Source organism: Neofelis nebulosa, chromosome 13, assembly GCF_028018385.1.
Source record: "Neofelis nebulosa isolate mNeoNeb1 chromosome 13, mNeoNeb1.pri, whole genome shotgun sequence".
Taxonomy (NCBI): domain Eukaryota; kingdom Metazoa; phylum Chordata; class Mammalia; order Carnivora; family Felidae; genus Neofelis; species Neofelis nebulosa.
The window spans coordinates 7,194,094-7,330,479 of NC_080794.1; the positions used below are offsets into that span (position 1 = coordinate 7,194,094).

Sequence of the window (136,386 nt, forward strand, 5' to 3'; positions counted from 1 at the left end):
TCAACTCTGAATAGAGCAAGGACAAGTGGAGATTTATAGCCAAAGAGCATGGTGAGAGTCATTGGATGGAAAGTTAAGAGGGAACATCAGGAGTAAGAGTCAGGGGATTCTGGCTCAACCAATGGGACAGGATTATTGCTGAAGGCAGGCCATGGTCATAAAATATTGAAGGTGGGGGATAAGGAATTTGATCAGATATCAAGGGCAGAGTAGGAGATTTCTGATAAATTGACTCGGCAGGATTCTTGTTAAAACTGGACTAAACAGGCAGAGTCCAAGGTCAGGGTCTGGGCAGAAAGTGGACTCAGAGGAACCTGACTCAAGTTTGGTCAAGGAGAAAGTCTTTGTCATGCACGCCTCATCATATTTTCTATAGTCGCACATTTCACTAATTCTTTTATCAAACATTCAGTGAACAAGAAACATTAAAAAAATGACTATAATAGTAACAACAACGGATGTAAGCACTGTAGCAGAGACAAGGGCAATGTGGGAATCCGCCTCATCAGGTGCATGATGCATGATGCCATGACTGAGTTACTGCCACCACTTGACTGAATTGTTGAAATTAAGATGTAGCATAACTCACAACATGCTCTGAGTGGAAGAACATGTGGACTTGCTAGCAAGTCCAAATACTTGCACTGTCCAAATACTGTGGCCAGCAGCCACGTGTGGCTATTGACCGCTTGAAAGGTGGCCAGTTCAAACTGAGAAATGCTGTAAATGTAAAATACACACTGGCTTTCAAAGACGTGTTATGACCAAACGTCAGATAGTATCGCAACCCTGAGATTGCAGACATTGCAAGTAATCTACAACCAAGAGGACCCGAGATGGGAGAGATCAACCTGAAAGTCCACGGTGTCAGAACACGGGGGAAGAAATACGTATAATTCTGGAGTGAGTACTGAGGCCAGTCAGGACGACTCTTTTTGTGGTTCTGGTCACGGACAAAGAGAATTCACTGGGGATGACATCTGTGTGCCTCACATTTTCAAAGGAAAATTATCAAAATGCATACAGACCACAGCCATAGGTTAATTATGAGTGAAATGTATTCAGACCTACCCCAGTCCAGTAAAATGTGTCCTGTCATGGCTTAGCCTCTCAATTTTGCTCTTTGGCTTCTCTTGTTCTTGAAATCCCAACACAAATCCCAGCCCTTGCCTGACGACCATGAACTACCTCACTATCAAAGGCCATGCTGATTCACTGAAAACAACTTAATCTTGACTGATGTTTCAGGTGCTGTTCTAGGGGCAGGTGACACAGCAGTGAACAAACAGGTAACAATCTCGCTCTCATGGAGCCTCCGTTGTATTCAGGGGAAAATCCTTTCTTTATCAACATGAATAAGACTTCCGATGGGTGTTACTTAGAATTTCAGCTTTTCTTCTTGGAGATATCTCAGGTGATCATCTTGGAGGTGGTTCTTCTGAAAATTCCCTTGGAGGACTGATTTGACCTTCTGAGTCGAAAACAGGAGTAACAGGTTAAGGTGACACTGTCACTCTTGCATTAAGAAAAAGGATCACGGGGCGCCTGGGTGGTGCAGTCGGTTAAGCGTCCGACTTCAGCCAGGTCACGATCTCGCGGTCCGTGAGTTCGAGCCCCGCGTCAGGCTCTGGGCTGATGGCTCAGAGCCTGGAGCCTGTTTCCGATTCTGTGTCTCCCTCTCTCTCTGCCCCTCCCCCGTTCATGCTCTGTCTCTCTCTGTCCAAAAATAAATAAAAAACGTTTAAAAAAAAATGGTTAAAAAAAAATAAAAATAAAAAAATAAAAAAAAAGAAAAAGGATCACAATGCTTGAAACACAGATATGCTGTTCAGCTGTCAAAAAGTCCACAAGGCTGCCAAATGCGTGTGGCCAACTAATGGAACCTGTCTTTTGAGGGGTTATCATCCTGAAGAGCAATCCCTCTAGTTAATGATTCTCCTTGAATCATTAACAATTAATGATTAATAACTGTTAATCATTAACAATTAATTAACAAGGCTTGACAATGGCCTTGATTCATGATGTCTAAGTAATTGCACAAATTCAGAAAAATGCACTGGTCTCTTACATTTCCATGATACAATCAAGGATATTGTTGTTCTATTAAAATTTTGTGTATAGAGAGGTAATGTATAGAATTGTTAACTCGTGATGTGGTACAGGTGAGACTAAACTAACGTTGTGCGTCAGCTATACTTCCATAAAAAAAGCAATTTTTTTTGTGTGTGTGGAGTCACCTGGTTAACAATTCTATATCAGTGTCCAGGTAACAAGGTAAACATGTAACAATTTATTTATGCTTCTGGGAGTAAGCTGAATTGTGATCAATGAGTCAGCTGGGTTCTGGTAACTACCTATTTATATGGAATAATAGAGATATTAGAGGGTAAAAGCCTTCTGAGGAGGTTGATGATTTATATATTGAATAACATCTTGACAGGTATAAATTGCAATTTGTGAAAACAAATAATAAATTGCAATTTGTGCTTGGTGATAAGATTTTCTCTTTCCCTTGGCAAGTCAACGGGATTAAAAAGTAACTAGAGTGAGCCCATTGTTTTTCTTAAATGTTTACAGAGCTATGAAACTCTCAAGCTTTCTTTACTAGACAGAATAAGATATATTTGGGATAACGTGTAGAATGATTTATATTGCTAAAAGAGGTTACAAAATGAGAAATGTCAGTTTGAAGAAAGCACGTTTTTATAACCAACAGATCAACTAGGCTAGACATTAAGAAGTGCTGTGCTGGGGCGCCTGGGTGGCGCAGTCGGTTGAGCGTCCGACTTCAGCCAGGTCAAGATCTCGCGGTCCGTGAGTTCGAGCCCTGCGTCAGGCTCTGGGCTGATGGCTCGGAGCCTGGAGCCTGTTTCCGATTCTGTGTCTCCCTCTCTCTCTGCCCCTCCCCCATTCATGCTCTGTCTCTCTCTGTCCCAGAAATAAATAAAAAACGTTGAAAAAAAAAATTAAAAAAAAAAAAGAAGTGCTGTGCTTAGGGTAAAAAAAAAAAAGTGATAACTTCATTGACTGGTCAAACTTGATCCACATTTCTCCCCCTTTGTTCCACAGACCATGTTCATTAGCACACGGCACTTCCCATAATTGCATTCAGAAAATCAGTTAACAGAACTGGGCTACTAGGATTGCTTTTAAACCCCAAGCCCATCTGCACACCATGCCTGTCATCTTCTGGTAACTGACCACATTCTTGAATCTGCTTGTCACACAAGAGTGGGAAATATTGCTCAGGACCTGCTCTTCCTCCACGATCTCCGGCTCCCTTTCCCCAGTGTTGTTGTTGTTTTTTTTTTTTCCTGATGTTTATTTATTTATTTTGAAAGAGAGCACATGAGCAGAGGAGAGGGACAGAGAGAGGGGGAGAGAGAATCTCTCTCAACGTGGGGCTCAATCTCACGACTGTGAGATCATGACCTGAGCCGAAATCAAGAGTCAGATGCTCGGGGCACCTGGGTGGGTCAGTCAGTTAAGTGTCCGACTCTTGGGTTTCAGCTCAGGTCATGATCTCATGGTTCATGAGTTCGAGCCCCACATCAGGTTTAGCGCTGACGGTGCAGAGTCTGCTTGGGATTCTCTCTCTCTGCCCCTCCCCCCCCCCTCAAAATAAATAAATTTTAAAAAGGAAAAAGAGTTGGATGCTCAATTGACTGAGCCACCCAGGTGCCCCTCCCTTTCCCCACTCTTATCTCACACTTAACAACTTGGCCACGCCAGATAATTTCACCAATTTTCGGTAACCAGAAACCATCCCCAGATTATAAAATCGCCAGCTAATGGAAAGAAGAAATGTCCTGCCTTTTCTCCCACCATTCAAGGCAGAGCCAACTTGATGAGCTCACTGAGGACACTGACGTCCTTTCACAGGACACTTCCAACCCTGTAGGTGCTTGATGGGGTTGCACAGTGGCTGGAGAAGACACAATGGGAATAGGACAAAGCGAGTGGTGGGTTTCAGCTTCACGGGAACGGATCCCACAGCTATTTGTATTCCTATCTCTCCGCTGTAAACCCAGGTCATAGCACAGTGCCTGGAGCAGAGTAGCGTAAGCTCTCCAACACTGATAACTGTTGCTATTTATACCACTAAAATTCCCTCCACAAAGGGCTAAATGTCACAGCTGCCCCCAGGTCTCCACACTGTGCTGCAGCCAGGCCCACTGGACTTCATGCAATGAAGAATAATACTAGTAGATTAAAGATGGCGAGACCACCATCTTAACAGGACCAAAACCACAGGTGCCATATTGTATTGCCAGACTTGTAATCTTACCAATGACTGGGTGTTCACTTCTCTTATTAAGAGGCTAGCTCCCCAGATCTCCCTCTTCAACTCTTTGAACCTATGTCTGGACTCCGACACTAGCACCCCATTTACAATCACACTGAATCTCTTAACATCACAGAAGAAATCTCATCAGATACAAAAAAAAATGTTACTTATCCTCCTTGTTTAAAATTTAATGCATTCTCTCCCTCCCCCTCTCTCTCTCTGCCCCCACTCTCTCTCTCATACACACACGCTCACAAAGTCAAAAACGATAACAAGGTATTTCCCAATATAACTAAGTCACTGTGAGCTTAAGCGCAACAAAGTCACTATGCCTGTTACTGCTCCATAGCTCACTGCCCCCTACTCTGCCCCCAAGCACGATCTGTGACTGAACAGAAGCTCCGGTGGCAACTTCCACCCTCCCTCTGCAAAGGCTGTCATCAGCACATTCTTGTCCCTGCCTCCACTCCTACTGGCTGGATTTGCCCTAGTGCTCTGCCCTCTCTTAGAGCCTTTCCATTCTCCCCAAGGGGAAGAGGACCATGACATCTCACCAGTGGTTGTGCCTCATATACTGTGGTGGTCAGCCCCAGTAAGAGATTGGGAACCAAAGGACCTGCATCTGGTTACGGAAAAAAAAACGAACTCTGGGGTTTGGGACACATGACACCATCAGGTAGAATTTAGATGGTTAAGGAATTACCTGAGGTTTCACATCTGGGTCGCAGCGACCCAAGAGGACACCAAGAACAGTGCTATCTCCCAGAACAGTGCTCTTTAAGTAACTTACTGCACCATACCTCTCAGGCTTTGGGAGTGGCACTTTTCCCAACCCCAGAGTCCTGATTCAAATGTGGCACTTTAGGCTCTGAGAGATGCTCACTTCCGAATCACCACTGGCTGGAAGTAATGGCTGGCAGAGGATTCCCAAAGACCTTCCCTTCGGGGTTACCCTTGCATCAAACTCCAAAGGGTGGAAGATGTGGGACTTCCCCATTGGCCTCTAGCACCAACACCCAAATGGACTTCAGAAGTGCTTTTTTATACCCGCTTACCTTACAACATCCCACTGTGATTACTCTAGAATTCATTCCATGGGTTGTTGTTGTTTTTTTCCTGCACTGATTATTATAGACTGAATTGTGTCCCCCAGGCCATATGTAGCATTCCTAATCCCCTAGATGTCTGCTTTTGGAGATAGGGCCTATATGGATGTGATAATGGTTAAATGAGGACCTAAGGATCCTGATCTGCTAGCACTGGTGCCCTCACAAGAAGGGGGAGAGACACCGTGGCTCCCTCTGCCCACCTTGCCTGTGAGTGCCCACAGAGAAGAGGCCACCTGAGCACGTGGTGAAAAGATAGCTATCTATCAGCCAAGCAGAGAAGGCTCGCCAGAACCCAGCCTTGCTGGCACGTTGATCTTGGACTTCTAACCTCCAGAACTGAGGGGGGGGGGGGGATCTTAAGCAGGCTCCACACTCTGCGTGGAGCCCCACATGGGGCTCAATCCCACGACCCTGGGATCAGGACCCAAGCCTAAATTGGCTACACCGACTGAGCCACTCATGTCCCTCTTTTTTTTTTTCCGAGAGAATTTGCAAAAGAAAAGTGATCAAGACTTTAACATTGGTACAATTAAAATAATCATAGGGATAAGCAAGAATTTCTCATCATGAAATGAGAGCAAGCGGTTAGGAAAAGAATTAACCGAGATCTCGGGAATCCAAACAGCTACTGAAATAAGAAGAGATGGACTGAACAGCAGAACAGGCACTGCTCAAAACCAAACCAGAGAGATGGGATATCAAGCTAAGGAATTCTTCCAGAAGGCATCACAAAGCATAAAAAGACAAAAGCTATGGTTGGCAGGTAAAGAATTACGAAAATCAGATCTAACAGTTCCAGCAGACGTCCCATTGGTTTGGTTGCCATCTTCCCTTCTTTTCAGCCGAAAGTAAAGGACTTCAGCGGTTGGGCTTTCTCGCAGTTATTTATTGTTAGCTTCGGGCTCCTAGTCTCAAATGCTGGTTTGGGCTCCGATTTCCCCCCGGGATTCCCCTACCAGCACCTGTAACTTCCTCAGGCTCCCCAGGCAGCCCAGGACTAGCAGCAGCTTCAATGCCACCCAGTCGCCAGCACTGTGCCTCCCCAACCAACACTTAGGCACACGCAGCCCATCGAGCGCCGGTTCGAGACGACGCTCCCGGACTTGAGTGACTCCAGGTGTCCCGTGCCAATCGAGCGATGAGAAAGCTCCCGAGCTTCTGGACGCCCGGTGGGGAGGCCGAGATGCTGAGCGCCGTGACTGTACCTGCCCCGCAGCCTCGACCCACCGCGCAGACCCCGCCCCTTCGCCCCGGCCACGCCCCCTCCGAGCGCGGGGCCTTGTGGGAGTTGTGGTCTCGCGCGACCGCGAGGGGGCCTCCCGCCGGAAGGCGGGGCAGGGGGCCGGCAGAACCCGGGAACTACGGCTGCGGAGGCCGCTCCGCCTCCCTGGGACTTCGGGCTCCACGGCGGCAAATGAGGTAGGACCACGAGGGCCTCCAAAACAAGAGGAGGTGCGCGCGGGGAGTCCTTCTCTCGGCCGGCAGCCCTCTCCCCGGGTCCCTCCTTGCGCACTGCCGTCAGCGACCCCACAGGCTCGAAATTGAGCCCCTCTCCTGCCCCGCCCCGGCGCATCCCCCGGGGCCCCAGATTTGGCCCCGACCTTCCAAAGTGGGGCTCTTCTCCTCCCAGTGTTGTTTTGTGGCCTCTTACCTCCAGGCGCTTACCAGCTGCACGCCGACGGGGCTGAGAACTTTCTCCAGGTGGTGCAGTGACAACTAGGGCTCATCATCTTTGTTTTCTCGCTGAGAGATCATTGTTCTTTGCTGGATTAATGGTTAATTGAAACCCATTGTTTCATCCATGTTGTCTGTTTAGGGGCTTGTTTAGGCTGGACAATGAATCAAGTCCATATCACTGTATCCTTCCTAGAAACAGGAACTAAGGGTGTTTTCTTTTCTAACTTTTTTTTTTTTTTTTAAATATATATATATATACTGTCTGAAACATTTTATGAAATCAACAAATCAGGATTCCAGAAAAACAAAGTGCACCAGAATTCATTCCTGCTGACGAAATGATCCATTTAACTCTTCACTATATCCTTGAGATTGAGGCTGATAATATCTAAGTTTGTGCCTGACACGGAAGTCTACACAGACAGGGTGGCAATATTATTCAAAGCCCAAACTAGGACGTTTGGACTGATTTTTCAGCTTACAGTGAATAATTCATAGGAAGAGGCCTGCTCAGACACTACTGTGGATACACATTTAATAAACTGACTCTAGTAGAAAATAGAGAAAACAGGGGCGCCTGGGTGGCTCAGTCGGGTAAGTAAGTGTCCGACTTCGGCTCAGGTCACGACCTCACGGTTAGTGAGTTTGAGTCCCCAGTCAGGTGAGCCCCTCTTCTCTCTCTCCCTCTCTCTCTGCCCCTAGCTCACTTGCCCCCTCTATCTCTTTCAAAATAAGAAAGAAAGAGAGAAAGAAAGAAAGAAAGAGAAAAATAAAATAGAGAAAACAGTTTTGAACGAAAGAAAAAAGAAAGAAAATAGAGAAAACATAAAAATTGACAGTTCACATCACGATGTTATTTTCTTTTTAGAATCCTGTCCTTCGAATCGATAATCTTTCACTACAGATTCAGGTTACTTTTGTATCACTGAAGCACATATTCTACAAAAACAAGAAGAAGAAAAAGTTTATCATGTAAAACCAGATTATATTACAATTAAAGAAATAATGCTGAAGAGTAGATGTGCTCTTCAGAAGGAACAAGATGAAACATACATGTGTCTAGTCCTTAATTTCCAATCCCAATACCTATTGTAAAGCATTCATAATCCAAGTAATATTAATTTCTGTGATTCTAAAATTTCATCCTAAAAAGATGTCATCATGTAACCCATCATACTTAACACTTTCAACGGTACTAACAGGTTGCTGGCTGGCATTTAGGGTCCTCTTCAGTTGGGCCCCTCCTCTTCTTTCTAACCTTTTCTCCCTTAATAATCTTTAAGAAAATGTTCTCTCGTTATTGTTTGCTTTCTCACTGTATGACTCTCTACACCGTCTCCTTGTCTGCTCCCACCTCTGCTCACCCCAACTCCCATCCAGTCATTCAAAGGCCAACGAGAGTTTCGGCTCTTTACAACTCGGAAGGATCTCTTTCTCTCGTATTTCTGTCTCTACTGAACGTGATAGCACTTACTCTCTGTATCAGTCATTTGACGATCTATTATCCAGCTCTAGACACTTCTATCTCACTATATATGTCTTATCAAGAATAAGTAAATTTTTTGAGGTAAGGGATATACCTTTTTAGGGAAGTGATACTTCAATTTTGAAATTATCATTCACATTATAGACAAAAAGATTTGCTAATTAATTAGTTGGGGCATAAAAGGTTCTAATTTAAATTACTGTATTTTTAGAGAAGGCCAGCATTTTCTAACCACTGACCCCATAGTGTATGGCCTTCCATCATTAATGAAGGTTTTGATAACAAGAAACATCACTAGTAACTTTTGATTATGGGAAATAAGCTGAATTACACTTGGGAGACCACAACGAGTGCCCTGGGTAGTCCAAAGGGGCCTGAGGGCTCATGGGGAAAAGCAACACCCCAAAGAGGAGCTGGAAGCTATGGGAACAATGGAGAAGGCCTGGAATGCGTTTTGCAGAAAGCTGTCTCCTGCTGGGTGTGAGCTGATGACTCTTCAAGCTGCTCAAGTGATGCCAAAAATCATTGTCGTGGTCCTCCATCCCTGGGAAGATTCACTGCCTTCGATGGGGAGCAACAAGGTTGTTCTGGAGGTGAAATGCCCAGTGACTGATCCTCAATGCTGTGTCAAGTTTCAAAGAAAGAAGTGGTTACTGTAAGACGCCGGGTTTCACCTCTGTCCCAGCTGCTTTAGTTGTGGTTCCTACCCAAGTTTTGGATCTTCCTCCTTCACCAACTTCTTCCCTCCAACCTAATTCTCGAGAGTTCAAGGTTGTTCAGCTCCCTTGCAACACCCTGGTGCCAGCCTCAGGCAGGGGTCCCTCAGACAAAGGCAGAGCGCCTCTCAGCACCTGCTGCTCTCCTCTCCCAGTGGTTTTTCCACGAGGGGTCTTATCTCTTTTCTAGATCTTCTAGCAGGATGTGCGCACTTCCCATCTGCCCCTGTTGCCAGACCAACCCTTATCTGCAGGGTCAGACCCATCTGGCTTTTTGTCTGTTCTCCTCTCCGTGGATAGTTTGTCATAAACATTGTGGCCTGCTTCTGCCAGGACTTTACCCCTGAGCTATCAAAACCCATTCCTTGTGCCAGGGAAGCCTGTGAAACATTTCTGATGAGTGAACCAGGAACCCAAAATAGATTACATTGACCCTGAATGTTCTGTCCCAAATGAAAAATATTGAATTTTCTGAGGAGCCCAAAGATCTCTGAGAAGTGAAATTTCAGACTCTGCCTCCTAGTGGCATACATGAACATTCACCCTGATTCTGTGTTTGTCAATTTCCCTACTCTTCCGGTTAGTAGTTCTCTACCCCAGAAAGCCCACTCTCCACCCTTTCCTCTCCGAAAGGCTCGCAGAATCTGTACATGGCACATGGCCCCTGATGGCACTGGCTGCCCTCTGCACCTTGCGTGTAACTGCTATGGAATGTCAGGAAGGGAAGGATACCTGGCAGGTCTCTTGTTCTAAGAGTTAAGGTAGTTTGGGGCACATACTAAACAATAATCGGTGTCTTGGTTTTTCCAGATGTTCACCCTTTCTAAATTATTCTATGACTATAATTTGTTGGTTCCAGGATTTGTCTCCCCACCCCCCAATTTTAATACCCCTTAAGGCCACATGCATCTTGTACTTCACAATGTCATAGTTCAACTGACAGTGTTTCCCTTTCCTAGCAGTACGTAAAACATAGTGCATCTTACCATTGATAAGAGCTAAGATTCAATTAAATACTCTATTACGATTATGATTCTGCACTCCCACAGTGTAGTATCTCAATTCGTCAATGTAGCATACAAACCATTTCACCCCTAAGTTCATGCTCTGGGCTTAGCCGCAGTCACCAACCTCCCTCTCCAACCCATCCCCCTCCCACCAGATGCTGTGACCCGTTGTCCAGAACTTGCGGTCGTTTCGCAGATACACTGTGCTGCCTCCTGGCACATTCGTACTCCTTCTTTTGGGTGGCATTCACGCATCACCTCCCCTGAAAATCTGTTGCTAACTTAGTGGCTCCCACCCAGCTCCATCCCTTGGCAGCCTTTTAACTCCCTCTATTAAAGAGCTTGTCACACTGCACTGTGGACATGCCGGTCTTCCCCTGAGAAGCGGAAGGAGCAGTGAGGGCCCTGAGCATTTTCAGCTCCAGTTGGAGCCCCATGCCTGGCTCTCAGGAAATGCTGGGTGCTGGTGACAAATGGTGGTTATGCTCCGGCTTCAGTGGGCCCTTTGCCCACCACGGGTGGTTCATTCAGTTGACTTAGCACAGGGTCTGGGTCAATAAACAGTCGGTGTTATTACTGCTGTTGTTCTAGGGTTTTTTCCCTCAAAATTTCCCAGGTCTTTCCCCAAAATTTCCACACCCAGAGTGGAACCTGATGCAGTGCTCGATCCCACAAACCATGAGATCATGACCTGAGCTGAAATCAAGAGTTGGACACTCAACTGACTGAGCCACCCAGGTGCCCTACATTACTTTATTTCAGGCCTCAACCACTTCTTGATCAGATCAGGTGAAAACATTTTCCTTGCTGCACCCTCTATATATTCTATTCCTAGTAATTTATAATTTACATGATCTTACTGTATCAAATAGTTCCATCTTCTAAAAATCTAATTTTGATCTTGTCATTCGCCCTTCTTAGAACCATGTTATACCTTTAGTAGCAAACTTGAAATCTTGGCCATTGGTTTTTATTTTGATTTAGGTTTGGGGTTTTTTTTTTGGGGGGGGGCAGGGGCATGGTAACTTTAAAAATCCCTCCAGCCCTTGGCTCTGTCTACCTGACTGCTTTCATCTGTTTCTGCAATAAAATTGTTCTGCTAGCAAAAACTATCGTTGTTGTCAGTGGCTCCCCCTACTGAACATTTCATTAGTAGAATTTTGTTTTCTTTTTGCTATGTTAAATTTGTAACAGCAAGGAGACGTTTCAGTAGAGATGTTTCACAGATAACTTTCTCTAACTGTGGGAATTTTACAAGATTTTTTCAAGACACTGATAATTATAACTTTACGTAACTCATTGTTACTGTACTCTTAACTGGCCAAACATTTGTTGGCACACAAGAAAGAGTAACATGGTTCTACAGACATTACAGTACAGGGTCCCTTGGTCTAGAGGCCTAGATTCTAGCTCATCACTGTACAAGGCATGAGGCCTGTTAGTGATTTTATTTCCTCCTCTGCAAAATGGGCCCCCAGGTCCTTTCCACCCAAATAAATAATGTGGTAATTCTCTGAGTGAGTTACACTTTTTGTTTAAATAGTCAACTGTCTTTTAAAAGGATGTCAATCATTTTTTTAAATCCCATATATTAACTCCCATCCTGAAAATTTGTCATTTTGATCCTCTCTGCTGAATAAAATATTCTAAAACTTCAGGGGTGTCTCGGTGGCTCAGTCCATTAAGCATCCGACTTTGGCTCAGGTCATGATCTCATAGTTTGTGAGTTCAAGCCCCGTGTCCATCTCTGTACTGAAAGCTCAGAGCCTGGAATGTGCTTTGGCTTCTGTGTCTCCCTCTGTCTCTCTCCCCTTCCCCCACTTATGCTCACGCTCTCTCTCTCTCAAAAATAAATACACATTAAAAATATATATATTCTAAAACTTCAATTGTTTGCAGGTGTTTGCAGTGTAAACATTCTATATGTATTTAAAAAACAAATCCATTTACCAGCTTCATTTACTCTGGCAATACCAAGAGGCCTTAGTGAAAATCTCGGAAATGTCAAAGAGTACCATTTTCTATTCATCGAATAGTTATTGAGTCTCCACTAAGTGCCAGGGTGTCAGAGAGTGAGAGCTGACAGGGATGTAGCATTTTCCCATCTTCTGCTACCATATTCATTTCTTCATTACTCAGAGGGGTCTTCTTTGTATTATCTGACCTTTTAAAAATCATAAATTTAAATTTAATTTCAGCTTTCATTCCCCTCCATTCCCCACAACGCTTATAAACCTAGAAATATTGGATAGACAGCAATTTTGTTCCATTTCTTAAGAGCTCATAGATGGCAATTTTAAATGTTATATGTTTGAGTTTTCATTACTCTTTGTTTATGTTACTTCTGCTTTGAACAGATAAACAATTGTGAATGACAGCGTGAACTTCTTACAAATGGACAACCAAAAATCCCCAAGTACACATTACTCAAGCTTTTTGTCCTCATTTAAATATTATTTCTCTCTTGATATGCATTCTTGTTTTGTATGGTCTTGCATAATAAAGATCTTTTTTAAAAAATACGGACTTTAATTTTTGGAGTTTGGGGTTCACAGTAATTGAGCAGAAGGTAGGGATTTTCCATTTATTCCCATTCTCCACATTTACACAGCCTTCTCCACTACCAACATCCTGCACCACAGTGATACATCTGTCACATTCACTGACCCTACACTGATACATCATTGTCACCCAAGGTCCACAGCTTACATTAGAGTTCACTCTTGGTATTGTAAATTGTATGTGTTTTGACAAATGTGTAGTGATATGTATCTACTATTACAGTATCATACAGAATAGTGTCGCTGCCCTAAAAATCCTCTGTGCTCTGCCTATCCATCCTTCTCTTCCCTAACCACTACAAACCACTGCTCTTTTTACTGTCTCCACAGTTCTGCCCTTTCCAGAAGGTCATATGGTTGGAGTCATACAGCATCTTCTTCAGATTGACTTCTTTGACTTATTAATCTGAATTTTAAGTTTCTTCCATGTCTCTTCATTGCTTGGTAGCCATTTCTTTTTATTGCTGAATAATATCCCACTGTCTAGATAGACCACGGTTCATTTATCCATTCTCTCACCAAAGGACATCTTGGTTGCTTCCAACTTTCAGCAATTATGCGTAAAGCAGTTATAAACATCTGTGTGCAGATTTTTGCATGCATATAGTTTTCAACTCTTGAATAAGTACCAAGGAACACAATTGCTGGATCATATGGTAAGAGTATGTTCAGTTTTATAAGAAACTGCCTAACTGTCTTCCAAAGTGGCTGTACCATTTTGTGTTCTCGCCAGCAACAAATGGGAGTTTCTCTTGTTCCACATCATCAACAGCATTTTATGTTGTCAGTGTTTTGGATTTTTGTCATTCTAATAGATGTATTATTGTTATGGGTGTAATTGTAATTTACAGTTCCCTCATGACACACAATGTGGAGCATCAGAGCATCTTTTCATATGCTTATTTCCATCTCTATCTTTTTCAGTGAGGTATCTGTTCAAGTCCTTTGCCAGCTTTTAAATCAGGTTGTTCATTTTCTTATGGTTGAGTTTTAATAGCTCTTTGTATATTTTGAATAATAGTCCTCTATAAGATATGTCTTTTGCAATTATTCTTCTCCCAGTAAGTGGCTTGTGTTCTTTCTCTTGACAGTGTCTTTTGCAGAGCAGAAGTTCTTAGTTTTAGTGAAGTTCAGCTTATCAATTATTTCTTTCATGGATCATGCCTTTGGTGTTGTATCTAAAAAGCCATTGCCATACCCCAGGTCCTTTTGGTTTTCTCCAGTGTTGCCACCTGTCTTAGAATTGTGCATTTACATTTAGGTATATAATCCATTTTGAGTTAATTTTGAAGGGTGTAAGATCTCTGTCTAGATTCTTTTTTTTTTTTCTTTTTTTCTATTTTCTCTTTTTCTTTTTTTTTTTTTTTCTTTTCTTTTTGGTATATGCATGTCCAGTTGTTCCAACACCATTTGTTGAAAAGAATATTTTTGCTCCTTTGTCAAAGATCAGTTGACTATATGACTATATTCATGTGGGTCTATTGATGGGCTCTTTATTCTGTTTAATTGATGTGCTTGTCTCTTCTTTTGCCAATCATACTGTCTTGATTACTGTAGTTTTATAGTAAGTCTTGAAGTTGATTTTTGTCAATCTGACTTTGCTGTTCTCCTTCAATATTGTGTTGGCTATACTGAGTCTTTGACCTCTCCATCTAAAATATAGAATCAATATGGTGGTATCCACAAAATAACTTTCTGGAACTTTTATTGGGATTCTGTTGCATCTATAGATCAAATTGAGAATAGCTGACATCTTGACAATATTGAGTCTTCCTATCCATGAACATGGAATATCTCTCCACTTACCTAGTTATTCTCTGATTATTTTCATTTGGGTTTTATAATTTACCTCCCATAGATGTTATACATATTTTGTTACATTTATAACTAAGTATTTCATTTTTGGAGGTGCTAATGCAAAAGGTATTGTGTTTGTAATTTCTAATTCCAATTATTCATTGCTCGTATACAGAAAAGTGATTGACTTTTGTGTTTTAACCTTGTATCCTACAACCTTGCAATGATCGCTTATTGGTTCCAGGAGTTTTTTGACAGTTTTTTTTCCTAAATAAATTATCATGTCATCTGCAAACAGACAGTTTTATTTCTTCCTTCCCAATCAGTATATTTTAATTTCCTTTTCTTGTCTTATTGCATTAGCTAAAACTTCCAATATGATGTTGACAAGGAGTGTTGAGAAGGGACATCCTTATCTTGTGCTGATCTTAGCAGCAAAACTTACAGTTTCTCACCATTAAGTATTGTTTTTTATACGTGTTCTTTATCAAGAATTCTGCTGTACTTGAATAAAATAGTTGATAGATGTAGATTATGTCCACTTGATTAATGGTGCTGTTGAATTCAACTATGTCCTTACTGGTTTTCTACTGGATCTGCCCATCTCTGACAGAGGATGTGGAATTCTCCAACTGTAATAATGAATTCATCTACTTCTCCTTATACTCTAGCTGTTTTTTTGCCTCATGCATTGTTAGACACATACACATTAAGAGTTGTTAAGTCTTGGGGCGCCTGGGTGGCGCAGTCGGTTGAGCGTCCGACTTCAGCCAGGTCACGATCTCGCGGTCCGTGAGTTCGAGCCCCGCGTCAGGCTCTGGGCCGATGGCTCGGAGCCTGGAGCCTGTTTCCAATTCTGTGTCTCCCTCTCTCTCTGCCCCTCCCCCGTTCATGCTCTGTCTCTCTCTCTGTCCCAAAAATAAATAAAAAACGTTGAAAAAAAAAAAAAAACTTTAAAAAAAGAGTTGTTAAGTCTTCCTGGAAAATTGATCCCTTTATTATTATGTAATTCTCTCTGATAAATTTATTTGCTCTGGAGTCTGCTCTGTCAGAAATTAATACAGCTACTTCTGCATTCTTTTTATTAGTGTTAACATGGTATATTATCTCTCCATTCCATTACTTTTAATCTATGTATGTTTCTTTATGTTTAAAATAAGTTTCCGGTTATAAACTTATTTTATATATATTTATATATTTTTATTTATATCTTTATATTTTATTTTATATATGTTTATATATATGTTAGACAACATATAGTTGAATCTTGTTTTTTGATCCACTCTGACAGTCTCTTTTAGTTGGTGTATTTAGACCATTAACCTTTAAAGTGATTATTTGATATCGTTGTACTTTTAAAAAATTTTTTTAAATGTTTATTTTTGAGAGGTGGGGGAGGGGCAGAGAGAGAGGGAGACAAATAATCTGAAGCAGGCTCCAGGTTCTGAGCTATCAGCACAGAGCCCAACACAGGGCTTGAACCCACGAACTGTGAGATCATGACCTGAGCTGAAGTTGGATGTTTAACCCACTGAGCCACCCAGGTGCCCTGATATTTTTGTGCTAATATCTCCTGTATTTGTCACTATTTTCCATTTGTTGCCTTTCTTCTTTGTTCCTGTTTTTATCTTCCTCTGCCTTTTGTAGTTTTCATTGAACATTTTATGTGATTACATTTTCTCTTTCTTCTTAGCATAGCAATTATATTACTTTTTCTGAAAACTTTTTTTAGTGGCTGTCCTAGAGTTTGCAATATTATAACTAATACAAGCCACTTACTTTCAAATAGTGCAGATAAGTATCTTATAATAATAAAGTAATCCTAATTCCTTCCACACATCCTTGTATCATTGCTGTCACTCATTTCACTTATACAACAAGCATACATAAACCTGTATGTGTACATAAGCATATATAATTGAATACATTGTTGCTCTTGTTATTTTGAATAACTTGTTATTAGTTAGATCAATTAAAAATAAGAAAAATAAGTTTTTATTTTACCTTCACATATTGCTTGCCTGATGTTCTTTTTTAATGTGGATCTGAGTTTTTGATCTATATTATTTTTTCTCTAAAGAACTTCTTTTAATATTTCTTGTAAGGCAGGTCTACTGGTAATAAATTTCCTTAATTTTTGTTTACTTGAGAAAATCTTTACTTCTCTTTCAATTTTGAAGAATAAGTGTGCAGGGTGCAGAATTCTAGGTTACATATTGCACTCCACTGTCTTCTTTATTTCGCTGTTTTTTTGTTTTTTTTTAAGTAGTCTCCATGCCCAACATGAGGCTCGAATTCATGACCCTGAGATCAAGAGTCACATGCTCTACTGATTGAGCCAGCCAGGCGCCCTCCACTATCTTCTTGCTTGCATAGTTTCTGAGCAAAAGTTGGATGCAATTCTTAATTTTATTCCTCTACAGATAAGGTATTTTTATTCTCTGACTTATTTTTTCTTTGTCATTGCTTTTCTGAAGTTTGAATATAATATGCTTAGGTATACTTTTTGTTCGTTTTGTTTTGGTATTTGTTTTTGGCATTTATCCTGCTTGGTGTTCTCTGAGATTCCTGGATCTGTGGGGTGGTATCTGACATTAATGTAGGAATTTTCTCAGTTATGATCACTTCATATATTTCTTTTGTTCCTTTTTCTCTTTCTTCTCCTTCTGATATTCCATTACATGTGTGTTAAAACTTTTTCAGCTATTTTTTGGTTCCTGAATATTTTGTTTTAGGGTTTCTTTCTTTCTTTCTTTCTTTCTTTCTTTCTTTCTTTCTTTCTTTTTTTTTCTGTCTTCTTTCCCTTTTCCATTTTGGAATTTTCTACTGACTTATCTTGAAACTCTGAGTTTTTCTCCTCAGCCAAATTCCATCTGCTAATGAACCAATCAAAAGCATTCTTCATTTCTGTTAGTGGTTTGGTGTTTTGTTTTTTTGTTTGTTTGTTTTTAATTTCTAGCATTTAAAAAGTTTTTTTCAGAGAATTTACATCTCCTTGATTAAATTGTCAACGTGTTCTTGCGTGCCGTCTACTTTATCCATTAGAGCCCACAACATATTCATCATAGTTTTCAGTTTTCTGGTTGATCATTCCCAAATCCTTGCCCTATCTGAGGTGAGGCTGGTTCTCCTACTTGTTCTCTTTCTTCAAACTGTGTTGTTTGCCTTGTTAGTATGCTATGTCATTTTTTTCTTGATAGCCAGACATGAAGGACTAGGTAAAAGGGACTGCAGTCCATAGGCCTTCAGTACATGCCCTTCAGTAATGTGGTGGTGAGTGTGGGGGAGAGGAAGCACTCTGCAGTCCTGTTATTTGCTGTCGGTCTTTCAGTAACTCTGTGCCTCTGGACTGCCAACTTCACAAATGCTTCTCAGTCCACTCTCCCCCCTAGAAGAGACAAAATTGCTAGAGAGGGTTGGAGTTGGGTATTTCCTTTCCCCATGTGGAGGGTTAGAGCCAGCTGAAATTGGACATTTCCTTCCTCCGAGTTGGCTAGGCTGTGATAAAACCCCCATAGTTTAGGCTCTGGAGGGCTTGTTCAGAATAGATTTCTATGAGTATTTCAAAATGATTCCTTTTCTCCTCTTGGTGCTGATATTCACGGTGAGAACCTGGTCAGACTCCTGGAGGTAAACTTCGTAAACGTGTGTGGTTGCCCCTGGAGTTTTTATTTCTCAGAAGTCCACACTGAGCCTTCAGTAATTCATCGATTACAGTTCTCGTTTTCCTGTCTTGGTACTATTTCCGCTGAAGGTCTCTGCTGTTGGTTTCTGTTCTGGTGGATTGTAATCCTCTGTACTTGATTCCCCTGGATACGAAAGCAGTGGACACCACTGTGACCCCACTTCTCTGATGGATCCAAGGAGGGCTGTTGACTTTGCAGTTTGTTGAGCTTTTTACTTGTTGTCAGGGAGGAGTGATGACTTTCAGGCTGCATGCTGGCCATTATAAAGTTTTCAGTATTTGAAAGCAAAATAATGATTTTATTATTGTATCAGTATACCTTTGTGATCCATCATTCGTGTATCCTAAATCAACCACTCTACTATCATTGCACATTTAGGTACTACTACTTTTCCTTTATTTCTTAGTTATACTTCAGCTAAAGTGACTATTTTTGTGCACTTAAAATTCTTCTTCTCTAGATTATTTTCTTCTTATACCCAAATTCACATCCATAATTCTCAATCCCATACTCTGTTGAGAACATGACTAGGGCACCTGAGTGGCTCAGTTGGTTAAGCATCCAGTTCTTGGTTTCAGCTTGGCTTATGGTCTCCCAGTTCATGGGTTCAAGCTCCACATCAGGCTCTGTGCTGACAGTGCAGAGCCTGCTGGGGATTCTCTCTCTCCTCTCTTTGCCCCTTCCCCACTCACTCTCTGTCGAAATAAATACATTTTATTAAAAGAAGAAAAAAGCTTTAAAAAAAAACATGACTTTAGTATTCATAATTGATTGGATCGTTTGGCTGGGGGAGGAGGTGGGGGAGGAAAGGGATGAGGATTAGACCTCTTTCCATACCTTCAAGTCTTCACCCTGACTGCAATGGAAAATGTCGGAGTATCATAAGAAGTTGCCCGTCAAAACAGATAAAGTGACAATCCCTCCTCTCAACAAAAGGAATAAGGAGTCCTAAAGCTGAGAGAGCTTTTATCAAAATACTGGTGATGGGCATTTCCAAAATGCAAGTTTTTTTTTTAATGTTTTTATTTTGGGGGGCATGCAGAGGATCTGAAGTGGGCTGTGTACTGAGAGCAGAGAGTCCAACGTGGGGCTTGACCTCACCAACCGTGAGATCACGACCTGAGCCAAAGTTGGACGCTTAACCGACTGAGCCACCCAGGCGCCCCTAAAATGCAAGTGCTTAATGATCACGAAAGAAAGATTGACGGAATTCTGTTAACCTATAAGAAATGATATTCCTCAATGTGCAGCTTAGACCTCCCCTTCTGTCTCAACTGAATTAAACTGACCTCCATGCCAGTTGCACCAACTGTAACTTAACTGATAAGAAAAGTACAAGCGTCTTCCACAGAAACCGCAATGTTCCAGATGTTGGTTTGAGATTGTTCACACACACGTCCTGTGTACTTGTGCTTGCCTTTGGTGCCCTCTGCCTATCTCCTGGTGCACTCCCTTGCTCCTCTTCATTATTTCCTCTCTTCCTAGTGCTCCCATGTTCCCCAGAGAAAACCTGATTGGATAAAAATAATTGTTCATGGCATGAAACTATTTGCACTAAAACTTTTTTTTTTAACATTTATTCATTTTTGAGAGTGAGAAAGACAGAGCGTGAGTGGGGGAGGGGCAGAGAGAGTGGGAGACACACAATCTGAAGCAGGCTCCAGGCTCTGAGCTGTCAGCATGGAGCCTGACAGGATTTGAACCCACGGACCGTGAGATCACGACTTCAGCGGAAGTCGGATGCTTAGCCGACTGAGCCACCCGGCCGTCCCTGCATCTTAAAACAGATCAAAATATTGTGACACAAAGGAATGAAATGCTAATGGTGTAATCTCAGATAGGAAATGTCTCAAATGATTTCAAATATGCTAACCACCACTTAGTCTGTAAAATAGATTTAAAAAATCAATGGTTACTTTCATATTCATTTCACAGTCTGCAATGTCGAACAATTCAAAGTCTGGAAAAGGAGGAGAATGACGGATAGTTTTTCAAGTGACTGAATCTTTGCAAACAGATCAGTCTGGGAGACAATGTTTATGGGGGGGCGAGGCAAGTCAAGACTGATTTTGTTAAGCAGACACCTTTATAAAATTATTTCCAAATTTTCTACATAAAATTTTTTAAATAATATATACATAAATAAATATTTACATATAAAGTTAGAACACTACCAAAAAAGCTGAAGCCTCTGTAAGCATTAATCTCTTCCAGCCCTGGTCCTTTCCCTGTTGCCCAGAGATAGCCCTTATTAGACACTGTTATGAGTTTGGCAAGTATCCATCCTTAAAAAAAAAAAACAAAATGAAACAGCTTTATTGAGGTATAATTATCATACAACCAACTACACATATTTAAACTGTTCAGTTGGATAACTTTTGACATATGTATACATTTATGAAGTCTTTACCCCAAGCTCTATGTGGTGAACCTATCCACCTCTCAAGTTTACTCATTTCTCTTTGTGATCATTATTCCCTCCCCATCCTCAATCACAGGCACCCAAAGATCAGCTTTCTATCACTAGAGATGAGTTTGTGTTTCAATAGGTTTATATACATGGAGTCATACATTAAGTACTCCTCCTTTTTTCTGGCCTCTCTCACTCAGCATAACTATTTTGAGATTCATCCATGTTGTTAGTGATAATAGTTCGTTCCTTTTTTTTTTTTTTAAGTTTATTTATTTTGAAAGAGACAGAAAGAGTGGGGGGGAGGGGCAGAGAGAGAAGGAGAGAGAGAGAATCCCAAGCAGGCTCTGCACTGACCGTGCACAGAGCCCCCACATGGGGCTTGATCTCAACCGGTGAGATCATGACCTGGGCTGAAACCAAGAGCAGGATGCTTAACCAACTGAGCCACCCAGATGCCCCAGTTCATTCCTTTTATTACCGAGTAGGCTTCCATGCTAAAGGTATACCTCAATATTTTTACCCATTCGCCCATTGATGGACATCTGGGCTGTTTCCAATTTGGAGTTATTACAAATAAAATTGCACTGAACCATGCACCAGTCTTTGGACATGAGATTTTAAAAAACGTGGGTAAAGATGTAGAATAGCAAGATCATGTTGTAGGTATACATTTACATTTTTAAGAAACCGCCAAGTGGTTTTCCAAACAGGTTGTACTCCTTAACACTGCAACCACCAGGGCATGGGAATCCCAGCTCCTCCATATCCTTGCCAACATCTGGTATGGTCAGTCTCTTAGTTTAGCCATCCTAACATGTGTCAAGTAGTATCTCATTATGGTTTTAATTAGAATTCCCTAAAGTACTAGTGATGTGAGTATCTATCCTTGTGTTTATTTGCCAACTTCTGTGGTCAAATGATTCTTTGAATGTTTTATACATTTTCCATTGGGTTGTTTGTTTCCTTATGTTGAGGGTTCTTTTCACGTTTTGGCAAAAAGTCCTTCGTCGAACACATGTTTTACAAATATTCTCTCCCAGCAGTGGCTGCCCTTTCCATTATTCTAAGTTTCTTTAGAAAAGGAAAAGTTTTAAAATTTGATGAAGTCCAATATTTACATTTTTTAATAGGTATGTGTTTTTGGTGTTGTACCTAAGAAATCTTTGCTTAGCCCAAAGCCACAAAAATTTCTCCTGTGTTTTCTTCTAGATGTCTTATAGTTTTAGGTTTTATATTCATGCACAAATCTTTTAAATATGTTTTAATTGCTCTGGAGTGAATGAGTAAGGGTGGAATGGCTGGACCATATAGTAGGTATACATTTAATTTGTATTTATTTTGAGAGAGAGAGAAAGAGTACACAGGAGGTCAGAGAAAAAGAGGGAGAGAGAGAGAATCTCAATCAGGCTCTGCATTGTCACAAAGGCAGTGGGGCTTGAACTCATAAACCATAAGATCATGACCTGAGCCGAAATCAAGAGTCGGTCACTTAACCAGCTGAAACACCCAGGTGCCCCCGCCCCGACTTTTTTTTTTTTTTTTTAGAGAGAGAGAGCACATGAGCAGGGAGAGGGGCAGAGGAAGAGAGAGAGAGAAAGAAAATCTTAAGCAGGCTCCACCGTCAGCATGGATTCTGATGCGGGGCTCGATCCCACCACCCTGGGATCGTGAGCTGAACTGAAATCGAAAGAGTCAGACACACAACTGACTGAGCCACCCAGGTGCTCCTACATGTAATTTTTTAAGAAACTGCCATGCTGTATTATTTCTGACTTCATCTTATCTCCTTTATTGGCTTATTAGCTAGCCATAAGTCTCATTCGTGTTATTTCGGTGATTGTATACATCTTTAACATATCACAGTATAGCTTTAAATGATATTTTAATAATTCCTGCATTAGAGCCTTAAAAGTGTGTGCTTCCATTTCTCTCCTTCCTGCTTTTGAGTCAATTTTACCTTCACATAGATTATAAACTCTGCATACATTGTCACTATTTTGCTTTAAATCTATTAGCTTTCAAATACACTGACCCCTTTAGTACAGGTCTGCCAGAGATGAACTCTTTCAACTTCTACATGTCTGAAAAAAAAAAAAAGCTTCACCTTCATTTTTGAAATACATTTCTACTGGGTGTACAGTTCTATGTCCTTTAAACATACTGATCCACTGTCTCCTGGCTTGCATGGTTTCTGATAAGAAATCTGTTGTTATTCTTAGTTTGGTCGCTCTGTCGTGTATCTTTTTTTCCTGTGGCCACTTTAAAACTTAGTCTTTGTCTATGGCTTTGAGCAAATGGGAGTGTGTGGGGCTTGGTGAAGTTGTTTTCATGTTTCTGGTGCTGGGTGTTCACTGAGCATTTTTGGATCTGTGCGTTTAAGGTTTTCATCTAATTTGGAAACCTTTCAGCCATTCTTTCTGCAAACAATTTTTGGTCCCCCACCATCTTTCCATTTCAGGGATTTCATTTACATGTATTTTACATGTATATTAGGTGACTTGAAGTTGTCCCACAGTTATTTTCATTTTTATAAAATTACTTTTTCTCCCCAAGGTTCATTTTTTTTTTTTATGTTTATTTGAGAGAGAGAGAGAGAGAGAGAGAGAGAGAGACCGCGTGAGCAGGGGAGGGGAAGAGAGAGGGAAGCAGAATCCAAAGCAGGCTCTAGGCTCTGAGCTGTTAGCACAGAGCCTGACGCGGGGTTCAAACCCATGGACGGCAAGATCATGACCTGAGCCAAAGTCAGACAGAGCCACCCAGGTGCCCCATCCCTGAGGTTCATTTTCAGTGCTTTCAATTGCGGTGTCTTAAAGCCACTAATCTTTTCTTTTGCAATGTCTTAGCTGCTGCTAATCCCATCTAGTCTTCTTTTTTTTTTTTTTAACCTCAAGTAGTATGGTTTTAATCTCTGAAAGTTTTACTTTGGATTTTTTAATAGTTTCCGTGTCTCTACATAGCTTGTTGAACCTATGGAATACAGGTATAATAAAAGTTTTAATGTTCTCCGTTAATTCTGGGGTTTTTTTGAAAATTCTTTTTTTAATTTTTTAAAAATATGTATTTATTTTTGAGAGACAGAGAGAGAGAGACAGAGTATGAGCAGGAGAGGGGCAGAGAGAGAGGGAGACACAGAATTCAAAGCAGCCTGCAGGCTCCAAGCTGTCAGCACAGAGCCTGATGCCCAAACTCACAAACTGTGAGATCATGACCTGAGCTGAAGTCAGACGCTCAATCGACTGAGCCACCCAGGCACCCCTACTATTCTCCATTAATTCTAACATTTGTGTCAGGTCTGGGTTAGTTTTAATTACCTAATTTTTCTCCTCATTATTAGCCTACATTGTCCTACTTCTTGCAAGCCTAGTGTATCTTTATATCCCAGACACTGTGCATTTACCTTGTTGGGTACTGGATATTTTTGTACTTCTGTATTTTGTATTTGTATTTATTGAGTTTTTCAGGATGCAGCTAAGTTACTTGAAAAGAGTTTGATCCTTTTGGGTCTTTTAAGATTTGTTAGGTGGGACTGGGGCAGTGCCTGATCAGTCCAGGGGTAATTACTTACCGGTACTGAGGCAAGACTCTTCTGTGTAATCTACCAAATTCCCATGAAATGCAAGGTATTTGCAGTCCGGTTGGACTGGTAAGCACTATTCATGGCTCCGAGTGAGCCCCGGGTACTGTTCCCTCTGATCTTCTACTACAGTCCCTCTCATCATCCTCCCCAACTGTGGGTCATTTCCAACATGAACGCATCTATCAGTAAATGGTATGCTGAGTAGCCAAGAGGGACATCCCATGGATCTCTGAGGACCTTTCTGCGAAGTCTCTACAGCTTCCTGTCCTGTGACTTCTAGCCACAGTTCTTCACATCAGGGAGTCCATAAGACTCTGCCTCGATCCCTTTCTCTGCGCCACACCCTGGAAATTCTCTCAAAGCGTTAAGCTGGGGCAAGCACAGGAATCACCTCGCTTATATCCTGGCTCTTAGGGATCACTGGCCTTTTTTGCCTGATGTGTAGTGCCTTAAAAACTGTTGTTTCATATATTTTACTTGGGTTTTTTGCTGTTCTTGTTTCAGGCAAGAGGGTAGATCTAGTTCTGGTTACTCTGCTTTGGTTGCAGGGTAAAGTTGGTATGTATCCATTTTTTAAAAATTAGAATGTAGTTATAGAAAACATATGGATTGGCTTGTGTCTACCCCTGATATCACTTTGCAACTTGTTTTTTCATTTAAAATGTTTCCTAGCTTACTTTTGGTACCTTCTGTAAAATATTGCATTGCATGATTATATTATATATTTATTCATCCCCCTATTGATTGACATTTAGATTGTTTCTAATATTTGCTATGGCAAAAACACTGCATCCAGCATTCTTATGCCTGCCTCCGAGTAGCACATGCAAATATTCCTTTAGAGAAATTTTGGGTCAATGTTAGCGAATTTAGCAATTTTAGGTCAAATTGCTCTCCAATGTGACCATATAAATTAACATTCCTACAGTGTATGAAAACCTGTTTCTTCAGTCTTGCCAGTATTTGATATTGGCAAGATTTCAAGTTTTTGCCCTTCTGCTAGCTTCTCATTGCTTGAGTTTGCATTTCTTTTATTTTTACAAGGTTGAATATCTTATATATATTTTTTTAAACGTTTATTTATTTTTGAGACAGAGAGAGACAGAGCATGAACAGGGGAGGGGCAGAGAGAGAGGGAGACACAGAATCTGAAACAGGCTCCAGGCTCTGAGCTGTCAGCACAGAGCCCAACGCGGGGCTTGAACTCACGGACCGTGAGATCATGACCTGAGCCGAAGTCGGACGCTTAACCGACCAAGCCACCCAGGCGCCCCAGAATATCTTATATTTTTATTGACCATTTTTGTTTCTTCTGGGGATTTTCTACCTAGTGTTTGTCCAACCTTATGCTGAATTATTGTTAACATATTTTAATTTATTTAAATAAATTCTTAAAACTTTGGACTGATTTTTTATATATATAAGTTATATATTATATACTATTCTATTTTATAATTAGAAATACAAATATCTTATTTTATATTTTTACCTAAATTTATATTTTATATTTAATTAATTTTTATATTTTATAATTATAAGTTTTATAAGTTACAAAATAGAATATCATATATGTAATTAATTTCTCTAAGTTTACCCCTGTTTTATAATTTTCTATTGTCTTATGGTGCAGAATTTGAATTTTTATCCAGTTAGGTTTATCAGATTTTTCTTTCATGTCTGTTGATTTTTTTTACCTTAAGAAAGCTTTTCCTGTTACTAAAGTTATTAAAACATTCTCTCTTATAGTTTCTCTTACTAATTTTAATGTTAAATAATTTACAGTTAGATATTTAATCTATTTGAAGCTTACTTTTATGTATAAGGTATGGTAGGGCTATAAATCGCATTGTTCATCTAAATAGCAAAATATCCCCATACTATTTTTGAACTATCTTCTCAACATTTAAATGTTTCAATCATATAGCAAATTCCCCAAAGATACAAGAATCTGTGCTTCATTTTTTTCTGCTCCTGTTAATCCTTTTCTATACCAATACTCACTGTTTTAATTACTGTTACTTTATAATACCTTGCTATCTCATAGGGCAAATACCACCTTTTTGTTATTCTTTTTCAAAATTATCTTGAATTTACCCTTCCATATAAATTTACAACCAGTTTCATGTTCGAAGAAAATCTTATTAGTTTGATTGGGTTTCATTAACTGCATAGATTAATTAGGGAACCATGAGTATCTTTACAATATTGAGGCTTCCTATCAATTAACCTGGTATAGTTCTCTATCTACTCAGATTTATTTTCCACAGCCTTCAGGAAAGCTTTGTAGTTCTTGCGATTTTTAAAGATAGTTTTATTGAATTTATCCCCAGTAACTTTATAGCTTTATTTGCTGTTTTAATGGGATCATTTCCACCATTTCCATATTGCTGATCTATAGGAAAGCTGGTGGTGTTTTGTACATTGAGCTTTTTCTCTCCTCCAAGCTAAATTCACCTATTAGTTCTAATAGTTCCTCATCTGACTCACTTGTATCTAAGTCCACCTTCTTGTCTTAGCTCGGAATACACTCTAGAGGCATCTACATGGCTTGGTTGGTTAAGAGTCTGACTCTCGATTTCAGCTTAGCTCATGATCTCGCCGTTCATGAGATCGAGCCCCGCACTGGGCTCTGTGTGGACAGTGTGGAGTCTGCTTGGGATTCTCTCTCTCCCTCTCTCTCTGCCCCTGTCCCACTGGTGTGCTCTCTCTCTCTCTCTCTCTCAAAATAAATAAACATTTTTTATAAAAAAGAGTACTCTCTAAATGACAAGTTTTAAAATAATTTATTAAATGATGGATGATTTTGTAGATTCCCAAGTCAGCAACTTGAGCCCATGTTCCACATTCTGAGGGTACACAGCACAGGAAACTAAACTCTCAGGTGCCGACTACACAACTTTTAGTTGGTCGCCAATAACACCAGGTTTTCTTCTCATCTGCCCTTTTCTCCTAACAGCAGAAATGGAACAAAATCTCTAGCTGACTTCAGTTAGTTGGGTGTCAGGTTTTGATCCATAAAGTTCATCTCTTTGATCAGATTTTCTCTTAATATCTGGAGCAAGAAATAAATTGCTATTATATATATTCACTAAGAAAGCAGCCGAACATGCTGAGGATGATGGCACCCAAGGTCAAGGTACCAGCACACACTTGTGAGTGGTGAGAGCGCAAGGCTGTAGTCAGGTTCCAGGATAAAGTGCTCATTAGACAGCCATACTTTTTCTCCCATCTCCTTACCTCTCCGTACCTCCTGCTCCCTATCCATGGCACTCAAAGTGTTTTTAGCAAGACCCACACTGAGAATCACCCACTGTTCCATTCTCTTTGTGGAAAACCAAACACAGCACAAAAATGGTGGTTTTCTGACTCATGCGTCGTAATGGGTAAATGATTCAAAGTAAGCTGGTAGAAGTTGGCAAGAGAGATTTACTCTCCTGTGCATAGAACGGCTTTTGTCCAAGTAGGTAGAAGAAACTTTAAGAACTATTCATGCTTAAATATATGCACCAGAGTGCTGTGCCCCTGTCAAATAGGGCTCACATCAACAAAAATGATAATATTTTCCTTACATAAGTTTTCTAGTCCCTCTGTCAACATTTTGGAATACATCATTTGTAAGGAACATCTGCAAACGCATAAAGCAATCACTTCATGGGAGACAACGAATGCTTAAAAAGGCAACAAAAGAACATTTACAATTTTTAGATATGAGTTTCCCTCACTTTTGGACAAGGATGCAAATTCAACTCTGTAATAAATTACAGTGCACTGTGAAGATTAAATGCACTCTTGGATTGAGTTCGCGCCTTCCTCCATCCTATCCTACACACAGCTGCCACACTAATCCTCCAAAAACACCAATTTTCATATGCTGCTTTTCAAAACTAGCTTCCTGGCTTCCTGTTGCATGAAAAATAGTCTCAAATGCTTTCGTCTGGCATTCAAGGCTCTCTGTGATGTGCACCCTGGCAAACATTTCACACACAAGCATGTGGTGTGGTGGAAGAAATGATCTCCGGCTAGTTATTTAGAGACCCCACTGGCCCCACGGCCCCACTGACCCGGCAAAGGTCCCATGCACCTCCTAGACTCATTGGCTTACTCAGTAATGGTCTGAAAGGCTATTACTGGGTCACACGCCCAAACCCTAGAGTCGGGCGTCAGGGTGATGTTGCCACTGCCTAATCACATGGACTGAAAGTGGGAATGGCGGTTTTCCAGAAGAAAACTGGGGCATTATCATGAGCAGTCAGGTGGTAAGACAGCTGAGATCCCCTACAAGTGCCTTAACACACTGGACAAAATTCAAGGAGACAAGCAAACGTATTAACTCTCATTAGGCCTCTTGCAGCACACACAATTCCACAGGGTTTTATCACACAAATGCAGCTGAGGGAGGCACTGTCTCATTCTGGAATGTGAGGAGTCTCCTATTGCCCCAAATCCATGCACTTCCATTATAGCTGCTTGAAAAAAACTTTTTTTCATGTTTATTTATTTTGAGAGAGAGCACAAGCAGGAGAGGCGCGGACAGAGAGGGAGAGATATTTCAAACAGACTCCACACTGTCAGTGTGGAGCCCCACATGGAACTTGAACCCGTGAGCTGTAAGATCATAACCTGAGGTGAAATCCAGAGTCAGACACTTAACCAACTGAGCCACCCAGGCGCCCCCATTACAGCCACTTTTATATAGATGAGACCCTGTCTGGGAGCACAATTTGCTGGGTTCATTGTATACAATGTACATACCCTCAATAATAACTTTTTATCTCAGGTTGCACAAATTTAAGTAACACTTAGCCACAATGGTGTAAAATGAACAAAAACAACATATTCTGTGATGAATCAAATAAAATATATTTTGAGTTAATGCTTTCTCTCTTTAAAGATAACATTTCTGATAACTGTCATCCGTTCATGAAAAGACACAAGACCAACAGTTTGTGTGTGTGTGTGTGTGTGTGTGTGTGTGTGTATGTTTTTCTCTACTTAAGGCCAGATTGTCTTGAATAAAGGTCTCAAAGTTTGCCTGAAAGCTTTCAAGGCAAATTGTCAGGTTGAGGGTGGTCACCACCCAGCCAGATGGCTTGCATACATCTTCAGTGCCTTTTTTCTACACATGCTCTCTTCCTGGTTTAAACCTTCATGATCCCAGTTCTATAGTGAAACAGTATTTGCAAGTCTCTCTTGACCATAAACTCTAAAAGTTGGGGACTTCTCACTTTGGTTTCCCCAGGGCTTGGCATTTTGTTTGGCGTTGGGGCAGGGGGGATGGGCAATTCAAAAAGTATGTTATTTGATGCTATGACTCAATCCATCCATCTATGCTATGCACAAATACTACAACAAATTTCTTATAACAAATAGGAACTTCTTGCAATAAACTAAATTCCAAGGAAAGAATGAAAACAGGAAGGTAGCTGGTTTATTTGTACCTACTATGTGAGAGGCACTGGTTTAGGTTTTTTTTTTTTTGTTTGTTTGTTTTTAATGTTTACTCATTTTTGAGAGAGCATGAGCAGGGGAGGGGCACAGAGAGGGGGACAGAGGATCCGAAGTGGACTCTATGCTGACAGCAACCAGCCCAATGGGGGCTCGAACTCATGAACCATGAGATCATGACCTGAGCTGAAGTTGGATGCTTAACTGACTGAGCCACCCAGGCGCCCCTGGTTTAGGTATCTTTATAGACGCATTATTCCATTGAAGTTTCACAGTCCTATAAATTCTTACACTCAAGAGTTTGCATTGCTTGCCAAAGTAACCCAAACTCCCAGTGACAGGGGCATGAGTCATATCCAGCATGCCTGACTCCTTGATTACCAAGTCCACCATCCCCATTTACCATGATTCTGAGATTCATGAGTATGTAGGGGCTCTCAGAAATGTAAAAAAATGTCCATTTTAAAGAGTGCTTTTTAAAATTTTTTTAATGTTTATTTATTTTTGAGAGAGCAGGGGAGGGGCAGAGAGAGGAGTCACAGAATCTGAAGCAGCTTCCAGGCTCTGTGCTGCCAGCACAGAACCCGACACAGGGCTCAAACTCACGAACCATGAGATCATGGCCTGAGCTGAAGTCAGCTGAAACAAGCTGAGTCATGGCCTGAGCTGAGTGTTTTACACTCTTTAGAAGCAATAGAAGCAAAAGCCGAATGACAAAATGTGAGAGCAAATAGCTTGTATGGGAATCTGTGGGAATGATGGTGGATGAGAATTGTTTTTAAATTAGTTCTTTTGTAAATTGCAAAAAAAAAAAAAAAAAGTTCTCGTTTGTAGTGCACACTTTATAGTTCACAAAGCACATGGAAACAGTGAAGATAATGATGGGTTATGGTTGCAATTCATAGAAAAGGAGGTACAAGGAAATTGAATGAAAGGAGATAATAATTTACGTCCATAATCAATCTTTAAAAAAAAATTTAATCTGAAAGTACATTTCTGCCACCTATCTTCTATTCGGTATAATAAAGAATGAGAGTGATACAGAGATGAATTCTAGTTCAGGGTTTTGAAAGGCCAACCAGCTTTAGGGCAATGCTCGAGCTTACAGTGTTAACAAGATAGCACAATTTGATATGCGGTTCCTGCCAACCAACTTTAGAAATAATTCCATGTTCGTGAGAAGTCTGCAAGAACCACAAACCAAACCTCAAAATAGATTCGAAGAGAAAATACTCCTAGAAAAAATTTCCCTTCCTATCAGAAGCAGACCAGAAGGAAGCTTACGTTCCCACTTACAAGTTCCCCAGAAAGCTTCATCTAGAAGGTTGTTACTTTCTTCAGACACACAGCGGGTCACTCTTTTCTGAGGCTCTTGCCTCTTCCATGGCCTCTTCCAGAGACTAAGACACCAATCTGGAGAGCGCCATGGGCCTCCGGACCACTAAACAGATGAGGAGAAGCACAAAACAAGCCTCTGGTCACCACGAGGGTATGTAGGTATTTGCTGCTTTTCTGCGTTTCTCAAAGCTGAGCTTTGGGCTGGAGGCGGCTCCTTTAATGATCAATTGCTGACACTGCATGCTAACAGCGATTATGCTGTCTCTTACATACGTCTTTCCATCCTCACCTGCCCAGGCCGATGTGGATTCTTTAAAAACCCTTAGGAGAGTCCTGTTACATTTAAATTGCCTATAACGTTTGTGTAATAGACTTATGACTGACGATAGTTTTAATTAAAATACAACTGTCTTTGGGAAGCCTGGGTGGCTCAGTGGGTTAAGCGCCGGACGACTGCAGCTCGGGTGGGTCCTGATCTCGCGGTTCCCGAGTTCCAGCCCCGCGGAACTCAGAGCCTGGAGCCTGCTTCAGAGTCCGTGTCTCCCTCGCTCTCTGCCCCTCCCCCGCACACTGTCTCTAGGAAAGTGAATAAACGTTGGAAAAATTTTTAAAAAATACAACTATCTCTAATGTATTCTTGGTAAACGACGCCAGTCTGTGCTCCCGTAAGTAACTGGCGCATGTTCCCCTTTAAATTAGACCTTAGTGGTTTTCTTGTAAGAACCGATTCCGCATTTCCGAGAGAACCCCGGCTATTTTTCTAGAACGGCTGTACGGGTGTGGATCAGGCGCTCTCTCGTTTCCCTCCCTTTGTGCAGCATCTATCCTGGAGGCCACGTAATAGCTATCGCCCAAAGAAAACTCCGAATCGCGGTTGTCAGCGTGTGCCACCATGCAGCGCCATTCGCTGCCCAAAGACCGGGAGACTTTAGACAGCAGATCGCGGGGCCTGCGGTGGGAGAGCTGCGTGCCGGCCCCGGCGTGATTAGGGGGCCAGCACGGCGACCCGCGACTGCAGCCGGGATTTAAGGCCACTGATTCCTTCGCAGCCAGGCCGGAACGGCGCTCGAGGGGCCGTCAGGGCGGGAGCCTGGGCGCGCGGCAGGAAGGACGCCCGCTGCGGGCGCTGCCCGAACTGGCGACGCTCCGGGCACGCGGGCGCCCCTCCCCGCGCCCCGGCCCCGGCCCGCGCCTGCCGAGGGAGGGAGGCGGCCGCGCCGAGAAGGGGCTTTGCTAATTGCCGAAGCAGGAAGTGAGCACGCGGAGGACGCTGCGGAGAGTCTGGGAGGAGGTGGAGGAGGAGGAGGAGGAGGGGCGCGCAGAGCCGCGGTGGTGAGCTCCGGGAGCGTCGGCACGGCAGGACTTGCCATCCCTGCCCTCCCGCTCTCCAACCCCGTCCCCGAGGCCGCGCAGCCCCCTTGGGCGCTCGTCTGCCCCACCCCGCCCCATGGCTTTCCCGGACGACCCTCTGCGCGCAGGTAAAGTGACACCGCGCCCTCACCTGGAGCGGGAACCGCGACCCGCGAGCTCGCCAGGCTCCCGCAGCTACCGTGGGGCCGAGCCTCCCGCGACCCCCGGGGCTTCCCGGGACGACCTTGGACGGGGCGCCGCACCCCGGTCCGCGCGGGGTCGGGCCGGGGACCGCGGCGGCGCCCGGGGCCCCGAGGGCGCGGTGCAAGGTCCCCCCCGCGAGCGGCTGCCGATCCCCGCGGGTCTCGCCGGCCTCCTGCGCGCCCGCCGCCCCCACCCTTCGGCACCCCCACGCGTGCCTGGGACGCGCCTTCCCTCTCCCCGCGCTGTGGCCCCCGCCGCTTTTGTTCTGGACTCGGGATCCCAGTTGAAACAAGTCTCTCAAGCCTCTCTGGCAGGAAAGAGCGCAAGGAGTGGATTTCATTCTTTCCTCCCCGGCTCTTCCTTTCTCCCCACTCACAGGCCTTCTCATTTCTCCTTTTCTCTCCTGTTTTTCACTTTCATTAAATGCTTTTGTTCTGTATGTACGTTGGCCCTCAGAGCCGTTGCATGAACTGGTATCCAGGAAACCGAGAGGCTGATCCCACCTGTGGGATCCCACCTGTAGAGGCCTTTAATTAGAATGGTCTCTAGTTCTGTCCTTATGTTAAAATACTGTGTGTACCCAGGCCAGAATCTCGATTTTTCTTTCATCTCTTACTTGATTTAAGGGCCTCCTCAGACTTCACCTTCCAGGATTTCTGCCCTTGCTCTCCCATCGTCTTGGGAGGAATGAATGAATGATCGAGCTACTCCCCGGGGCACGCTACGGATTTTTCTCCTTTGCTGAGGTTGGAAAGGCTGCGGAGAAAACCACATATACAGAACTGCCTGTAACTGCGTAGATAAACGTGTTTCCTATTTTCTGGCCTGGGCTTGGGCAGGGACAGAGCAACATTCCATCATTAATCTGTGGTTTGAGCAGTTAGGAGGAGACAAAGTATCTGGAGGTGAGTCAGAAGACAGCTACATTGGCATCATGGTGTGCTAAGTTTGGGAGAGTTTCCTGAAGATTTTGAAGCAAGGTCTAAATTCTTCTTCAAGTGGGGAATGGTAAATATGTTTTCCAGGGAAATGGGAAATAAATCAGTTGTCTGGATCTCCTTTCCTTCCCCCCATACCCACTGTTTGGGAAAAAACAGAAAGGGCAGCCACCCCCACTCACCTCCACATCCACGTCTTCCAAGAACCCGATGGACAGACAAGTGCCAAGAGGTGTGAGGCCCGATTTTACCAACAGTCGTCTCAGATCTCATTACATGATAGTGGCGAAGGGGCTTCAAAAAGATTGGGGGGGAGGGGGTACGGGGATCCATGGAATGGGGACAAGTGTAAAATCTGCTTGGGCCCCCCAAATTAATGGCACCAGAGAAGACAAGGCCCAGGAACTGTCCCTTAATAGTGATACAGTGTATAAAAAGCCTCAGTGAGTCATGGTGTGAAGAGGCCACCAGGGCAGCCAACGTGGTCTTAGCGGACCACACTAGCACTACAGGATCTAGAATTCCTGTCGTGGTGTTCTTGGTCTGCCTGGCCCAGCCAAAATGGAACAAAGGACTTGGAAATCCCAGCACATGAGGCGTGACCAGAGGGGATGATGATAGGAGGGTGTCCTTCAACAGAAACTGGTCTCCTGAACTTTAAGAGGTAGAACCCAAATCTGTACGTGAGATCTTTCTGGCTTCCCACAGAGTGGGGAGAGACCTCCTAAGGTCGAGGTCTCCTTGTCACTCACAAAGATATAGAAGAACCTATTCAGACATTCGAAAGATGTCCCCATGTCCGTTCCCACTCTGGGAGTCTATCAGTAAGAGGAGGGTTCCTCCATCTAAAAAAAGATCGAAAATGACTTTCCCTTTCTCATTTAATGTCTGTAACCTCCAGCGCATACCCGCCCACCCCTTCTATTTCTGCAATGAAGCCACAGATGGTGCCAATGTGTGGAACTCATTAAAGGGAGTCTTCCCTTCTGCATCCCTGACCAAGCTCCCATGCTCTCTCCTGACTTCCTGCACTCAGCGCTCACCTGCCGTGTTCACACCTACGCTTGCCTTTTACCTGCCGCTTCACCAAAAGGTGGCCAGAGACCTAACAGATCCTGCACTTGTCTACTTAAGAAACCTGCATGGACTTTTCTAACAGATTCTCAGTCCTTCAGAGGTTTCATTCTCTCTACGTCCGTCTCTACCTACCCCTGCCGTCCCTGCCCCTTCGCAGACATTGTTTTCATTGTCCGGAAGGCCCTCTTCACCGCCCTTCCACCCCCACTCCTGTCTGTCCCCAACTAGACAGTAAGCTGTTGGACAGAGCTCACACCTGTCACAGTATTCGGTGGTGTGGTTTCCAAGTGGTGGTGGGGATCCGGAACCAAAGGACACGAAGGAATTCTTGAGACATCTTTGATGAAAAAAAAAAAAAAAAAAAAAAAAAAGGTGATCTTATTAAAGCACAGGGACAGGACCCGTGGGGCAGGAATCGATGCCCCGATGGTGAGGAGTGGCTGATTACATACTTGGGAGCTGGGGAGGTAAAGGCAAGAGGAAGTTTCCAACAGCATTTTTATATGCTAAAGAAGACTCACAGATCCTGGAGGCCTGGCTGTCTTCGTGCTAAGGTGGTTTTCCCTTCCAGCAAAGCCTCAACATCAAGACAATAGGGAGGTCCTGGAGAATTGTTACACTCGATAATTGTCAATGGGCTGCAGGTTATAAGGCCATTTAATTTTGTCTACCATTTGTTTCTGCCTCTGTTTCCCACACCGCTCAGTGCTTTGTAAGCCCTGGTTAAATACTTACTGCCTCACTGAATGAATGGAAGAATACAGTTTAATCACATATGCTTCAAACTGTGGGCAGTAAAAGCTTTTCTTGTTTTGACATTTTAGAAACTTCTTCATGCAGTTAGATATGTCAACTGAGTTTACCTTGTAAAGATAAAAAAGATGTTTGTGTCTTCACGTGCAAATAACAAAGGTATATATATACTATCATAGCAGGTTATGAGCTTAGTGTGAGGAAACAACGTTTTGCACTGAGAAAATCTGCAAGACTGTTGGGGCCACACGGAAGAAGAACAGTCATGCAGGTTCTAGTAAGGCTGTCTCACTCTATCTCTGCCACTAATAAAAATCGAACAAGGAATGAGTCAGATCATCTGTGTCGGAGGTGAGTCCAGTCTGGCTCACGTTCATACAGACTTCAAGCCAGAAGCAAAGAAAGAGGCTTTAAAACCTTGGGTTGAGGAGGTGGGGGTGAATCACTGCGATGAGCTAACTGCCCAGGGCCACCAGCTCGTGGGCGCTTGTCCTTCCTTTGTTCTGGGGTCCCCGTTTGCACTGTGCAGTGAGGCTGCTGGTGGGGCAGCAGCTCAGGACAGCCCTGGGTGGCCCCTCATCTCTCACTGCCCCTCCCAGCACCCCCCCACCATGAGTTTAGGTGGGTCCCAGGTAGCAGTGGGAATGGAAACCAGGACAGAAGAGCCAGCCGCTTCAAGGAGCACAGGTGTTTGACCAGCCAGACCGGCTAGCCCTTCTTCAGATGCACCAGAGAGCCGTGGCAAGCTGGAGTTCTCCTTTCTCCTTTTCTTCTTTTTTAAGTTTATTTATTTTGAGAGAAAGAGCATGCTGCAGCAGGAGAGGGGCAGACAGAGAGGGAGAGACAGAATCCCAAGCAGCCTCTGTGCTGTCAGCACAGAGCCTGATGTGGGGCTCAAACCCGTGAACCCTGAGATCGTGACCTGAGCTGAAGAACTCAAGAGTTGGATGCCACCATCTGAGCCACCTAGGCACCCCCTGGGTGTGCACTTTCTGGACCCCTGGTCCTTCTTCCGCTTGTTCAGCACCTGATGTGAGGTCTGCAGACGGCAGGGAAGAAGAGAAAATGAACAGTGTGCCAGCGCCACCAGAGCACTGCCTCCCTGAGACCTTGTGTCCCGAGTATGGTTAGGGCTCTAGGACTTCTTCATAACCAGGAATGAAAACAGCCGTCGGTCAACAGAAAAGCGATCGTACTCACAAAATCCTAATAACAGAGGAAAAATAAGTTCGCTCTGAAACTGCAAGTTCGAAACTTGTCTTGAGTTCTTCACTCGAAAGCACACAAGGCCTCTCATGGCTCCTGGTTCCCTGGGAAAGCCAGGGCGCTCCGGCATGCTTCCCTCTTTGTTCGCTCTGAAAGAACATCCTTAGAGGAGGTCTTTGGATTTCCCTTGAAAGACTGTGTCTAGGAACGGGTGGCGCCCGTGTTCCATGGCTAATGAAGGGAGGTGTTGGAGCGGAACCATACGGCTGTTGGGCTGTTGGGTGGCTCACCAGGGTGTGTGTTGCAAAATAGGGGACGGTTGCTTCTGGAGAGGCCGTGGGCTGCGGTCCACGGTTCTAAGGATGCGATTTGGGTCATTGAGCGGATGAGGAGTCAGGAGGAGATTTGGGACTTAGAGCTGGTGCCGGAATGCATAGTACTTTGGGGGAACGCTCGGTGCCTGTATTTTGCACGTGGGAGGGATGTGAATTGGGGGGCCAGAGAGTAAACTATGATGGGTTGAGCTGCGTTCCTCCAGAAACATTGCTGTCATTCTAATCTCCAGTACCTCAGAATGTGACCTTATTTCGAAATAGAGGCTTTACAGATGTAATCTAGTTAAAATGAGGTCATTAGAGTAGGTCCTAATCTAACATCCTTATTAAAAGGGAAAATCTGGACACTGAGATTCCCCCCAGGGGAGCATGTCAGGTAGTCAGTGCGTGAACTTCTAGAAAGTAGTGGAAATTAGGCAGATTAAAAAAAAATTTTTTTTCAATGTTTGTTTATTTTTGAGAGAGAGACAGAGAGACAGAGCGTTGAGTGGGGGAGGGGCAGAGGGAGAGGGAGACAGAATCCGAAGCAGGCTCCAGGCTCTGAGCTCTCAGCACAGAGCCCGATGCGGGGCTTGAACACATGAACCATGAGATCATGACCTGAGCCGAAGTCAGACACTTAACTGACTGAGCGACCCAGGCGCCCCAAAATAGGCAGATTTTGAAGTCAAAAAGTCCTAGGTCCAGATTCTGGCTCTTGTATTACCCTGTGACTTTAGGCACACAGTTATGTAAAAAGGGAGGCACCAGAACCTTCCTCGGGGTTCCTGCGAGGATACACTGAGCCTGGGGGTAACCCCTGCAGCACGGGCTGGGCACCAGGTAAGCGGGAGCTCTAATGGGAATTTCAGAGGAAGGTGCTGACCGCGGCTTCCTATATCATTCAGTGACTTTAGCCTGAAGATGCTCTTTGGCCGATGGGGCCACTGCTTCTCACCGCTCATGGACCTTTAAAGCTGGAAGGACGCGTGGAGGCTCTGTTCACCCCTGACTATTACAGATTAGGAACCTGAGGCCCAGAGAAAGAAGAAACGATCTAGCAGCCTGCCTAGCTTGCTCTCCCCTGATGTCTCCGAGAGCCGGGCCAGGTATCCTCCAGGGCCACGCTGCGTCAGGTCACCACGGGCTTCTCTCGTGCCTTTTGAGAACTCTCCAGAAGACGCTCATATAAATTAAACATCAGTGCCATCAGCGAGATCCTTTTTGGTCAGTTCCCAGGTAACTTGGGGTGATGTGTATCTTCTTGCCTGGAGACATTGATCCCGGAGTCGAGGTGGCTTTGGGAGGAAAGCACTGCCAGAGAGAGCAGGGCTTCGGCTGGGAGCTAGGGGAAGTCCCAGCCTGAGCTCATGTGGTCCCCCTTTCTGTTTTGGCTCCTCCCGTGCCCCATGTCCCAGCTGCTGTCAGAGCTTTGCCTGCGGGCCCTGCCTGCTGTTCCCTGGAACTTATAAAAAATACACACTGTAATGCTTCTAAATAAGAGATTTGATTTTATATGTAATAATACTGTAAACATGCAGCTCCAAGGGCTCTCAGAAGTCCTTTAGGGCAACTTCCTACTTCCAGACCAGTGTCAGAGAATCAGGATCAGCCCTCCTCCAAATACCCTCCTTGGTACACACCCACCCAGGCCTGGCGGACACAGGTAGTTGAGCGCGAACCACAAGGACGTCCCGGGTGGGAGAAGGCACGATGTCAGGCAGGGCACATTGGGCACCACGCAAGCCTGGGTCTGTGTGCGTGCTTGGCAGTGATGTGCACAGAAGAACTTCCTCCACGGCCTGATCTACGTCAGAGACTCCAATGAAGGTGATAAAAAACCTGGACGTGCCTTTACTACGGGGTCCGAACACATCGCCTTTCCCGATTACCCTTTCGCTTTGCTGCCATACATCAGAAAATGAAAAACCTGAATTCCTTTGTGCCCTTGCCATCATAAATTCTGTTTAGTCTCAGAGATTTCAGACCAAAGCAAGAGACTTTGGGCCTCCAAACACGTGCCATCATCCGCCTGGCTTTTCCTGTTCACCTCATAGCTTTGTGAGGCACGCTCCTCCAGCATGGGGTTCCCAATCCTGGCCTGACCACAATATCCATCACCTGGGGCCCCCCTATCCCCCCTTCCCCCCACCCCGCAGGTTACAGGGGAGGAGCCTGAAGCCATAAGCACTTAGGTGAGTCATCCAAGGTCACAATGGCTCAAGGCCAGACCACTGCTCTCAGGATGTGGCAGGGAGAACCAAAGCCTTCAGCACCCAAGCCCACTGTGCCTTCCTTAACTGTGCTGTTTGAGTCCTCACTGCCACTTTTGGTGTGATTCTGCCTTTCCTGACCATGTCCTCCGTTTTCTTCCTCTTTTTCCTTCCTTTCATGTTAATTTTTCTGTAGGAAACAGAACTAACTTACAGATACAGTGGGTGAGGTCTGCATGAATTCTGTTAGGGTCATTTGGAAACCACCACCTCCCCCCCCACACACACCCCTCCCCAGCTCTCTAGGTCCTGCACAGCCCTTGACCTGAAATGCCATTGTTGATACCTGCTGATACACCACACCCCCGGTGGGGGGCAGGTTTTAAAGTATTACCATCCAGAGACGCCTGCCTGTGTGGCTCAGTCGGTTGAGCATCTGACTGTCGATTTCAGCTCAGGTCATGATCTCACGGTCCTGGCGTTGAGCCCTGAGTTAGGCTGAACATGGAGCCTGCTTGGGATTCTCTTTCTCCTCCCCTCTCTCTGCCCCTCCTCTGCGCTCGCTCCTTCTCTGTCTCTCAAAATAAAAAAAAAAAATAAAGCATTAGCATCTAAGTATGCTTTAGTGAAAATGAAATTGTTGCAACAAGGCCGTGATAGGTGGGGAGGGAGGAAGGAACTTGAGATTACTCAGTGAAGGCTTCCACCACCCTGTCTCCAGCCAGGAACCGGAAGGAGAAGAATGAAAAGGAAAAACTCAGAAACCAAACTCGATGTGTCTGGCCGGACATATCTGAAGTATACTAATGTGCCATGTTCTTTATCCCCTCTCAGCCTTCTCCCATGCTGTTCCTTCTCTCTAGAATGCTTTTCCCTCCCCCAACCCCTTCTCCTGGCTAGCTTCACTTCATCCTTCCAGACCCAGCTGTCCATTCCCCGGCAGGATCTTCTCCCCGCCCCCCCCCACAACCCCACCGTGTACCCCAGGCTGGGCATTTACGCTTCCTCTTGTTTCCGTAGCATTCTGCACTTGTGTTTCTTAACACTGAGGGCTCTGTATTATAATGACTTATCACTTGGGCAGGAGCAGTTGTGAAAACTCTGGGTGAAATCAGCAACACAGGTGGTTCCTGTTTCGTTTACATGGATTTAAATCCATATTTGAGTCCATATTCCCCTGGGCTCCCAGGAAATTCCTTTTCAGTCCGAGTCGGGACCTGGCCCCTTCCTCAGGGTCACACGGGAATCTGAGAGGATGATGTGGTGCTTGGAAAACTAGAGAGGGGCCTTGAATTTTTAGTACATTTTGGTGGGCATTGCTGTCCTCAGGGTCTGGGCCTTGCAGGACCCTTGCGATCCAGCAGCCCTTTGTTTCTGTGCTAGACACAAACCACGGGTCCCTTTGCTGGGGTTGGGAAGTCCCCTTGGTGCATCTCCTGCTGTGGCCTTGCTACCTCTGGGCTCTGCCAGGGACCAGGCCACGGTCCCCACTCATGAGGCTGCAGATGTCTGTCCCCTGCTCTGTGGAATGACACTGGCGAAAGCTCTCCTCGTTTGTCCCCACTCCTCTGGGCCATCTTGTTTAATCTCTCCAATGACTAGGCTGTCATAAAACAAACAAATAGATGTTCCCTTCACACTGCTGCTCCTTTGGGCATTGTCAACACCTGCCAGGCAAAGACATGGGGAAAGTCCAGACACATTCTAGAAGGGAAACATCTAGGGAGAACAAACACAAATTATTATAAATCATCCTGCTATGCTCATTTGGATCCCCAAAGGCATTTCCTGGGTCTAAGTGCCTGGTCCACAGTGTATACTTAATGAAGATCTGGAGGGAAAAAATGAAAGTTGAAAAGTCGGCTGACCCAAGGCTGCCCCTTAGGGGGTTTCGTGGGTGGTGTGCTGCACAAATCTCGAGGACCCCCTCCCCAAACAGATTTGGTTCTTTATTAAGATAGTTTTCTGGCAGATGTCTGATAAAGTGTCTTGGAGAGGGGAACCTTTTTCTACTTTGTGCAAATTCTTAAGATGTAGTTGTGGCTTTGACCGAGGCCTATCCCTTTTTCTGCATTTCCTCATTCAGTTCCTGAAATGCAACAAGTGGTAAATAAGAAGCAAATATATTGGGAAATCAAAGTCACTTTTTGTTTGATAATGATACTGGGAGGTATTTCTGACTTTATTAATTTGCATAAACCACATCCAGATGCTTAGTATTTTAAAGTTATAAAAATGAGGGGCACCAGGGTGGCTCAGTCGGTTAAGCGGCTGACTTCAGCTCAGGTCATGATCTCACGGTTGGCCAGTTCGAGCCCTGTGTCGGGCTCTGTGCCGACAGCTTGGAGCCTGGAGCCTGCTTCAGATTCTGTGTCTCCCTCTCTCTTTCTGCCCCTCCCCTGCACACTCTCTCTCTCTCTGTCTAAAAAATAAAACATTAAAAAAAGTTTTTAATGAGTTACAAAAGAGTAGGAAATGGAGAGAAGCAGAAGACAAAGTTATAATCAAATCCAGTATGCCACATAGTCCTGAGAATGACATCTGCATAGTTCATGACTATTTGGAACTCTGAGTGTTTATAGATATTTACAAGGAAACTGTCCCAAATTATGGTGTTGTTTTTTTTTAAATGAAGTTTATTTGTCTTAATCTCTTTCTTGGTGTGGTCTGACCCCATTCCTCCTGAATTTGTTTTGAGTAATGATTGAAAGTAAGTGTTTCTCAAACCTGATTAGGGTGGTTTGCATCGCTGTGAAGACAGTTCTCAAAGGACACCTTTGTGCTCTTAAATTAAATACTCTCCACTTGTTTGTTTGCTTTTTTCAGATCATATGGCAAAGGAGCCAGTGGAAGACACGGACCCTAGCACTTTATCCTTTAACGTGGTAGGTTACAAACTTTACATGAATGGCGATAATTCTTGTTATTCCTTTTTCCCCTTTGTTGCATTTTTATGGCTCAGTATTAACATGAAGATCAGAAACCCCAAGTTCGGTTTTCCCAAGATAAATGTCTTTATCACAGTGTTCTCTGTGATGTAATAAACTTTGGGTTTCTCTAAGGCTAAAAATGGTATTAGGTTTCTGTTCTTGTTTGGCACGTACCAGAAGTGATCTGCTTAGATTACATCAGGTCTTTGTACGTTTGTCTACTCAATACTTATCTGTCTCCTTTTAACTTCCTCTTCTTCCAAATTCAAGTTATTTAATGTGAGATTGAAGGAAACAACAGGGCTGCCTTCCAGTAACTGGGGGCTGCCCATTCACCAGATGGGCGTCCGCCGTTTGGTTCAGTGTGTTATTGCATTTAATCCCTGCAACCTCCCTCCAGGTAAGCACTGCCCGCTTTACAGATGAAAGACTGAGGCACAGAGGATGAGGTTAAGAGGCCCGACTGGAAGCGGCCCAGCGGCTGGCTTCAGGTCCCTGCCCTGCCTTCCCATAACCACTCTGTAGCATGTCTCCTGCTTAAGGTTTACCGAGGACTTCACATCCATCATTCTTCATCCTCCAAATAAGCGGTGAGGTGGTAGGACAGCTGTTTTTACCCCCATGCTACAGAAGAAGCAAGGAAAGTTAACGGATTTGTATAAAATCACCCAGACTGGAGCCCTGCTCTCCTATGTGGTACTGCCTCTTGTTTTATGACCAAATCAGTGCCTTTGGCAACATTTCATGTGTTATTATGCATATAGTATGTGACACATTTTCTTCTTCTTTCTTTCCTCTCCTTCCTGCCTCATTTCTTCCTTCCTTCTTTCTTTTTTTCCTTCCTTCCCTCTTCCTTCCTTCCTTCCTTCCTTCCTTCCTTCCTTCCTTCCTTCCTTCCTTTCGTCCTTCCTTTCTTTCTTCCTTCTTTCCCTTTCTTCTCTTCTCTTCTCTTCCTTCTCTTTTCTTTTCTGTCAGCATTTGGAGGAGAGGAACTGCCCAGTCATGAACAATTCTGAGGAACTGATCTAGTTAGAATGACATAAATGCACACAACAGTATAATTAAACAATACAATTCAACGAAATGTCTTTAAGTCTTTGGTGATTCATGCGGCACCTGTGTCTCAAAGCCCTGAGATGTTTGTTTTCACATCTTTAGTCAGCACTGCAGTTTCCTAAGTGGGAATGGGACGGAGCTGGACACACAGTGGAAATCAATATGAAAGAATCCCCTGTCCCTGCGTTCTGTAAGGACAGGATGCAGAGCAGCCCTGTGGATCATTCCTGTCATCCCCTGTGCTGTGGTTCCTTACGGGAGCCTTTGGCTCCTATAGGGTGTTACTCAGTCGGTCCTTCCTGTCCCTAGTGCCCGACCTGTGCTCCCCTGGGACTCCCACTCTCTTCCCGACATCAGGTTCTCCTTGGGTCACAGCTACTTCTGATCGCTACTCCACGCTGGGCCAGATTGACTTTTCTAAGCCTTCCCTGGGTCAGTTTGCTGGAGTGGCCACAACAGGGCACCACATAATGGGTGACCTAAATGTCCCACGCTTCTGGAGGTGAGAAGCCAAACCCCAGTGTTGGCAGGGCCATTTCCCCCCGGAATCAGTGGAGGAAGAATCTTTTCTCCTCTCCGCAGGCCTGTGTGGTTGTCGGTAACTGGCGGTGGCCCTCGGCTTGTAACTGCACCCATCCGTTCCCTCACGGCGTTGGCACGTGGCCAAATTCCCCCTGTGGGTCTGTGTCTCTTGTACAGACACCGGTCATCTTGGATTGAGGGTCCACTCTACTCCAGTATGATCTCACCTTAACTAGTCCTCTATCTATAGTGATTGCATTTCCGAATGAGGTCACATTCGGAGGTACTGGGCGTTAGAACTTTTAACAGGTCTTTTTTGGGGAGATGCACATCAACCCATAACATGGCAGCTGCTCCTGGGGTTAAGCCTATACTCTTCAGAATGGCACACGCGGTCCTCCACGACCCCGTCTCAGCATCCCTCCTGATGAGTCAAGCTTGAATAGCTATTTGCTGCTCCTGAAACACCCAGGCCTTCTCACCTTCCTGGGATACCAATAACCCTGCTCCATCCAGCAAAGAAAATCTCCCTGCTTCCTCACCTGATGAACCCCTGTTGTTCCTCCTCTTCTCAGTTCAAGCTTCGCTGACCTGTGATGCTTTCTTTGCCTCACCCTGGGGCCTTCTGGGGCCCCCTTCTCCACAGCCCAAACTCTACTTGTGATCGCACTGTGCTGAAATTGTTTGCTTGTCTGAGTTTCTACAAGACAGTGTTGAACATCTTCCCATGCACAGTTGGATAGGCCAACCTTCCCAAACACCTAGAATGGCACCCATTAAATCTTTCCACCTCACTTCCAGGATCTTCCATGTAAACTGACTCCATCATTTCGTATCCAGCCCTGTCCCCCTCCAGTGTGCGTCTCTGCTTCAAGCTGATGGGTCTTCTACACCTGTCACTGTCCAGACCACCTGTGTCTGCCATCTGCAATTACTGTGTTCCTTCCTCTTGGTCACCCAAGTTCTTGGGCATTCTCCAGGCCTAGCTTGAATGTCTTTTCAGGAAACCTGTGTTTGCTCGAGCCTGTTCATTCATGCAGACCTTTGGTAGATGTTCAGTTCACACTGAGTCAAAATGTGGAGTTGCAAAGATCATAGTTCCTTCTCTTGAAAAACTCCAAGTTTGTTCCAGGAAATAGACAACTACATACTTTAAAAACAGCCTGGTAAGTGTTATAGGACAGGTGTGTTTTCCATTCTCTGGAGAACAGAGTATCAAGAAGAATTTAGTCTGAGGGAAAACTTGACTTTTTAAGTTCTCCATGATTGATTGATTTCTTCTGTGGAAGAGGAGTTCGAGGCTCCTAGAGGTTCTGAAGCTTCACTGTTCATCTCCAAAGTAACTGCAAGGAAAGGGATTTAAAACAAAATTCTTGGTTCCACATTTGTTTCTTCTTCTCTTCTGTCAGAGGAGGACATGTGTGAGACCTACAGGCAAGTTGGAAGGTGTAACTTTCGTTTTAAGGCTGGAGGGCATGGACCCAAAGGCCCAGATGGAGGGTGGGAGCTGAATAGGGGTTAGGGGACAGGATAGGGAGACTGGGCACATTCTCGCTCCTCTCATGTAAGTCATCAGAGAATGACTCCATTCTTTAATCGGAAGTCAAAGTGTTCAGAACATTAGATACCTGCATGGAGGTACCAACAAAGACATACATGATTGTAAGAGCCTTTGCTATTTTGAATTCCCTCCAATGGAATTGCCCTCATCCAGGGCATTGAGGAACTGTGTATGGTCATGCATAATGAGTAGATCTTTGTAGATCTTTGTGCAGGTCAGTAGGGATGGTTGGCTTTTGAATCCCATCCCAGTCAACCCAGGACAGAGCTCTCCAATAGTGAATACCGCCTGGCACGCAGGCTTGTTGACCCAAATGAATATCACAGAAATGATGACAAGATATCAGTCTATCCCCATAATTCGTGAAAATGTTCCTCAATTTTAAACTACAGGAAATAGAGGAAATAGCACTGCAGAAAAGAGAGGAAGTGTGGTTTAGTGGTCAGAGCTGAGGAAATTGAGAAGGCTTATTCTGTCTCATGTTCCAACATTAACTTCTTGTCAACGTGGATTTTATTTTTTATGCACTAAGCATAAAAACAAGCAATGGGTCAGGCCTGTTGATAAAGCCATGGCTAGAAACTTGCGAGGTTTTAAACTAAAATTATGACTTCCCCAAAACAAAGCTTTCTTTTCACTTTGATCTTACAATTGACTATGGTGTTTAAGAATAACTCTCTTCTTTTGTTGGTTTCCACAGTCAGACAAATACCCCATTCAAGATACAGGACTCCCTAAAGGTATGTACGGTTAATATAACTACTTGAACTTGTGATTATTTTAATATCTTGAACAAAGCACCAGTCAAAGCAATTTCTCGTGTGTAAAACAGAAACATACTGATAATTTAGCTGACGACTTGTGGATGATCCCAGGCATGAATTTTCTTATTTAAATCTGTAAGATACTTCATTAGAAATTATCCATTAAATTCCTGTGGTGTTTTTCACATGCCTGAAATGAAGATAGCCAGGACTCTGGGATGCAAGTGACAGAAGTCTAACTCAAGTTAATTTTAAAAAAGGGAGGAGGGACATATTGGCTTAGGGTCTTTGGACGCTCCTGGGTCCAAGCATTTAAATGATGCTCTCGGGCTCGGTCTCTCCGTCTTTCTGTCCCTCTCATGGCTCTGTCTTGGCTCCAGTTTTGGGCAGGCTTTCCCTTCATGATGGGAAAGGTGGTCACCAATGCCTCCAGCTTTACGCAGTGCCCCCTCAAGATGGCGGAGCAAGGTTGGGAGGGGGTTTCCCCTAGCACCCACATAATTCTGGGGATGACTGTCATATGGGTGGTTTGGGTCATGTGGCCATCTGTGAATCGTCTGTTGCCATCAGGAGGATGGAAGAGGGCATTGGTCAGGTATGAGCCTTGAGGTTGGGTGGGGGAGAGTGTAGAGTGAGTTCTACCCAAACCACAGGAAGGAGGGTTCTCTTACTAGACAGAGGGGCAAAGGATGCTTGTTAGGCCCTAAAGCAGAAAACAGACAAACAGAAATCCCCCAGAAACCTCTTTGTAATTCACAGGCTAACGTTTTCGGCACAGTACAGACCAGAAAAATGGCTAGGCTCAGCTATTCCCGATTTCTCTTGTGGGGCCGTGCACAAAGCTGTATCTGCTCTGGAGGCCAAGCTGCTGGTTGCCCTACTGGAGCATTTACCTCGTGCTTTGCTGACAACCCAGAGTGGGGGAGGTGGGAGACAATCAGATCTGACCAGCGTCAGAGATGGCAGGGGCCCCCAGCTTCCTGGAGAGGTAGGGCTTCCCGGCACCCGCCAACATGGCTTTTCCTGGCAGTCTTTGTGATGGGGTGATCATAGGGTCACCCAACTGGAGAGTTGGGAGGGAGCTCCCTGCCTGGGCCCACCTGAGGTGAAGTCTAGGGCTCTACCAAAGCTCCCCTCCCCTCCATCCCTTATTCGCCAGACTCTTCTCCTTGCATCCAGAAATTACACTGTTAGAGTTTAATTCCTTTTGCCTCCCGTGCATGTCCTGGGGGTGGCAGTGATGTAGGGAAAAGAGACCGAAAGCCAAGATTGAGTTCAAATCCTGGCTGTGGTAGGGGTGGCATCTGGCAAGCTCACTTCCTCCTTTCCCCTGTTGAATGACTTCTTTTTTTTTTTTTTTTTTTTTTTTTTTTTATTTATTTATTTAAAAAAAAATTTTTTTTTTTTTTTTTTTAACATTTATTTATTTTTGAGACAGAGAGAGACAGAGCATGAACGGGGAAGGGTCAGAGAGAGAGGGAGACACAGAATCCGAAACGGGCTCCAGGCTCCGAGCCATCAGCCCAGAGCCTGACGCGGGGCTCGAACTCACGGACCGCGAGATCGTGACCTGGCTGAAGTCGGACGCTTAACCGACTGCGCCACCCAGGCGCCCCTGAATGACTTCTAAGTGTCCCGAATCCTCCAGTGTGTGATTTAACTCTTTAGTTCAGCAAGATGGTGCAAGGTGCAAGCCAGGCAGCCAGGGACAGATGGGAGGCAGCCTTGGGTGGTGCTCCTCAGACTTCAGCGCGCACTGAAGAACCATCTGGGAGTGTGGGGGAGGCTCGTTTATAATGCAGATTCTGGGCCCAGCTGCTCTGAAATCACAACATGGTAGGTCTGGGGTCAGGCCCAGGCACCTGTGTGTATTTGCACACCTGAGTGGTTGGGATGCAGACCTCACTTTAAGAGCCTGCCTGGGACACCTGGTGGCTCAGTTGGTTGAGCATCTGACTCTTGATTTCAGCTCAGGTCATGATCCCAGGGTTGTGGGATCGAGCCCTGCATGAGGCTCCGCACTGCTTGGGATTCTCTCTCCCTCTCCCTCTCTCCCCCTCTCTCCCCCTCTCTCCCCCTCTCTCCCCCTCTCTCCCCATCTCTCCCCCTCTCTCCCCCTTTCTCCCCCCCCTTCTCTTTCCCCTGCGCTTGCTCTCTCTCTTAAAAAAAAAAAAAAAGGATGGGGCGCCTGGGTGGCGCAGTCGGTTAAGCGTCCGACTTCAGCCAGGTCACGATCTCGCGGTCCGTGAGTTCGAGCCCCGCGTCAGGCTCTGGGCTGATGGCTCGGAGCCTGGAGCCTGTTTCCGATTCTGTGTCTCCCTCTCTCTCTGCCCCTCCCCCGTTCATGCTCTGTCTCTCTCTGTCCCAAAAATAAATTTAAAAAGTTGAAAAAAAAATTTTTTTTTAAAAATTAAAAAAAAGAAAAAAAAAAAAATAAAGGAGCCTAAGACGTTTCAAGGATTTGGTGTATCCACCAGGGAGGCACATAGACAAGAGAACTGAACTATAGCCAGACCATGGCCTGCTGGGCTCTGAGTGCCCTCAGCAGATGGCTCCACATCTCAGGGTCTCGGTTTCCTGTCTGTAGTGTTGGGAGGACAATGTTTTCATCCCCTCCCATGGTGCTTGTGAGAATTCAGTGAAATGGGGGGCGCCTGGGTCGACTTTGGCACAAGTCACAATCTCATGGTTCGTGGGTTCGAGCCCCTTGTTGGGCTGTGTGCTGACAGCTGGGAGTCTGGAGCCTGCTTTGGATTCTGTGTCTCCCTCTCTCTCTGCCCCTCCCCCACTCACGCTCTGTCTCTGTCTCTCTCAAAGATAAATAAACATTTTTTAAAAAAGAAAAAAGAATGCAGTGAAATGAGTCCAGAACAGTGCCTGGCATAGGTGAGCATCAGATGGGGGGGGGGGGGGGAAATCTGGTAAAAAGAAGTAGGAAAAATCAGGGTTGAGGATGCTTTCCCAGCACTGTGGCAAAAGTGGCACTGTTTGAGACGGCCGCTGAGCTGCAGTGACTCTGGGGTTGCAGTGTCATGGTTAGATCTGTCTAAAGATCTTTTTTAACACCCTTGAACATGACTTCCTGTTTTGGAAAAAAGAAAAAAAAAAAGACTGGTTGCTTACCAGTCTGATACTACAGTAACTACTATTGGGTTTCTCCTAGAATTTGAGTTTTACAAAATCTTAACCAAAATGGTAATGAGTTTATAAGTAGCATGACTGTGAAAACCACCGTTGTAAGAAATGTGACTAGATTTTTCTTCTATTCTTATTCACCGAGAACAGTATTATCTATTACTATTTTTATTATTATTATTATTTTAATTTGAGAGAGAGAGAGAGAGAGACCATGCAAGTGTGAGTGGGGGAAAGGGGCAGAGGGAGAGAGAGAACCTTAAGCAGGCTCTTAGCACGGAGCCCAGCGGAGGGCTCAATCCCACCACCTGGGATCATGACCTGAGCCAAAATCAAGAGTTAGACAAGTTGGACGCTCAACCACTTGAGCCACCCAAGCGCCTGGAGAATAGTATTATTAAGCACATAATTTCTCATCTCCAAAGAAACACATCATCTTATACTGAATGTCCAGAAGTTTAAAAACTTATTCCAGGGGCGTCTGGGTGGCTCAGTCGCTTAAGCATCTGACTTCAGCTCAGGTCATGATCTCCCGGTTTGTGAGTTCGAGCCCTGCGTCGGGCTCTGTGCTGCGCTGACAGCTCAGAGCCTGGAGCCTGCTTCGGATTCTGTGTCTCCTCTCTCTGCCCCTCCCATGCTGATGCTCTCTTTCTGTCTCTCAATAATAAATAAATGTTAAATAATAAATAAAAACTTATTCCAACATTTGTATTCAATAATATCTATGATTTAATAACTGATGGTATTTTAAAAAAATTTTTTAATGTTTATTTATTTTTGAGAGAGAGAGAGAGAAAGAGAGAGAGCCTGAGCGGGGGGAGGGGCAGAGAGAGAGGGAGACACAGGATCCAAAGCAGGCCTCAGGCTCTGAGCTGTCAGCACAGGGCCTGCTAAGACTTGTGAACCATGAGATCATGACCTGAGCCGAAGTCAGACACTTAACCAACTGAGCTACCCAGGTGCCCCTGCCAGTATTTTTTTAAACATACCAATGGGGCCAATATAATCATTAAACATGTATGGTACTTTTCTCACTATAAATGTTTTTAGGGAAAGAAAACCCATATGAATCAATGTAGAATCTAATTTATAGATTTCTTTTTAATTAATTAATTTTTAAATATAATTTATTGTCAAATTGGCTTCCATGCAACACCCAGTGCTCATCCTAACAAGTGCCCTCCTCAGTGCCCATCACCCATTTTCCCCCTGCCCCATACCCTCATCAACCCTCAGTTTGTCCTCTGTATTTAAGAGTCTCTTGTGGTTTGTCTCCCTCCCTCTCTGTTTGTAACTATTATTTCACCCCTCTCCTTCCCCTATGGTCTTCTGTTAAGTTTCTCAAGTTCCACATATGAGTGAAAAAACACATCTGTCTTTCTCTGACTGACTTATTTCACTCAGCATAACACTCTCCCAGTTCCATCCACATTGCTGCAAATGGCAGGATTTCATTCTTTCTCATTGCCAAGTAGTATTCCATTGTATATGTAAACCACATCTTCTTTATCCATTCATCAGCTGATGGACATTTAGGCTCTTTCCATAATTTGGCTATTGTTGAAAGCACTGCCAAAAATAGAACTACCCTATGACCCAGCAATAGCACTGCTAGGAATTGACCCAAAGGATACCAGAGTGCTAATTTATAGATTTCAAAGTAAATGTAATCTAATGAAGTCCAGAGTTGGACTCACAATGTTTAAGTAAATTTGAGGGCGTCCTATTTATTTAACAGAGGATTTATCTGTAGTTAGCTTGAATTATTTCCATATGGTTAAAAAGTCTTCAAAACTTATTTTCTTAGGCAGATTCAGCATGTTTCACAAAACCTTTATTGTACTTCTAGTGTATTCCTACTGTATTCATGGTAACAGTATTCCTTTACACAGTCCAAACCAGAGTGGTTCTGAATAATGTGGTTTTACCATAAATCAGTTGTGGAAATCTAGTGCGATTTCAGTGATCAGCATGTTTTTGAGATGAAACATATTGTTTAACTTGTGTTCTTATCAGGAACAAATGTGCAACTTCCTCCTCCCCTGATTTTAGAGATTTCAAGGGGTTCATTCTGTCAGGGTTCATGTGTCAGGCCTCTTTTATGAGAGCTTTTCTGGGAGAGCCTGCAGGCCCTAAACTCAGGACTAAGAGTGAGACTTATTTTATTAAAATATTTTTTCATTTCAGTATAGTTGACACATTAGTTTCAGGTACACATCATAGTGCAAAAGAGTAGGGGCGTTCCTCAAAAAATTAAACATGGAGATATCGTATGATCCAATAATTCCACTATTGGGTATTTCCCCAGAGAAAATGAAAACATGAATTTGAAAATATCTATGCACTCTTATGTTTACTACAACATTGTTTATAATAGTCAAGATATGGGAGCAACCCACGTGTCCACTGACAGATGAATGGATAAGAAAGATGGTGTGTGTGTGTGTGTGTGTGTGTGTGTGTGTGTGTGTGAAGTAGAATATTACACAGCTATTAAAAAGGATGAGAGTCTACAGTTTGTGACATAAGTGGGGCTTATTTTATATCACAGAGTTCCTGATATCTTGTAGAAACTGCTGACTTACATGTTCTGAAGGGAATGTGACTCTTCACATCTTGAGAGAAAATGTGTTTGGAAAAAGAATTCTGATTTTTGAACCACTATTCCCAGTGAGGGGAAATTGCACATAAATACATCATAAATCAGTCAAGCTTTGATCATCTTTTTTCTCTAGTATTACTGCTCTTTTCTCTTACTCAAAATATTTCATGGTGAATTTTAAGCTAAAGAGAAGTAAAGCAAACTCATTCTATTGTTACTGAATTTGAGGAATTTGAACTCAAGCGTAGATGATATTTGGGGACCTTTTAGAACAATTTGTTAACTAAACGTAGAAGCAGTGGTTCCACTTGAAAACGTTAGGAAAAAATAAACAGATATGAGAGAATTCACTAAAATCAGAAGTAAAAATGTTTGCCCTAGCAGCACCTGGGTGGCTCAGTCGGTGAAGTTGTCCAACTCTTGATTTCGGCTCAGGTCATGATCTGGGGTTTGTGAGCTCGAGCCCAGGGTCTGGTTCTACACTGACAGGGCAGAGCCTGCTTGGGATTCTCTCTCTCTCTCCCTCTCTCTCTGCCCCTCCCTGCCCTCTCTCCCGATGTGCTCTCTCTCAAATAAGCGTTAAAAAAAAAAAAAAATGTTTGCCTTAAAACTAGCAAGCCAATACGCTGTATTTTATATGATTTCTCTCCTCGTTAGATTGACAGCATTTTACTGATAAGCTTCCTTGTTCTAACAGGAAACTGAACACCCCTACTGCCTGCATGAGTTTCTGTGTGCTGGTCCTGCTTAATCCATAAATTCATTCCCTCCCACTCAACCTGGACTGGGACTCTGTTGGGAACCTCCTGTTACAATACATACCCAAATCAACCCCTCTCCCCCAGCGTATGATTTCAATGCAAAGGTGACCACCCTGCAAATTTTATTTTTCTGTTATGGAGGGCAGAGAGGAGAAAGATAATGACCACGGGAATGTCTGGGGTGCACCACTTCACAAAAGTAACTACTTAAGTTCAAGGTGTCATCCTGCTGGGGGAGCAACCATGTTTTTGCACAAACGCTGAGTTGGCAGTTGTGACACTAGCCATTCTGAGGATCCGTGTGACTGAAATCACATTTCCGTGACTGTCAGCCAGAGTGTGCATGAGAATTCTGTGGGGTGCCTGTGGAATGTCAGACCCTTGGGGCCCCTGAGATTCCAGTTAAGGAAGTCTGGAGTGGAGCCCGGGAATCTGCATTGTTAACAAGCCCCAGAGGTACTTCATTCAGATGCCAGAATGCTGGGGACTATACTCAGGAACTCAAGCCAAGGCAAGATCTCTACTGCTCTCCTTTTGAAAGATACCATCTAGAATCTTAGTAAAAAACCATGCTTTTAGTTTAAATTCCTCAGAGAGGGGACCCTGGGTAGCTCAGTCAGTTGAGCATCCAGCTTCAGCTCAGGTCACGATCTCGTGGTTCCTTGAGTTTGCGCCCGGTGTGGGGATCCCTACTGTCAGTGCAGAGCCGGGAGCCTGCTTCACATCCCATCTCCCTCTTTCTCTCTGCCCCTCCCCCATTCATGCTGTCTCTCTCAAAAAGGAAGAAACATTTATTTTTAAAAATCTAGAAGTACGGGCGCCTGGGTGGCTCAGTCGGTTAAGCGTCCGACTTCGGCTCAGGTCATGATCTCGCGGCCTGTGGGTTCGAGCCCCGCGTCAGGCTCTGTGCTGACAGCTCGGAGCCTGGAGCCTGTTTCAGATTCTGTGTCTCCCTCTTTCTCTGACCCTCCCCTGTGCATGCTCTCTCTCTGTCTCAAAAATAAATAAATGTTAAAAAAAAAAATTAAAAAAAAAATCTATAAATAAATAAATACATAAATAAATAAATAAATAAATAAATAAATAAATAAATTTCTCAGATAATTCTGTTAATGGGAAAGATTGTCCTTTAGTGGGAATTGTACAGGAGCAGTGAACGTAGTAGCACCTTGTTTGAACAAATCCAGCAGCCGGGTGCTCAACAGGTGAATGAATGTTAATGTGGAAAAGAGATGACTCAATCAATCCCTCATTCAGTGTTAGCTGTTGGACCCTGATAACTGATTCTTTATTTAAAGCTTTACACCTCTCAAAATCGACATAAACCTTTCCTTCATAACGTTCTGTATTTCTGTCACCTTTCAAGTTTAGCGTGCAGGAAAGAATTCCGCACAGATTAAAATCCGATGGGCCTGAATCAGTTTGTCACACACCTGTGCCATCGTCACCACCCTCGGGGAGCTGTGACGTCAACACCTGTGTCAGACAGCCCTAAGCATGGAGGTTCCTTTCCAAAGTGAATTCTTTGAAAGGTGTTAACACGTTTCACATGCATGTCAGGTGCCTTTGACGGGCGCTGGCCGTGGCCACTTAGACAAGAGAGCTGCCGTAGCTTTGGCTTTTAGGAGGGTGACCTATCAAGACAAGTAAAATCCCACTCTGCTAATCTGAAAGGCTTGGTAAAATGTCAGACAGATGAATGAGCACAGAGGAATTTGTTGTGATGTGAAGCAGAGGGAAATGTGTCCGGAGTGCCTCCTACTCACCCCCTGGGGAAGGGGGGGCATCCTGCCCTAGGGTTATGGGGATGGCCACGCCTGCCTGAATGAGACTGACGTGAGTCACTTGTACTTACAGCCTGGGGGAGGGGGACACCGCAAGCCACGCAGGGTCACATCCCGCGGGGCTGCCCTTGGGAACAGAGTGAGCCACCGGGGGCTGTAGGTGGTAAGGGTGGTAGTAGCGAGAGGAGGTAGCGTCCCTGGTTCCCCAGGGAGGATGTGATCGGCTCATCTGAGTAATTCAGCGGGTTGGCGGGGAACTGAAACTCAGTACTCAGGGGTAAGTAGCAACCGTGCCTGGTGCTCGGCTCAGGGGCTGATCACGGGGCAGCGTGCGGAAAGCTTTGCACCTTGGCCATTTGAGGCCCTCCTGATTTTTACCAGATGTCAAGGCAGTGCTCGTATTGAGTCTTAGTCTTAGATCTTATACCACAATTGACTCCATGATAACCTTGACTTTAATTTAAATCTTAGTGATGATTGGGACCTAGAGGGTAGGGAAGGGCCTCCCTAAAAAGCACACCAGACACTGGACCGGGAGAGGGTGGGCCATGTGGTATGGCACTGGTATAGTGAGGGCATGTCCCCAGAGAGCATGAATTTAGGTAACCAATGCCCGGGTGCCTGGGTGGCACAGTCGGTTAAGCGTCCGACTTCAGCTCAGGTCATGATCTCGCGATTCGTGGGTTCGAGCCCCGCGTCAGACTCTGTGCTGACAGCTCGGAGCCTGGATCTGCTTCGGATTCTGTGTCTCCCTCCCTCTCTGTCCCTTCCCCACTTGGTCTCTGTGTCTCTCTCAAAAATAAATGAATATTTTTAAAGAAAAAATTTTTTTAGATAACCAATGCCTATGGCAATAGTGACCCAAGGCAAGAGCTCTATTTATTGTATAAAGTAGGAATTCTGTGAGGAGCTCATCCTCCCTTTCGATTTAACCTGTTGCCTAGAGAGTAGATGGAAATTCGGTTGAGTGGCTTCTTTTAGTGCCAGGCATTGTGTTCTGAGAAGTGAAATGAATGTCTTGGTCACTAGCAGTAACGTCTGGAACTCCAAAGGGGATAGAGAATATTCTAGTGAGGCCTTACATTGTGGCCTTACTATGTGCAGAGATATCTGTTACCTTGATTTACATTCTCTTCATATGTGAGGCAAGAGATTCCCAGAGTTCTGTCCCAGAGTGGGCAAGTCTTGGGCAGTGGTCCAAGAGTTTGTATTTAAAAAAAAAAAAAGTGCTGATGGGGCCACTTGTTGGCCAGGGCATCCAGCATTAAGATGACCACCTGAAGTTTGGCAGTCTTTTATCAGGGACGTGTTGACTGAGGGCTAGAAAGCATAACTATCCATGAACTCCATCATGTATGATGGTGGTGATATCACCTGTAAAATCTACAGATTCCCACTGTTGTTCGCTCAGTTGATCTGAAGGGGCTCCCCAGGTAATCAGGAATGTCAGAAGGGTGACTTCTTCCAGCACCATGGATCTGGCAAGAGCCTGAGGATAGTGGAGACCATGCCCTCCTATGGGTGGAACATGCCAGAAGGCCCACGTTTGTCTCCACTCAGTAGCAGTAAAGTCTCAGTAGCCATGTCGAGCTTGTACGGAGCTGCTTCTGTGACTCAAGGCATAATAGGCAGCAGGGTATGAAGGCTCACAGGTGCAGGGTCAGTGAGAGCCTCTGTTTCCAGAAGAGCCCAGTGTGCAGCCAGCAGTCGCTGCCCTAGGGGTGTATGGAGAGAAGGGTCTAGCAGGGCAGTTTCATGCATCAGAAGCACGTAGATAGCATATGGTGGTCATGGGTGGTCCAGAGACTTCAGGAAGAATATGAGGAGGTTGTTTAAACCCTTATGGTGAAGGGGTCTCAGAGAATGTGTTTTGTAGGCTTTTGTTAGAGGGAGCCAGATTTACAGTGAAGCACTTTACAAGTAAGTGTGTCAGTGAGAACAAATAAACTATGGAAATGAGGAATACATTGCCTCCAGAACTCCCCCCAAACTAGATGTTGGACTTGTATTAACTTGTAGTAAGTACTGAGAGGGTCCATAACTCTTTGTTTTTTATTTTTTATTTTATTTCAGAGAGAGAACGAGCAGGGGATGGGCGGGGTGGCGAGAGGGAAAGAATGAGAGTGTCCCAAGCAAGCTCCACACTCAGCACAGAGCCTGACGAAGGGCTAGATCCTATGACCCTGGGACCATGACCTGAGCCAAAATCAAGAGTCAGAGGTTCAACCAGCTGAGCCACCCAGGTGTCCCTTAATGTTGTTTTTTTTTTTTATTTTCGTAACACTTAAAAAAGTTTTTCTTTAGCATTTATTTATTTTTGAGAGACAGAGACAGGGCATGAATGAGGGAGGAGCAGAGAGAGAGGGAGACACAGAGTCTGAAGCAGCTCCAGGCTCTGAGCTGTCTGCACAGAGCCGGACATAGGGCTCGAGCTCATGAACCGTGAGATCATGACATGAGCTGAAGTCAGACGCTCAACAGACTGAGCCACCCAGTCACCCCTATTTTTTTTAACTCTTTATTGACCATGTCAGAGATGGAGCAGCCCTTAACTTATCAACAGATTCTCAGGAATTTAACCAAGGTGGTAGGGCCTCACGCTGTGTGGGGGTCAGTGTCCTGTTCCCTTTCTGTGAGCTCTTTTATGGATGTTGTATGGCTTGGATGAATATGTCAAATGGATATCCTTGGAGGAGGATGTCATCCATGTTGGCATACCCACGATCCTGGAGAAGGTTGGGTGCAGTTAAGACCTTGCCTGCAAAGACCGTGTGCTAGGGCAACGCTGTTAGGTCCCCCATACGGAGCCCGGTCACCATGTACGACTGCCTTTGGCAATGAAGGCACATGGCACCTAAGAGGTTGCTCAAATAGACACTGAGCAGAACATATTAGCCCAATTGGTAATAGCCAGATATTTATTAGTGGCTGATGGGATGGAGTCAGTAATTTAAAAAATACTGGGCATTGGGTCTGGTGCCTTAATGGATGGGGCCACCACATTAAGGCCGCAGTAAAGTCCTGTGAGACACTGTTCATTGCCTTTCGGGTTTAAGAACAGGCCAAATTCAGCTGTTAATTGGAGAGGCAGCAGTTAATCCACCCTTCACTCAAATCAGGTCTTACATAGTAAGTTTTGATCTTTGAAGGTCCTGTTTAATTTACATCGAGCCATATTAGGTGCTTGCACTGAGAGGTCTGTAGGGTCCCATTGCGTTCAAATCAACTTCTAACTGTAAAGATTTAATTTAATAGTAATTTGTTAAGTCAGAGCCACCATGCCCACATGGGATAATCTAAGGCAATGGGTGCTGTGACCATGGGAAAATGAGGCAAAACAATAGTTCTTTTGGTTAGGATGAGTCATACCTATTTGTCTTCTGTTTCACGTTCCAGAACTCTCTAGGGTTATGTGGGGACCTCGTGTTTACATTTAGTGGCATCTCCAGGTGTAACTGTAATTGGAACCCCGGGACTGATTAAGTCCCTGAGGGTTTGCCGGTTGGTGCATTTCAGCAGGTATTAAAGCTGATTCAGAACCGACGTTGTCAGGCACAGGGGTATCCAGCACTCGTTTACTGGTTGGCTACGTAAATTATTTCAGTAAATGTTGGATTTCCCATTGGGTCAAACTGTGGACCTCTGCTTGCAGTTCTTTTTTTCCTTTCATCTCCTCCCCGGTGTCCAGTTTCTTTCCATTTTCTGTCCAGTTTCTTTCTTTCATTTCCCGTCCCCTTTTCTTTTTGTGTCACTGGATTAACTCTGGGTGCAGGTAGGTGGGGGAATCCTCCACCCCGCTCGTATTTCTGCATTTCCGCCTCCACAGAGCCTCAAATCAGTACCACGGGGTTGGGGCCTTCCCTGGGCAGCGGTTGCTTTCATATGTTTTCAGGACCCCGGGCTTGTGTCAGGGTCGAACTAACCCCGTGCCATGCCCCAGGGGTACCACGGGTTTCCCCGATAACTCCGAGGATCAGGATGTTCCTTGCAGCCAGGCAGAGGTGGCCGAGCAGCCCAGCAGGCAATCGGCTGGAAATGAGCTCTGCTATGGCCCTGCCTTTTCTTTGTTTTTTGGGGCTTTCTGTACAGATTCCCTGGGAGTATTTCTACTTCTACCTGTATAAAGGGTCAGCACTCACTTCCTGTCTCTGATCGTTCATGGTGCAGACTTTCTGAGTGTTGACGGGGGGAGGCTTGGGAGGCTGACGGCCCACCTCGTAGGGAGCCATCTCTTCCTCCAGGGAATGCCAGTCAATCTGCTTGGGGTTGGGTCCACCTCCAGGAAGGTCGTATTGCTTATGGGTCTGGGATGGACCAGCGGGCCCATGACTGCAGGATCGGTCCGTTGGCTCCTGTAAGCGGCTGCGCGGGGCCCAGGCGCACTGGCTTATGGATGGGATGCTCAGAGCTGACCCACCAGACATCAGTCGAACCCAACAGCACATCACACTGGGGCATAGTCAATAACAGTTTTCACCTTGGGGACGGGGACATTTTAGGTGGGAGGAGAGGACAAACACCGAGCAAAGATGACACACAGTGCTGCGTAGGCCAGAGTGCAAGTCGGCCAGCCCCAGGCAGCCTCAACTGTGGCGGGGAAGTTAGTTACATCTGACAAAGTGTCTTCCATAGCGGTTGGGCCATGCAATTCACGAGGCCAGCTGCTTTGATCCCCTCCTGTTCACCCCAGCAGTGTGGGAGGGATCCTGCCCAGGGGTTATGGGGATGGCCATACATGCCTGACACTGGACAGATGAGGTTGACATGAGTCACTTGTGCTCACAGCCTGGGGGAGGGGGACACCTCAAGCCACACAGGGTCACATCCCACGAGGCTGGAACAGAGGGCACCAGCCACCAGCGGCTGTAGGTGTAAGGGTAGTAGTAGCAAGAGGAGGTAGCGTCCCTGGTTCCCCAGGGACGGCTCGTCTGAGGAATTCAGTGGGCTGGCAGGGAATGAAAGTCAGTACTCAGGGTTAAGTAGGAACCGTGCCTCGTGCCCTCAGCTGGTGCCCTCGCAGGCAGCGGCGGGTAGCCTGGGGCCTTATGCCTAGAAGCAGAGAGGGCAGGAGAACCAAGGTCCTCCCGATTTTACCAGATGTCAAAGCAGCACATAGCACTGAGTCCCAATCGCAGGCCTCACATGGCAGAGCGTGCCCTTTCTTTATCAAGCTTTGTCTCTTTCCCCCCCCAGCTGAGGAGTGTGATCCAATTACTTTGAACGGCCCAACAAATTCTGATGCGCCACATGAGGTAAGAATCATTTTGGTTCTATTTTCACCCTTAGGTGCCTGCTAATCCAACTGGAAGGTCTTAGAGATTCTCTTCCAGAGCTTTGAAAATAAGGAAGAAGATTTCTAGGTAATAAAATAAGTCTGGAAATGATCTTGAAGCATCCCAGTTGTACGGGATATTGACAAAACGTCTGTTGCTTTCAGTAACTATGGTACCTTTGATCCGTCCTTTGAAATGAATATGTATCTATATGCTAAACACAGACCATCAATGTTTATTAAGCCGCAACAAAACTGGATAGTCCTATGCCATTTTTGTAATGCTTTTATAAAACTTTACTCAGGGGGCGCCTGGGTGGCTCAGTCGGTTAAGTGTCCGACTTCGGCTCAGGTCACAATCTCACAGTCTGTGAGTTCGAGCCCCGCGTCGGGCTCTGGGCTGATGGCTCAGAGCCTGGAGCCTGCTTCCGATTCTGTGTCTCCCTCTCTCTCTGCCCCTCCCCCATTCATGCTCTGTCTCTGTCTCAAAAATAAATAAAAAAAAAAAATAAAATAAAATAAAATAAAATAAAATAAAATAAAAGGGTTGTCTTAAAAAAAACAAAACAAAACTTTACTCAGATATGAGAAGTCAAACTTCACATCATTTTTATTGTCTTTTTCCAAAAAGCAAATCCATGTGTTGTTTTCTGATTCTAAAAGAATGTTCTTTTAAACTCCAGATAGGACAAAAATGTACCCCCAAAATTGAGAATTGCCTGTCATTCATTCCATTGTTCACCTTTTGAGGTACCTCCTTCCAGAAGCTTCCTTGGGTCACCGTGTGTTTCAGTCACTTCTGGTACTGTCCAGTCCATTTCTTTCCACTCGCTCGGAGCTTATTAGCCAAATTGCATAATGCTTCACATCTGCTGAACTATATTTAGAGTGTCAAATGTCTCAAAAAGCCTGTCTTGCCTCACAATGGACTGGTTCGGTCCTGCCCGTTCCATAACACCCAGTTAATTTTTAGCAAGACAAATTGGAGGTTTTGTTTAGGCTTGCTTGTCAAACATCAGTCTGTCATAAGTTATTAATAGTGATACTCCTGGAGAGTCAAATCACTTTTGCAATAAAGCAAAGTTACACAGTAGTTGATAAAACAGTCAACTTTAATTGTATACATCTCTCTTGAAAGTTGTCAGTGACGCTGTTTTAACTCTGGTTTGGGGCTTTTTAGTCACCCACTGTGAATATCATATACTTATTTATTTTTTTGTACTTTTTAAATGTTTATTTTTGAAGGAGAGAAAGAGAGTGTGAGTGGGGGAGGGGCAGAGAGAGAGGGAGACAGAATCGAAGCAGGCTCCAGGCTCTGAGCTGGCAGCACAGAGGCCTATGCCAGACTCGAACTCATGAACTGTGAGATCACGATCTGAGCTGAAGTCGGACACTTAACCGACTGAGCCACCCAGGTGCCCCTCACATTCTTATTAATTAATCCTCAGCAGTTTCCTTGGAATTACAATCTAAGGATTGATTTTGGCACTGACTGCCTTTAAACAACTTTAGTAAACCCAAACTATGAAATTTTCTTTTCTTGCACTCCTTAATTTGTTTGGCAAAGTTTTGCTCCTCACACGTTTTGTAACATGATACAGACTCCCATGAAGATACAAGAATGTTGTTTGTTTAGCTTGATTTTAGGGATTTTCCAAAACCAGTTAAGATTAGGTACCGAATATACCTTAGGATGCTGTTTAATAATTTTTTTTTTTAATTTTAGTGTCATAGATCTGGCTGTTTGAAGTAAAGACAATACTAAAAGATGAAAAATAAAATAAAAATTTTAAAAATTTTTTAAAAATTAAAAAAAAGATGAAAATAGATTTGTCAACAAATAAAAGGGGAAGAAACGTATTTGAGGTTTTTTTTTTCAGTTCCGTTTTAAAAGAGAATGTCTTCTATTCCTGTGAAAAGTAGGACACTACCTTGCTACTTCAGTTAGTTATTTCTTTGCATAATCTATAGGATTTGTTCTAACTGCTAGATATCCAGAAGGATTCTTTGAAACCAACTTGGCAGACAGAACAAAGAAAACTCACTAGGGGAGAAACATTTAAAAAAACAAACAAAAACCCCCACAGTCCATTTTCTAGAGCTCAGACTTTAAATTTTTTTTAATGTTTATTCATTTTTGAGAGAGACAGAGCACGAATGGGGGAGGGGCAGAGAGAGAGGGAGACACAGAATCCGAAGCAGGCTCCAGGCTCTAGGCTCTGAGCTGTCAGCACAGAGCCCGATGCGGGGCTCGAACTCACAGACTGCAAGATCATGACCTGAGCCGTAGTGGGACGCTCAACTGACTGAGCCACCCAGGCACCCCTCTAGAGCTCGGACTTTAAAGGCAAGCTGAAAATATGCTCTTTAGAATATTTAACACTTGATATGTTCGTGATTTTTATCATTTTAAGACTAAAACTCACTCTAGCAAGAGTGCCTCCTTTGAATAATGCAGAGGGAAAACGCTGTAGTGTCCTGGTATGCAAGATCAGACTCTGACATCTCAGACAAAATTTCGTAATAAAGAATCCTTTATTTTAGGAACTTAAAATCAATACCCTATCTACTAGATCCTGTCCTACTACTTCAGTTTATCAAAAGTTGCATTTGCTGAGCATACACTTGGAGCCCAGATCTGGACTGGGTGTTCTTGGGTGTAAGAAAAAGTGGGAGGGGAACAGACAAGGGAAGACCACAGCAGGGCTTACGGACTTGCTGGAGAAGCAGCGTGCACACATTAGATTCTGGATGTGGGGATGCTTCACAGGGTTGAAAATTTTCCATGGAACGAGGGGCACATGGGTGGCTCAGTCAGTTAAGCGGCTGACTTCGGCTCAGGTCATGATCTCATGGCTCAAAGGCTCGTGAGTTCGAGCCCCGTGTTGGGCTCTTTGCTGACAGCTTAGAGCCTGGAGCCTGCTTCCCATTCTGTGTTTCCCTCTCTCTCTGCCCCTCCTCTGCCCACGTTCTTTCTGTCTCTCTCTCAAAAAATAAATAAATGTAAAAAAAAAAATTTTTAATATCCATGGAACTTTATGTTCAAGAAAACATTCCCCAGAACCTTTATGAAACAATAAAGTTTCAACTACTTTAACTACCTGCACAAACATATAGCAAATGATAGTTAAAGCAAAATTTGTTCCAGTTTATAACCAATGATATCCATGCTAAGAGGAGGCTGAAGTAATAATAAAAATAATAAATATCAGGATGCTAACTTGGAGTTCGAGGTTATGGAAAGAATGACATTTTCCTCTATGTTATTTGGTTTTACCAAACTAAAGAGTTTATTTTTCTTTCTTTCTTTCTTTCTTTCTTTCTTTCTTTCTTTCTTTCTTTCTTTCTTTCTTTCTTTTCTTTTCTTTTCTTTTCTTTTCTTTTCTTTCTTTTTTCTTTAAGTTTTAGAAACCATGTAAAAGTACTGGTTTATTTAGCTGTGATGAAAGTATCATGCTAACATGCAATGTTAATAATAAAGGAAATTGAATGTAGGGCATATAGGACCTGTCTTTACCATCTTCTCAAGTTATATGTAATTCCAAAACTATTCTAAAATAAAAATGTATTTTAAAAACCACACTAAGTAAAATTTAGAATGTAGAAAAATGAAAAAACTCACAATTCCACTGCTCTGATATAACCATTGTTTGACATTTGGATGTATTCCCTTGTACACTTTTTTATATGAATAATTGTCAAAACTGTCAGTGAGATTTGCTTTTCTTATGTAATGTTATCTCACAAACATTTTTTAAGTTTATTCATTTATTTTGAGAGAGAGGGGTGGCGGGGAGGGAGAGAGAGAGAATGCCAAGCAGGCTCCACACTGTCTGCCTGACGCGGGTCTCGAACTCACGAACCATGAGATCATGACCTGAGCCGAAGTTGGACACTCAACCAACTGAACCACCCAGGCGCCCCTATTTCACAAACATTTTATCCAGTTTGCTACATGGCTTTGCCATCAGTTTGAATGGGTCCATGGTATGACCATCTCTAACACAGAAGTAGATTCTAGGATGTGTGTCTGAGGGCAGGGCAAGGGCCTCCCCCTGCGATGAGGGATGGTATATGTCAGTGCTCTGACAAAAGAGCCCCTGACGAACGCTTTGTCTGGAGCTGAAGTATTAGGAGATCCTAGGTGATAAGACTGAGGGATATGTTGGAGCCAGGGCCCCAGAGCCTTGAATGCCAGACACAGGTTGATAGAAATTATTGGGGGTTGTAAGTCGTGGCCATATGACCATACGGGACCCCAGGGGGACTGGAGAGAAGATGGGGGTAAATTTTAAGCCTGTGACTGGGAGATGTTTCTACCAAGAATGGAAATAGAGAATTCGGATAGAAGATAAGATTCATGTGTTGCTGGGATTAAGTTCCGCTTGTGGGTTGGGGAAAAAGGAGATAAACGTTTGTAGAGTGAGGGGTATGTGAGATTTGTGGCAATGCCTGGTAAGTGCTAGAAAACGCAGCACTAGGTACTGATTTAGGACTCGTGCATCAGGACATTACAGTTGAAGCCTCAGGAGCGGACGAGACTGCCAAGGAGAGAGTCCTTGTAGAAAAGCAAAGAGAGGAGCCAAGGGTGGAAGTTGTGGAACACCTCACTTTAGAGGCCAGCAGAAAAGAGCTCAGAAGCAGAAACCGGTCATCGGGACAAAAACGTGATTGCCAGTCTTAAAGAGTGAGCAGGTGACAAGAAAGTTCATGCAGTCCTGTCAGATTGCTTAAGGTGGCAAGGACAAATAGTAAATTCTTATTGGAGAGTGTTAGAAAATATGGGGAAAAAAGGCTTCTTTTTTCTCAAGATGGGAAACATCAGATTTTAAAGGATAAGGTATTATCGAGGAGCAGAGAGATTAAAACCAGGAGGAGGAGAAGTGTAATAATTAGTGGGATTTGTTTTCCCTGTGGAAGGTAGAGAGGATTAACGTTCTTAGCAAATACTTATTGATAATACGGTTGAAAATGTTCTGTGGGGAACATGCAACACATTGATTGCCCTCAAGGAATGTGTTATCTGGTAGGTAAGATAAGGTATAGGCACACAGGTGTTCGATAAATAGAGGCACGGATAGATGAGTTAACATTTTAAAAGTAAGAACCTCGGCTCTTTCATAGGCCAAAAAGGCGAGATAGGTAAAGATACAGACATTCTTTTTAATGTTTGTTGTTGTTGTTGTTTTAGAGAGTTAGTGAAAGCGGGAGGGGCAGAGGGGAAGAGAGACAGAATCTTTTTTTTTTTAAATATTTATTTTGAGAGAGAGAGAGAGAGAGCATGTACACTTGATCAGGGGAGAGGGGCAGAGGGAGAGAGAGAATCCCATGCAGGCTCCATGCTCAGCACAGAGCCCGATGAGGGGCATGATCCTACCACCCTGGGATCATGACCTGAGCTGAAATCAAGAGTCCAAAGCTCAACCGACTGAGCCAACCAGATGCCCCACAAACATTCTTTTTATACATAAAGACTCTAGAAGCTGAGATAGCTGATGCCAGATTTGAGTTGGGTCTTGAATGGCAACACTTGAATGGGGCAGGAAGGGAGGAAATCTAGCAAAGAGATTAGGGGGTTAAAGGGTTTATTCTGTCCATACAGCAGGGAGGCCACAGGCCATCATGAACAAGGCAGTAGCATGGTGGTGTTTGGTAAATAAGAAATGGATTGCAAGAGGTTAGATGATGCCACATCCATCCACCCACTTACCCATCCATCCAGCCAGCCAGCCAGCCGTCCATCCACCCGTCCACTCATCCATCCATTCACCCACCCAGTCACCCATCCATCCATCCATCCATCCATCCATCCATCCATCCATCCACCCATCCACCCACCCAGTCACCCACCCATCCACCCAGTCACCCATCCATCCATCCATCCATCCATCCACCCACCCAGTCACCCACCCATCCACCCAGTCATCCATCCATCCATCCATCCATCCATCCATCCATCCATCCATCTAGTATTTGATACCACTACTCTCTTAGGTGTGGGGATACAATGGTGACTGCTTAGAGCTACACTCAGAATTAACATTTGAAATCTCTGGCCTGGAAAGCTGAGTAGGAATGTTTTTGGATGCTCCCAGAACAGAGGCTCCATACGCAGGTAAGCTGAGAAACTCTCCCTTGGATTCTTGGACAATCTCAGCACATATCTGTAAGGGAAAAGAGAGAGGAGATGGCTGAGTTCATTTGACAGGGAGGCAGACTTGTCTAAACAGAGAAAGCCTTGTTTCCCCCACCTCCTCAGCGTGCCTGTTAACCCCTGCATCCAGCGTTTCCTCTCAGCTCCGCTCTGGGAAGTGCTGCTCCGGGCCAAGTCCTGGAGCGCCAAGGTGGGAGCACGGTCTCCGTCTCCCAGACAGGGGAGCTTCCTGAAAGAGTCTCCCTGTAGAGTGATGGCATAAGAACAGAGCTTTAGCCAAGTCATCCTAGCGGTGGCTGGTCCAGGGAATGGCTAGGAGGAAACACCGAGGTTCTTTGGCTCACCCGGGAATGCGATCCCAAGGGCTTAGGTACAGGACGTGGAAGGGGGAATGAAGAGGGGAGGGTAGCATTCTGAACATCTGTGTTGATGTCTAGGGCTGCTGTTGCAAAGCACCACAGCAGGGGTGGCTTCAGTAACAGAAATGCATGGTGTCCCAGCTCTGGAGCCCGTAAGTCTGAGATCAAGGTGTGAGCAGGGCCCGTTCCTTTTGAGGGTGCCGGGGGCAGGCTCTGTCCTAGCCTCTGTCCTTGCTTGTTGATGGCTGTCTTTTCCCTGTGTCTTCACCTCGTGTTTCCTCTGTCTCTGTGCACAAATGCCCCCTCTTTGTAAGGATACCAGTTGATCTTTTTTAAGCTCTTAAAAATGTCATCAAGCACATCATAAATGCTTTACGGGTGTGCGATTCATAAGTGAGACTGACCAGGAACAAATAGGACAATGAAGCCTGTTATTACTGGCAGTAGTGCTTTGGAGAGAAATGAAGCAGGAGAAGGGGGCAGGGAGCCCCACACGGTGGGAGTTGCCATTTGTAATAGGAAAGTGGACACAAGCTTGCTGTGTTAAGAGTACCAGAGCAAATGACATATCTTTGGAACATGTTCTAAAAAAAACCAGTCAAGGCAGAAGGTGGGGAGAGTCCCCAGAAATCAAGAGCTGTGCTGGCTCAGGTACCAGCAGCCTCACCCCTTCCGCCCGCACAGGCCCTGGTGTGGCAATGTGGCTTGCACGGGACCCACAAGGCCAGGTTCCTCCCTCCAGAAACCCACAGAGGAGCTGAGCTGGCAGGACACGCAAGGGACAAACACGGCTTGAGGCATTGACCTTAGGGGTTTAATCAGGCACATGCATCTTGAGACTGGCCCCTCAGAGTTTTCTAGGACTCTCTCCTGTGCGGGGTTAGTGCTGTTTTCTGGGGGGAACAGGGGTAGAGAGGCATTAGTGAGACCACCCTACTGGCCATGTTTCAGAAGAGAGGCAGGCTGGGTAGAGAGGAGGGAATGTTGTAGGAGCTCTGAGCTTCCAGAACAGGAAAAGGGAGGGCAGAACCTTCCTAAACCCAGGAGTAGATTCTAAAAGCCCCATAGGTGATTCTTTTTTTTTTTTTTTAACTTTTAATTCTTTTAAATGTTTATTTAATTTTGAGAGAGAGAGAGAGAGAGAGAGAGAGAAAGAGACGTGGGAGAGGGGCAGAGAGAGAGGAAGAGAGAATTCCAAGCAGGCTCTGCAATGTTGGCACGAGCCTGACTCGGGGCTGGAACTCAGGAACCATGAGATCATGACCTGAGCTAAAATCAAGAACCGTAAGCTTGACCGACTGAGCCACCCAGGTGTCCCTACAAGCCCAGTAGGTGATTCTGATGCCTCCCACTTCCTCCCCCGCAAACAAAACCACTGGATAGGAGGGATAGCATCTGGCCACTGGTTAGATTCACCTATTCTACGGCAGCTTTGATAGATGAATAATTTTAGTTTATGGTAACATAAATCAGCAGTGGAAGGTGTTGTGAGATTAGTCACAAATGTACCTGTCACCTTTCATCTGCCATATTCTCCCCGCACCCTACCCTTCTTGGCCATTTTTAGATAATGCACGAGCCTGACATGACTGTGCACGTGGGAGGGGCAGGGGTTCTGTGCATCTCAAGTGGCGGCTGTAGGATCTGGCACTGAAGACAGTAATGAGAATCTTTAAGGACAGATGTAAAAATGTGATGGGGCACCTGGGTGGCTCAGTCGGTTAAGTTTCAGGTCATGATCTCGTGGTTTGTGGGTTCGAGCCCTGCGTCGGGCTCTGTGCTGACAGCTCAGAGCCTGGAGCCTGCTTCAGATTCTGTGTCTCCCTCTCTCTCTCTGCCCCTCCCCCATTTGTGCTCTGTCTCTCTCTCTCCCAAAAATGAATAAACATTAAAATTTTTTTTTAAAAAACGTGGAAAGCACCTGTTAGTGGCCCACAGAAAACAGATATAAATTTTCTTACTAACATTAGTGCCCACCTATGATCTGCTTAGCCCAACAATTCTGGACCCTGGCTGCACATTAGGAATCACTGGGAGAACATTTATAATGCACCAGTGCCTGGGTCCCATTCCCCAGAGATGCCAGCTGGACTGCTTTGGGGTGGGCTCCCGTCACTAGTATTTCTTCATGTCCTGGGAACGTCTCTGTGTTGCAGAGTGAGAAAGCCTGGGGTAAACCAGGCATCCACATCCACGGGGTGAGGGGTCCAGACAGGCCACAGCGTCAACTCTTCATGTTCCATGTGTGCAGGCTGCTCCCTCATGCTCCCGGGTATGGCCCTATGTGAGTGTCTGTCTCTAAATTTCCCCTTTTTATAAGAACACCAGTCCTGTTAGATGAGGGCCCACCGTGATGACCTCTCTTTAACTTGATTACCTCCATAAAGACCTTATTTCCAAAATATTCCAAAATATTCTGAGGTTAGGACTCTGACATATGAATTTGGAGTTGGGGGCGGGGCGGGGGGGGGGCAAAATTCAACCCAAAACAATATTGAGTGATTTGGTGTTGAGTATTTTACAGCATTTATTTGGACTCTGATATTCCATAGGCATTTAATAAGTGGAATGGGTGGGTGAATACATGTCCTCTAGTATTCGGGGTATTGTATGTGCTGGCCACTGATCTGTGCAGAAAACACACACAGCCTGATTGTTTACATCCTGTTCCAAGCAGAATGTCGGAGCTTTCCCAAGTATCCTCCATGCGAAAGTTACGTTCTCAGGAAAAGAAGATGAGGGAAGTATTATTTCCTCTCTTTTTTTTCTTTTGCATGGGTGTAATTATTTTGTATCTGGTTGTAATCACACCGTACAATGTCATGATTTCCTTCTTTCACGTAATGCAGTACCCTAAACATCCTTTCCAAGAAGTTAATGGTATGTAATCAAAAGAGTAATAATTATAATTAACATTTTTAAGCCCAAGAGTTCTTCCAAGCACTCAGCTATGTGGACTAACTTAATCTTCCAAATGACTCAGTGGGACATACTATTTCTACTTCCGTTTTATAGATGCACACTGCGACACAGAAGGGTTGAATAATTTAAGGTCACACAGCTACTGAGTAGTAGAGCCAAGATTTGGTTTTCATTTTTCTGAAATTCATTTATTTAAATTCAAATTAGTTCACATACAGTGTAGTATTGGTTTCAGCAGTAGAACCCAGCAATTCATCAGTTACATGTAACACCCAGTGTAGAGCCAAGATTTGAGCCATATAGGCATTCTGATTTTGGCAATCTGTTTCCTCCTTTATGAAATGGGTATAATCGTGCCAGGAGACTGATGGAAGATGTTCGATAAATACCTGGTTAGTATTGCATCTAAATGAACTCCATCCCATACTTGAATCACTCATCCTGTTCCAAGCTTGTCTCCTCACTTCCAGCTCAAGCCTGATTGAAATTTTGAGGCCCAAAGAGGGATGTCATTCCCCTCTCCTTCCCCAAATGAGAACTCAGCACCATATAATGGCCTGATGTGGACAAAGCACTCCCAGCTGACTGTTTACATCTGCCTCCCAACAGCCAAGCCCAGCCCCTTCTCTCCCTGTGATGTTTCACACCCCTCCTACCTGAGCAGGGTGCTTTCAAGATGGCGTCCATCCACTTGGCCATGGGCAACTTGCCCCACTGTCCCACCATTAGGGACAGGGACAGCCCTGGCCAGCTTGTGGCTTCCTCATATACACAGGTTCGAGCCTCCCAGTGGCAGAAGTATTGCGCCTCAGTCACAAAGAGCGAGAGGCTGGTCTTTCCATTCTGTCAAGCACCCCCCACAGGTGGTGATCCTGAGGCCCCCTCATCTGGCATGGGTGGGCCAGAGAGGTGCCCCTTCCTCTTAAAGGCAGAGGAAGGGAAACTTCTTCCGCCAGTTCCTTCAAAGAAGTCTCTTCCTCTTATATAGGCTGAATGTGGGGTTGGGGTAATTGTCACACCACCTCTTTTGGTCCACTTTGTAGCTCATCCTTTGGGGTTCCCCTGGCCCCTTTCTGTGGAATGCATGCATGCCATTGTCCTCAGCATGGGGCCCCAGTCAAAACTCTTAAGAACCCTAGGAAAGTATCCTATCTCACATCCTGTTATATTATATTCTTGGCCATGAGTCACTTAAGAGTTTCCTTATCATGGGACTTGAGGCTGTTTCAGGTTTTTTTTTGCTGTCCTAAACCCTGCTGTGGGGAACATCCTTCCCCCGCACCCCCCCCCCAGCCCCCCATGTAAGGCTGTATATTCCTTACACTACATTTGCATCTGTATTTACAGACTAAACCTAACAGGCCAGACTGCCAGTCTCTTCTTCCGCTGAATAAGTTCTAAGACCTCAAGTCAGTTCCTAGTGACAAATGCCACCAAATACAAAGAAGATGCTGTTTTTATCTGTTGAAAGCCTATCAGTAACCAAGTGATTTCTTTGAAGTTAAACAAGCCTCTCAAAAATAGAGTTGCACATGATGTTGCCCAGAGTAGATGGGGGGCAGGGGGCCCACACGCAGTTTTTAAGCCATGGAACAGCAGCTTCGCTTGTTGATAGTATTATCCAAAGTACCACGTGATGACCAAGACTGAAGTCCTGAACCTTTGTAATCCGGAAAACTATCTTCATTAACGATCGATGCTAAAGTCACAGCCCAAGAAACTGATTAATCTTGTATCTTGTGTATTCGTCAAAGCGACAGAAGTCTTTTATTTCCAACACATGTTTTCTATCTTAGGTGGGACTCCCCCCTGTGACCTTGACCCTTCACCTACCATCCATGCCTTACATTTCTTCCAACTCTGGGTCCTACCTTCTTCCCAGCTCCCAGAAGCTCACGCCTAATTCTTGTGCCTTATTTCCTAAGCTCCTGTTAGCATCCGACTTCGGCTCGGGTCATGATCTCATGGCTTGTGAGTTGGAGCCCCACGTTGGGCTCTCTGCTTTCAGCGCAGAATCCCCTTCAGATCCTCTGTCTCCCTCTCACTCTGCCCCTTCCTTGCTTGGGCACACTTTCTCTCTCAAAAATAGATATCTAAAAATAAAATGTCAATATTTGCAATATACTAGAAATTACATTCTTTCCAACCAATTAAACCAAAACATCATGTAAAATTGTGAAAGCTTACGTAGTTTACTAATTTTTAAAGACCTTATTATTAAAGCAGTTTTAGGTTTACAACAAAATTGGGAGGAAGGTACAGAGATTTCTTTTTTTTAATTTTTAATGTTTATTTATATTTGAGAGAGAGTAAGAACCAGCAGGGGAGAGGCAGAGAGAGAGGGAGACAGAATCTGAAGCAGGCTGCAGGCTCTGAGCTGTCAGTACAGAGCCCGATGTAGGGCTCAAACTCACAAGCCACGAGATCACAATCTGAGCCAAAGTCGGACACTTAACCAACTGAGCCACCCAGGCACCCCAAGAGATTTCTTTTTTCTAAGTTTGTTCATTTATTTTGAGAGAGAGCACACTAACTGGGGAGAGGCATAGAGACAGGGAGAGAGAGAATCCCAAGCAGGCTCCGAGCTGGCAGCACAGAGCCCAGTTTGGGGCTCAGTCCCATGAATTGCAAGATCATGACCTGAGCCGAATCAAGAGTCGGACGTTTAACCGACCGAGCTACCCAGGCCCCCCTAATCCTGACCACTTAGGAAGTGGGTTTGGGCCCAGACGTGTAGATTGACAGCTCGGCATCTTCAGAGCTGAAGGGGACCACAAAAATCATGTTGTTGGCGATTTCTTTTGTTTCATAGTGGAGGGAACCAGTGTCAGTCGATTGAGGGGTGGAGTTGGGACCTTGTCCAGCGTCACTTGCCCACCCCCGATGCCCAGCATTTCTGAGTCAGTAACAGCTGCCAGTTACCAGTTGCCGCTGGGCCGCTCGCCTAGGGAGATTTTAGGCTTTTCCAACAGTTCTAAATGATATCCGTCTGGCAGAGTAGCCTGGGTGAGAGCTACTGGAATAAAACCGGTAAATGGCAAGGTCGCTCTTTCCTTCAAATTGTATTGGGAGGTGGTTGGCAAAACCCTCACTGCCTTGGCAGAGCAACTGGTCTGCCAGACTCTCTGCGAACCCGAAGCAATTACGTGCGTTATAATAACAGAGAACGGACCCAAGCGGCACTTGCTGTTGATGGTATCTTACCTGAGTCAGCCCGGCAGGCTGCTACCTGCTCTGAGTGATACGTGGCGATCCTTTTCAAGCGCCAACAAGACCTGTCTCATAGATTGGTGAGCCCTTTGCTTTGTTCTTTGAGGGACAAGCAGATAGTTCTGGCTTCGGGAAGTACTTGGCAGCGTCTCACTTCGTCCCTGAGACGATGTTGCGAGAATGAGGAAGCAGTGCTCTTAGAGAAAACTAGAAAACTTTCCCTAGAGCCTCTACTTGCTATTTTTAACTCTGGTGAGAGGGACTCCCTTTGGCTTTGAGGCCAGTATCTACCAATCCAAAATTTTAGACCGCACTTTCTTGAAACAGGCTGTGGGGTGGGGGGGGGAGGGGGGTGGTTCTTGATACACAGCTGCCTGGGCATTGAGAGGACGGAGAAGGAATTTCAAGGGTGGGTTTCGCTGGACCAGAAAGCACCTGTTCTGTAAGTCCATGTATCCCTCACCTCCCCCTTTCCCTGCTCCCTCCCTCCTTCATTTACTCACCGTCCCATCCAGTCCCTGCTGTTGACTGTCTAACCTCTACTATAACGTGCCTGGGGTGCCACATTGGGGGAGCAGATACACAAACCACTAGAAAGTTAAAATTAGGGGAGTAGTACCAGGTGAATTTGATTAGGGTCTTTCCGAGGGGCAGATCTCTTCTTTGTCTTGATTCTCTAGACGGTTCTGCCCCATACACACAAGGATCTGATTCTGTTTCCCAGGATAGAACTTAACGTCCTCGAGTTGTATCCTCTGACTTTTTCTAGACTAAATTTATGTGTCTGGCATGGTGACCTCCCACTGACCTGCCTCTCTCTGCTTGTCCCATCTGTCTCGTAGCACATCATCACAGGAAACAAACCCTCCACCTCAGACTCTGAAGTCCCTTCCCCCCACCCCCAACCTTGTACCCTTTTTTCTCTCTCACTCCCTCCCCCGCCCTCAGGCTCAGCGCACAACAGCCCTCCACCTGTCTGGCGTTTCGACGGGCTCTTGCTGATTTTTGGTGGACCCTGTGTGGCCAAGCCCTTGGGCTTGGGTAGACCAGGACCACCTGCACTCTGTGTTTCTGCATGCTGGAGAAAATAGCGGAAAGCAAACTGCTGTCCCCACTACAAATTCATGCTGCCCACGAAAGTTATCCTTTGAGGTCCCTGCAGATCTTTTCTTTCGTAAACTTCTCAGAAGTGAAATTTTAAAAGAAAAATCAAAGTACAGCCAGTCCCCAAGTTTTGATGGGCCAACTTACAATTTTTCAACATTATAGTGGTGGTGAAGTGATACATATTCAGTAGAGACTGCACTTCGAATTTCGGAGTTGGATCTTTTCCCAGGCAGGGGATCCGCACCGCTCTCCTAATGCTGGCCACGGCCTCAGCTCCCACGTGGCCACATGACCACAGGGGTCAACAACCTACACACTGACATCCATTCTGCACCCACACAGCCCTTCTGTTTTTCACTTTCTTTTTATTTATTTATTTTTTGAGTTTATTTATTTGGAGGGAGAGAGAGAGAGCATGTGAGCAGGGTAGAGGCAGAGAGAGAGGGGAGACAGAATCCTAAGCAGGCTCTGTGCTGTCAGCATGGGGCCCGATATGGGGCTCGAACTCATGAACCACGAGATCATGACCTGAGCCGAAATCAATAGCTGGGGACTTAACCTACTGTGCCGGCCAGGCACTCTTCGCTTTTCACGTTCAGTGCAGTACTCAATTACAGAGATCTTCAGCCCTTAATTATCAAATAGGCTTTGTGTTAGATGCTCTTGCCCACTGCAGGCTAACATAAGTGTTCTGAGCACATTAAAAGTCGGCTGGGCTGAGCTATGATGTTCAGTAATGAACATTCATGGTAGTGAACACATTTTGAATTTAGGATATTTTCAACTTATGATGAGTTTATCAGGATATAACCCTATTGTAAGTCAAGGAAAATCTGCACTCTAATTTGATGTAGTCTAATTTGATGTTTGTTTTTTTTTTACTTATTTCTACTTTCGGGCCAAGTCAAGATAACATATTTCTGGTAAGACACATAGAAGCCAAAGGGCAAAAATGCCTGCTTTCTAGCACTTAAGTAGTTATTTCCCTAAGAACAGCACACGAGAAGTTTATTAATCATTAAATTATACAGTCTCTAATCTGCTCTAATTGTTTGACTTAAAGGCTTCTGTTCTCATCATCATTCAGTGCTTTATTGACTGTAATGCCTTTGAATTTCACTAGCAACTTAGGATTTCACTTAGACTTCCCATTGGTGTGGGTGTCAAGGTACAGCATGGTTTGCATGGTTGAGATGCAGATTGATACAACTTTTGGAACACTATTTGGTGGCATCTGTTACTCATTGATTGGGCAATGTCACTATTCAAGGACTTGATCCTATGGAAATTATGGCAGAGTATATTTGAAATAGAAAAAAAATTAACCAGTCGAGTAAATTTTGGTATTTTGACACAGTATAATTAAAACCATTAAAAAGAGAAGAGACCAGGGGCGCCTGGGTGGCTCAGTTGGTTAAGCGTCCGACTCTTGGTTTCAGCTCGGGTCATGATCTCACAGTTCATGAGTTCAAGTCCCACATTAGGCTCTGTGCTGACAGCATGGAGCCTGCTTGGGATTCTCTGTCTCCCTCTCTCTCTGCCCCTCCTTCTCTCCCTCTGTCTCTCTCTCTCTCTCAAAATAAATAAACATGTAAAATTTTTTTAAAATTAAAAAAAAAAGAGAGACCACTGACCTGAAAAGATATCCAATAAAGTATCATTAAATAAAGCATGTTGTAGACTAGTATGGTTTGAGGCTAAAAAAAAGTGGCTCAGTCTCGGTTCCTATGACTAAGGAATCAGGAAGGACGTGCCCCAGATTGTAACTAGTGACCTCTGAGGAGGGAGAAGCGATTGAGAGATGAGCTAAGAGCTGGAGAGAAAGAGCTTCACATCTCTTATGGATTTAAAAATATATATATATGATATTTGAATAAAGGTATTCTTCACCTTATAATGGGGTTGTGCCTCATAAGCCCATCCATCGTAAACTGAAAATATTTAAGTCAAAAATGTATCACTACACCTAACCTACCGAACACCATAGCTCAGCCAGCTGACCTTAAACTTGCTCGGAACATTTACATTAGCCTGCAGGTGGGCAAGAATATCTAACACAAAGCCTGTTTGATAATGAAGTGTAGAAGATCTCATGTAATTGATTGAATACTGCTCTGAAAGTGAAAAGCAGAAGGGCTGTGTGGGTACAGTATGGTTGTCAGTGTGTGGGTTGTTGACCTTTGTGGTCATGTAGGAGCAGGGAGCGGGAGCCACTGCCCAGCATCACGGGAGAGGACCATACCCCATGTCACTACCCTGGGAAAAAATGCAAATCCAAAATTTGAAGTGAGGTTTCTCTAAACACATATCAGTTTTGCTCCATAGGAAAGTCAAAAATCATGGGTTTTTTTTTTAAGAAAAATTATCAGTCAGGGGTGCCTGGGTGGCTCAGTCAGTTGAGTGTCCAACTTCGGCTCAGGTCATGATCTCACAGTCCATGGGGTCAAGCCTGCATTCGGCTCTGTGCAGACAGCTCAGAGCCTGGACCCTGCTTAGGATTCTGTGTCTCCCTCTTTCTCTGCCCCTCTCCCGCTCACTCGCGCTCTTTCTCTCTTCTCTCTGTTTCAAAAAATAAACATTAAAAAAAGAAAAATTATCAGTTGGGAACTGTCCTTTTTTTTTTTTTCTTTTTTTAAATAGACTCCACTGGGCGTGGAGTCCAATGCAGGGCTTGAACTCAGGACCCTGCAGTCAAGACCTGAGCTGAGATCAAGAGTCACACCCTTAACCAGCTCAGCCACCTGAGTGCCCCCGTCCTTTTTATTTTGTGTTTTTGGTTTTTTTGTTTTTTGTTTTCAAATTAAAGGAGAAAGTAGTGGAGTCACTCATTCAAACATTTAGGTGGCATTTAGGCCCAATAAACTTCCATACACTGGCACCTGACCCCCAGTGGTCTTTCTTCAGCCCACACGTAATTATGCACTGTGGGAAAATTATAGGCTGAAATGAAGGGTTGTGAATGCACGTCCTCATCTCGCAGCCTCGGAGGAGTCTGTGCTCTGGCATCGCATGTGTCCTCCGCCCGGAGTGAGGGTAAGACTAGGCAGGAACCCCCCGCCTCTCTGTGACACCCATTGCCTTTGTGCATGCAAATCATCACCTCCTGTGAAACGCTTGGTGATATTTCTGAACAGTAATCATGCACAAGGGGAAAACCCCTCCTTCCTTCACCTTTGAAACCGTAGCAAGGGTATGAAATTACATCTGAGTGTGCCCAGCCTCCAAGTCCCAGGCACAGCTGCTCCAGTCTTTGACCCTGACTTCAACTCCAGAGGTAGCCGGTCTTGCTCGTAATTGGACAGAACCCTCATTGAAGAGAATAAAGAACCAAAAGTACACAGAGCCACAGATTTGCTCTCCTCCTAGCAAAGCAGGGTGGCATTCATTCAAATTTCCATTCTTCTGTATTTCATTCTTTCAAACTCAATGAAACTTTTCCTGTTCCCTGAGGTATCACCTGGATTCTTGCCCACCCTTGTGCTCCCCTGGCATTCTCTCTATGCCTTTCTTTTTAAAAATGTTTTTAATGTTTATTTATTTTTGAGAGAGAGAGAGCATGAGCAGGGGAGGGGCAGAGAGAGAGGGAGACACAGAATCTGAAGCAGGTCCCAGGCTCTGAGCTGTCAGCACAGAGCCCGACGCGGGGCTCGAACCCACAAACTATGAGATCATGACCTGAGCCCAAGTCTTACGCTTAACCGACTGAGCCGCCCAGGCGCCCCTGTATGCCTCTCTAACACGTTTTTCATTCCTTGTGGTGTCAGTATTTTTGCTCACGTCTTTGTTGCATTGCTGGGTTGTAACCTTGAAGCAGCAGGGATGTGGCTCCTTTGTCTCCATATCCCAGGCCTAGAATGGTCTCTTACACCAAGTAGGTCCTTTCTAAAGGCCAGCTTCTAGAATATACTTTCAAATAAATAGGTAGGTATAGTATCCTTCCATAAAAAGTAAAAGTGTAGATGGTTGCTACGATAACAGTAACTACCTTGCAGAAAAAGAATGAAGTATAAATTGTTTTAGAAAATCCAACAGGAGATTCATAGTCCATTCCTAATGTGTAGAAGCAGATGATCGATAAATGCATTCAGAAGAGAGGGGTGCCTAAGTGACAGCCAGGTAAGCATCCAACTTCGGCTCAGGTCATGATCTCATGGTTCACGAGTTCAAACCCCATGTCGGACTCCGTGCTGACAGCTCAGAGCCTGGAGCCTGCTTCGGATTCTGTGTCTCCCTCTCTCTCTCTGCCCCTCTCCCTACTTGTGCGCTCTCTCTCTCTCTCTCTCTCTCTCTCTCTCTCTCTCATAAATAAATAAACATTTAAAAAATTTAAAAAAACAAAAAAACAAGAAGAGTTATAGAGATACTCGCTCTGTCTTGGGAATTTACACCACTGAAAGCTACTTGAGTGTCACTAGCCGTGTGACAGGAGAGAGTCTAGAACAGTGTAAATCCATGCTATCAAAGCCCTGTTACTGTTGCACACCTGAGCTTTCAAAATCATATTTTCTTTTTTTTTTTAAATTTTTTTTTTCAACGTTTTTTATTTTTTATTTTTGGGACAGAGAGAGACAGAGCATGAACGGGGGAGGGGCAGAGAGAGAGGGAGACACAGAATCGGAAACAGGCTCCAGGCTCCGAGCCATCAGCCCAGAGCCTGACGCGGGGCTCGAACTCACGGACCGCGAGATCGTGACCTGGCTGAAGTCGGACGCTTAACCGACTGCGCCACCCAGGCGCCCCTCAAAATCATATTTTCAAAGCCATTTCCGGAATATTTTCTTAAAGCAGAGAGCTCAAGCTTTAGCATTAGTTGCTTCCCCCCAAAGAAGCTACTTAAGTAATTCGCATGGAAGACGGCTCTTTTCGGGCTCTTTGCCTGTAATTTGGGTTACCGATACCAGGTTGAGCAGTGACAACTTGGTTTTGCTCTTTGTGGAAGCCTCCAACCAGACTTAGGTGATCATCAGGTTAACCAACCTGTTGAGTGCTTTCCCACCCGGTTATCCTTTCCCTAGTTTGCAAAATAATAAAGATGGAACGAGCTCTTTATTAATTAGCTAAGCGTAGGCATTAAAGATGGAACTCGCCAGTCCAGAAGAGCATGATTCACAGAAAACTAGCCCCTAGGTACCAGTTAGTACCTTCCCCGTCAATCTGTCAGCATCTCCCGCCGATCCGTCCATCCCCACGGGGGATGGACCAGACCTGGCGTTTTCCCCACAGTGTGGGGTTTTCCCCACATGTGTTCTTGGCCTTTGGATTTTTGCTGCCCAGAGCCCTGTGTGAAATCGCCAGGTGTAAATCTCCAGAAGCAGCTCTTCAGCACCTTGTGCCTGCAGCTCCCTAAGCATGATGGAACCGGGCTGCCAGCTTCTAAGCTATAACCAGGGTACAAAATGAGTATAACCACACCAGCTTTCTCTCTGCTCAGAGAATTCAGCAGTTACCGCCTTTGCCCAAATAGAAGCTAATTCCCCCCATATTCACAGTGAGGAGGCTTAACAAAATGGGGATTTTCTTTAGCCTAGTTGAATATATAAAACATTGGTGTTTAACTTTGTGGTACCTTCAAATCTCCTAAGAAGAGTAAACCAATTTTTTTATTGTGGTAAAATACACATGACATAATATTTACCATCTTGACCATTTTTAAGGGTATGGTTCCGTGGCTTTAAGTCCGTTCATGTTGGGCAGCCATTACCCCCATCCATCTCCAGAACCTTTTCATCTTCCCAAACTGGAACTCCATACCCATTAAATACTAATTCGCCATTCTACCCTCACCCCCCTCCCACCTCCTGGTAATCGCTATTTGACTTTCTGTCTTTTCAACGTTTATTTATTTTTGAGACAGAGAGAGACAGAGCATGAGTGGGGATGGGGCAGAGAGAGAGGGAGACACAGAATCTGAAACAGGCTCCAGGCCCTGAGCGGTCAGCACAGAGCCCGACGCGGGGCTTGAACTCACGGACCATGAGATCATGACCTGAGCCGAAGTCCGACGCTTAACCGACCAAGCCACCCAAGCGCCCCGACTTTCTGTCTTTTCAATTTGATTCCTCCAGGTACCTCATATAACTAGACTCACACAACATTTTTCCCATTGTGTCTGGCTTATTTCACTTACCGTAATGTCCTCAAGGTTCATCTATGTTGTCATGTGGGTCAGAATTTCCTTCCTTTTTGACGCTGAATAATATTCTACATTTTTTTACTCCATGTATCTGTCAATGTCATTTGGGTTGTTTCCATCTTTTTTTTCTTATCTAGACCTTTCTCTTTTGGCATTCAGGTCGAACCGTACCCAGGAACCATTCTTTCCCACAAAACCAGTACTTTAAGCTCAAATCTCATTCAGAATTAAAACAAGGCCTTTGAACAGAACTCTTTTTTATCATTTGTAAATCGTAGTTCTTAGCTCCTAAGAAGCGCTTGGAGGAGTCAGTGAGCTAACCCAAAGCATCATGCACGTGGCACGTAGCAGGCACTCTGCAGAATTAAGTCCTTGAGAAGTCTGGAAAGAATTAGGGAAGAATAAAGAGGGTGGAATGAGGAGGCTGGTTTCAGAGGTTGGCTTAGAACAGGGGAGAATTGTATATGATAGGATCCCTGGAGGGGAAGGGGCGGACGTGCAAGGGAAGAGACGGAGTTGGGACCCCTTTAAGGCCCTGCCTCATTTCCCCTGCCTTCCTGGGTTGCTCACAGCTAAGCCTGGTGCCGCTCTGACCCACAACTCTGTCCTCTGTGTTCCTGGATCAGTTTTAATGGGAGCAGCGAGATCTCAAGCTACAGCTTGTGCGGCTGAACATTATTCATCCCCTCAGGCCCCAGCCCTAGCTCCCAGGGATGCCACAGCCTGGACCTCTGTGCCCAAGTCACAGCGTCCCGGCATCCTGACTCCAGTTCCTAGAACTGGGCTTACAGTAGATTCCTGCCATCAGCAACCTCCTGAGGACTGTACTGGCCCTGGTTGTCCCCAGGTGTCATCTGCCCACATTCCCTACGGGTATCACATACCCCTCTGATATCCATGTGGAACCCGCAGTCCCCTTTTGGAAATTCTCCACGTAGGCTGCTTCCAGAACCATCACCGAACTTGCCACATCCTCTGTATCCTGTGTCTTGTCCGTGAGCTGATCCTCTGTCCTCTCCCTACCTCAGACCATTCCTCAAGGCTGAACTGGTCCTGGAGGCGAGTCCTGTGTTGTAGCGAGAGGCCACCTTGTGACGCTTCTGGGTTCAGTTAAGTTGAACTAACATTTTTGAAACACGGTAACTAAGGTCAGTGCTAGGCAATATAAAAGTGGACAAGACCTGTCCCACCCTTTGCAGTAAGTACTCTTAAAAACCTCTGCACAGGACCGTAATTCGAGGATACAGGTCAGGCCTTGAAGATGAAAATACCCCATCTCTTTGGAGATAGGAGAAAAGGAGAATGGGGGCAAATACATCGGCCGAGCCCTTTCTGGGAGAGTAGGCACAAATAGGTATGGGGCCTTCAGCAGACTGGAAAAGGTTTGGAACAAGACCCAGTAGGGCCTTAAGGGGGACAGTTGGAAGAGAGACCAAGAATGACCGAGGAGAAGATGAGACCCAACTGAGACCAGATACGTGATCATATAATGTGTGAAGTTTGTCCCTTCTTTTTCCCAGCCATACTCAGCAATTTGGAACAAGACAGGGGGAAGGAAGGGCAGAGCTAAGTACTGGCCAGGGGCCCACAGCTGATGGACAAATCTAGGGTGTTTTTAAACCCATCCCTAAGATGCTGGACCCTGGCTATGTGGACAGGAATCCAGGGGAGACCAGAACAACAGAGCTGGGATGGAGGCCACAGAATTGGTGGCCAAGGAGACGAGGCCAAGGAGCAGAGTCAGAGGGCATGACGATGACGTAGGGACAGCATCATGGAGAATGTTCATCCCCTGGTCTGGAGAACACAGACTCCACGCCATAGTTGTGTCTTCTTTCCTTCCTCCCTCCCACTCGCTGTCCCTTGCACAGATACTATGTGTTATCTGTCTCAAACGTGCTAATCACAGGACAGCATGGACAAGGGCCCTTGCCTGGTAGTCTGGAGTCTCCAGACTTCAAACTCCCACACCCAGTGTCGCCGTCCAATGGGGCGGCACGTACAGGTGTGTGGGAACACCCCGGGCACGTAACCCAGACTGGGAGTTTGCAGAAGGCTTTCCAGGAGGAAGTGACTTCTGAGCCGGGACCTCCAAGATAAGAGAAAGTGAGGCAGATAGAAAGGCTGGGGAGGCTAGCACCACAGACACCTCTGTGTCCTCGCCGCCCCCTGGTAGAAGCCGGCTTGCACGCCCACCTCTCTGCTAGAACCGCTCTAGGATATGGCCGCTCATCCCCTTCACCAAATCTCGTCTCCAAATGGCCCCCAGAGCTTCCAGCCTTTCCCGGTCTTGATGCTGTCTCCCTCCTCTCTGACCTCCCTTCTCTGCTTCCCTTCCTTGTTCCCTCCCCTTCCACCGAAATGGGGGTGTTGAAGTGCTCCTCAAGTTTGTGACCACACGTCTTGCTCTCCAGCGTCTCTCTCTCTCCTTCCATAATCCCGTCAACGTCCATGTTTTCCTCTCCTGCCCTGGCGTCCCTCAAGGACCAGAGCCATGTCTTCAACACACAGGGACATCTTGTGGTCTTACTCTTCAAAACTCGCCCTGGATTTCACCTCCCTTCACCTTGTGACTGTATCTCTGCAGGGGCTGTAGCTTTATCCCTTCCTCTCCCAGATGGATGGTCTGGGGTCTCATCAATCATCACCTCCAAGGCCATCTTGCTTTCCCCCCACCACACCCCACCACCACCACCTGGCCTTTACATGCTCCCTAAGCGCCATGTACCTGTGCTGTGCACGGCCAGGGGGGATTTCCTGCTGTGCTCCTGGGCAAGCATAGCTGCTTCCGGCCAGAGCTCCTTAGTGACCCCCCCCCCGCCCCCCAATATCTGTAAGATGGAGCCTGGTTCTTTAGATGGGCTTTCAGGCCTCAGTCCAGCCTCAGAGCACCATCTCCTATCCCATTTGCCTCTCATTGCCTTTGCTTCAGAAAGACTCCAGCTAAATGCCCTTGCCTCCAAGTGCCCACTGTCCAAATTCCCAGCAAAAGCTCATCTCAATATTTCTGGTTCAGGGATTCAGAGAAACTGCCTCTGGTTTTTTCTGTTGGAAGAAATGTCTCCTCTCTGACTTCAAGTACACCTCCCTATTGGAACTCGTCCCCTTCTGCCTTGTATTTGGGTTATTTGTGTATGTCTCTACTGTCCCAGTACATCTGGGGGCAGGCCTTGAGGCCAAGGGTTCAGATTATTTTTGTTTTTTTTGTCTTTGGATATAGGTTCCAGCACGGGAACTTGTACATATTACATTCTTTGTAAAGAAGGTTTGAATAAAGGCGTGCGTGTGGTTTCAGTGAGGCCATTAAAAAATGCAAAAATAAGTCTTTTACGATTTCACTCTTTGAAAACTAACCTCATGGGGTGCCTGGGTAGCTCAGTGGGTTGAGCGTTGGGCTCTTGATTTCAGCTCAGGTCATGATCTCACGGTTCATGAGATCGAGCCATGCGTCGGGCTCCATGCTGACGGTATAGAGCCTTTTTAGGATTCTCCCTCTGCCCCTCCCACCCCTTCTCTCAAAATAAATAAACTAAAGGGGTGCCTGGGTGGTTTAGTTGGTTAGGTGTCCACTTTCAGCTCAGGTCATGATCTCGTGGTTGATGAGTTCAAGCCCCACATCGGGTTCTGTGCCGAACGCTCAGAGCCTGGAGCCTACTTCACATTCTGTGTCTCCCTCTCTCTGCCCCTCCCCCACTTGTGCGCGCGCGCTCTCTCTCTCTTTCTCTCTCTTTCTCTCTCAAAAATAAATATTTAAAAAAATAAATAAACAAAAGTTTTAAAATGAAAACTAGCCTAAAAGTAGCATCACATAATAATTAGAGCAAGAACAGAGATCGTTGATATTCTTGTATTATTCTGTCTCCATCAACCTTCACAAGTAATTCTGAGTCATGTCATGTCCCTTATCTCTGTCATGGGGATAATTCTGGCCAGACATGGTGTTCGGTAAGAATGTTCTCCAGGTGGTAAGAAACCGAGTCATGTATGCTCCTTCACGGAGTCTCCCATTAAAAGAGAGTTCACGTTTTAGCAGAGACCTCAGCTGTACCACGGAGGCTGACAGGTTTGAACATTGGTGCCTCTTAACTCCGGCTGAAGGCCCCGTTTCTGTTTCCTCCTGTGCATGTTTCCAGTTCGGTGAGCAGAACCGTGGCTCTTGATAAAAGAACATGCCTGCCTGGTCCTGCTGAGGCCGCGCAGATGTGGGAAGGCAGGTCCCTGCACGAACCACCGAACAGTGGCCCTGCCTGCTGTTGGGGAGCTTTAGCCTCCCAAAAGTGAAAAAGTTGCATAGAGACAGAGTTTTGTTCTTTCAAAAACTCCCCGTAACTCTTACAAACCATATGTATAGAGCAAGCAGTGTGCTTTTTATTCCAGTTAGGACGTTGGCAAGGACCAAGACTCAGAAGCAAGAAATACTTAGACCTTGGGCACCTGGGTGGCTCAGTCGGTTGGGCGTCCGACTTTGGCTCAGGTCGTGATCTCACGGTCTGTGAGTTCGAGCCCCGCGTCGGGGTCTGTGCTGACAGCTTAGAGCCTGGAGCCTGCTTTTGATTCTGTGTCTCCCTCTCTGTCTGCCCCTCTACCCCAATTGTGCTCTTTCTCTGTTTCTCAAAAATAAATAAACATTAAAAAACATAGAAGAAGAAATACTTAGATTCGTTGAGGGGAAAAATCTAGCTGGTAAAACATAGGAATGCTTCTGGTGTGGAAAAACAATGAGGCCCGTAATTAGACAGCTGTATCTACATTGCTGAGACATGGAGATTTATGAGTTTGGAGTGAGGGGGGAAGGCTTCTTAGAAGATTAAAAAGAAAAAGACACCAGGGAATTAGCACATCTTTAAGGACAAAACCGAGAATGTAGAGCATCTTAGAGATAAGCTAATCTATCCGCCCCCTTAATCTACAAATGAGGATGCAGAGACCCGGATTGGTAAATTATGGGTGCAGCTGGAGTAAATAAAACCCAGGGTTTTTGACCCAACACCGTGGCTTCTTCTGGACCGCGATGGAGGGGGTAATCCTAGCCGCTGAGAGAGGTTTTCATTGTATGAAGATGGAGTTAACCTAAACAAACATGCACTGACCATGGTGTCCTCTGTGGACTTCATTGAAAACACACTCACACACACCCCCTTCCAACAAGGTCACGGTAAATCCCTTCATGTAGCATGCTGTATGGCACAACCTTGCTTGTAAAAACAGAACCCCCCTCAGAAGGGCAGAAACACGATCCTCAGGAGATTTGCACACTGCTTTCTAACAGTTTCTCTTTGCTGTTTTGAAATATATTTTTAAAAAAATGGATAATAGGCGCCTGGGTGGCTCAGTCGGTTAAGCGTCCAACTTCGGCTCAGGTCATGATCTCACAGTCTGCAAGTTCAAACCCCGCATCGGGCTCTGTGCTGACAGCTCAGAACCTGGAGCCTGCTTCGGATTCTGTGTCTCTCTCTCTCTGCTCCTCCCCTGTTCACGCTCTCTCTCTCTCTCTCTCAAAAATAAATAAACATTAAAAAAGTATAATAGATATGGGAACAAATTGTAACCTAGACTGACAACAAGCCCAACAAAAAGTGGGTAGGGAATAAAAATAAGAAAAAGAACCCCAGCGTGAAATAAAAATAAAACAGTAGCACATTGTTTCATGCATTGATACCTTTTTAAAAAATAGAGTCACTCATGTAACTTTCATTTGTTGAGTGTCTACTGTGTGTCAGGCACTGTTCTGGGCACGGGGTGGGGGTGGGGGGCGCAAATAGACAAGAGCCCCTGCCCTCCAGGAGCTTATAGAGGGAGGTGAGCGATACTGTTCTTAAGCTCCATCACCGCCACCCCTGCCCCCACCGCCTGCGAGGCTTTGGTGGAAATGTAACTAAATTGGAAATTTGATAATATCTCCACAAATGGGGATGATTCTAATGAAGGTTGCTTTCTGGTTTTCAGGGAGAAGAAAACGGCTTTCCAGACAGTACTGGAGAACCCCTTTCAGGTAAAAGATTGACTCCACGGATGTCTGGGCTTCACTGAGAACTGGCATGGCTGAATTAAAGATAATTTAGGAATATGTTTATCATTAACTTTGAAAATCTGTATTACAGCCTAGAGAAACTTTCCAACCACCGGTCATGGTGAACTGCAAGGAAATGTTAACCAGATTTCACAAAAGCCTTCAAAGAGTCTTTTCTCCGAGCTAACCCTACTGTGCGCAGGGGCGGGGCACAGCTGGGTTCCCAGTGGGACAAGTTTAGGATGGGGCAACAGAACAGAGCAAGCAGACCCTTCTCCCTCAGGAGTCCTAGGAGGCTTGCCATTGCTGGAAAACTGTGACCGGTGGAAGAAAGCAATGGGGCTTAGGTAAACCAGGTCAGCACAGGAAGGGCCAGCATCCTCTCTCAGTACCTCAGGCACTCGGTTGGCCAAGGGGACCCTCCTGACACCTGGCCATGTGTTATTCCCTACCCTCTTTCTGCTACCAGTGTGTTTAACCAAAGAAACATGAAGGATTGTGTCCTTTCCCACTTTTTATTGTAAGATGGAAACTCTGGCAGTCTTTAGGTTTCTTATTAATTAATCTTGGGGAAAATCTAGAGTGAGCATTAAAATACGCTACCAGGAGCGCCTGGGTGGCGCAGTCGGTTAAGCGTCTGACTTCAGCCAGGTCACGATCTCGCGGTCCGTGAGTTCGAGCCCCGCGTCGGGCTCTGGGCTGATGGCTCAGAGCCTGGAGCCTGTTTCCGATTCTGTGTCTCCCTCTCTCTCTGCCCCTCCCCCGTTCATGCTCTGTCTCTCTCTGTCTCAAAAATAAATAAAAAACGTTGAAAAAAAAATTAAAAAAAAAAAAAATACGCTACCAAAAGAATAATGAAAAGACATAGAAACCTCACTCATATTTTCTAGATCTTATAAAACACATATTAAATGACCTGAGTCATCAGAGTTTTGTTTCTTTCTCTTCTAATGGGAGGGTGGCAGACCCTGAAGCCCTCAGGATAATCTCACCAATCCTACCTAGCCTCTGCCAGTGTAACCATGCTGAAAACCAGAACATGTGTTGTATAATCACCTTAGCCACAGTGATCTCTGGTGGTGAGACTGTAGATGATTTTTTTTTCCCCTTCAGCAGATCTATATTTATTAAGGACCTACTGTGTGCCAGGTTCCCTAAAGAGGCCATGTGGCAAAAGTATAGTTCTGGGAGACAGAAGTGGGGATCCTGGTTTCAATTCAGCCATTCCCCTGCTGAGATTAGAGCAATCAAAAGAGAAACTGAGCCAGACGAACTTGCATTAGAGACTTCCCACCAGTCTCATGGGACAGGCCCAATGTCAGGGTCCCATCCGGACACCCCATTGGAACTTGTCTTCCTTGGGCCACACCCCTCCCCTACCAGAGGCTAGGACCACTGGCCAAGGATTATCCCTCTTCCACAAATGCTACAGCAGACAAGCTCACATTAGAAGCACCTAGCTCGGTGATGTGAGGAGGAGAAGGCATCTTTGCATACAAGCAGCCACTTTTTTTTTTTTTAAAGTAGGTTTCATGCCCAGTGAGGGGCCCAGTGCAGGGCTTGAACTCACAACCCTGAGATCAAGACCTGAGCTGAGATAAAATGTCAGACGCTTAACCGACTGAGCCACCCAGATGCCCCTCCACTAGCCTATATTTTTAAAATTTCTTTTTTTAATTTTTTTTATTTTTAAAAAATTTTTTTTTTTGACATTTTATTTATTTTTGAGACAGAGAGAAACAGAGCATGAATGGGGGAGGGTCAGAGAGAGGGAGACACAGAATCTGAAACAGGCTCCAGGCTCTGAGCTTTCAGCACAGAGCCTGACACGGGGCTCAAACCCATGGACTGTGAGATCATGACCTGAGCCGAAGTCGGCCACTCAACCGACTGAGCCACCCAGGCGCCCCTAAATTTCTTTTTTTTTTTACCATGCACCTTTTTTTTTTTAATATGAAATTTATTGTTAAATTGGTTTCCATACAACACCCAGTGCTCATCCCAACAGGTGCCCTCCTCAATACCCATCACCCACCCACCCTTCCCTCCCACCCCCCATAAACCCTCAGTTTGTTCTCAGTTTTTTTAAGAGTCTCTTATGTTTTGGCTCCCTCCCTCTCTAACCATTTTTTTTCCTTCCCCTCCCCATGGTCTTCTGTTACGTTTCTCAGGATCCACATAGGAGTGAAAACATATGGAATCTGTCCTTCTCTGTATGACTTATTTCACTTAGCATAACACTCTCCAGTTCCATCCACATTGCTAACAAAAGGCCAGATTTTTTTAAATTTCTAACATGAGTTAGAAAAAACTCTCCCCCAAAACTTTAACCTGTATATGTACACAACCTATATATATACATAACCATTTTATATACACAAATGTATATATAAAGATGATCAGATGTAGGCAAATGCATAGAGTGTGTGGTAAAATAACCAAAGAAATCCATAAAAGGCCAACTGTTATCGATCTGAGTGTTAAAGAGCATGATTTCTTTTTCCCCATGCTCATCTAAATGTTCAGCTTTTCTGCAATAAGCACATATTTCTTTTCTAATGATAAAAAATCTATACACTTTTGAAAGACTAACACCCTATACGCTAATGTGGAATGTGAGCTAAAATGAGAATGGATAGAACTGTTCAGGAATATCTAGAAACCTTTATGCATTAAGGTTGTTATTAACTAATAGATTAATCAATTTTCAGTTGTCTCTTAAAAATTTTTACCTGTGTCAACATGAAATGGAAAAGCTTCAAAGAGAGTAAACTTTTCACAGTGATAGTCATAGGTGGTAGTGTTAATGCGAGCAGATTGCCATTGAAATCAACATCTTTAGCACCTAGCACGGTGCTTTGCACACGAGAACAATCAGGTGTTTGGCTCGATTTTTGTTTTTGTCTTCGTAAACAAGTAGATGAGAGACAGTAACTTAATGGCTTTGCTCTTGGATAAACTGGTGAAAACAGATCTGGATACAGTAAAACCTCGGATTGCGAGTAATTTGTTCTGTGAGTGTTCCACAAGACGAGCAAAGGTTTCTAATAAATTTTTTTTTTTTTTTTTTAAATTTTTTTTTTTTTCAACATTTATTTATTTTTGGGACAGAGAGAGACAGAGCATGAACGGGGGAGGGACAGAGAGAGAGGGAGACACAGAATCGGAAACAGGCTCCAGGCTCTGAGCCATCAGCCCAGAGCCTGACGCGGGGCTCGAACTCACGGACCGCGAGATCGTGACCTGGCTGAAGTCGGACGCTTAACCGACTGCGCCACCCAGGCGCCCCTCTAATAAATTTTAAATTGATAAACAAGCGATGACTTGTAGTACAAGTAGTACATGACGCTGAGGGTCACATGATCACAACTGAGCCAGTGGTTCTTCTCTCTCTCTCTTTCTCTCTGTCTGTGGGATTGTGGATGGTCATCTCCCATGCTCGGATGCTCGGTCTCAGGCCACGTTGTTTGGCAGAAATCAGTGATCTTTCAGAATGTTGGAAGGTGCCCACAACGGGCACTACTGTGTTTTTGGTCACTTCAAAGCACCTATGGACAGTCCTTTGTTTTTCCAGACAAGAGTGAGCTTAGGAATGCCTTGCTTCCTTCTAGGTCAGGCTGCCTGCAGATAGAGCCCCTTTCCTCTGCTGCCTTATTGCCAGTTACATGAAATACAGTCTATGGCAAGAGTCTATTAATACTGTTCTGTAGCAGTCATTCTGTTAGTGGTAGTGAAAGTCGCCTTACGCAATAACCCTCCTCTCTCTTGCCTCCCACACACCAGACACGAAGGCTTTCAAAGGTAAGTGCAGGTTAATTTGTTTATTTGTCTTTCTGGTTTGTATTTTCTTTATTATTTTGCATTATTTTAAAGTATTGTGATCATTTTTGTATGACTATTTTTGGATTATGGAACGAATCATCTGAGTTTCCATTCTTTTTTAAAAACATTTTTTGGTGTTTTTATTTATTTTTGAGAGAGACAGACAGAGCATGAGTGGGGAAGAGGCAGAGAAAGAGGGAGACACAGAATCCAAAGCAAGCTCCAGGCTCTGAGCTGCCAGCACAGAGTCAAAATCATGAACCACAAGATCATGACCTGAGCTGAAGTTGGATGCTCAACCGACTGAGCCACCCAGGTGCCTGAGAGTTTCCATTATTTCTTATGGGGAAATTTGCTTTGATATACAAGTGCTTCAGACTATCAGCATGTTTCTGGAATGAGTTATGCTCTCAAACCAAGGTTTTGCTGTATTTCAGTCATTGAAGGAGAGTAGCAAGCTAAGTAAGATTTATTTTATTGTTTTAGTCACATGCACTAATTCCCCACTTACTGTGTACCAGCCCCAGTTCGAAGCACTTTAAAAATGTGCTTATTAGGAAAATGTGCTTAGACAGCTCTGAGTTTACTTTCCTTACCGGGTGGATGTTACAGAAGCGATGCTGGGTCACGTGGCTTGTGCTTGGTCTCACAAGTCGTAAGTGGGGTTCAAGCCCCCGGCCTGCCGGGAGCTCATTTCCAGCCACCACATGGGGCTGCCCCTCTACTGGTCAGATGCCTTGCCTGAATAGTGCACACACTGAATGCTGAGTGTCCTACCGCGGGGTCAGCGGGATCTCAGGTAGAGTCTTAATCTGGAACAAAGCCAGCGTCCACCCCCCTCCACCAAAGTCCGTCTCCGCCAAAGACACTGTCCTAGAAGGAGGGGTTAGACAGACGTGGGAAAGGACAGCTGACAGTTTGTAATCAAGGAAAGAAAAAGAACACAAAGCAGAATCAGCCACCCCTAGAAAAGCAAAGCCCCCTCTGTGGAACCGTTGAACACGGAAGCAAACAGCCACAGGAGGCAGAGCACAAGACCGAGGATACTCCTTGCGATGCCTGGGTTGAAACGGCAACACAAGTGACGGCCTGTGTACCCTGCTGAAGGAAACCTTAAAGGCGTTCGATGTTCTCATACAGACTTTCGAAATGAAAACATTGGGGCATGAAAGGAACACGAGTCAGTTATCAAGAGAGTATCCCTCCGGTTGAAAACACACAGAACCCCTCCTCGCCCTCCCTTTCTGAGAAAGCAGTAGCTGTCACATGGTCACACGGACCACGGTGCTTTCTGCACCTGCTCTCGACGCCTGGCCGGTTTCCCAAGGATGACTTTCTGACCACCTTGCATAATTCAGCACTTGCCTGATCGGAACCGAATGTCCCCAAGACAGACGAATGTAAAGTAGGACTTTTATTTTTGTATTTTTCTAGTTAGGCCCATTAAATGGCACTTTGTTAATGTGTTGGCATGACATAACTTCTGAGTCCAGATTCACATGGAATTCTGTGCTGAATTTTTACCCAGGTCCTTTCTTAACATAGGTTCGTTTCCTTTTGAAAGTGCCCTCTACCTTCTGAGTTTGTGTGATGACACAATTGAGGCACGGCGTGATTTACCAGCCTAGATCCTTCCAGTTTGTCAGTTAGACTCCCCAGTGCTGCCGCCGACATGATGTCTCCTTAAAGGGGTGTTTTAGAGAGAGAGAGAATGGAATTATATTGTTTTTCCCTTCGGTTAAGAGATCAAACGCCCACCAAAAGCCCTTGGGGTAGTTTCTTGGGAGATAAAAATAGTTCATCATTTTCCAGCTCAGAGCATATAAACCACCTCTGATGAATAATGTGGTGTGTGTGTGTGTGTGCATCCCAATGATTTGTCAAAGCCGTAAACTGACATTTTAAATATATTTCTTTCCACCCACATTGGAAACCACACATAGGAAAAAAGCATGAATTTATACCTTAACACACACAACTGCAGAAGTACTCGACTCTGCTTTGACCCTAGTTGGTATTTTCAGGCTCCAAATCGAATAGTTTATAGACCCCTGGGTTAGAGTTATTTTATTTCAGGATCACAATATTTTGCTATTTGCAAAGTTGCCAGTGTAAAAAATGCTTCCCGTTTAATTGTCTGAATTAACTCAAGACCTAGTCACCCTGGGGAACGTTACTATAAATGATCTAAGAGCGAGCAGTGGTCCTGAGCACACTGGAGGGAAACACCCGTGTGGTAATAGTTCTCGAACAGCCAGAGTGTACAAGATAAAACGGCACTCACCCCTGCAGGGAGACACGTTAAGTCAGTCTGTGATCCACTGCCAAAATCCTGGTTGGCGCCATTTTCTAGACCCAACTAATCATGACCTTTGTGGATCCTGGAGTCCTGTTCCAATCCACAATTAACTGTTAATTGGCCATTATTTTAAACCTTGCCAGCCCCAAGCTGGAGTTAGACCCTGCACCGTCGGACATGACCTGTTTCTTACCATTGTTTTAAGTGACATAGACCTACCCCGTCAGTGAACATTCTTGAATCCTGAACTCTTCCTTAAAGTGTATGAAAATGTGTGCGAGAGAGACGATAGAGCACAGGGAGAGAAGACCGAAAACACCCCACAGGAAAACCCATTCATCTACTCTTGAGGGTGGAGAAGTGTTATCTGTTCAAAGACTTAACGACCAAACCGACATGCTATGTCACGAAGAAAAGTAGCAGCTCTGATTCGAAAATGTCATTTGGCAGGCCCTTCTGGCCAAGAACTTACCCTGCAGATGTCTTTAAGGCAATGGTTTTCAACCCTGGCTGCATATTAGAATTCCCAGGGGAGCTTTTAAATATCCCATGTCTGCCTGCACCCCACACCAATTAACTAAGGATCTCGGTAGACGATCCTTGGTCAGAGTCAGGATTTTGTAAATCTCCTTGGCCGGGAGGTTGGGGGGGTGGGTCAGGAGGAGTTCCTTCTTGCGGCCAAAGGTCCAGAACGAGTGCTTTTAAAAAGGCTCTTGGTTATGCTTCCTCACCCCCAGCTACTAATCCTTTGTTGCTCACCTGTGCACAGAATGAAGTTTCAGTGGATGATCTCATTTAATCCCCTCAATAACCTTGGGAAGTAGATCCCACTGTCCCTGTTCAGAGAGTGAGGCTGTGGCCTTAGCAAGCTCATTACCAGTCCAAGTTGCACACCTGCAGCGTGCTAATGGGCATTGACTGTCAGCTGCAGTGTCCCTAAAGCTCTTGTTGATTGGTCGTACACAGTGTGTACTCTTTCTCCATAGCAACCAGGCGTCTTTCTTCTGCCTTGTATAAGCTCAGCACTAAACAACAAAAAAAAGCTTCAGTTCATCTGAAATTTTCTAGATAGCTCTTCTTAGGCTGCCCAGAGCTTTCCAATTTGTTTCTCTAAGACACACTCTTCACTCATTTGATTTACTCAACAAATATTACTGAATGCCTCCTGTGTGCCTGGAGCGAAGTGGTGACATCAGACACCAAAGTCTCTTTCCTCTTGGAGTTTAATACTAGCTGGGAGTGACAGGCACTGGGAGTGACAGTCATTACATATGGTGGTAGGTGTACCGTGAGGAAAATAACGAGGGGAACAGAATTTTGCCTGGCAGGGGAGGGTGCTGCTTTAGCTAAGAAGATGCACAGAGACCTGAACAATGCAGAGGAGCCAGCCGTGTGAAGATCTGAGGAAGGAGGACTCCGGGGAGAAGAGCTAGCTGGTGCATAGGTCCTGGGGCAGGGCTGAGCTTCATGTTCTAGGGACAAGTGCGGGCAGGGAGAAGCCATAGAGAAGGAAGTGAGCTGGGAGATAGCAGCAGAGGCCACACTGCGTGGGGACTCTTTTTCTTTACATATCCTTAAAAAAATGTTAAATCTAACATCTTTCAATAACATTTACATAAGACCTGACAGAAACGCCGTTACATCATTTATCTCATTCAACTCATGAGATACAGAAATGATCATTTTAATTTTATAGATGAGGAACCTGAAGTCCGTAGATGTTAAATGCGTGGAGAGGTCAAGCTCTAAGAGGTTGGAGGGCTGAGATTTGAAGATGCTGCTCCGTGCAGGGCTGGTCGTATGTTAGCCATTCCATGAATGACCATTGTCCCGATGAAAAGACACTGAGAGGGGAGCCTGGGTGGCTCAGCTGGTCACAGTGTCCAGTTCTTGATCTCGGCTCAAGTCATAATCTCATGGTTCAGGAGTTCGAGCCCTGTGTCGGGCTCCTGACTGATGGCGTGGAGCCTGCTTGGGATTCTGTCTCTCCCTCTCTCTCTGCCCCTCCCCTGCTTGTTCTCTCTCAAAATAAATAAACTTTAAGAAAAAAAAAGAAAGAAGAAAAGACATTGAGAAATCTGGCATTTCTTCCTCTGACAAAGTCTCCCCGAGTTTAAGCCAGTACTCAGACTAGACTCACAGAGAGCAAGTCTTTCCAGGGTTTTGGTCTCTAAAATAAGAAGTCATCATTAATTAATGGTGCGTTCCATTCTTGCTTTGCATCAGCAGAAAATACACAAGTCAGGTGTCCAAATATGGCAAGTGAGGACCCTCATTAGTAGAGAATCTGAGTGAATTTTTATACATAAGTAACTTCTTTTTTGAAATAGCCCTCTCCTCTCTGCCCCCAAATCTAGAATCCCCTTGTATCTTAAGACCAATTCTGTACTGTTTTCCACCGATATCTGTTTATTGCTCAAGAAACACAAGCAACATTCCTTTTCCTTTATTATTAGTTCTTCAGGTCATAAGATGCATCAGATAATAAGAACAAATCTGCCTTGTCTCCTGGGGAGAAAGTATAGTTCTCATTCATTCATTCATCTGGCAGACAATTTCTGAACTTCACCTACACAGCAACCCTGTGCTTGTTTTTTGAGAGGCATCAAATAATATTCCCATTTTTCCCCATTTCTGATGAAAGCTTCTTCGGTGCTATGACTCTCTCCCCCCACAATTGTTTCTCCCCCAAGGCATCACCCAGTCTAGCGTTTTATGTGCACTATTACATGATAGGTGTTTAAAGCAGGGCAGGACAAAATGTGTTCGATACAAAACAAAACATGTTCCTCCACTTCGGTCTGCCAGAGAGCTAATTATAGTTTATGATTCCAAACGGCAGCTTCACATTCGCTACTGTTGCCAGTTCGGGTAGATTTCAGTTCAGCGAGGGGTTTGTGATTTGTGTCATGAGAGATACAAAAGGAAAACATCGATAGGGTTTTGGCACGTCATTTATTTTAAAACAGACTGATAAATGGTCAGCCTAATTGTTCAAAGAATAAAAGCTCCTCTTACACTAGAAGGCTTAAAGGAGCTTCCCAGGAACCTTACTGATGTCTTTCTTCTTTTTTATATTATTTATTATTATATTATTTTTATTCTTCTTCACTTGACCTTAGCCAAAAGGCTGAGAAGTGATTATCATTCTCTTCCTCCTAATGGAGAAAACTTGCCAACCCTGAATCTGACACAGGAGATGCTGGGGAGGACCTTCGAACATCAATACATTTAATTCTGGACTTTGAGATACAAATCCTCCTTTATTTTTCTGTGACATTTAAAAATATTTTTAAAGTTGGAGCACCTGGGTGACTCAGTCGTTGAGCATCTGACTCTTGATTTCAGCTCTGGTCATCATCTCGAGGTTCGTGAGATCGAGCCCCACATCAGGCTCCATGCTGAGCTTGAAGCCTGCTTCGGATTTCTCTCTCTGTCTCTGTCTCTGTCTCTGTCTCTGTCTCTCTCTCTCTGTACTCCTCCCCTGCTTGCTCTCACTCTGTCTCAAAATAAATAAACATTTAACAACTATATTTTTTAAAGTATCCAAAGAAACACAATCATATAAAAAATTAGGAAATATCCATTGTTAACGTGTGTGTTATACATACTTCCAGACTTTTTCTGTGCCTGTGAATATGTATATAATATATGCTTTATGTGGATATGAATGACTATACCATTTGTTTTTTACAAAAACGGAATTAGGCATACTCTTTTTTTTTCAATGTTTATTTATTTTTGAGAGAGAGAGACAGGCAAAGCACGAGTGGTAGAGGGGCAGAGAGAGAAAGGGAGACAGAGAATCCGAAGCAGGCTCCAGGCTCCAAGCTGTCAACATGGAGCCCAACGCGGGGCTCGAACTCACGGACCCTGAGATCATGACCTGAGCTGAAGTCAGACGCTTAACTGACCGAGCCACCCAGGTGCCCCTAGGCACACTCTTTAGTAACCTGCTTTCCTTGCTGTTTGACAGAATATTGTGCATTTGACTGTACCTTTATTTTTTTTTAAGTTTTATTTTTTTTTAACGTATATTTATTTTGAGAGGGAGGGAGAGAGAGAGAGAGAGAGAGAGCACGCGCGTGATTGGGGGAGGGGCAGAGAGAGAGGGAAACAGAATCCGAAGCAGGCTCCAGGCTCTGAGCACAGAACCCCACGCGGGGATCAAACTCACCATGAGATCATGACCTGAGCCAAAGTCAGACACCCAACCAACTGAGCCACCCAGGCGCCCCATGACCCTATCTTTAAATAAGAGCAAAGAAAATTGCAAAATTTCCCTTATACCTCTTTTAGTGAGAAATCACCTTTACCATTACCAAGTTCGTTTTTTAAATAAACTTCTGTCCCATTGTGCTAAAGCTTTACTTCTTAATACATCATTATTAATGTGGCTGAAGAATAGTTCCATACATGGAAATATAATGCAACATTTTTAAACTCTAAGATGTGGAACACATTGCAGAAAGATCTGGATCTGGTCTTGGGCCGTTTAAGGTGTAATGAATGAGGAGCCAGAAAACCATACAGAACATCTCACTGCAAGGCTGAGTCAGGAGATACAGACAAAGTGATGGGATTCTGTGAGGCAGTGTTCTGGGCGTTGGCTGGGGAGATTTCATGCAATGGGTGAATCACGTGGGGTCTGTAAGGTGGCTGAGGTTGAGCAGAGAGAGAGAGAAGTTAAACAGAGGGAAGAAGAGAGAAAATTAATCAGAGAGAAAACACCACAAAAGACATGAAGGTAGCAAAATATGAGCTGTAATTGAAATTGACAAACATGGTTACCCGTCCGACTTCAGCTCAGGTCATGATCTCACGGTTTATGGGTTCGAGCCCCACATCGGACTCTGTGCTGACAGCTCAGAGCCTGGAGTCTGTTTCAGATTCTATGTCTCCCTCTCTCTCTGCCCCTCCCCCACCTGTACTCTGTGTCTCTCTCTGAAAAATAAACATTAAAAAAAAAAAAGAAATTGACATTTTTTTTTTTTACTTGGTGCTGACAAAGGTCAAGTGAGATGAACCCCATCGCTGTTCCCTGATTGGAGTATAAATTGGTAACCACTGTTATTTCTGGAAAGCAGTTTTGGGCTCATGCATTGTCAGCTGTGGAATGCTCATACTTTTGAGCCTAATAATCCCGTTACTGGGAAGGTGAATAAAGATGTGGCCAAGAGTATATATGCAAGGGTCTGCATCAAATTGTTCCTCATTGTCATGAGAATTTGTGAAAACCCTAAATGGTGAGTAGTTTATACAAAATCTATAATGGTATACAATTTCCAAATTTTCTACACCAAATTGATATTAGTCTTTCTTTTAATTAATCTGAGGTAGGTTTTATAGGATGGATGAAGTTCAGGGAACAGAGCAGTCCAGCTTGTCTAGAGCACAGGTTATATTTAAGGAAGTCATGGGAAATAAGGGGCACCTGGGTGGCTCAGTTGGTTAAGCATCCCACTTCGGCTCAGGTCATGATCTCACAATTTGTGAGTTTGAGCCCCACGTCAGACTCTGTTTTGACAGCTCGGAGCCTGGAGCCTGCTTCAGATTCTGTCTCCCTCTCTCTCTGCCCCTCCCCTGCTTGCGCTCTGTCTCTCTCTTTCTCTCTCTCTCTCTGTCTCAAAAACAAACATTAAACAAAAATTTTTTAAAAAGGAAATAAGACAGGAATTGTAGCATGGAAAGTTTCCAGTAGAGGCTGGGACGTGGTAACTGGTTGGATACAATGAAAAAGTCTGCAAGGACACCAGGAAACTGCCAGTGTAAATAGGGGAGGCAGAGTCCTTTTGGTGCATGGGGTTGGGGGCAAGTTACTGTATCGTCTGCCCTGAGTTGGAGATTCATCTAGACATCAAGAGGGGCTTTCCAGTGGTCAGGTCTGGGGTGCAAAAGAGCAGTTATGCACTCATGCATTCACTCACTCAGCAAACAGTGCTTAAGCGTTTGCTGTATGCTAAGGGCTGTGCTGGGTCCGGCAGATGCAAAAAGGAGGGGCCTTCCATTACAGGGGAGCGCCTGGTGGGGGGTGTTGGGAGTGGGGGAGGGGACCGAAGGGAGGGAGTGTGGACGGGGAGAGCTTAGTGCTAAGAACAGTACCAGAGCACCTTCTTGTAACTCTCAAGGACTCAGCAGTGAGACAGGCGGAGATCTCAGCATGTCAGACGACAGGGGAAAGGATGCAGCGGGGACATGGGGGTGTTGGGCCTGCGCTGTCAGAAGGAACCTTCCGGGAGGATGCAGCCTGCCGTGCCATATACAGTGTCCAAAGGGACAAAGGAGCATTGGGATCAGTTCCAGAAGCAGCCGTATCTAAGGAGGGGCTAGGGTGAAGGGGGGGCAGCCATATCTAAGGGGGGGCCGGGGTGAAGGGGGGCATTAGAAGCAGCAGGAGGGGTCCAGGTGACCTTCAAAGTCAAGTGGGGACCTGCGTGTTCATGTGATACGCTGTGCTGGTTATCACAGAAACAAAACACCGCTGGAGAAAGTTTGGAAAACAGAAGCATAATCCTACCGAATTAAGATAATGACTGTTACTATCCTTGTACATTTCCTTCCAGAGTAATAGTAACATAGAGTTTTCACATAGTTCTAACATAGAGTACACACACATCTTACATCTTGCATTTTTCACTTAACATTATAGCACAAGCATTCTCTGGGTTGCTACACAGTGTTCATAGTTACTTAACTAATATTCCGTCAAGTTGTACAACAATTTGTTTCACGAGCCCCTTCTCTTTGACATTTGTTTAAAAAATGGATAAGGAGGGGCGCCTGGGTGGCGCAGTCGGTTAAGCGTCCGACTTCAGCCAGGTCACGATCTTGCGGTCCGTGAGTTCGAGCCCCGCGTCAGGCTCTGGGCTGATGGCTCGGAGCCTGAAGCCTGTTTCCGATTCTGTGTCTCCCTCTCTCTCTGCCCCTCCCCCGTTCATGCTCTGTCTCTCTCTGTCCCAAAAATAAATTAAAAAAAAAAAAAAAGTTGAAAAAAAAATGGATAAGGATAAGACTGTAATTAAAAATTGTCATACATATTCTAGATTATCTCTTATTCCCAGAAGTTATGTTAACAGGTCAAAGAGCATGAGCGTAATCTTCATGGTCCTTGTCATTTGTATTTGCCACCAGATCGTTCCCAACGATCACCAAAGTGACGCCCTTTTTTCCAAATTCCTTACTTTCCTAAATCGGGAAGTCCAGGGCTCAGTGTAGTAAAGGTCATTATAACCTCCCAGAATTTTCCAAGCTAGAGATCTCTAGCATAGCGTAGCTATTAAAATCCGTGGGGCGCCTGAGGAGCTTAGTTGGTTAAGTGTCACCTTCAGCTCAGGTCACTATCTCAGGGTCCGTGAGTTCAAGCCCCGCATAGGGCTCTGTGCCAACAGCTCAGTGCCGGGAGCCTGCTTCAGATTCTGTGTCTCCCTCTCTCTCTCTGCCCCTCCCCTGCTCGCTCGCTCTCTCTCTTCTCTCAAAAATAAATAAGCATTAAAAAAAAAAAAAAAAAGTGAAAATCCCTAGGCAGAAGGAGCCAGGAGACCTAGTGCTGATGTAGAATTTAAGTCACTTAGGTTACTATGTTGTGCAAACCCACTTGCAACTTTATTGTAAAGGACTTCTCTACCCCTTCCTCCCCCTCCTAACATGCTTCCTAGTATTAAAGTGAGCTAAAGATGACTGATGGAAGAATGTTGCCCTTCCTCTGGGCTGGGGCTGTGCCCTTCTTGGTGAGGCTCAGCTCAAAAGCCTCCTGTTCATCCAGCCCCCTGTGCACACCTCAGGCTGTTGGCTGCGCTTCAAAGGCAGCCCCGTGGGTGAAGAAAACACAGATAAAGGCAAAGCGATGATAAGGTGGCCGTAAATCTGAAAAGTACGTCTTCTGGCATTATCAATTATCACTCCGTTTCAAATATGCATATGGGGTGGATATTCCAGTTTTCAGTGTGGTGTGTATGTGTGTTTTTAAAGGCCTTTGAAAACGTTGCACAATCCTTTATACCCTAATGTGCTGTGTGTTTGGCATTAAAGAGCTGTCAGGGCTGACTTGTAGCTTGGAAAGGGTAAGGGTTGAGGTACAGGCAAGTATGGGCTGGTTTACTCACGGGACAGAGTCTGACTCCCGCTGGTGGCCTGCCTACAGAGAGAGCCTTGCTCCTCGGATCCCAGATTTTGGTCCACACTGTCACAAATGCACAATGTAAGACACAGGGAGTCTCCAAGAGAAAGGGAAATCGACTGTATAAAATCTTACTAGTGCATCCGGCAAAGCAACCCATCCTTGGTTGTCAAGAACACCACATTTGTTGGGGCGCCTGGGTGGCTCAGTCAGTTAAGCGTCTGACTTCGGCTCAGGTAATGATCTTGGGGTTCGTGGGTTTGAGCCCTGTGTCGGGCTCTGCACTGACAGCTCAGAGCCTGGATCCTGCTTTAGATTTTGTGTCTCCCTCCTTCTCTCTGCCCCTCCCCTGCTTAAACTCTGTCTCTCTCTCTCTCTCTCTCTCTCTCAGAAATAAACATTAGAAAAAAATTTTTTTAAAAACACATTTGTTGTGGGGTCTACAGAAATGAGTATTCTGAAACATTCCTCTGTAAGATACGGTGCGTGGTACCTACTCGAGCAGGAGAATAAAGGACCGAGGAGATGGACGCGTGCGCTCGCTGCCTTGCTGACGTGGGGACTGTGTTGTGTGTTTCTGCAGATATAAGCAGAGGCGAGTCCTGCAAGGAGGACTGCACTTGTTCTGCCTGCTTGCTCCGGGCCCCCACCATAAGTGACTTACTCAATGATCAGGACTTACTAGACGTCATCAGGATAAAGCTGGATCCGTATCACCCGACAGTAAAAAACTGGAGGAATTTCGCAAGCAAATGGGGCATGCCCTATGACGAACTGTGTTTCCTGGAGCAGAGGCCTCAGAGCCCCACCTTGGAGTTCTTGCTCCGGAACAGTCAGAGGCCGGTGGGCCAGCTGATGGAGCTCTGCAGGCTCTACCACAGGGCTGACGTGGAGAAGGTCCTGCACAGGTGGGTGGATGAGGAGTGGCCCAAGAGGGGGCGTGGAGACCACCCCAGGAACTTCTAGACCTCTCTGCTTCCCGCTGGCCTCTTTGGACATTGAAACAGCCACAGGTTAAGGAGGAATGTGGATCTGTTCTTTCTTAAGGGTTTAGGATGAGCACACATGACAGTGGACATTCGTTTTCCCCAAAGCTGGTGGGTTTTTTTTGGAGGGGTAGGTTGTGTCTTGGTGGTGGATTTTTGTTTGTTTAGTTTTGCACATCTGTTTTAATTTAACATTTGAATCTGGAATTGGGAAAAATACTTTGTAGACTCACATAGGGACCAGGGCCAAAGACTACAATCAGAATGGACTCATGCCATGATGAAAATAAAATTATCCTCTCCCTTAAATACTGTGGAAGATTGAAATAAGAACTAAGATTGTTGATGGCCCCAGTTGATCATCGTCCATAGGATCCTTCATGCTGGACGGGACACCCACAGCTTAGAAGAAAACATAAGGGACATTAAAACCTTGGTTTGCGAGTATAATTCGTGCCAGAAACATGCTTGTAGTCCAAAGCACTTGTCTGTCAAAGCGAATTTCAAGAACCCTTGGCTCAGTTGTGACCATGTGACATTCAGTGTCACGTACGACTCATATGGCAAGACATCGCTCGTTTATCAAGTTAGAATTTATTAGAAGCGTTTGCTCGTCTTGCAGGACACTAGCAGAACGAGTTACTCACAATCCAAGGTTTTACTGTACTTAGGTGAAGTAGCAGGATATTGGTATTATGGGGCCATGCCTTCAGACCACATGTGCCATTTTTTTATTCAAATACTTTTGTCATCCATGCACTGTCAAAAATGTCATCTGCTCAAGTATTTTTGCAAGAAATAAAAAATAGTGGTTTGGGGAGGAAAGAGTCAGGAATCAGGAGGGAGAATAAGGACCTTAGGAAAGTGTTTCACAAAGAGAGTACACAGAATGCCCTTTGTTACCCAAGACTTTTTAAAAATTAACTTAATATGTACTTTTCCATCTTTTGTGTAAGGCTGAGTGTTTTCACCCATGAGATCAAGCTTCGTTAAGAAACAAATAAAACTCACCAGGCCCAACGTTGGAATGTAACCACTTCCAGTACCTACTGTCCCAGCTGGATACAGAGTCACGAACAGACACTACACAGAGGTTTAGCCAAGAATGGGGAATCTTTCACGCTGACGCTGGGGCAGGAGATCGGCATTAAAATCCAACTTTTAAAAGATTTCAGACCGAATGAAAAATTGGTTCCAAAGAATATCTGATGTTCTTAGATGGTTTTAGGGGGAGGTGAAGTGTGGTTGATAGAAGGGTTTGCTGCTGGAAAGATGGGAGGAAAAAGCCCTTTCCCTCCTGCCATCTCCCCCCTCCCCCCTCCCCCCTCTAGGTCTCCACCGTCTCCAAATGGAGACAGAAAAGAGCAGGTGGTCCTCCACCCTCAACCCCAGCCATCATTCCCACGGTGGGAGGATGGGAAGGTTCCCTTATTCCCACAGACTCCCTCCACCCCCAGTGACACAAGAGAGAGGTACAGCGCCAGAAGAAAGGGCAACCTGGTGGAGGAGAGGATTGGAATAAGAACACCCCCACCACGGCGCCCTCCCTCCCCTGCTGCGCCATTTTCCCTGGTCTTCCCCGTCGCCCCCACCCCCCCACCCCCCACCCCCCCCAGTTCCCAGCTCAGTGGATACTCTGCTCTATTGAAACCCATGGCACATCACATACCACCCTCGGTGGCTTGGAGCAGTAGCTGGGGGACGTGGCCTTCTAAATTTCCATTCAGTAGGGTCACAGCTGCAAATTTCACAAAAAAATTTAAGTTTGGGGCGCCTGGGTGGCTCAGTCGGTTGAGCATCTGTTGGCTCAGGTCAGGATCTCATGATTCATGAGTTCAAGCCCCACGTCGGGCTCACTGCTGTCAGCACGGAGCCTGCTTTGGATCCTCTGTCCACCCCGCCTCTGCCCCTCCCCCCCGGTTCTCTCTCTTTTTCTCACTCTCTCAAAAATAAACAAACATTTAAAAAAATGTAAGCTGCTGACATCCCAGATGTTAAATCTGGAGAATGGTGAAAATTTTTCCCATGAAAACGCTTGTTACACGTGGTGATTAGGTTCTTTAGAACTGTCAGTTTTGTATTTCCCAAATTTCTGAATTAAAAGTTTTTCGTAAGCTGGCTTGGGAATAGTCCCTGTTGGCACTACTTTTGGACATGATTCCGATTTCAAACTCAAAATTTCTTTTTTTTTTTAAATATAATTTATTGACAAATTGGTTTCCGTACAACACCCAGTGCTCATCCCAACAGTGCCCTCCTCAATGCCCATCACCCACTTTCCCCTCTCCCCCACCCCCCATCAACCCTCAGTTTGTTCTCAGTATCCAAGAGTCTCTTATGGTTTGCCTCCCTCCCCCTCTGTAACTTTTTTTCCCCCTTCCCCTCCCCCTCCCCCATGGTCTTCTGTTAAGTTTCTCAAGATCCACCTATGCCAAACTCAAAATTTCGATCTCAAAACAGACTTTGAACTCATCATCGTATCTTGAACATGGCTGTTGTTTGTAAATGTCAGCTGAGTTTACCTGTGAGTTGGATCAGAAACATTAACGGGCACCTGGGTGGCTCAGTCGGTTAAGTGTCCAACCTTGGCTCGGGTCATGATGTTATGGCTAGTGAGTTGGAGCCTCGTGTCAGGCTCTGGGCTGACAGCTCAGAGCTGCGAGCCTGCTTCCGATTCTGTGTCTCCCTCTTTGCCCCTCTCCCGCTTGTGCTCGCTACCTCTCTTTCAGTCTCTGTCAAAAATGAGATTGTAAATAAACATTTAAAAATAGGGAAAACATTAATTTGACAAACATTTATTTAAAAAATGTTAAGACGGAATTTAGGTGATTTAGGTGTGGGCAGGGCTGAGTGTGTTCCTTTACGGTCAAATTCAGGACTTCCAGGAAAACAGTGTGAGCACAGGGTATCACCCCCTTATCTCTCCTTTTGGCATCATTATGTCCAAAGTCCTGATTGCTAGCAATTTCCACCACTGGCTACGAAGGCTTAAAATTCCTGTTTATAACTGCATGGGGGCAGTGCTAGGGTGGACAGGATTTTTTTGCACAGGGGAGTTGATGGACACGTGCTGTTTGAATTTGAAGCGACCATGATTTGCACATCCTCAAAATCTGTATCAGTTGGCATTTGAGTTCACGAAAAGCTTTAATTATTAGAAGTATGATATTAGCAGAGAGAAATTTAACTAAAAGGTTTTTTTTTAAGTCAAGTTCATTCAGCCCCTAGACTTTGATTAAAGGTAGGACAGCTTTTCTCTCTCTTCCATACAGACATATCAAAGAGAATTTAATTCTCAACTGAAATAGAACCAGAACTCCACTGCCTAATAAGCCAAAATAATTCTCAAGTTAATTTGCAGCAAGTAAACAGAACAGCATAAATATGCTGAGACTCCGCAAAAGAGAGAGTGGAAAAGAAGGAAAGCGCTTTCTGATGAATTGATCAAATAACTTAAAACGCAAGTTCATTACACCTAAGAGTTTTTCTCATTATACTGCTCCGAAGGATCTAGGTTAAGCTGACCGCGTTAGAAATGAAACTGCTTATAACGAGGTCCTTTTGCTACTGGGAGGATGAAATCACTTCAGCTAAGTTCCAGGAGATGGTCTTCCGATAGTGTTACGGAGCGAGGCTTTATGTTACTGTTATGGAGCGAGGCTTTATGTTACGAACCAATTTTATTTGCTCGCGTAGAAAATCACCGCATGAGAGAGAGGGAGGCGAAGTCACGATAAACACCACACACGCCCGAGACACATAGACCCAGAGGAAGGCTCGTGGAAAAGGAGGCTCACAGAGGCACGCTTTCCTTAAAATTTTTAAGATTGAAAATGGTTAGGGCTTCAGTTGTTTGCCAGGATTGCCCACCGATATTTCAGGATACCCCGTATGGACAAGTCGCCCATTGTGGTGACGCTGAATAACATTTACTCAGTAACATGGGAAATTTGCGGTAACAGACGTCAGTTTTTCCTGGAGAGTAATTTTTGTGTGGGACTGCCCTCTGCTGGAGCGTAGAATCTGCACACACATCCTTTCTGGTTTGGCTGCTGTCCTCAGAACAGCCTAGAACCAACCTTGTATTCATTATTGGTGTTATGTTAGAACCCTTATACGTAGCCCCCGATACAAGATAGGAAGAGTGCAGTTACTTTACAAACTGACATAAGCAGAATGAGGCCAGCATATTTGAGATGAGGGTCCAGTGGCCCCAAGATGTCCATCGTCACATAGCCCTGTCATTCAGGTCCCGTATGTGACCAGTCTGTTCTAATAACAGTTCCACGGTCTGGGAATTGTCAGTAAGACCTTTCCTCCATGTAGATTTACAGTTAGCTATTTGTGGGTCCTTTATAATTTATGGTATAAAAAATAGATCCTTTTATTTATTTATTTATTTTTAAATTTTAACGTTTATTTATTTTTGAGACACAGAGAGACAGAGCATGAATGGGGGAGGGTCAGAGAGAAGGAGACACAGAATCTGAAACAGGCTCCAGGCCCCGAGCTGTCAGCACAGAGCCCGACATGGGGCTGGAGCTCACGGACCGTGAGATCATGACCTGAGCCGAAGTCGGCTGCTTAACCGACTGAGCCACCCAGGTGCCCCAAATAGATCCTTTTAAATACAATATTAATAACTAAGGTCTAGCAGATTTTCTTTCTTTCTTAAATCAATAAATGTTTCATTTAGTCTTGACCCAAGACCATCCTCCTTATAATATTTTCTGCTTCTGCCCTTCCTGTTCTAAAATCTTCCTCTCGGAGTGCCTGGGTGGCTCAGTCAGTTAAGCATCAGACTTTGGCTCAGGTCATGATCTCACAGTTTGTGAGTTCGGGCCCTGCGTCGGGCTCTGTGCTGACAGCTCGGAGCCTGGCGCCTGCTTCGGATTCTGTGTCTCCCCCTCTCTCTGCCCCTCCCCTGCTCATGCTCTATCTTTCCCTCCCTCAAAAATAAATAAACATTAAAAATACAAATTAAAAAATAAATACAATACAATCTTCCTCTCCTTTGGGGCCATGTCTCAAGTCAGATTTCCTCGCTGTGCCCATGGCCTTCTCCCTCCCAGCCGTGAGCTAATGTCTGCTTCCTTTCTCCCTTGCACATGCAGATGCAGTTTGTTGAATCATCTTCAGAATGTAATGACACTCTGGGCCTACTAGTGTTAAAAAAATCGTTCCCTCCGAAACATTGTAACCGAAACATATATGACTACATCCGCCCCAAGAAGTGAGGAGAAACGTTCACCCAGTTTGTTGCATGATTTCCTGCTTGCGAATTCACACTCCACTTCCGAGCCCTGTACGCTTGGGTATAAATGGATGAGAGCAAGTCTTGCTTCTTCGGGGTCTAGAGACGCCCGTGTTGGGGGTCCCTGGGTGGCTCAGTTGGTTGATCTTCCGAGTCTTGATTTCGGCTCAGATCATGATCTCACAGTTCGTGGGGTCGAGCCCCGAGTCGGGCCCTGTGCTGGCGGGGTGAAGCCTGCTTGCGACTCTCCCTCCCTCTCTCTGCTCCTCCCCACTCACGCTGTCTCAGTCTCTCTCAAAATAAATAAATAAAAACTTAAAAAAAAAGAAAACATTTATAGAGAAGCCTATAGCCGTGGTGCCCCGGCTGGAGCCTTGGACAGGTGGGTGCCGCAGCTGGGGAACTCATCACCTGGACGCCCACAGCAGAGGGCGGCCTGTCGTCTGTCCTCCTGGGGCTGTGCTTAGCTGAGTATGCCTGTAGAAACGAACACCACCCTTCAACTGAAGTGATCAAAGCAGTCAACGGTGCAACTCGAGATGAAATGGTTGAGTTATTAACCCCTTTGGGAATGTAAAAAAGGGTAGCTTCTCACAGCTTCCCAAGCTGAGCCGTGCCCTTCTGTGTGCCATGACAGCTGGCCATTCCTTTGAGGCATGCCTTCAGAGGCTTCTGGGAGGACGCATCGTCAGCTGATAAAGGCAATGCTTTTAAACTACTGAATTTTTGTGATACTCTATTTATATACCTTAATGGCATGCTTTTTAGGCTGCCCTCATTTTGATCCCTCGTATGATTTCGTATTTGTCTTATAAATAACTAAAGATTATTGTGACTATAATAATGGGTACTACAAAATTAGAGATTGACGTCAACCACTATCTCTACTTGGTGCTTTTATGGAGATTCCAACACAATCAGTGATTGATGTGATCTGTTGGTCAGTCATCAGTCAGAAAACTTGTGAGTTTCTAAAATGTGTCCTGGGGTGCCTAGGTGGCTCCATCAGTCAAGCGTTGGACTCTTGATCTTGGCTCAGGTCGTGATCTCACGGTTTGTGAGTTTGAGCCCCGTGTTGGGCTCTGTACTGACAGTGTGGAGCTGCTTGGGATCTTCTGTCTCCCTCTTTCTACCCCTCCTGTGCTCACTCTCTCTTTCAAAAATAAATAAAACATTTAAAAAATAAAGGGGCCCCTGGGTGGCTCAGTTGGTTAAGTAGCTGACTTCTGCTTAGGTCACGATCTTGAGGTTCATGAGTTTGAGCCCCGCATCGGACTCTCTGCTGTGAGAGCAGAGCCCGCTTCAGATCCTCTGTCTCCCTCTCTCTCTGCCTCCCTCTCTCTCTCTCTCTCAAAATAAACATTAAAAATAGGATAAAATAAATAAAATGTATCCTGGTCACTGGGGATGCAAAGATAAGCAACAACTTCCTACCCTCGAGGAGCCTATAGACAAGGGAGAATTTCTGTACATGATGAGAGAGATTCCTGGAGAGAGTGGGGCACATGTAGTCAGCAATGGCAGAACAAAACTGAGAATCACTGAGGTAGGAAGAAAGGTAAGCAGTCCACCCAGTGCTTCAGATACTGTGATGTCTGTAGCTAAAGGATGATTTTGTGGTTACGTTCTGCCTCTCCTAACTTCCTGTCTCTGGCCGGGGCTTGTCCTCTGAGCTGCCAGACATCACGAACTTGACATTTCCACATGGATGCTTTGGGTACCTCAGCTCAGCCTGTCCTAAAGGGGATCTGTTTCTCCCCAGAGTTCCCCTGTGTCACCACCCACCCTGTAGCCAATGTCATCATAAAGACCTTCCTTTCCTCTCCCACCAATTCCACCCCCCAAATGCCACTTAAGTCTCCTCCCCTGACTCCTTCTTGACTGTTATCGTACCCAAACATCCACCCTTCCTCACCCTGAAAGGGCCTCCCAGCCAGTCTCCATATAGCAGATGGAGCCTGTCATCACCATGTCAAACACCTCTTCAATGGGTTCTCATTTGCAAGATGAAGTCCTGTGTGACTGGCCCTGCTCCCACTGGGCGCCATCTTGCTTCGTTCTCCCCCGTCTCCTGATGCTTCAGCCGCGCTGGATTCTAGGTCCCCGAGGCCATCGTTCTTTCTCCTGCCCAAGTCCTCACCCCCTTGCCGCTTGCTCTGCCCTGTCCACCCGCAGCTGCACTCGCACCTGGACACACCACCCTTCCCAGCTGATCCTACGCCGCACCAGGCCTCACCCGCAACACCATTAGCTCAGGGAAACTGCACCTGACTCCCAGACTTGGCTGTCTTCCTGTCATTTACCTCATTTACCTCCACAGCACAAACCACGAACGTAACCCCTTGATTGCAGGGTCGTCCTGCGAGGCAGCAGACCCCCCCAGGACAGGAGCCTTGCTTGTGCATTCACCTCTGGGTCATCAGTACTCCCTGGGCTAGGAGAGGTTCTAAATATGCTGAAGGAGTGAAATGGAGCTAGTGGATAAATAAATGAAAGACACTAAGTAAAGCGAAGCCTGTCTTTATGATCGCATGGCCTGTGAGGAGGAAATAGAAATACATTATTATAAATAGAAAATACAAAATGAGGAGATTCGCTTCCCGAATCGTGAATGCCTCTGGACACTGGAACTCTTGTTCATTTTGATGACGTTCACCCCATCCTGTCCCTCTCGTGGGCTTAAAAGGTCAAAACAAAAATGTTGTGGAATTTAGGAATTTAGGTAGTGGTGACAGGCGTACTACAACTTTGTGAATACGCTAAAAGCCGCTGAATTGGGTATTTTAAAATGGTTGATATGGTGAATTTCATGATGGGTAAATTGTACCCCAAGTGGGGGAGAAAAAGAGCTTAAAAAAAATCAGTGCTGTCCCCACAGGAGAACGTGAGGCAGAAAGGCCAGCTGCCCGCTGAGAGACAGGGGCCTGGTGCTGGAGGGGGGAAGGGGCAGGGAGAAGGCGGGAGGCGGGAAGGCGAACAAGAAGCTGGCTGCGTGCCTGAAGCAAATGTAACGTTCTCAAATAAAAATTTATTTTTTAAATAATAAAATGAAATGTAAAAGTAAAAACGGGTGCCTGGGTGGCTCAGTCGGTTAAGCGTCTGACTCTTGGTTTGGGCTCAGGTCGTTCGTTATCTCATAATCTCGTGAGTTTGAGCCTGGCATCGGGCTCCAAGATGACAGAACAGAGCCTGCTTGGACTCCCTCTCTCTCTGCCCTCCCCCAACTCATGCTGTGTCTGCCTCTCTCAAAATAAATAAATAAAGTTAATGGGGCAGCTGGGTGGCTCAGCCGGTTAAGCATCCGACTTTGGCTCATGATCTCGTGGCCCTTGACTTTGAGTCCCGTGCCGGGTTCGGTGCTGACAGCTCGGAGCCTGGAGCCTGCTTCGGATTCTGTGTCCCCATCTCTCTCTGCCCCTCTCCTGCTCATGCTTATGCGCTCTCTCTCTCCCTCTCTCAAGAATAAATAAACATTAAAAAAATTTTTTTAAGTTAAAAAAAAAAGTAAAAACAGAAACCAAGGCAACAGGACAGCCACTAAAGACTGGGCTCTGTGACCCCTAACCAGGTAAAGTGTCATCCTTCTTCATAGTGACAGCAAGGTGACAAGAAGCACCCTGGAGCCCCATTCTCCTTTGCTCTCCTCTCGACGTGCCTCAGGGCTGAAGATCTTCCTCCTCAGAGGGTCTGTGCAGCCAGGGGCCCTGCTCCAAATGCCACCATGCATCCAACCACCTTACCCTGATGGCGCCTCGGCCCCTCTGTCTCCTGGAACAGAAGAGAACAAAACACAGAAGAGCCGAAGTGATCAGGGCTGTCACTGTTGGATTTGTACAAGTTACAGAAAATCATCGTATGTTTGGTGCAGACTCAGTAAATGGAGGAGGACCAACTGGACCCCAAAAACAGAAGGGAGTGTAAATCAAAGACAAAAAATAAATTATGATATTTGTCTTCCATTCAAATTTCTCCCACCTGAAAACAAAACAAAACAAAACAAAAGGCCTTGGAGTTCAACTTCATCTTTCTCCTTTCCTTCACAGCCTAGCCTCTTGAAAGAGTTGTCCGCTCTTTTGGTCTACAACTCTTTTTTTTTTTTTTTTTTTAATGTTTATGTATTTATTTTGAGGGGGGCAGGTGCAGAGAGAGAGGGAGGAGAGAATTTCAAGCAGGCCCCATGCTGTCAGCTCAGAGCCCAACGGGGGGCTCAGTCTCACAAACCAAGAGATTATGACCTGAGCCAAAATCAAGAGTCAGATGCTCAACCGTCTGACCAACCCTGCGTCCCTTGGTCTAGAACTCTTAATTTCCCATTGGGTTCTGTGACTTGCTGAAGTCTGACTCTTTGAAGTGTCTGGCAGAGGTGAAGAATGACCCTCTAACTACTGCAGTATCCACTTATCCATAACAACCCACAGCCTTATGTAGAAAAGAGCTCATTTTGCTCATGCTTAGCCTCTAGGGTCCACTGGGAGGCTCAAATCTGTTGGCAAAGTGGCACCACAGACCCAACAGAGAATGGTTGCTTGGGATCCAAGTTGCTGCTGGGAAAGAATTCTCGTCACAGCTACTGCTAGGCAGATCTGGAAATGTTGGGGGAATTGGCCAGGTCTTCTCCCCAAAGTCATATTTGCAGGGGCCTCCCAGGAGAGAGCACATTCTGAGAAAAGGAACCAAGTATGGGATGCCTGGGTGGCTCAGTCGGTTAAGCATCTGACTCTTGATTTCAGCTCAGGTCATGATCTCATGGTCTGTGAGTTCGAGCCACACCTCCGGTTCTGCACTCATAGCGCAGAGCCCGCTTGGGATTCTCTCTCTCTCTTTCCCTCTCCCTCTGTGCCTCCCCCATTTGCTCTCTATCTCAACATAAATAAATAAACTTTAAAAAAACCCAAACACTCCTAAGGTACCGACACATATCACTGAAAGGAAGCAAGGGTTTTCAGCACACTACAGTGGATGTTTCTTGACTCTTCCCCCAGTGGATACCCCAAATTTTGAGATCCCGCCAACAAACAACATAACTGTGGCTCAAAGGGGAGGAGCCCACGCTCCCTCACTCTGCCTCGGGTTTCCCTGAAACTCTGGCACCCTGACTGCTCAGGGTGACCATGGCAGAACAAGACCATGAATAGCAGGGTGGGGCGTTGCAGTTTTAGACCCCCGGCCACTGTGGAGCCACAGCCATGTGGCTGGAGAAGGGCCCACCATGCCCAGGGGAGAAATGACTTATCCAGAGAAGCCTAAGAATCCCACGGGAGAGAAACACAGGTGTGATGCCCCCAAGGACTCCTGGGGAACCATTTCTGGTTGGAGAGAACGCAGAGGGTCCCGGGGGCCTCGTGTCTGCAGGTAGAAGTGAGAAGCTGGGGAAATTTTTCTTTCTTTCCTCCCTCCCTTGGCTTCTGAGATGCCATTCTCTCTTGATTCTTTTCTACTCTGATTTTTTCCTTCTCTCCTTTGTAGCTTCCTCTTCCTCACCTGTCTCCTTAAGTGTTGGTGGTCGTCAGTGTTGCAGTTTTCCTTCCCTGCCCCTTCTCATGTTATGCCCAGTCTCTCTGGCTTTGATTACAACCTCTGTGCTGGTAACCCCATGATCCTATTTCCTAGCCCTGACCACCCCCCCTTTGCCTCCTATACGTATATGCAACTGTCTGTTGAACAAGTCCCAGGGGCCTCAAATATAACACATCAAAAATGGCAGACATCATTTCATGCCCAATATCTGTTCTTCCCCCTCCACCACCTATCTCAGAGAAGAGAGCCATTTACCCCAGTAAGAAACTGGGAAGTCGAGCTTGGCATTGCCTTCCTTCATGACCACATCCTGGTGACCACCACTTCTATCCGTCTTGCCTCGGTCCCTACCGCCCAGACCAGCCCATGGCCTCATCTGCTGTTGTGTGGCTTATTGCTGTCATCATAACTTGTCTCCCACCACCCCCCTGCACGATTACAGACACGCTTGGGATAATGTTTGACCAATGTCTGAGCACCCCATGGCCCAGTCAAGCGGACAGAAAAAAATTAGCCATCACAGTATGCCAATATGTTTGACCGAAACTGGAATACTTTTAGGAAATATCAACCGTCTGATAAGGTTTCCCTTTATGCCTCACCACTCCGAGTCAGATCACTACCCTGCTTAACCTCCTTTATTTGCTGCCCCTGCACTCCCCCCTCCCTTCCCCCAGCCAGATCAAATACCTGTCCCTGTAAGCAAATGAAACTATTTCCACTCTTTCCAGGGACATGATGTATGTTTGTCTCGAAGCAATATGGTAACTCAGAAGTAACATTCTGTTCAGGTCCTTGATGGATCTATTTTTACTTCTATTCATGAAAACAAAAAGTCCTTTTACACACCACTCAGGAAAAAAAAAATAATACAATGGACATCGTTTTATCTGTTCTTGGCAAAGACAACTTAGCTCTTAACAAGCATGGAAACTATGAAGATGATCTTTTGCTCCAAGTTAACATTTGAATATTTAATTAGAAAGCTTTCAAATGGAGGCGGGCATTCACTGGAAAGTTTCTGAAAGTTTCATTCATTTGGCAAATAATGCTATTGTGCGAACACCGTGCCAGACCCCGAGGACCCAGGTAGACGTGCCCCTGCCCTTCTGACCCCGTGCCCAGGGATTTTCAAAACGGAACCAATAGGGTGTGTATATACATCCATGAAAAGATTTATTCTAAGGAATTGGCTCATGCGGTTCTGGAGGCTGACACATCCCAAGATCTGCAGTGTGAGTTGACAAGCAAGAGACCCGGGAAAGCTGATCACGTTACATTCCAGTCTGAAAGCTGGCGGGCTCAAGACTCAAGAAGAGCGAAATTTCAGTTTAAATGTAAAGGCAGGAGAAGATGAGCCCCTGCCCAAGGCCATCGGTCATTGGGAGTCCCAGGGGAGGCTCAGACTCTTTGTTCTATTCAGGCCTTCAACTGACTGGGTGAGGCCCACCCACATGGGGGAGGGCAATCTTCTTGCTCAGTTTACAAATTCAAATGTTACTGTCATCCAAAAACACGATTACAGACACACTTAGGATAATGTTTGACAAATGTCTGAGCACCCCCTGGCCCAGTCAAGTGGACACTTTTTGTGTCCATCAGAGTAGCCATCAGAGCATGTCAATATGCTTGACCGAAACTGGAATACTTTTAGGAAATCAAGTGTCTAATAAATGTTTAGAAATTATTTTAATACATTTTTTTTAAATGATGGAGAATAGGGCGGAGGGAAGCTCATCGGTGGGGCTACGTGCTGAGTGCCTTAAAAATGATGGAGGGCTTGGGGGCAGAGAGTCATCTGGAAGATCATCAAAGCTGGATCCACATGGATGGGCCTTGAGGACATTGTGCTAAGTGAAATAAGTCAGACAGAGAGAGACAAACACCATGTAATCTCACTTATATGTGGAATCTGAAAACAAAACAAACAAAAAAACCAAGCCCATAGATACAGAGAAACAGATACGTGGTTGCCAGAGGCAGGAGAGGGGGGACAGGCCAAAATGGGTGAAGCGGGTCAAAAGTCACGGGGATACGATGTACAACATGGTGGTGATAGTTGCATATGTGAAAGCTGCTAAGAGAGTTGATCTTAAAAGTTCTCACTACACACACAAAATTTTTGTATCTATGTGTGGTGGTGAATGTTGACCAGACTTACCGTGGTGATCATTTCACACTGTATACATATATTGAATCATTATGTCATACGATGGAAACTAATATAATATTATATGTCAATTATACCTCAATAAAAAGAAAAGAAATAAGCAGATAAAAAAATGCTCCACGGGGTGCCCGGGTGGCTCAGTCGGTTAAGTGTCGACTTCGGCTCAGGTTATGATCTCACAGTTCGTGGGTTCGAGCCCACATCAGGCTCTGCACTGACAATGAAATTCTCTTTCCTCTCTCTCTGGCCCTCCTCCACTCACACTTTCTCTTTCTCAAAAACAAATAATGAACTTAAAAAAAAAAAAAAAAAGATGCTCCACATCATATGTCATCAGGGTATGGCAAATTAAAACAGGATACCGCTGCACCCCTGTTAGAATGACCAAAATCCAGAACACTGACAACACCAGATGCTGGCAAGGATGGGGAGCCACAGGAACTCACCTTCCTTGCTGGAGGGAATACAAAACCATTCAAACATTTTGGAAGACAGTATGGAAATTTCTTTACAAAACTAAACATACGTTTACCACGTGATCCAGAAATCACATTCCTTGGTACTTACCCAAAGGCCTTATCCACACAGAAGCCTGAATACGCATGTTCACAGCAGCTTGACTTACTTAGTTTTTAAAAAGTTACACCCCCAACTGTGTACAATAAAAACACTTTAGTTGGAAAAGGAGGGTTTTATAAGTTTGAATGAAAGCAGGAACACTCTTCTTAGCTCTGACCAAGTCAGGAAACCTGAATGGCAGCTCTGTATCGCCCATGTTTTAGTTAAGCTTGTAAGAGTGCACCCTTGATCACATTGTCAGATAACCAACTGATTCTAAGACCCACTTATCTGAAGTTGTATTTCTTTCATTCTCCGTATGACTAGCACAAGGATGAAGAGATACTTATGCCGAACATCAGGTAAGGTTCAATGCCAAGAGTATTTAATTCTAAGACCCTCCCTTACCTTGGAGATTCTGGTGCCCATTCTTGATAGTGGCCTGGACACTCCTTCTAAATCCCCATAACTGGCGGGGACAAAAGCTGCCTGTGTTGTAGAATTCGAGTCAGAAAACATCCCCGCTTCCTGCCACTTCCATCTGTGTTGCTCTCTTAACGCTATCTTATTTTGCAAGGAAAGACCTGGTTAAAATACGATAAATGTTGGGGCGCCTGGGTGGCTCAGTCGGTTGAGCGTCTGACTTCAGCTCGGGTCACGATCTCGCGGTCCGTGAGTTCGAGCCCTGCGTCAGGCTCTGGGCTGATGGCTCAGAGCCTGGAGCCTGCTTCCGATTCTGTGTCTCCCTCTCTCTCTGCCCCTCCTCCGTTCATGCTCTGTCTCTCTGTCTCAAAAATAAATAAATGTTAAAAAAAAAATTTTAAAAAATACGATAAATGTTGAATGAAGGTATAACCTATTCTTATTTTCTGTTGCTATGAGAGAAATTGGGGGGGGGGGGTACCTCTGTGACACCTAAATATGACAAAAGCCATATCCAAACCAAAAGGCATGTGAGATTTCCAGAAGTTTGCAAAGTAATAACAGTGAACGCACTCACACGGCATTTACCACCTGTTTACATATGTTACATATGTTAACTCATTCAGTCCTCACAGCCCTAGGAGGTAAGGACCCTTCTTAACTCCATTTTATGGCTGAGAGGCCTGGGGCACAGAATGGCTAAGTCACTTGCTTCAGGTCACAGTACTAGCGGGTGGCGGAATCCAGATTCCCACGCAGGAGTCTGGTCCCAGAGGCTCTGGGCTGCACCAGTCAGCTATGCTTTCAAAACAACCTCGGGATAGGAAGTGAAGAAACACACAGTCAGAAATGACTACCACAGGGAAGTCATAAGATTCCTGGAATGTCTATAATTTCACTTCTCTTGTTTTTCGCACACACCTCTAGTAACTAGGGGTGTAGGACTTGCGTGGAGGCCATCAGGAATTGGTTTTAGGGACCCTTAAGTACTTCCCTGATTACCTGATTTTTCTCAAACCACATTAGTCCTACACTACACAGATGAGAAAGTTGATTAAATATTTACAAGACCCAGATTATTTAAAAAAAAAATTAATCTTTATTTTTGAGAGAGAGAGAGACAGAGTGCAAGCAGAGGAGGAACAGAGAGAGAGGGAGAACACAGAATCCGAAGCAGGCTCCAGGCTCTGAGCTGTGTCAGCACAGAGCCTTATGCAGAGCTTGAACTAATGAAATCGCAAGTTCATGACCTGAGCTGAAGTCAGATGCTTAACCATCTAAACCACTCAGGTGCCCCATGACCTAGATTATTTTAAAGGATGACTTAAAAAACAAAAACAAACAAACAAAAAAAACCTCTGTAAACTGGATTAATTTGTGGAGTTTTGCACGTAAACGATGATGTTGCAGAAAAAGCATCTTTATTGGCATATGAAGATGTTCATTCTCTGTGGTTGCCCTGGGTATGTGTAACTTACAGGTATGTTAGCGTTCTTCTAGTTTATACATTGTTTCTATAACAACCTACTGACTTTGTACTAAAAATGTAAAGATGATTTCATTTGAAACAACAACAACAAAAATGACTATACAAACCTCCTTCTAAGAGAAAGTAGCCCTTGGACTTTCTGTTTAAATGAAATAAAAAACTTGCCCAAGATTAAAAATGTCTGGGGACACCTGGATGGCTCAGTTGGTTAAGCATCTGACTCTTGATTTCAGCTCAAGTCATGACCTCACGGTTGTGAGATCGAGCCCGACATCGGGCTCTGTACTATACGTGAAGCCTACTTTGGATTCTCCCTCTCTCCCTCTCGATCTGCCCCTCCCCTGCTCAGGCACTCTTGCTCTCTCAAAATAAATAAACATTTTAAAAATAAATAAAATACAGGGGCGCCTGGGTGGCTCAGTCAGTTAAGCGTCCAACTTCAGCTCAGGTCATGATCTCATGGTTTGTGGGTTCGAGCCCCACGTCGGGCTCTGCTGGCAGCTCAGAGCCTGGAGCCTGCTTCAGATTCTGTGTCTCCCTCTCTCTCTGCCCCTCCCCTGCTCATGCTCTGTCTCTCTCTGTCTCTCAAAAATAAATAAATGTAAAAAAAATTTTTTTAATAAAAAAATAATAAAATACAAAATAAAAACATGGCTAAAGGCTTACTCGGGCCTCAGGGACAGAAGTGTACATCCAATTAAATGTACAATTGTGAGTTAATGTCTTTGCATCAGTGGCCCGCAACCAAATTCTCTAAGAAGTGTGTGTGTTCATGAGCGTAGAGGCCACAGGCTAACGGTGCTCAATGAAACGGGGGAGCAGGTAGGAGCCACACAAAAGTCAGGATGCAAATTGATGTGAAAAATCAAGATCCTCAGGCCAGGCCCTGAAGTTTCCTCTGATGAACTAAAACATTACATTTCGAGGTTGGTATAATCATGAACGAAAGTGGGAGAGAAATCTAGTGCTTTTTAAAGGATGCCTACAGAGCTTCCGGATATACTAGTGTGTAGGATGCAGCCGGTCATTTGCTAGGCTTGCTGCATTTCTTGGCAGGGCGTTCCGCTGGCAAAGCCCAGACTTCTAAACCAAACAGCCAGAATTTATCTTAAATATTTGGACATGATATGCCCCTACCAGATTGGTTTGACTATGTGTCTGCTGTGATAGCGAATTAAATAAACACCTCCCTGATTGTCAAGGCCTCCTTGCCGTAAAACTTTGTGTTAGGACTGGGTAAATAATTATTTTCCTATGCACACACATTCATTGTGTAATCTTGCCTATGTGTTTAGATGGACAAGAAGGAAGTGATAAGTATGTGGATATAAGTTATCTACTGCACTAGCTTGGGGGAAAAAAAAAAACTACCTACAGAGGACGAATTCCTTGATGAATTTTACGAGCTGTGCACCTTTGTAATTCTAGCAGAGATGGCCAATTAAGAATCTTAAAAAACCCAAAATTACAATTTTCGCCTAACAGCTTCCAGATATGGATCATGTTCAAAGAGCTAAGATCCCACACAGACGTGTCTTGACTTAAAGACACACATCCGCAGAGGAAGTTGTGGTGGCACATAGATCTGAAGTGTCAACCGGGTTGAGTCTTCTGTCTCTTAAAGCAACACGCTACTTTACCGCAGAGTGGCATTCTAGAAGGAAGCCTGCCAGTGTTGGGGTGAGGCCTGGAAAGGTGGCTGGGAAGCTAGGATTCTGTTCATCTCTGTGGTGCATAGTGCGAGAAGCAAGGGAAATGATTCATTTCCAGAAACACCAAATAAAAGCTGTGCTGTCTAGTTAACGGTAGGTTTACAACCTATTGGAAATAAATACGAACACCCACCCCTCCCCACAGTGGAGTCCCAAACCCTTGGACACTTCATTTCCTGGTTCTTCGAAGGCCCCCCCGCCACCTCCATTTGGGGGGCTTATTTTCAAGGCTTTGCAATGAGCCTGCGCCAAAGAACTGAAGTCCCTGCCTCACCTCAGGGAATGCACATTTGTTCCGGTCAGGCTGCTTTTTGCCTTAAGTGGGCATAGCGATTTCAGGGTTAAGGCTGTAACCTCTGTAGTTCTCAGCCAATGAGGAACCAGGGGAGGGGCTTGCGGGCTAGGAGATAAATTGTCTTGGGTAACTGCCCCATCAGACACCCATTCTAGCAAGAAGGTTGATTAAAGGCTCGCTTCGTTGTGCTGGGAGTTCCCGCATCCCTCCTTTGATTGGGTCCATGGGCTTATTTTTCACGATAGGCAATTAACAGAGGAAAACTCCCGTACCGTTAAATCTAGCACTCGGGGTGTTAATACAACACAGAGGACAGTGCTGGCTGATCCCAGGCCCTGAGAACTGGTTAAGCGCTCTCTTTAAATGTGCCAGTCAGGGGACACCTGGGTGGCTCAGTCCATTAAGCGTCCCACTCTCGGGTTTGGTTCAGGTCATGATCTCAGAGTTGGTGAGTTCGAGCCCTGCATCGGGTTCCATGTTGACTGTGTGGAGACTGCCTGGGATTTTCTCTCTCTCTCTCTCTCTCTCTCTCTCTCTCTCTCTCTCCCCCTCCTCTGCTCTTTCTGTCTCTCAAAATAAATAAAAAAATTTAAATGTGCCAGTCAGTCTCTCAACTCCACTGTGCCCCTTCATCCTGCTGATGGGAGTCAATCCTGGCCTGCAGTCTGCCCCACCATCAGGTTTTGTGATAAAAATCACTCTATTTCCTTTCTTTCTAAAGCTTGTCACTGAGGGATGGGGAGATTTTATAGAAAGAAAGCATCAGGGCATTTGGGATTGTATTAGATTGTCTTCACCTCTTTTAAAATATTTAGTTTCAGGGCGCCTGGGTGGCTCAGTAGGTTAAGCATCCAACTTTGGCTCAGGTCAATGATCTTGCAGGTTCGTGAGTTCAAGCCCCACATCGGGCTCTGTGCTGACAGCTCAGAGCCTGGAGCCTGCTTTGGATTCTATGTCTCCCTCTCTCTCTGACCCTCCCCCACTCATGCTCTGTCTCCCTCTGTCTCAAAAATAAACACTAAAAAAAAAAAAAAAATCAGTTTCTAAGTGAATCTAGCTTTAAAGGCCTGAACTAGTGATCATGGCCAGTTCCACCTCCCAAATCTTAAGGGTTCATTCTCGAAAAACTCTCAAGGGGTATCGGGCTGGCTCTCTTAAGGTGTGCTCTTTCATGTGCGTTTTCTAGAATGATCTGACCATTAAGAGTAACTGCTGTAGTTTAACAAACACATTCACCACCTGAAGTGCTAAAGGTCAAATTGTCCTTGTAACTTGACGCGGGGCCCTATACAAGCAGATGGCTCTGTTCCTAGAAACAGGCCAGCCTCTTTATCACGTATGGCCTCTTCTCCTTGAAGGTGCTAAGGCAGGCCTAGTCTCTGTGCCATGAGGTGCAGCGCTCAGGACCAAACCTCACGGCATGCCGAATTTTGACAGTATTCACACTTTGAATGGCTCTGATTCTGTGTAGTCACTCTTACACATCTATGTCCCCGGTGCCTATACAATGGGTGTGTTAATAATGTGGCTGGTTATTAAATGATAGGTAAGGAAGAATAAGAAGTAAGGTGAGCTGGTGGTCTCAAATTCCAGCTCCTGTGCTAACTTTCCTGGGTAATTATTTTCATGACTCCTTCTCCTAAAAGCCCCCCACCCCTCAGGGTCCCACACAGATTTTCCCAACAGTGAGGTCGGAATCCAATAGTTTTCCAACGAACCTGTTCCACATATGAGAAGGGTGATGATCTGCAGATAACATGAGGAGCACAGGGCTCCTGAGTGTTTGTGGTTGACAAACCCAGATGCTTTCTTGCCTAATTATACAGATTTAAAAGGCCAGAGTCTGCTCCTGGAAACGTGTGTGCAACATAGACGTCCACGGCCGCGGCTTTTTACTGTCACATACACATTCTGCATGCTCACCAAATTCATTTTTTTTTTAAATTTTTAAAAATCTTTATTTATTTTTGAGAGAGAGAGAGACAGAATGTGAGCAGGGGAGAAACAGAAAGAGAAGGAGACACAGAATCCGAAGCAGGCTCCAGGCTCTGAGCTGTCAGCACAGAGCCCAACGCGGGGCTCGAACTCGCCAACCACAAGATCATGACCTGAGCTGAAGTTGGAGGCTTAACCGACTGAGCCACCCAGGTCCCCCCATGATTCACCAAATTTGTTAAAGCTCCAGTGAATCAGAGCTTTATTTTCTTGTGAAGATTTTGTATATACAACTAGGGAAAAAAATTAGACACACACAGAAAAAAAAGATCTAAAAGAAATTAGACTTGCACCAAAGAGAAACAAGTTTGTGATGAGGAAACATTTCAGCCAATTGAAATTATTTCTCTGCCTTTGATGCATTACTATTAGCTACATCATCGTGAAAATAATGCTTGAATAAACAAGGAGCTGCTGAAAATGTGGTAGTCTGGTGAAAATTGGCCACTATAGTATGTATATAGTATGCATGTAATTAAGCATACACATAATTTTAGAATAAGAGGGTTTCTGGAATTTGTCAGGAGACCAATTTTACAGCTGTAGAAACAGTAATAGCTTCCAGTTCAATAAAATACACTTACTTCAACATGAGGAAGTTAATTCTCGAACATTTTTTATGAAGAAGTCTTCCTTTGCTTGCTAAGCTTTTCTTTCTCTTGGTCAGGACAATAATTTGTTTTCATTGAGCCCCTTAGGGAAATGGTGCATCTCAGGCCCAAGTAAACACTCAACCAGAGCTTTGTGATGGCCCATGTGGGCAACAGCACGAATAAAAACAATTATTTAGCCCATTTTTCTTTGCCAAAGAGAAATAAATGGCAAGGACTGCTTTTTCCTCCAAGTGTCTGTCTCTGAAGTGAAGAGATCAAGAAAGAGCTATTTTTCTGGAGTGAGAGATGTGGACTAACGGCTTCCACCTCTTTTAGATGATTTCTGTTTCTAGTTTTAATGTTAAATACATACTAATAGGAGAAACCACATTAATTCAGGCAACAAATATTTCCTTTTATTTAAAAAAATGTTTAAAGTTTGTTTTTAGAGAGAGAGAGTGTGTGTGTGAGCAGGGGAGGAAAAGAGAGAGAGAGAGAGAGAGAGAGAGAGAGAGAGAATACCAAGCAGGGTCCTTGCTGTCAGTGCAGAGACTGACTTGGGGCTTGATCTCATGAACCACGAGATCATGACGTGAGCCGAAATCAGGAGTCGGACGCTTAACCGACTGAGCCACCCAGGCGCCCCAACAAACATTTCCTGATCACTTACTGTGGTCAGATCCTCTGCTATCTATCTGGGAATACAATTGACGACCGACAGTCCTCACCTCAAAGGGCCAACGAGTCCAGGAATGAAGACAGATAAGGAAACAGGTCGTTGCAACCCAGTGGTATAACTGGAATGATAACGGTATGTTGCAAACTTGCAACAAATACCTTCATCCCTTATTCTAATTATCAATGAGAAGTTTCCCACCAAAATAATGGTACCATAAGAATGAATGCCAACGCAGAAGACGACGTCTGCTCGTGTTTGCTCACATAGGGTGATGCGTGTGAGCAGTTCACACGCACTACCCTGTTTCGTCCTCATGACTCCACGGGTAGGCTTTGTTACTCTCCATTTCATGAAGAATCTCACCTAACTTCACATGGGCCACCCACCTTCCAACTGGGATATGCGTACGTCCGGGCATAGATGACGACTTTGCTTGTGGTCCTCAGCCAAGAATCAGCAACCACCAATTGTACCCTTTCAGAACATTGACCTGCCTGAGGAAGTACCTGCACTGGGGCATCAAACTGGTTCCACGAACTAGAAGCAGGAAATACTTCCCATTTCACGATTGCCCTTCTCCCACTTTACCAAACTTTTCACCCTTCCTATATTTTATTTTATTTTATTATTTTTTTTAATGCTTATTTTTGAGAGAGAGAGAGAGAGAGAGAGAGAGAGCAAGTGGGGGAGGGGCAGAGAGAGAGAGAGAATCTGAAGCAGGCTCCAGGCTTCCAGCTGTCAGCACAGAGCTGGATGAGGGGCTTGAACCCACAAACTGTAAGATCATGACCTGAGCTGAAGTCAGATGTCTAACCGACTGAGCCACCCAGGCGCCCCATCCTTCCTATATTTTAATATGGTGCATTGCCCTGAGGTATAAGAAGAAAGTCCAGGGGTGCCTGGGTGGCTCAGTTGGTTGAGCATCTGACTCTCGATTTGGGCTCAGGTCATGATCTCATGATCTCATGGATCAAGCCCCTCATTGGGCTCCGCCCTGGGTGGAGAAATTGCTTGGGATTCTTTTTCTTTCTCCCTCTGCCCTTCTCCCTGCTCACATGCTCTCTCTCTCTCTGTCTCTCTCTCTCTCTCTGTCTCTCTCTAAAATAAAAATAAAAATAGGGGTGCCTGAGTGGCTCAGTCGGTTAAGCATCCGACTTCAGCTCAGGTCATGATCTCATGGCTCGTGAGTTCAAGCCCCACATCGGGCTCTGTGCTGACAGCTCAGGGCCTGGAGCCTGCTTCAGATTCTGTGTCTCCCTCTCTCTCTGCCCCCTCCCCTGCTCATGCCCTGTCTCTCTCTCTCGAAAATAAATTAACATTAGGGGCGTCTGGGTGCCTCAGTTGGTTGAGTGTCCACCTTCCGCTCAGGTCATGATCTCACGGTTGGTAAGTTTGAGCCCTGCGTCCAGCTCTGTGCTGACCACTCAGAACCTGGAGCATGCTTCAAATTTGTGTCTCCCTCTCTCTCTGCCCCACTGTGCTTGTGCTCTGTGTCTCTGTGTCTCTCAAATATGAATAAATGTAAAAAAAAATTTTTAATTAAAAAAATAAATTAACATTTAAAATAAATAAAGTAAATAAAATAAAATGTCAATATTTGCAATATTCTAGAAGTTACATTCTTTCCAACCAACTAAGCCAAAACATCCATGTAAAACATGTGAAAGCTTGCATAGTTTACTATTTTGTAGAGACCTTCTTATTTTTTAAAAGCAGTTTTAGGTTTACAACATAATTGGGAGGAAGGTACAGAGATTTTTCATGCCTCCTGCACACACACAGCCTTCCCCATTACCAACATCACCCACCAGAATGGTATATTTTTTGCTAAGGAACATTGACACATCATAATCACCCAGAATCCATAGTTTACCCAAGGGTTCGTTCTTAGTGTTGTACATTCAATGGGTTTGGACAAATGTGTAATGATGTATGTCCATCATTATAATATTACACAGAGTATTTTCACTGCTCTAAACGTCTTCTGTGTTCTACCTGTTCATCTGTCCCCCACCCCCTGCTCCCCACCTATCCTTGACTTCTGGCAACCACTTCTCATTTTATTGCCTTTTCCAGAATGTCATATAGTTGGAATCCTGCAGTAGGTAGCTTTCTTAGCCTTCTTTCACTTAAAAGTGTGCTATTATGGTTTCTCCATGTCTTTTCATAACTTAATAGCTCATTTGTTTTTAGCACCGATTATCTGGATATAGCACAGTTTATTTGTCCATTCACCTACTGAAGGACATTTTGGTGGCTTCCAAGTTTGGGCAGTCATGAAGAAAGTTGCCATGAACATCTTATGCAGGCATAAGCTTTCAATTCCTTTGGGTAGATACCAAGGAATGTGATTGCTGGATCATACGGTTAACAGTATGTTTAACTTGGCAAGAAACTGCCAAACTGTCTTCCAGAGAAGCTGTACCGTTTGCATTCCCACCAGCAATGTAGGAAGAGTATCCACTGCTCTACATCCGGACTGGCATCTTGGCGTCCGGATTCGGGCAATTCTAATAGGTATGTAATGTTATTTCATTGTAGTTTTAATTTGCATTTCCCTAATGACATGTGATGTGAAGCATCTTCTCATATGCTCATCTACCGTCAGTCTACCTTCCTCAGTGAGGTGTCTGTAAGGACTTGGGCCCATTTTGTAAATTGGGTTGTGTTTTTGTTGTTGTGTTTTAAGAGTTCTTTGTATATTTTGGATGACAGTCCTTTATCAGGAGTGTCCTTTGCAAGTATTTTCTTCCAGTCTGTGTCTTGTCCTCTCATTCTCTCGACTTTATCTTTTAGACAGATGCTTTTACTTTAATGAAGTCCAGGTTGTCAATTATTTCTCTCATGGGCCATGTCTTTGGTATGGTATCTAAAAAGGCATCACCAGGGGCGCCTGGGTGGCGCAGTCGGTTAAGCGTCCGACTTCAGCCAGGTCACGATCTCGCGGTCCGTGAGTTCGAGCCCCGCGTCAGGCTCTGGGCTGATGGCTCGGAGCCTGGAGCCTGTTTCCGATTCTGTGTCTCCCTCTCTCTGCCCCTCCCCCGTTCATGCTCTGTCTCTCTCTGTCTCAAAAATAAATAAACGTTAAAAAAAAAAAAAAAAAAAGGCATCACCATACCAAGGTCATCTAGGTTTTCTCCTTTGTTAGTTTCTTTTTTTTTTATGAGCATATTTGGGTTTTTTAAATTTTTTTGATTTTTTTTTTTTAATTTTTTTTTCAACATTTTTAATTTATTTTTGGGACAGAGAGAGACAGAGCATGAACGGGGAAGGGGCAGAGAGAGAGGGAGACACAGAATCGGAAACAGGCTCCAGGCTCCGAGCCATCAACCCAGAGCCCGACGCGGGGCTCGAACTCACGGACCGCGAGATCATGACCTGGCTGAAGTCGGACGCTTAACCGACTGCGCCACCCAGGCGCCCCTGTTTATTTTTAAGAGAGAGAGACAGAGCATGAGTGGGGGAAGGGCAGAGAGAGAGGGAGACACAGAATCCGAAGCAGGCTTCAGGCTCCTAGCTGTCAGCACAGAGTCCGACGTGGGGCTCAAACTCTCAGTGAGATCATGACCTGAGCCGAAGTTGGACACTTAACTGACTGAGCCACCCAGTGCCCCTTCTTTGTTATTTTCTAGGAGTTTTAGAGTTTTGCATTTTACATTTAGGTTTATGATCCATTTCGAGTAAATTTTTGTGAAGGGTGTAAGGTCTGTGTCCAGATTTTTTTTGTGTATGAACGTTATTCGAACGTTATTCCAGGACTATTTGTTGAAAAAATTGTATTTGCTCCATTTTATTGCCTCTGGTCCTTTGTCAAAGACAAGTTGACTATATTTATGTGAGTCTACTTCTGGGCTCTTTATTCTTTTCCTTTGATCTATTTGTCTATTCTTTCACCAATTAACACACGGACTTGATTACTGTAGCTTCATAGTAAGTCTTGAAGTCGGTTAGTATCAGTCTTCCAACTTTGTTCATCTTCAATATTATGTTGGCTATTCTGGGTCTTTTCCCTCTGTGTATAAACTTTAGAATCAATTTGTCAATATCCATATGATAGCTACCTGGGATTTTGAGTGAGGATACATTGAATCTATATCTTGATAATATTGAGTCTTTTTATCCACGAACATTGAATATCTCCCCATTTCTTCTTTGCTTTCACTCATGAGAGTTTTGTAGTTTATCTCATATATATTTTGTTAGATTTATACCTGGGTATTTCATTTTGGGGGGCGCTAATATAAATGATATTATGTTTTTAATGAAAAAATCCACTTATTCATTGTTAGTATAAAAGAAAGCAATTGAATTTTGTACATTAACCTTGTATCCTGCAACCTTGCAATAATCGCTCATTAGTTACAAGAGGTTTTTGGTTGATTCTTTCAGATTATCCACACAGATGATCATGTCATCTGTAAACAGAAGCAGTTTTACATCTACTTTCCCATCTGTACATCTCTTTTTTCCTTGCCTTGCCTTATTGCATTAGCAAGGACTTCTAGTACCATGTTAGAGGAAAGGTTACATCGTTTTTCAAAATTCTATCACAGGTTATGTGAGTAGAAATGTTTAAAGACCACTTATCTAAAGTAGTATATGGTCAAGCCAGCACTGAGTTCCCTTTCTTTCTCAACTCCAGAGCTCAAAGCTCATAAATAAAGCTCCATATCATCTCCAGGTAATGCTTGCCTTGCTGCTTTCCTGACTCTCCCATTTCCAAATTAACAAAAGTATCAACATGCCTCACCTCACACAACATGAAAGGTTCATCAGTTGGCAGTCACAGTTTAACCTAAAAGCCATTTTTGTTAAAAGAGACCATTTTATTTATGAAAATAAACCATTTCATTAAAATAAACAACTCCTTACTGTGGCTCCAATGCAAAAGACCATACAATTCAGCCTCACCTTTCTACTACAGATAGTTTTAGAGTGCAATATTATAGCCAAAAATATAGCTGAATTATAGAGAAAAAAGTGAATATAACCACTAAGGGGGAAGGAGGTTTTGGATGATTGTTGCCCATCCTGCAGAGCCCTTAAGCCCAGCCAACCTGAGCAAGGTATGGTTAGGTCATAGGACACCTCTGTGCATATTAGAAAGAGGTGGTCCTAACCCCACCCTCACCCCTTCCTCCTGGAGATGCAGCATCATGCCAGTTGGTCATGTCAAGTAGAGACTGCATTTCAGCTACTGTGTCTTAGCTCAGCTGTTGCCCTCGTATAAACATATGCAATGACTCCTTGCCAGCCAGCCAGAAAAAGAATGTAGAAGAGTAGTGCTGTTCTGGGTTAATTACCTTGGACCTCTCCCAATTTGTTCCAAACCCACTTGCATTTATTATTCCCACGCTTCTGTTCCTGGACGGAAGCTTTCATATTTCCTCCTGGCCCCTCTTTGAAGTCTCCCAGCTTTCCTTCCTGGCTTCTTGACTTTGGTCTTCCCTGTGGTTCCTGGTCCTGCTCACTCCTTTGGTGTTGGTTCTCCTGTCATCTCAGGTGACAGGTTCTCCACTGCAACCCCTCAGGGGTCACCTCCAACACCCCTTTCCCATAAGAGTAGCCTGGACCTTCCCCTAAGGTAGAGTAGGAACAAAGGATTTGAGTGAACTCTCCAAAAGTACTTAAACTCATGTCTAGCAAAATTACATAGTGCTTAACTTTGACACAAAAATGTCACTTCTCAGAATCTATCCCAGAGAGACAGTGTGCAAATATACAAAAAGATGTGTGCAAACCTATACTCTGAAGCATCATTTATGATAGCAAAAGGTCCACAGGGTGAACAAACTATGGTACTAAAGGATTCTGCATTCAATTCCAGTGTGTGTGTGTGTGTGTGTGTGTGTGTGTGTGTGTGTGTATGCGCGCGCGCACGTGTGTGAGTGTGTGTTGGGGGAGCAGGGTGTTTCCCCACATCCACAAGCAATTGTCTGACACCAGCTGAGGATTCCTACAATTCAACTCAATTTTGACATATCTACCCAGAGATAGCATCAGACTCCTTACGGGTTCAGTCCTACAAGACCACCTTTCTACCTCAAATGCCAGTGGCACCCGTGCTTCTGAAGGACCCACTGTAGATTAAATGTTCCTAGGACCCTTCCTTGGGCTCAATTTGCCAAAGCAGCTCACAGCTCCGAGAAACATTTTACTTACTAGCTTACCAGGTTATTCTGAACAGATGTAACTCCAGAACTGCAGCTGGAAGAGATACGCAGGGCGGGTGTGGAGAAAGGGTGTGGTTTCCATGTCTTCCCTGAGCCTACCGTTCTTTCTAAATCTCTAGGAGTTCAGCAACCCGGGAGCTCCCTAGCCCCATCCTTTAGGGCTTTTATGGAGGCTTCCTTACATAGGTATGATGATTAAATCATGGGCCAGCCCCAGTTCCTCTCCCCTCACTAGAGGTTGGGGCGGGACTGAAGGTTACAACTTCCTAATCACTTGCTTGGCTGCACTGGCAACCAGCCTCCATCCTGAAGTGCGGTCCAAAAGTCACCTCATTAGCATAACAAAAGGTGCCTTTCCCACTCTCATCGCTTCGGAAATTCCAGGGAGCTCTGTGTCAGTAAAAGGGACAAAGACCAAATGTATATTTCTTACTCTACATCACAATATCACAGTTACATCCAGGCAATAGTACAGTATGCAGCGGAAGAAGAAATGAGGAGTATTTGTGTATACTATTGTGGAGTGATCATCAGGCTATACGGGAAGTAAAAAGGGCAAAGGGCAAAACTATGCACAGTGTGCTATCTTTTCTCTACAGTGTGAATGTGAATATAAAAACCATCTACATGTATTATGTGTGGAGTCAGGGAGGGAATAGGATGGAGAGGACAGGGATGGAAACTAGGATTCCACAAATGTGTTCTATTTGTTTTGTTTTGTTTTGTTTAGCATTTATATTTATTTTGGGGAGAGTGCAAGCAGGAGAGGAGCAGAGAGAGGGGGCCAGAGGATCCAAAGCCACTCCATGCTGACAGGTTAACAGCAGCAAGCCCAATGTGGGGCTTGAACTCAACGAACTGTGAGATCATGACCTGAGCTGAAGTCAGACACTTAACCGACTGAGCCGCCCAGATACCCCAAATGTGTCTTATTTGTAAATTTGTTTGTAAATTTGGCTTTGGGACTGTGTAACTATTTAATAAGATTGTAATCCAGAATTAAATCAAAGTGAAATAAACTAAAAGCAAGCCTCAAGAATTGAAAACAAAAATGAAACCAATGAATCTAATGGTGTATTGAGTTGGTGGCTTATTCACACAGAGATAAATTATTTCAAGTTATTATTGCTTTTTAAACTGTGGTTAACACAACAGAGAAGTTACCATTTAACCATTTTAAGTGCACAGTTCAGTAGTGTTAAGTATATTCACATTGTTGTACAACAAATCTCCAGAACTATTTCATCTTACAAAACTGAAATCCTATCCCCATCAAACACCTCCCGATTTTGTCCTTGTCCCAGCCCCTGGAGGCTAACATTATACTTTCTGTTTCTATGAGCTTGACTTTGTTAGATATCTCATGTAAGTAACTGTCTTTTTGTGACTGGTTTATTTCATTTAGCATAATGTCCTCAAGATTCATCCATGTTGTCACATGCAACAGGATTTCCTTCCTTTTAAAGGCTGAATAGGGGCGCCTAGGTGGCTCAGTCGGTTAAGCGTCAGACTCCAGCTCAGGTCACGATCTCGCAATTCGTGAGTTCGAGTCCCTCATCAAGCTCTGTGCTGACAGCTCAGAGCCTGGAGCCTGTTTCAGATTCTGTGTCTCCCTCTCTCTCTGACCCTCCCCTGTTCATGCTCTGTCTCTCTCTGTCTCAAAAATAAACGTTAAAAAAATATTAAAGGCTGAATAATATTCTACTATATGTATTACATATGTATATGTATATATACAGTATATAATATTTTGTTTATTCATTCCTTGGTCAAAGGACATTTGAGTTGTTTCCATTTCTTGGATTGTGAATAATGCTGTTGTGAACACAGGTGTGCAAATATCTCTTTGAGATCATGTGTTCAGTTTTCCTGGATATATAGCCAGAAGCAGGATGGCTGGATATGTTGCAATTCTATTTTTAATTTTTTTAAGGAATTGTCATACTATTTTCCATAGAGGCTACATCATTTTGGTGCATTAATAGTGCATAAGGATTCCAATTTCTCCACATCCTTGCCAATACTTGTTAGTTTTTCTTTCTTTCTTTCCCTCTTCCCTCCACCTTTCTTTAGTAAAGCCATCTTAATGGGTATGAGGTGGTGTCTCATTGTGGTTTTGTATATTTTTGTTTTTGCTTTTGTTTTTTTTTTAAGCAGGCTTCATGTTCAGTGCAGAGCCCCACACAGGGCTTGAACTCACCACCCTGAGATCAAGACCTGAGCTGAGATCAAGAGTCAGAAGCTTAACCAAATGAGCCACCCAGGTGCCCCCTCACTGTGTTTTGGTTTGCATTTCTCTAATGATTAGTGATGTTGAACTTGTTGGTCATTTGTGTATCATCTTTGGAGAAATGTCTGTTCAAATTCTTTGAACATTTTTGATTTGGGTTATTTGTTTTTTGTTGTGGAGTTATAGGAGTTTTATATATCTATCTATCTATCTATCTATCTATATCTCGTATATAGTGTGTGTGTGTGTGTATATATATATATATATATATATATATATATATACACATGCATATACATATACTGCTGGATATCTAGAATCTATATCTGGTTAATATCCAGAATATTCTGGATATTAACCCCTTACCAGATACATGATTTACAAATATTTTCCCCTCCCTTGGGTTGCCTTTTCACTCTGTTGATTGTGACCTTTGTGCACAGAATTTTTAAGTTTGATACAGTCCTATTTGTCTATTTCTTAAAAGAAAAAATTTTTTTAATGTTTATTTCTTTTTTTGAGAAAGAGAGAGACAGAGACAGAGAGACAGAGTGCGAGCAGGGGAGGGGCAAAGAGAACGGGAGACACAGAATCTGAAACAGGCTCCAGGCTCTGAGCTGTCAGCACACAGCCTGACACGGGGCTCTAACCCACCAACCATGAGATCATGACTTGAGCTGAAGGCGGTCGCTTAACCGACTGAGCCACCCACGTGCCCCTCTGTTTGTCTATTTCTTAATTTACTATCTGTGCTTTTAGTGTCATATTCAAAAACTCATTGCCAAATTCCAATGTCATGCAGTTTTTGCCCTTTGTTTTCTTCTAGGAATTGTGTAGTTTTATGTTTTTTGTTTAAGTTTTTAATCCATTTTGAGTTAATTTTTCTATAAGGTGTAACCTAAAGGTTCAATTTTGCATGTGAGTATCTAATTTTTCCAACATCGTTTGTTGAAGAGACTATCTTTTCCCCCACAGAGTGGTCTTAGCACCCTATTGAAGATCATATGACCATGTACATAAGGATTTATTTCAGGGCTCTCTATTCTCTATTCCTGTTCTATTTGTCTATAGGTCTGTCCTTTTTGCCAGCACCAGACTATTTGGTTACTAGTTTGTAATATGTTTTGAAATCAGGAAATGTAAGACCTCCAACTTTGTTCTTTTTTTTTCAAGATTGTTTTAGTTATTGAGGGTCCCTTGGGATTCCATATTAGTTTTAAGATTTTTTTTCTATTTCTGCAAAAAATGCTGTTGGAATTTTGATAAGGATTGCAGTGAATCTATAGGTCGCTTTGGATAGTATTATCAAATTACTTTAAAACACAGAAACGTTATTGTATATCTCCTGTGCAATATGGCTTAAAGACAGAAAATAAATGCAAATAAACCTTCATTTTGTTATGTAATCATATTGTTATAACAATATTTAACTTTTTATCCCCAAACTATTATATATGTAGAATAAAGCAAATAAGTAATTATGTTAGTGTTATTAGAAACCAAGATTTTTATTTTCAAAAATGAGGAATACATATAAAATAAAAAAGCTAAATGAAAACATTGTAATCCTAAATTGAATGAAATCAGTGTAAACTTAGATATATATTTATATTTTATATTTTTTATATATTTTAAATTAAATATATATTTAAATGTATAAGATACATATTTTGAAATAGATTTTATATACTTAATATATATTATTTTAAATTTATTTATATTATATATGTGTGTATATATATATATATATATATATTTTTTTTTTTTTTTAACATTCCTTTTGGCTTCATCTACTGAGGAAGTCTAGAAACAAACCCAGTGGCCATAAGCATCCCTAGTCAAAACTGTGGTCTCTATATACCATTTCCCACTAAAAATTTTCTTGGAAAAATTGCTTAAAAAAATTGCTAACTCCAGGTTTGGCAGGAAATAACCTGTCACAGAAATTCTAATGAGCTGTGCAAATACAAGCTAGAAGACAATTAGTTATACACAAGAAGGATTGGTTAAATATTCATATTGCCTTTTAATAGTATTAAGAATCTCAGCTACTTTGCAAGAACAAAGATCACAATGAGCATTAACAGTTACTTACATCATCCTTTTGAATTTTAAAATACATGTGAATAATTACTTATTATCTAACTCCCACTAGATGTAAGCTCCAATGGGAGCTATATTTTTTACCCATTGTATCTCTAGCGCCTAAAATATTACCTAGTATAATATATATGTGACTTTAAGTATTTTATTGTGTTTCTACTTTTAAAATTACATAATTTCAGATATATTCTCATATAAAATAACAATACATTATTCTCTAGTTAACATACCTTAGTTTGCTAAGACTTTCAAGAAAAGTATTTTATTTTTAATTTTTAAAAATATTTCTTTATTTTGAGAGAGAGAGAGAGAGAAGGGGAGGGGCAGAGGGAGAGAGAGAATTCCAAGCAGGTTCCACGCCCACCGTGGAGCCCAACTCAGGGCTTGATCCCTTGACCCTGGGATCATGACCTGAGCCAAATCAAGAGTTGAATGTTTAACTGACTGAGCCACCCAGGCGCCCCGGGGAAAGCATTTTAAAAATAGGACAGTATCTCATTCTTTGAGCCATTGGGATGAGTTAATTTAATTTATACTCCTCTGAAGATCTTCTACATCTTCAAGATTCTTTTATTTTATGACAAAACCATAGTTCTAGAAGCTTGTTTCTCACACTTGAAAAGACTGGATCAGGGACATGATCGTGTAGAACATAAGAGGTAAGCTGGATGGATCAAAACACAGGGGGGTCTGAAGTTTGGAAAAAAAGGTTGAGTGCTCTTGGGTAGTGCTAGTTAGTATTGAGGTGTGAGAGACTTTGTTCAAACCAAGAGGATTCAAAGAAGAAATGAGTCCATTTACAGTGGGGGAGGATAATCAATCAGAAGAGGTCAATGGCACCAACCATGAAATTTCCCTGGGAAGTAGACATAGGTTTAAGGAATGTAAGTGCTGTGGTATTGTAAAGAATGTACTTCTGGGGCGCCTGGCTGGCTCAGTCCTTAGAGCATGCAAGTCTTGATCTCGGGGTTGAGTTCCAGCCCCTCATTGGATGTAGAGATTACTTAAAAAATAAATAAATAAAAGAATGCAGTCTTAAAGACTGAATAATTTAAAATCTGCATAATTCAAGACAAATTTTCTCATAGAAGTAAAGGGAAAGCAGGGTATACAGTCTCAGAGCTCATAAATCTATAATTATTGTGCAGGGTTTTGAATTTTTTTATAGATTATTTTTGCTAAAGGTTCTAGAGTTTTGACTTCTACATTCACAGCATGAATAATTATCGAAGCAGTCATTTAAAGTACTTTACAGTGTTTTAGCACATCTAACTTGTATTCCAAAATTATTACTTGTTTTTTTTTTTTTTTTTTTTTTTTGAGCACGAGAGAGAGAAAGAGAGAGAGAGAGCAGGGTGGGGCAGAGGGAGAGGGAGAGAGAGAATCTTAAGCAGGCTCTATGCGCAGCTCAGAGCCCCGTCTCACAACGATGAGATCATGACCTGAGTTGAAATCAAGAGTCAGAGGCTTAACTAACTGAGCCACTCAGGTGCCCCTGTATGCCACAGTTATTAATTTGAGGCGTATTTTCCCAGCACTGGCACCACCATTTAATCAATGCTTGGAGGCAAAGAAAAAATTTACTTATAATAACAAAAACCCAGCAACACAATAATAAGCAAAATCACCACCAGAAGTGCTTCCCACCTTTAAACAACATGATGCACATCATTAAATATACATTATTTCACATTTTGCTTGTAAGACAATATCTCTATATCATACTATTTCCAAATCTGCAGCCACACGACACTATATGAATGTGTCTTCTTGAGTAAGGAAAGAGGCCATTAAGAGATGAAATTGATCCCACTAGAAAGGATCCCTTCAGCTTTGGAACTCTAAGACAATTGTCTGCAAATAATTGGTAATCTCTATGTTGTTGTTTTGAACTGATATTCCAAAATTTTATTGCTGTGTGTTTTGGGCAACATCATCTCCAGAAGCACTCTTGTGACCATCCCTTTCTTCTACATGGTTAGTGTTTTCCGCTCTACTGGATCGTTCATATGAGTACAGTCAGTAGTGTGGTGGTAAATGTTTAACACCTGGCTTTGGGCTGGGGGCAGTGGGGGGTGGCCCTAAGTTGTCATGGTTGTCTATGTCCCTGGTATAAGTACTTCCGTTTCTGGCCATTTTCAAGCTATCAACATGGAAGAGGTGTGCAAAATTGGCTCCTGCAAGCCAGTGTGAGCCAGCTCCGACACTCCCCGAAAGTGTTCTTCAACCTCAGTTTCCAATCCATTAGTGGGGCCTGGAAACATTTTAGTGGGTAATCAGCAGCATTTTTAAATGAAGAATTGGAACGCATTGTATAACACGGGTATTGTTTTGCAAATTTTTGTTTTCATGATTTTAAGTACGTATGTAACAAGTCACGATGGAAATGTGGTTCTGATTGTGGCTGGCTTGTCCCAAGTCTGCCAAGCACCGCTGTAGTAGCTTCTCTTTTTAAACACAGAGATAGAAACAAAACGAAATCAAAATCTTCTTTTTACCCCACTGCTTTCTGAGCTACGGCAGTTTCTCTGTTTTTCACAGCGAAACTTAAAATATTGATTAGTCGTGATTTCTGCCACTTCTTCACCTCGTATTTCTCAACCCACTTCCAAGTCAGTCACTGATGACCTCCATGTTGCAAAATCCATTGGAAATGTCTATTTTCCTTGACCTCTCGGCAGCATGTGACACAACTGGCTGCTCTTCCTTAAAGCACTTCCTTTCTTTGGCTTCTAGAATACCACTCCTGGCAAGGCTGCATGGCTGCCTCTTCTCAGTCTCTTTGATGGACTTTTCTTTTCCTGACTTATCTCCCCAGGGCTCTGTCCTCGATCAAATTCTCCATCTGTCTACGCTCTTAGGTGACCTCATCAAATCCCATGACTTCATCTCACATCATTGTCTCCTTTGCTTTGCTTCTGCTATGCTTGTGGCCTTTCTGTTCCTGAACACACTGAATGCATTTCTCAGCCTTAGGGACCTTGTGTGAGCTGTTCCCTCTGCCTAGAATGCTCTTTCCCAAGATCTGCCATGGCTTCCTCTTTCACTCACCAGCAGTTCAAATATCACCTCTTTCCCTGGCACCCAACTGAAGTAGCCACCCAAGTGCTCCCAATGACATCATCCTTTTTAAGTCTTCTCTGAAACTCATCACTATCTGTGTCCCCCATGGGAATGTCAACCCCATTGAAACAAGAATAGTGAAAACCCTCTGTCTTCATGGAGCTCATCATTTGGTGGGTGAAGTCATATAAAATAAAAAGGTAAATTATACAGCACATTGGCATATGGTTAAGTTCTAGAGAAAAATAAAGGAAGGAAAAGTGATAGGAATTGTGTGTGTGTGTGTGTGTGTGTGTGTGTGTGTGTGTGTGTGTTGGGAGGGGGTTTGCAATTTTAAATATGGTGGTCAGAAGAGGCTTCGCTGAAAATTGATATTTGAGTTTAGGGGGAGTTTAGGGGGGAAAGGAAATGTTAGATGCAAAGGTTTTGGGAGGTGTGACAAGCGTGCCATAAAAATACCAAGAAGGCCAGTGCTTGCTGCAGAATGAGAGAGGAGGCATGAACATGAAGTAGGAAACGAAATGAGTGTGTGTGGAGATGGTGGGTAGATCATGTAAGGACAGGGATATCCACTCAAAGAAGGAACATCAGTCAGTGGCAAGTTTTAGCAGAGGAGTAACATTGTTTGAATTATGTTTTGTCATGATCCCTCTGGTTGCTGAGTTGACATCAGATTGCAGGGGAACAAGGGCAAACGCAGGGAGACCAATTATGAGGCTTCTGCAATAATCCAAGGAAGAGATATGGGACTTCTATTTATTTATGTCTCTTCTTTTAAAAAAAACATTTTTTTTTTTACATTTATTCATTTTTGAGAGACAGAGAGACAGAGCACAAGCGGGGGAGGGGCAGAGAGAGAGGGAGACAAAGAATCCGAAGCAGGCTCCAGGCTGTCAGCACAGACCCCGATTCAGGGCTCCAACTCACGAATTGCGAGATCATGACCTGAGCCAAAGTCAGACGCTTAACCCACTGAGCCACCCAGGCGCCCCTATGTCTCTTCTTTGCATCTAGAAGCGTCCCACGAGGCAAACACTACAAAAACTTTTTAGTATACCTGTATCCCTTATCACTGTGCCTTGTCAGGGTGGGCATTTAGCATATATTTGTAAGATTTTAAATGATGTAAAAACATACTGAGCTCATTAAACAAAACAGGACTAATGAGTGGGTTATTTCTAAGAATAGGTTCTCTGGTTTTGTGCATATTTTAATATAGAATTACTTCAACACTGGATTTCTGGCTCATTTACTTAGTCACATTTGCCCTTAACAAAGAAAAAGAGCACTGATGTGTACTGAGTTCAACTTCTTTTGCAAAGGAGAGGTACTAAACCCAGGCAAAATTGTGTAGATATTTAATTGCTCCCCACCTTGTCAATAACCTATTACTTCAACTCAATATTCAGTGTCTACTTCACGTAAAGCATTACACTGGGCATTGGGGGGAACATACAAGTTTCTCTTTTCAA

At 44.4% G+C, this 136,386-nt stretch overlaps 1 protein-coding gene across 11 annotated transcripts; it reads left to right on the forward strand.

The window, feature by feature from the left end:
- The first annotated feature begins 6,706 nt into the window (after window positions 1–6,706).
- Window positions 6,707–106,777, forward strand: EDARADD (EDAR associated via death domain). 11 transcript variants are annotated; one of them, XM_058696233.1, is made up of 8 exons: window positions 6,708–6,816; window positions 24,822–24,875; window positions 31,160–31,251; window positions 41,982–42,040; window positions 45,925–45,964; window positions 59,464–59,522; window positions 85,374–85,419; window positions 100,258–100,969. In XM_058696233.1, the coding sequence occupies exons 3-8, from the start codon at window positions 31,188–31,190 to the stop codon at window positions 100,638–100,640; spliced, it is 651 nt and encodes a 216-aa protein (XP_058552216.1). In that variant the 5' UTR covers window positions 6,708–6,816; window positions 24,822–24,875; window positions 31,160–31,187; the 3' UTR covers window positions 100,641–100,969. The 11 variants fall into 11 exon arrangements, with proteins under 11 accessions (XP_058552223.1, XP_058552216.1, XP_058552224.1 ...); XM_058696241.1 differs by lacking the exon at window positions 31,160–31,251 and adding an exon at window positions 37,851–38,181; XM_058696237.1 differs by lacking the exon at window positions 31,160–31,251.
- The last annotated feature ends 29,609 nt before the right edge of the window (window positions 106,778–136,386 follow it).

Bases quoted from the DNA above. Each gene is read 5' to 3' on its own strand.
- EDARADD (XM_058696233.1), top strand. From the start codon at position 31,188: ATGGGCCTCCGGACCACTAAACAGATGAGGAGAAGCACAAAACAAGCC. The intron at 31,252-41,981 runs GTATGTAGGTAT...TGCTTTTTTCAG, and splicing joins AGCCTCTGGTCACCACGAGG to ATCATATGGCAAAGGAGCCA. The intron at 85,420-100,257 runs GTAAAAGATTGA...GTGTTTCTGCAG, and splicing joins TACTGGAGAACCCCTTTCAG to ATATAAGCAGAGGCGAGTCC.